Genomic DNA, 144,179 nt, shown 5'->3' on the forward strand with positions numbered 1-144,179 from the left:
AGTTCCAGTTATTCTAGCTTAATAATTCAGTTGAGTTCGTGTCAGATCTCGATGTCCATCGATGATATTACAGCGGAACAAAAATCGATTCGAATTACATTCCCAGCCCCCGTCCATAAATAGCATGAAAATCGGTAACGAATTAAATAATATTTTTACCGTAAGTTTTTCCCTTATTATTTAGTAATTATTTCACCAATTTGTCTGTTTAAATCCAATACAAACACCAACGGTATTGTTTACGATGTGTGTTTTATTTTTTCGGCGCAATTTAATTATTCATACATGTAAATTAAGAGTTTGCATGCGAACCAGAACAAATTAGAAATACGACCCCTTCAATAACAAATAAATATGTATGGTTTTTGTTTTGTTGTCGTGAGCGAGATACCGCCCAGGTGTTTTCTTTACAAATTCTGTTTTCCGCAACGTAATTCGATAGGACAAAACAAGATCACATTAGGCCAAGACAAATCACGAAAACCAAACAAATTTTGTTAGGTTATAATTACCGAAATGTACAAAATATAACACAAAAAAGGTTTTTTTGTTGCTAGTTATTACTCGGTGAAATTAATTCCTAGCGATAAAATTTTTAATATAATATTTTATTTAAAAATAACTCACACCCACCTGCTTCGAAGAACACAAGATGGGCTGAAAAATTCCATGCGTAACAAAGAAATTACGTTTTTTTTTTGTTCAAAATTAGCTTTACTGATCAACTTAATCTCCATCAAGAGCCACACAATCATTCCGGCGCTGGACTAAAGTTTCAATATCACTTTTGTAGAAAGATTTATCTTTTGCATAAAAATTGGCCTACCACCACATGCTGTGCACTTAGATGACCGTCACTTTGATTTCGGAGTGATGGATCCATGTTTCTGCAATTGTTACATATTGACGCAGAAATTCCAGTTTGTGACATTTAAATATGGTCAAACATTGCTCTGAATCACCAACACGTATTTGTTTTCGCCAACAGTGAGCAAACGCGGCACCCGATATCTCTACGATGTTAGTTAATTCACGCAACTGCACGTTTTGATCATTCAAAACAATTTTGTGGATTTTTTAATGTTTTCTGATGTTACTACCACATTTGGACATCCACTGCGTTCTGCATTATCGGTGTCTCTACTTCCATGTTTGAAGTAAGCCAACCAACGCTTTATTTCGGTTTCTGACGGAGCGGTCCTCATAACACTGTTCAAACCATTACATCGTTTGAACGATATTTTTTCCCATCAAGAAGTAGTGTAAAATTAAAACATGAAACTCTTAATACAGTATGTATGATTACTACAACACACCTACTATAACACAAACTTATGTACAGAATATCAAGAAGTTTTAACAGCTTTCTTTTGAAGCTTAATACTTTACGAATGTTCGTCATGTCGGTCGGTCGGTCGAAATGTGCGGCTGTCGATGCGATTGTTTTTCCGAACACTCACTACTATTTTTGCAAGGAATTTATATGAGAACTAAAAACACTGATTCAAGAATTACTTGTTTATTTCGATTTACATTGATACATGTGATCGACGGGAGAATGGACAGGATATGAGGTCAAAGTAAAGGAAGTACGGTAGCGCTATGGAAGTGGTACTGTTACAAGGGGATAGAAAAAAGAAAAGAGAGCGAGACGTCGTCGTGATGGCCTTTTGTAGCCGGTAACCGCATGGTGCCAATCCACCGGCGTTGCCAACCTTTGAACTGACTGTAGGTGAATGCGTGGTGGCCTAAAGGGTCGTAGCGGTCGCTACAGTACTAATAGAAAAAGCGGTGAATGCAATAAAACTCACGGCATCTATGAGTTGAGGAAATTTTCAACCCATATGTTACATACATATGATTATTTTAAATCATATACGCCATTTATTCATTTTCAGCTTGTCAATTCATACATCTAGAGATCATAAAGCGATATGTAACTTTTTCATTCATTTATATTTTCAACAAATTTTAAATAAGTAAACTGTAAATTTGTATATAATATTTCCATTTTATTTCTCTTAGATTATTTCCGATACATATTTTCAGTGCTCTATAATAAATATTCCTTTTACCATTTTGAGAACATTGTTTCACATGCTAAAAGTAATGTCATAAATTAGATAAATTCAAATATCTAGATTCCTAGCTTACATTTTATTTTGTATGACACATATATATTCTGATTTTTTGTGTTTTGTATTTATACTTGTTCCTAGGCTTTTTGCATTTTGCTTTTTGTACCAAACATATATATTTCTTATCCCATTAAAAATGTAGGCGAGAGGAGTACCTAGTTAGAATCTAACACTTTTTATTTTGAAAATTAAACTAGCTTTACCTTAACGTGTTTTCTATGGAAACAAACGACAAGATTCGAGGTAGCCACGCCCACTATCTAGGCCTGAGAATCGGACCCCGGCTGTGTTGGCAATGAAATACTGGAAATCGAAACCCGTAAGTTAAATTTTCCAATTTCCGTCGCCTCAGAAAAAATTGCCCCGTTTTCAGGTTCGTCGTCTTTTTTTTCTCTTCTCCTACGACGTATCTGCCCCATCCCCATATTTCCTTGCGAAATCTATGATCCTTTCTTGAATATTGAATAATGTTTCAGTTCGAATAGGTCTATATTGGATGGAATGAATCATTCGTAAAATAAGAAATGATATGAATTGGTTCCAAATATCCCGAAATACATATATATATATATATATATATATATATATATATATATATATATATATATATATATATAATACAGCACTAAATATTCTAAGAAATCAGTCTGGTGATGTGTTGTGAAGCAGATTTAACTTACTTACTAAGGGCATAAAAGAAGACACGTTTATCATGGATAGAATGGAAATATTTTCGCAGATCAAACTGTTTGATCCCAAAAATGGATTGGGTCTGTTCACAGTTAACGTGCATAAACCATCAGGTTTAGGAAATAGCAATGATTTAAAAATGGCCCTAGTTTGTAGATCTCTGAAACACGCATCGTAGTTTAGGGTGTAAGGCCATCAAAAACGAATTGCAGTGACTTAATTGCTCAGCCGTAGTCCATTACAATTTGGAATCATCAAAACCGGGAAAATGATTGCACACCAAAAAAATTAGGGTCAAAACAGGACTAATCAGAATAATATAAAACGTAAATTAATTATAAAGAAAGCTCTTTAGGCGAGTCAACGATCATGTATTTCTTTGGGTCGTTTCTTCAGAAGGGAAGTGTTATGACGAGTTATGTGTTAACATTATAAAGGTCTTCATTTTATTAGAGCAGGATAAAACCTCCAGTACAGTCTTTTCACTCGTTCTAATAAGTTTCCACTTCTTTCCATTTAAATAATTTAGTTTTAAATGAATTAAAAGTATTAATTTTTGAAAATTTCATAACTATCTGTTAAAGGGTATATTACCGAACTATTGTATTTTTGAAAATATTTTCTTAAACTTTAGGATGAAAGAAGGTTACACGAAATGACTTTTTAAATAGTAGCACTGTATTTCATTATTTGTTTTTTACAAATATTTCGGATGCTTTTAGATACTTAGATTTTAAAATATATGTATTATAATATTATTCAGATATATCCCATTATCTGTTATTAAGGAAATTTTAGCATCTCAATGTGATATACACTGTCCAAATATGTACAAAAGAAAGCTAAAAGGTGCAGAATTTGCAAAATTTAGCCTTTTTAATTTATAATTAGACTGTACTAATTTAGTATCTGTTTTATTTATTATGTGTTTATTTATTGACTAATTGATTAGCAAAATAATTGTTTAGCTTGCGGTCGCTACTACCATATGATTAAGTTGCCTATTATATACTTATCACTCAATATTTTACTGGGATAATCGCTTATTTGAATCCTGCTGGGGCATGGTCTTAAATTTATGTTTGTGATTGTCTAGTGTTTGTGATTTTCCTAGGTAAGAGTGCAAAATCCGACAAGGAAAATGATCCTAGTGAAGCCAGTAACCAGGCTGGGATGGATGTCTTCTGGGATGATTTCTAAGTTGGTCACCAGTCGGTAGGCTTAGTGCCGAGGACCGTGGTTAGGAGCCCACGTGAAACTGTAGGTCCAATCCAGATAAACCATCGTTGGTAAAAGGAAACTTTAAAATATAAAAAATATGTTTTACTATAGAATTTAATTTAATATTGAATAAATATGTTAATTTTATTTTGTAGGGAAATATTGGTAAATAATTTACATTATTAAATGTATTTTTATTCAAATAACATTAACTGAAATGTGAAACTACTGCATTAAAAAACCTTTCTATTTTGTGCTGACGCATATTGCTCTTTTACAACATGTAGTCATTATCTAATTTCAGCATTAATTTTGTTTAATAATTCATGCAGCAAAGCTCATTATTTTATAATATAAATAATTTCTAATTTTAGGTAGAATTTTAATCGTGTTAAAAGTAAAGTTAATTTCAAAAAATTTTAATAATTAATTTCATCATAAATTATCATATATAGGACAGCTTTATGACGGAATGTCATATTGAACAAATAGACTCATCAACTTTGTTGGTATATCTCGTTTAATAAAACAGCGAACAGTCACTCATTGTTTCATCGACAGTCTACATTGCGACTATAAAGCATCGTAATTTGCTGCATCAATTTTGAGTTCTATTTAATTTTGACTTTGCCATTGATCAAAATTCTGGTCTAAATAAAATAATGAAACAAAAATAATGTTACCAAATATAATTACATTAAAGTTACATTAAAGTACATCTAATTTATGTATTGCTGAAGGTCTTAAAACTACAGTAAATTATACAGCCACAATGGTTTGTAGGTTACAACTGTGTTCTATTATATTGACATTTTTTATTGAATTTGTGTATTCTGTTTTATTTACTGAATTATATTGACATATTTTTAACTATTTTCCACATCACCTATGAAGTCCTATGTGCGTTTATTATGTTGTGTTATCCTCCTGGTTATCATAATCCAAGTAATTAACAAATCTGTATCAAAGTAATGTATTTAGATTTTACGTTTAGTCCTTATTTCCTTCATTACAGTTTTTTACAGTTCCTTGTCATGTAGTTTTAATATCACTCTATTTCCCATTAGTTTCTTCTGTCACTATCTGTTTAAAATCTTCTTAAAAAAACTCTATTTAATTCTATATCTGCAAAGCGGTTAGGATTCGTCTCCGCATAAATAATCTCCGTTTAACAATTTTCTCATATATATATATATATATATTCTGAACAATTACTATATATTACACTTATAATATGTTTGACTATAAGTACAAACCCATCATCAGATCGGTAGCTGTACTTAGAGCCCAAATGTGGTTCAGGTATATTTGGAATAGTATATTCGCGCAATTACAACAGCTGCATATGAATAAAATCTGAGCAATCCTGAATACCCCATCTGATATTGGGAACTTCTAATTCCATTTTGTAACCGATATACTGGGGGTTTCCAAAACATTATTCGATGGATTCACATTAGTGCAACATTGTCATAGTGGTTAAGGCTACTGTCCTTGTACTTCTGCGATAATCCTGTGTTTGAACTCTGCCGCGACATAGTTTTAAATTTATTTTTGTGTTATTTTTGTACATGCCTATGTAGAGATATACATATAGATTATTAGTTAAACTTGTTGAAGCCAAGAGTTTTTAGGCCATCTTCATATATATATATATATATATATATATATATATATATATATATATATATATATATACAAAATTACTTTTTCCTTTATAAATTCTTGGAGAGTTTACTGAACAGCAAATGAAAAAAAACTTTGTGTGGAACAACAACCGACACGAAAAAAACGCCATTACGAAAGGAAATCGTTATAAAACAAGTTCAAAGCTGCTTATTTAAAAAAAAATTGGAATGTTATTGTTGGTACGTCAAAAGTTTCTTTTTTGTGTTTTCTTTCTGCATGTATGGAGAGGCCGCGCTTGCGAACGACTCATGTATTATGGGCATGATTTAAAACTGTGGTACGTTTAAAAAGATCGAGCTGATCGTATATTTTTTATTATTATTATTCTTGCGGCAGCCGTAGATACCAGCACGTACATTTCCTGCTATAAATCCCACTACATGTTTAATTAATCCGCTTTTTAATTAGTTGGCTTTTCAATAAATAAAAAGGATGCTTTGTTCGCGTTTGCTACACGTAGACAAAATGTTAGGTGTTGCAATTAATTCAAAGGGTTGTCTTGACAAAGTATTTTGTAGATATATTCGTTATTATTGGTGATATTTCGGTGAATATATTTGTTAATTGTTTTCCCTTTGAAGTATCAAAAAAATTGCTCTGATTCCCATTTCCACAGGTTTCCATTTGTAGGGGACCCAATTTCCCTCCTTGGACCACCTTTCTAAATCATGAGTTTTTTAGAACAACACACATAGAGTTGCATATTATAAATCATTTTCTCATCAAGCGGATAACCGTGCGGGAAAGAGTTTAGTTCGCCCACAACAATGTATTAGTAATGAGTCTATCTGGAGTTAAAGGATAAAGTTAAACGACAAAAAGTTTGTAATATAAAATAAAAGATAGTGTTCGCTAAAATTAAGTGAGTATGTGAAGTCGCTAAATAACATAACTGCAGCGAATTTAAATTAAAAATAATATATATTGTTTTTCTTTTCTAATGACGGTGCGTTCTTTTACAGTCAATCGGTTGAGAATACAAAAAAATCTAGAACATTTAGATTTCGTGTTACATTCATAATTCTATAAGATTAATAATTAAGCTATTATATAATTCTGTCTAGGGCTTATAGAAGTTTAACATATAACTCAACTATCAACGATTTGGTTATAGTTTGATGTTTGGTATGCATACTTGTCGAGTAATTTCCCCAATTCTCCATTAGTGAAATTCGCCGTATATTCCATACATTTCTTAAATATTTTCGTTTAATTTTAAAATTTGTTTTCAAAATCAGTTTACATGAATTCTAGTTTTATACTAATACATTCTTCGCGTTCTAGTTGTATCGTTTTCTCTTTTCCGAGACTACTTGTTTTTAAGTGGCAATCTGAAATAGTTCACTCGCTAACATGGTGTCTTTTAAACTTAATTAGTGTTTTACAAGCCATTCCTTAATTGCAGCCTTTGTCGATATACTTGTTGGAATCTTTTCATCCAGAGTACTATGGTCTGGTGCATTGTAGATGACAATAACTGATAGTTCATCTTAGCCCTTTAACAGTTCATATTCAAACCAGACCAAAAACATTTTATAGTTCATATCTTCATAGAAGTTGCCCTTGATCGTAGAGAGAATTTAACTAGGCTTCAGCAATTCCTGAAAAGTATTCCTGTTTCCAGAATGGAGAACAATATATCTACAATAAGAAAACTATGCTAACTAACATTGTATAAAGGGATGATTCACATCCTTCAGGGAGCTACATATACCTAAGTCCTTTAGGTATACTTTCTAACACTATCAGTTTCCTGTGAAATATTTGTATTAGATTATGTTTATAACATTAAAACTACTAACTGGTTTTATTCATGTAATAAATTTCGAATAGAGCTAACATCACGGTTATCCTAATTTGTGACCAATTTCGTACAAGGATACTTTCTTTTCAATGAATCCGACATTATGTAGTTTTTAGTTACTTGAAAAACTTTAGTGGCAGTTTAATAAGCGCATTTTACTGGTAGAAGGCGGACATATAATCGTATATAATAAATAATTTTTTTCACCAAGCGATTAATTGTGCGGGCACAGAGTTTAGCTCTACCACAACAATGTATTAGAAACGAATCTATCAGGGCTTAAATCATAAAGTTAAACGACAAAATCTTTATAATAGAAAGTAAAAATAGTGTACGCAGAAAGTAAATCAGTATATTAAGTCGCGAAATAACACATGATACACACATAATAGACCAAAAACCTTTTATGGTTCATGTCTTCATAGAGGTTGCCCTTGATCGTAGATAGAATTTAAGTAGGCTTCAGAAATTCCTGAAAACTGTTCCTGTTTCCAGAGTGAAGAACAACATATCTGCAATAAGAAAACTATGCTAACAAAGAGTGTATATAGGGATGATTCACATCCCTCAGGGAGCTACATATACTAAAGTCTTCTAGTTACTTTCTAGATTAACAGTTTCCTGTGAATTATGTTATATTATGTTTGAATGAAAAAAACTGCTCACCGGTTTTATTCATTTAATAAATTTCGAATAGAGCTAACATCAAAGTTATCCTGATTCGTCACCAATTTCGTATAAGGAGAATTTTTTTTTTCGATGAATCCAACATTATATTTTTTTAATTACTTAAGAAACTTTAGTGGCAGTTTAATCAGCGCATTTTACTGGGAAGAGGCAGACGTATAGTTGTATATAATGAATAATTTTTTTCACCAAGCGGGTAATTGTGCGGGCACAGAGTTTAGCTCTACCACAACAATGTATTAGAAACGAATCTATTAGGGCTTAAATGATAAAGTTAAACGACCAAATCTTTATAATAGAAAATAAAGAATAGTGTACGCAGAAATTAAGTGAGTATATTAAGTCGCGAAATAACACATAATACACACATAATAGACCAAAAACATTTTATGGTTCATGTCTTCATAGAAGTTGCATTTGATCGTAGAGAGAAAATTTAACTAGGCTTCAGCAATTCCTGAAAACTATTCCTATTTCCAGAATGAAGAATGAATCTAAAATAAGAAAACTATGCTAAAAAAGAGTATATAAAGGGATGATTCACATCCCTCAGGGAGCTACTTATACTAACTCTTCTAGGTATTTTTTAGATTAACAGTTTCCTGTGAATTATATTATATTATGTTTATATGAAAAAAACTGCTCAGCGGTTTTATTCATTTAATAAATTTCGAATAGAGCTAACATCAAAGTTATCCTCATTCGTCACCAATTTCGTATAAGGAGGATTTTTCTTCGATGAATCCAACACTATATTTTTTTAAATACTTGAAAAATTTTAGTGGCAGTTTAATCAGCGCATTTTACTAGTAAGAGGCAGATGTATAATTGTATATAATGAATAATTTTTCACCAAGCGGGTAATTGTGCAAGCAAACAGCTTAGCTCTCCCACAACACAAATCTTTCAGGGCTTAAATGATAAAGTTAAACGACAAAAACTTATGTATATATATATATATATATATATATATATATATATATATATATATATATATATATATATATTGCCTTTCTTGTTTAATGACGGTACGTTTTCTTACAGTCAATCGGGTGAAAATATAAAAAAATTTGGAACATTTCTATAGGAATTATAATTAAGCTATTACTGTTAAGCCATTTTATATAAGGCTGATAGAAGTTTGTCTACTACATATAAGCCAACTATCAACGATTTTGCTATATTTTGATGGTTGGTATGCATACTAATCGAGTAATTTCCCCAATTCTCCTTTAATGAAATTCGCGGTATATTCCTTAAATTGTTAAAAATTGCTTTCCAAATCAGTTCTTATGAATTCTAGTTTTATACCGATACATTTTCCGCGTTACAGTTTAGATTTGTTAATGCAATTGGGAAAAAATAAAATATTTTGATTGATAAATAATAATGTATAATAGCATAGTAATAATAATATATATAATAGCATAAATTATCATAAAATAATATAAGTTGTATATAAGACAGTTTTAGACTTACACGGTCCTTCATATCTGAAATACTTGCTTATGAACCATGTTTCGTTTTTCATGTTAACTCTTAAAATTATATTGTTGATTGACTAGTGTCTCAATTAACTAAATCTAAAACCCTAACTTTGTTGAACTGACTTTTGAGTCTCATACAACATTAATATTCTTTTATCTGTATATTTACTATTGCCTCAGTTTCCCCTATGTATGCGCTCCTACAGTGACACCTATTTATTTAGAGGACATATTTAACTTAGGGGTTAGGGAGCGTCTAAGGAATATTTCTGGGTAATTTTAGTATAACATTAATTTCTATATATCCAGTATTTCTTCAGCACCGTTCTAATGTGGCCTGTTGTTTCTTTAAGAAACGGGTAAATAATAGAGTATTTTTTACACAACATTCATTGGGCCCATAGCAACAATTTGCTGTAAACTGTAATTAATTGCCTACATATAGCTATAATTAACTGAAAAAAATATCACTATAATTAATAATTATTTCGCATCTCGCGTTGCTCGCCTATTTAACTTTTACAGTGAACTAACTGTGATGAACAAAATATTCACTCAATAAACTAAAAATTGAATAAATGTTCAGGTAGAAATTAGGACTGTGTGAACTGATTTTTGAGACTGATACAACATTAATATTCTTTTATCTGTATATTTACTATCACCTCAGCTTCCCCTATGCACGTCCTCCTACAGTGGCACCTATTAATTTAAAAGATTTAGCGATTAGGGAGCGTCTAAGGAATATTTCTGGGTGGTTTGAATATAAAATTAATATCTATATAACTGGTATTTTTTCAGCACCGTTCTAATGTGGCCTGTTTAAGAAACGGGTAAATAATAGAAATAATAGAAACGAGTACCTTTTTATTAGATTCTTAAATATATATAGCCATTATATATTGTTGTTCAGTTGGGCGATAGTTGTTAAGGAAGCGTACGTCCAGGTAATTATATCCATTAGCTAAGATATCTGGTTTTGATGTATCTATGGGTCTATTAAGGATTTTATGATAGGAAATCTTTGGAATGTGTATGGTCATAACCGCCCGCCTTATTCCCTAGACCTTGTTACTTCTGATTCCTGCTTGGCCTATGGCTAACATAAAAAGCTACATCGTTCTTTCGAAATTCATGAACTCGTGAATCGCCTGACATATGCGAAAAAGTAGCGCCAATGGATGAAAAATATTAGGAATAAAAATATTTTGATTGATTTTTTACAATAAATCTTAATAAACTAATTTATAAACATAATATATTTAATAATTTTTTTTATATAGTAAGAATTACCATTTTAAAAATTTACCATTTACTATTTTTAAAAAAAGGTTTGTAGTATTTATTAACAATACACAAGTATTCATATATAACTATAAATTGTACTAATAATATAGTTATAATATTAACAAGTATAATTTATACAAACCAATTTTGTGTGTTATTCTGAAAATGCAAATAGTTTTGTTCAAATAATTAATAAGCTAATTTATACCGTATCCACCGAGATAGGAATATAAATCAATACTATCTCGACTTTTATTGTCATTACGATTACGTGACTCTCTGTTTCTTTAGCAAGTTATCGATCAACTCTAATTAACAATTAATTAATACTCGTTGGCTCTTTTCGATATTAAGATGTTATATTTTTTAACCATCATAAGACCTATTTTTATTTTCAGAAGAAAAAAACATTTTAATATAAAACGGTTTCAACATCTCGTTATAAAAGCTAAATTAAGGGAATTTAGAGGTTGTAATAAACAGAAAACTATTCTACAAATTGCCAACAGGTGGCAAAATGCAGTAATACCTTTAGTGTTTTTCAGTGGCATATTATTAAGTCGTCTGTAATATAATATTATGGAGTGCAAGACCAATAAGGAACCGATAGAATTTGAATATAAGCTTTAGAGTTAATTTTTTTTACCATATGAGTTTTGGAATAATTTTAGTTTATTGCAAAACAATTTTCTAGACCGAATATCTTCATTACAGGTGTTAAATATAATAAAATAATTACTGTACAAAACCCTTAAATCCATTGGAATGGAATCTTGGAATTATCTCAAACTGTAGCTATAAACTGCCTATAAACCCGATTAAGGGACATAATTACAATAAAAATTGGAGACTTGTTAGGAACATTTACAAGATTTTCTGCCAACAGGCAGATAATAATGTACAGTAAAACATATTATGAGAAAAATACAAATAGAAGATATTAACCATAAGATATTGAATAAGGTGGTAAATTCGCTAAGTAGAAAAAATGGCTGGCGAAATTATAAAAATTATCATATAACATGGGACTTATAGGGAGGTAGGATAATAGAGGTGAATGGAAGTAGGATACTTTACTTATTCTGGATGCATCAAATGTAAAGAAATATAGAGATATTAAAAGAGACATGTGGACTGTTACATGAAGAAGACATGATGAGATATGTGAATCAGTCAAGAAGCATATTAATTCCTTGACAGATTTTGAGTATGAATTAATCAGGATATTATTTCACTTTCACGAACAGCTTTTTACTGCTAGTAGGCAAATACCAAAAGATGAACTTACCTTTCATGTTGTTCCTGGCGCTATATTTCAAAGCCCTACTTCCCTCGGTTGAAATTGAATAAAAACATTTGTGATTAATTTCATTCATTTGTGACATATCAGAGAAGAAGGCCATAACGAGAAACTCAGTAGGAATTGAAAAATACTTGACGAACTTTTTAAAATATTATTTGTTTTTATATGCATAATTTTATATATTATGATCCGTACAATTTTTTCACTTCAAAAAGGCATTTATTGAGAAAAATTGATACGACAAATATTAATCAAAATATTTTCCATAATTTTCTTCGACTTTTTCTCAACTATCTGGTAATATGGCAATACCGTGTTAATGAAATGGTATTGATTGGTACTGATGAAGTTATAGATTTGCAATTTTCCAGCATGTCAAAACTATTTAGCAGCCAAGCCAGCAACGTATAAGAGTTACTCGCTATTGCTAGTATTCTTTGAAATAATACATTGTTCAATTTGCTCAGTTGACCTCCGTATACATTTGCATTCTGCTTCAGTGTCGATGTGGATATTTAAGCTTTAAAATAAAGCCCCTGAATTAAGTGAGTTTGATGCTATTGGTACAGCTACCAGAGGTACTACATTCATATTTTTCTGGAAAATGTTTTTTTTTATTAAAGGTAAACCTCGAAAGGTTACAAGTTGGAGTTTCATTATTTTGCATGCTAAACGGAAGAAGTTTGAGTGCCAAATGAGCCTTTCGACAGCCCTTCAACAACAAAACTGCAGTAACTGTTGAAGCAAGTGTAAGTGTAATTTCATTTTAGGATCGAATCGTTATCAGAATCGTTGATATCAAAAAAGTTTTTGCAGTTACACCAGGAACATTTAAGGAAAAAAATTCGCCATATCCTTAATGATCATAAAAGAGGGGGATCCTTTCTTTAAATTGTTTCTTTTGATGTCTTGGAATCGTGTTGGGCGTCACCTTTCAATTCTTGATTAAGGAAATCTTCCTGGCGAAAATCTTGCCATCATATATGAAAAAACAGTTGAAGCTTATGCTATCAAGGAAAAATTTTTAGACCTAATATTTTTGTGTAACATGGGTTAGTAATAAATATATTCCAATAAAATGAAAAACGCTACATTTATGAAACCAAAAATAGCCGTTAAATCGGTGACACAAAATATACAATCATATTCAGCGGGTAGCTGTCGGGGCTAATAATTTAGCTCACAGACAGTAATTTACTAGGATCAAATCTCGTTGGTAATAAAGGTTTCCGTTTAAGTTTATAAAATAAAATAATGTTTAGGGTTCGTCAAAATTAAGCGGATGTTTGTTTTTTATATTGGAAATGGAAAGGGAATGGTTAAAGCACCATTAAACGCAGCTATTTCATTTTAAGTAGTGATTTGGGTTGTTTTCGTTAATTCACGTATTGTTGGAATTATGACAAGTTTGGATAAAAAACTAATAAGATTAGTGTAGCCACGAAAAGTTATATTTTACAACTTCTGCAGAGAAAGCAAATTATTGTGCCTTCCGATAAAGGAAGGTATATAGAGGTATAAGAAAAAACCCGACATATGCAAAAGTGCCATCCCTACATAGATTAACAATATTCGGGAATACCAACAATCCTCTGTTTTCCTTCCTTAAAAGAGATTTAGATTTTTGAAATAAGCTTTGGATTTAATTTGATATATGGTGAAGAAAAAGAAAACTTGTTCTTGCGTAAGGACTGTTATTAATTGATATGGTTCTGGAGACATAGTATATTATGTTACTAGAGATAATTCTAAAGGTTATTGAAATCTTTCTGTATATTTTAGTGGTATTAACTTCCGAATAATTTCAAGTTTTATTAGTAATGGCATCCTAACAAAGCCGTAACCGAATATTGTAGGTAATAAAAATACGTTAATTTGTACATCGAGAGTTAAAATGAATATTGCATAGAATATTAACAGTTATAAAAAGGTTTCATAGAATTTTAATTCCTCATATGTTGAGAGTTGTGTTAGTGTCTCCACGTGGGACATGAGAAATGTGGAAAGCAATAGATAAATGAAAGCAATAGAAGATTAGCTATCTACAAGAGCTGGATCAAAGAAACCAACAAGATGAAAGAAATACTGTAATTTTATGTGAAAATTTAAATAAGAAAATTATTCCTTTATTTAGCCTGGTGAATTGTTGTATTTACAATATATATTTAAGGTATAAAATATGTATAAAAGATAAGCACTAAATGAATACATAAATAAAGTAATGAAAATATGCAGCGGTTAAAATGAAACTAACTACATAATTTGCATAAGTGGAACACATAGAACAAACGGAAGAATCTCTGAATTGTTAGCAGTAAATTTGTTAATTAACAAACACTTTAAAATATTAATAAATATTTTAACGTTCAATGATTAATGCAATTAGATTTGTAACTGTATGACATTTTATTCTTTGAACTTATCAATTATTCCCTTTAATATACATTTCTAGATTGTTAAAAATAAATTACCTAATTGTGTTCATAATTGTTTTAATATATATATATGGTAAAATCAAATATCAATTTTAAAATTGTTTTCTTCATACATTCTCTGTTTTAATATACAAACATGTCTTACTTTGTTTATTATTCCATACTTATAAAAGTAATATAAATTAAAGAAAGATCATGTATGCTTACATATGATGTTTTGAAGTTATAGTGTTCTGAAGATAATCGTACTTGTGATACTTTGTTATAATGTTCGGTAGTGTAGTAATTTGTACTTATTAATATTTTATTGATTATTAAATTAATGCATGTTCGATTTATTTAAATGCAATTTTTGAAAAACTAATGAATGTTACTGCTTGGTAATATGGTTGCATATATTTTAATATAATTTAATATACAGATATTGATTATTTTAATTAATGTTATATATTAAATATATTTTTGATCTCATACTGAAAATACTGTAAAAACTAGTTTTAGTAACATATAGTTTTTAAATTAGTCCTTTTACTCTATTATGAGATAAATATTGATTAATTGTCATCGAATTTCGACTACAGGGTGATCACTGCTATAAAATAAATCGACTACTTGTTCAAATTCTACTGAAAACCGAAACTGTCCATTGAGTAGCATTATATTTAGATTAACGGCATCCCGAAATAAACTACTCTGAAAATAAACCTACAGCTTGATCAAGATCTGCTGAAAACAGAAACTGTCGATTCCATAGAATTAAATTTATTTTAATGCTGCCCCTACTTCAGAGGCACTCGAGATGGACGCCACAAATCGTTGTAAGTAAAAGATTTACGGTATAGATCACCAATCTCTTTGGCGTGTTGTGTCAACCTTTTTCCGTCGATAATTTAGCTCGGCCACGATATTGCCTTATTTTAATATTTTATCTCCTTTAAGGGAAACGTAAAGTCTCCGCGGCGGAAGAGATTTTATTTGTCTGAGACGGCTTTATGCGGAATAAACATCGCTGTTAGTGGCAAAGCCGAAAATAACGTCGAAAGAATGTATTTCCTTAAGATGGTCTCCGGGAAAAAAGCTCAGATTACTTGTTTGGGATTTATGTTCGGATTTTTAGGACTGCCGCACGAACACGCCATGTTTAAATCATCAAAGGTTAAGATGTTTTGTAAGTTGTTTCGTAAATTGTAATTGTAGTGATATGGTAGTTACTTCTCTTTTTTGTGTTTTTTTGTTTGTATTTATCATGAATACGAACAGATTTATAACTAGGTTATCCAATCCATATAATTTTTTTTAAATGTATTGCATTCATTGTTACTAGTCATTGCAGACTAGCCTACAATTTGTCTTTACAATAATTTAAATCTAAGTGTGTATCTAGAAGGACACTTCGGCCCTATCTTAGTGTATTTAAAGTATTAATACCACTGTTTTTTTATTAAATGCACCTAACTACACTATACTTCACACGAATCAATTACCAGTGGTAATTTTTCTGTGGCGTCTTCGCTATTGTCTCCAACAGCAATAATAGTAGTATATCACATGTGTAGAGTAGAGAAATAATTAAACCGAATACATTACATTATGGTATACCTGCTTTAGATTCTTTTATTGTAAATTAGGCTCCGCCTTGTTTGGTTCTAAACATTCTAAATGTATTGTAAGATTTCAATGATCTAGTGTGTAGTTTCAATAACATTTTTGCAGCTTATGAAAACGGTCGTAATGCTATACCTTGTAAAAGGCTTATGCTACATCAAACTATATGCTGAACGTAACTTTTATACGTTTTTTACGAATTGAAAAGAATAAATACGGATTTATTCTTTTCAATATGAGCTGCTCTAATGCCTTAGATATTACAAGTAGTGAGATTTTATTTCACTTGGAGGTTTTCCATGTTTTGAAACCATGATAATTTCATCCATTCTTTCAAGCGTTTGGAAAATGTTTCATTGAACAAGTTGGTGAGTTATATAATTTCCTTTATTTGGCAGGTTTCCAGCAATTGTCCTATTATCAAATCATAGCCCTTTTTATTTTAATATAAACTTTGATAACTTTGGTTATTTATTTCGGTGCAACTAATAGAATCGTCGAATTTTCACATTCTGTATCCATCAAATTATACTCAATATTACTTTCGTTTGTTTCTTTTGCTTTTAGGGTTTGGTGGTTTTAGGTCATCGTTATAGGTGGCTTTCCGCAGCGAATAATCTGCTTCCTTATCATCTATTAAGTTTTTCTTTTTATCTTAGGGTCTTATTTTTAATTATTTTTATTTTAGGTCAAAATATTTTAATTTTCATATGTTCTATTTTGTTGCCATTATTTTCTTAGTTTTCGTTTTGCAGCTACTGTTTCCTTGATTCCTTTCGTATAATTAATTCCTTTATGTAATTATTCCTTAATTCCTCAAACAGCTTGTTGGATATCTACAACGAATTTTTCTAATTCAATCTTTAGTTAATCGGTTATCTTAAGGGATAAATTTAGTTGAATTCATTTATTCAATTCTTCCGAAAATCCTTCCAAATATATTAAATTTTTTTGTTATCGTTAAAGTTTCTTCATTTTTATATTATGATTTCACTCAATGTTAGAATTATCGGAGTGTGATATGAACCTCGGTTAAAATTGTCAACTTCCATATAGGATGTTATGTTTCTAACTGAAACTATGAGGAAATCTAACTAGGTGTGGTGTTTTCTCTCGATCAGTTGCCCAATAGGTTCATTTTATAATTGATATACAACTCTATCTCTGCTCAACAGCTGCTTTATAAAAGTTCATTTTCTTTGGTAGTCGTCAGATCAGATGTATTTTTTTGCATTAAAATCACCAATAATTATAATTTTTTTCCTATGTAATATATGATATTCAAATAATATTCCTTCCATTCACTGTATGTTAGAGGGCAATAAACTGTAGTTAACGTAATATGTTTGACTGATTTTACTGCTGTTGATTGATTTTCTGCTACACTGTAAATGATAATTCTTTTTTATTATTATTATTACACTTCCACCTTAGCTGGGATATATGGCGCAATAAAAATTATGTTATAGGCTACAATTTTTGTAAAAGATTCCTTTTTCAAATAGGTTTCAGATATTAAGCCAATATCTAACTTTTGCAATTTGGAATATTTGTAGGTCAGCGTATTTGTCGTTGAATTCCTTTAGTTGAAACTGGAATTCGAATGTCTTCTTTTCTTCGAATTTTCTATCTATATATATTGTCTTTATGATGCAATATAATATTAGTTAGTTGGTAGTTGATTCTTCATCCATTGTTTCTTTTTAGATCATTTCATTATTGACTTGATTATATATTATGGGGTGTTTCTTTTCAGGCACTATTTCTTTCAGTTCATCTTGGGTGACATAATTTCTGTTCTTGTACTGCTTTAAAAAGTCCAAATCCAAAAAAAGTGTAATTTTCCGGATGCTCTTCATTGTTGTTTATACAATTAGCCTTAACTTCCTTAAGTTTTTTTATACGCTGTAAGGATATGTTTGCCTAGATATTTTATACATCTAGGTCCCAAAAATTTTAATATTTGGGTTTCTTTGCAGTAATGTTTTAATCGTAAAATTAGTTTATTTAAATTTGATTATCAGGCACTACTGGAAGTCAGGAAAACAATTTTGGACACTTTATATTAAGTTTTTCAGCGTTAAAACTATCCATGATGATTCATCCGACGATAATGGCTTGGACTTGAATAGCGAAAATAGTAATACGGGTACAGAAGGTGGTAGATGCATTCTAGTAAGAGCGACCCGATATTGTGGTGAGTGAAAGGTGTCAAGTCATTGATGAAGAAACATATTTCTCAATTTTGTAACTATCCGTGGTTCTTCATTCTTTCTTCCAAAAATATTTGTTTCCTTTCCAACCAACTAAGTTTTAAAATTGCATCTTTACCAACTAAAAAAGTGATAAAAGTATTTCATAAGGCGATAAATATAATAGTCTAATGATAGTGATCAGATAAAAGAATGAATTAAAATTAAAATTCAACAAATTTCTCAACCACAATCCACATATATAATCCTTCGGTTGTATTATAATTATATAAACATAAGAAAGAAATTCTACTATCATCACCCTGTAATGAAAATAAATTAATAGTATCTTACCTTCTACTGTAGTGACTTTAGAAGTTGTCTCGTTGGCTAATCAAAAGCGTTTCATAAATTGAAACGATTTTCGCCCAATCGACTATAAAGAATGTAGAGATCGGTCGATTGTTAAACTTTGATTAAAAGATTTCTTTTGTGAAATTATGCTTCAAAGGGAATAAGTTCGGAAGTGCCGGTACAACAACTTGAAAGGGTGCTTCGCGATTCGACTGATCCATTTTTATGTCAAGCTGTTATTTATGAGATCGAATTGAAGGAAATTCTACACTGAAATATGTAGTAATAGCAGGATATTAGAATTGAATATATTAAATTCTCGTAATATTTTTCTCACATGTTTTTACTTATATGTGACCATAAAGTTTCGTATATAAATCATGTTGTCGCAAGCAGAATTGAAGAAATTAATTTATTATTATAAAAATTACTTTAATATTCAGTGTAATTTTCCTAATCATTAAGGCAGTTTTCCGAATTGTTATTCAAGCTGTCCTATGTTTTATTATTAAAGGTCTACTGGAATATCTGTCTGGAATACTTCTCTCTGGCAGCTATTACTTCCTCGTTTTTTGAAAATTGTTAACCACATAGAATTTTTTGTGATAGGTGAGTAAAAAGGAAATCAGAGGAGCCTAAATCTGGCTGGATTTTGAAATATGTTTGTCGTACATTAATTAAATCATTTTAGAAAAGGGTTTTTATTTTATTTTTAATGAATTGCATTGTTACTAGCCGTTTCCTGGATACATTACTTCATAAATATCTTCGGATTTAGGACATGCGTACTCTTCTGCATATAATAAATCATAGAAAAGAATAAACTATATTGTCTTCCTTTTATAATGGAGGTACATTTCGAATCGATCGGTACTCTCATGGAATAGGGATCAACATATGCCAAAATTTAAGTATAACAAAAACAGAGAAGGAAATGATTCTTATTGTGTTGGAAGTAGTCAAGTCATTTATGAGGTTTGTCCATCAAGAATAGCAGCAAAAATTGTAGTAGCAACTGGTAATTATTAGACATTTGTTTTAAACATAATATATTTTACTAATGATTTTAAGTATATTTTAAAGATAAGATGTAGCTATAATATTTTGAGAGTGAAAGTCGAGGAATGCGAAAATCAGGGAAGAATAAATTAAAGAGCATTTTTCTAAGATGTAAGAACAGGGTACAGTTATACTATGAAATATTTAAATCTGCTAACACAAGTAGGCCTGCCAAATAAACAAAATATAAAAAACTATCATCGACGTCCTAATGAACTAATGACATGGTAAATACAATGCATTATTATATAAAAGTATAGGTAAATAAATTATTGTTTTGTAAAAATCATGTATTGACAGAGATTTCAGCTCAGAAGTACGACAATCGATTCATTATAGGCTAGTAAAAGTACAATATTTTGATCGAAAGCTCGAGGTAGTCAATTCACTAACGGGGTTTGTGGATCAATAGTGGCGATCATAGTTGATCATATGTGGAGATTTTAGGAGAATGTCATATATAGTCCTGACTTTTTCGTTTATAACTACATTGGCTGGGTTTGATCTAAACGATACTGGTATTCTTTATGATAATGTTTATTTATATGGTTCTTGGAGTTCTTGAAAATTGTTACAGGCTAAAATATGTAAATTAATTTAAATATGGTGTTTTTATAAAAATTGAGAGGCATATAGAAATTATTTGTATTATTTCTTTTTATTTAATATTTTTTTTAATAAAATGTGTTAAATATTTATTTCCCTCATTATATATAGTGTCAACATTATATCAATTATTGGTTTTAAGAGTAGATTTCATAGCAACTAATGCCTGATAAACATTTAATAATCAGTAATTACAATATTCGTATTATTTAAGTTTTAATAAGCTTTTACATATTTAAATTTTTATAGGATTACTTTGGTCAGTATCTTTCGAGCTAAAACAAAATATATATTCCCCATTGTATTTTTAACCATTAAAAGTTTTACTTTACTGCATAAATAATAAATAATAAAACATTAATAAAATAATAATAAAATATTCTAACAGATTTTTTTGCTGATTGTTAGCTAGTTAATCGAGAAAATAAGCGACAATGTGGGTATATTTCTTTATTTTCAGAAGTTCTATTATTTTGATAGAAATCTATATATTATCGTCACATATTCTTAATTTTCTGTATTACACGACAAATTATTATAATAATTCAATTAAAATAATTTAAAATTTTTTATTGCTCTTAGCAGTTCTGCAATCTGCCCAGTACATTGGGATGCACTGACACTCTTTCGAAGTATTTTACACAAACACGTTGAATTACACTCGTTATAGGTTCTAGAGAAATATCACGTATCACATCACAATAAAAGTACGGAGTGTCGACAATGACATGCTACATTTAATTTTGGAACCGTTGAGGGATGGATATATTAGACTTGCTAAAGGTTCCCCATAGTTGGATTCCGTATGACCAATTAGGCCCGAGTATACATTTATACAATTATATTTTGTTATCTAATGATAACTTGGATTTGCGCCCGTTAAGGCAATATATTTAGTAGTGTTTAAGTCTAAGTTGTTTCCGTTTAACGAGTATGTGCTTCTTCTAGGTTAGGCGTCGATCTAGGTGCATGCCAAATATTTAGCATCGTATTCTTTTAGAGAGCGTAATAGTCATTTGACTGGATTTTGTTTCGTTGGCTTTTATACGCCATCATTTGAGCCACATTTTTACTTGGTTTAGGTGTGTTTGTAGATTAAGTGATGCCATAGCTGGACATTCAAGAAAGGCTAAGGTTGCCGTGTTGTCTACGTATGTTGCCACAGCGGTTATTTTTGTTGCAGGTAGATTGGCAGTGTTCAGAAGATATGTTACTAGACCCAGTACACTACCTTCTGGAACTGCTGAATATATTGAATATAACAGGTGAATTGAAAAGTCCTCGGCCTGACACATAGATGGCGCTACTAGAATTATATTCATATATTTTTTAGTCAGCCCTAGCCCTCGAAAGATACGTGTATAAATTTGACAGCTGTCGGATCATTAGTTTGTGAATTATAGAATTTTGAGTGAAGCAACTTTTGTTATTGTGAAAAAAAATGGATAAAACCAATTTCGAGTGTTGATAAAATATTGCTTTCTGAAGGGAAAAAATAGAGTTAAATCAAAAACTTCGCTTGATGCCGAGTTTCCGGACACTGCCCCAGGAAAATCAACCATCAAGGATTAACATGCTAAGTTTAGACGTGGTAATATGAGCACAGAAGACGGTGAACACAGTGGACGCCCAAAAGAGGTTGTTACCGACGAAAATATTTTAAAAATCCACAAGATGATTTTGAATGACCGTAAATTGAAATTGAATGAAATAGCAGACACTCAAAAGATATCAACTGAACGTGTACATCATATCTTTCACGAATATTTGGGTATGAGAAAGCTCTGTGCAAAGTGGGTGCCGCGCGAGCTCAATTTTGACCAAAAACAATAACGAATTGATGATTCGGAGCAGTATTTGAAGATGGTCAAGCCTAATAAACAAGTTTTTGCATCGATATGTGACTATGGATGAAACATGACTCCATCATTTCACTCCAAAGTCCAATCGCCAGTCATCCGAGTGGACTGCACACGATTAACCCACTCCAAAGTGTGGGAAAACGCAAGAGTCGGCCGGCAAGGTTATGACGTCTGTATTTTGGAATGGGCATGGAATAATTTTTATTAACTACATTGAAAAAGGAAGAACCATCAACAGTGACTATTACATAGCGTTATTGGACGGTTTGAAGGACGAAATCGCCGAAAAACACAAGTCAGCGAAAACGATGGCAAAAATCCATGAATTGTGCTTCAAATTGCTTCCTCATCCAGATCTGGCCCCCAGAGGCTATTTCCTGTTCTCAGATCTCAAAAGAATGCTCGCTGGGAAGTTATTTTCGTCGAATGAAGAGGTGATCGCCGAAAGTGAGGCGTATTTTGAAGAAAAGGACAAATCGTACTACAAAAATGGTATCGAAAATTTGGGGGGTCCCATGAAGGGAACTATGTTGAATAAAAATAACAAATTTTGCCAAATAAATGTGTTTTACTATGGTAGGCTGGGAACTTTTCTATTGATCTGTTAATTAAGTATGTTCATGGCCTTGTTTTCCAGTAAAATGAGCACCTGAGTGGTAAGATTTTAGTACTTCATAATCCCGATGACGGCGAAGTTTCTTTAATTTAATCTGCAATCCCGTATGCGATTCTTTACCAAAAGCCTGTAATATTTCCAGAAATACAGCTGAACAATATCTTTTGGCGCACTTGATCTATTGTTCCATGCTTATTGCCAAACCCAAGTTGGTATTGTGGAATGATCTTTCTTTTTTCTGTTATACAATTTTATCTCTTTATGTACAGTTTCTCGAAAACTTTTGAGATTATATTTAATAAATTTATAGACGGGTAGGAGGTTATATATTCTGGTGTTTTCCGTGGTTTGAGAATCAATAATATATGATCTACGTTCCAGAATAATTTTACCGTCTTCATACTTTTCCAGTTATTAGATCACATCCAGTTGTTTTTTTACAATTAATATTTTTATGATTTGTTGAAATTCTTTGATGTTGAATTTTCTATGTGGCAAATCCATTTGAAATGTTGAATTTAGGAATCTAGTAATTTTATTTTCATCATTTTGAGATAACTCAGACGGGAAGGGCTTAGAAACAATTGAAATATAATGTACCTAATACCTAAATATATTTTTATCTAACCATTACTCTCTTAAATAAGAATGGATAATATCAGGGCAGTGCTCACCAGAACGACAGCTAGGAAGGGTTGGAGTTTGCACAAATAGAAAATCGCTGATACATCAGATGTAAGTTAATGTATTTGGAATAATTCGTATTATAGAGTCGGTTTATGGAACAGTTGAACATTTTCTTATTTTTTTGGCTTAAGTTAGACGCGTTTAAAAGCGGTTTTATTTACTGTTCTTAAATAAGCTGCAGCACTTTAAGTATGAATTATATTCGGTTGTAATCAACTAATTGATCTAATTACTAAGAAATTGTGATTCACTTAGGAAGGATTCTTAATAAATATCGGAAATTATAGTCCATTAGACTTGCTATTATGTAAGCACAAACCTCATAAAAACTGGAATATACATATAACATAAAAGTTTTGTTCACGTTTTGGTGAATTTCAGTCGAACTTTATCAGCGACCGGAACAAATAACAACAATAAAAAGGAACGTTTTCATTTAAAATTCTAGCAACGAAACTTTCGGGCTAATTAAACGTCTCTGTATAATTTTAATATTTCGCATATCTGTTCGAAATCTGAACTGTTATTCGAGCAGTATTAGGAAAATTCAATTAGGGAAATGAATTGTTTATTGTTTCGTAATGAATACTACCTAAACAATAGATAAATGCTGCGGTATGGAGTTGTAATTTGTTCATTTTTGGAAACCATATATGTGCAGACCGGTTCGACTTTATGAAATAATTTAGAATTTGAATCCAACGCTCATATAATTAACGGGATTTATTTACATTTTTTGTGGTTGTGTTTCGCGAAAGCTTTGGGTTACATCAGAATTGTATTCAGGAATAGAGTTTCAATTATAAAGTTGTTTGGATTCCAAACGATGATTTAATCATTATTTATTACAAAAAATGTATTCCTTAGGATGATACATTATTGTGGCTTTGAATAAGTTTTCGCTGTTTCCACAGTTGTCGTTATCCCTAATACAGATTAGTATAAGCAAGCTGTGCTATACTAGTGTGTGTATGTGAGTGCGTCTGTATTCATGCGTGTGTATTTTCGTCCTTTCTAGTCCAAATTAATTCTCAAAAACTTGATGATTGAACGAACTTCGTTCCTTCATAGAATCAACTACTAACTTCAATTTACGTTTATCTTCTGATCACTATTTTACTAAGTATTCAACCATCCTATTCTGAGCGCGAAAGAGCTGTTCCATTTATACAATGATCTCTCACCTAATTGTACGAGTGATAGTGTAGAGTTGATCAACTAAAGGCAATAATGTTCCTGTACGATAATGAATTATTTATTGAATCTGTAATATAAAAATAAATTTACTATTATTTATACTAATATATTGAAATGGGTTGATATGATGGGTGTCACCGAAGAACAAGATACCTTATTATATTCGATTAGAACCCCTTTTTAATCGACTTCAAGAAAGGAAGAATATATATTTTTAATGTATGTTCGCCGATTTCCCCGCCGATTATGGATCAAAGTAATTTTTTTATTCTAAATAGTACACTTCCGAGGTGGTCCCATTTGAACCAAATCAGAATCTGATGATGAGGTGGGGGGCTTTTTGTTAGAAATCGAAGGAAAATCTTATTTATCAAAGGCACGTACAATTTTTTATCATATATTTGATCTAAAATAATTACATATTTAGACAAAATGTTATTATATGAGCTGTCGTAGACACGTTGTAGGTAACTGTTTCTATGATGTAATGGTTATTTCCTTTTAGATGTTGGTTCCATTTTTTCGTTAAAATATTTTGTATTATTAAAATATGTGTGTGTCAATGAATTATGCAGTTATTTTATTTATTAAGTATGACAATGAATACCCCAAGTAAAAGTACAGCCCGTATGAGGAAAAATAGGTACTAAGGAACAATTATTGGAAATAATTAACGTTCCTGGTCCTGGGGTCCTCTAATTATTGTAGCTGCCGTGTTGGAAAGCGAACCCGCGACCTCCAAGTTTCAGCTTAACATAAACAATATATAGATAATAATATAGTTAAATAGGTTTAGTTAGGTATTAAAGTAAATTGTGTGTAAATAGTAGACTATAAAATAAGTATAGTAAATAGGTTAAACAAGATTTTTGTTAATTTTTATTTAGTTTTTACAACGATTATTATATACATATTTTACTTTGATATGTTTTTTTGTGTTAAAAATCCAAGTTTGACAGTTTTTTACTTTCTAGTGAGTTCATTATTTATTTTTTGAATTCGGTTCAGTTTTTTTTTGTTAAAAATATTTTACATCATTTATGTTTGCATCTAATGAAGTTATAGATATCCATCCACGGGGAGTATTTAACCCCATGAAGTAAAAAGCTTTAATCAAACATAAGTTATGATAATAAAGGAATTGCTACCACTTCCTTAATTAGTGGGGGCTAGATTAAAAACTAGCTAAGATGAGAATTTGTTGAAATACTAATAATATTAAATAATAATCCTTATTTATTTTTTGAATTCGGTTCAGTTTTTTTTTTGTTAAAAATATTATACATCATTTATTTTGCATCTAATGAAGTTATAGATATCGTTCCACGGGGAGTATTTAACCCCATGAAGTAAAAAGCTTTAATCAAACATAAGTTATGATAATAAAGGAATTGCTACCACTTCCTTAATTAGTGGGGGCCTTAATTTTATATCTAACTGTGTATTTAGTAAATTATTATCAAATATTGTAATTGTATTTACCATGCAAATAAAATTTGTAAATAATAAATTATTGATATAGACATATACTAACCCTCAAAAGTTACGTGTATAAATTTGACAGCTGTCGGATCATTAGTTTGTGAATTATAGCATATGGAGTGAAACAACTTTTGTTATTGTGAAAAAAATAATAAAAAAGAATTTCGCGTATTGATAAAATAGTACTTTTTGAAGGGAAAAATACAGTTGAAACAAACATTTGGTTTGATGTCGCGTTTCTGGACACCGAACCAGGAAAATCAACAATCTAAGATTGGTATGCCAAGTTTTATTTTATTTTTTTAAAGTTTTTTAGATTATACCGTTCACGAATATTTGGGTATGAGAAAGCTCTGTGCAAAGTGGGTGCCACGCGAGCTCACTTTTGACCAAAATCAGTGACAAGTTGAAGATTTGCAGAAGGGCATTTGAAGTAAAAGAAAGTGCTGCTTCACCAAGACAATGCACGCTGTCAAAAATCCATGAATTGGGCTTCGAATTGCTTCCTCATCCACCGTATTCTCTACATCTGGATCCCAGCGACCATTTCCTGTTCTCAGATATCAAAAAATGCTCGCTGGGAAGAAATTTTCGTCGAATGAAGAGGTAATCGAGGAAACTGAGGCCTATTTTGAACCAAAGGACAAATCGTACAACAAATATAGTATCAAAAAGTTGGAGGGTCGTTATAATCAGTGTATCACCCTTGAAGGGAATTATGTTGAATAAAAAAAATTGATTTTGATAAAAAATGTGTTTTACTATGGTAGTCCGGAGACTTTTCAATTGACCTGTTAAAACCAATATTTGTTACAATATTAAGTAACATATAACACAACAATTTAATTATTATTGTTGTAAAGTCATGTATCTTTCCCACTGTCTGTTTAATAGACTACTCCAATACGATTCTCTACTATAATAATAAAACAACAACCGCCTTGGTGGCGCAGTGATAAAGGCGATAGGACGGTCCTCATACTGTTGCGATAGCCGCGGGTTCGAATCCTGCTGGAGCATGGTCGTAAATTTATGTTTGTGATTGTTTAAAATTTGTGATTGTATTAGGCAAGATTGTAAAATCCGAGAAGGAAAATAATCCCAATCGCGCCAGTAACCAGGCTGGGTAAGACCGGATGTCTTCTGGGATGATTTCTAAAGTTGGTCACTCGTCAGTAGGTAGGCTTAATGCTGAGGACCGTGATTCGGAGCCCACGTTAAACTGTAGGTCCGGTCCAGAAAAACCCATAGTTGGTAAAAGGAGACTTTAAAATACATTAAAAAAAAATAAAACAAAAATTACATTGAGATATTCTACAAACCTATTAGAGATATTTATTGTAACTCGATGCTTAACCATGAAATATAGTATCGCATTTTATATCTATTTAAAAGCTGAAAATTGGATTTCAATTTTCCATTAGAACCAAACCGTGTAAAATACGGACAAATATATTTAACTGTAAATGTAAATAGCTAATTAGCATGTAAAACTTTTTGATACTTTTCTAAATGTTCGCATAATTTTAATTACGAAAATATGCGTTTTAATGCGCTTTGTATCCGTGCTTGAATAAATGAGCCAGCCGGCTTTGTTTAGATAAAATATTTTAATGGTGTATTTATTTGTTATATAGTTTAAATATTATTTAGATAAAATATACTATATTGATAACTTGTTTACTTAATATAAAGTATTATTTGCATTTAGAGGGTTTCATTAGGTCTATATTTCATATAATATAGTTATAAACAAATGATTAGAAAAAAATTATGTATTTATTTCCTCGTCATTATAACGGTATTAAGTACTCAACTAATATATTGCTATTAATAGTGCAGTAACTGGTAAACTTTGTAGTTATCTTAGCAATTATTGTTCTTTTTTTGTTATATTTTAAAGTTTCTTTTTTACCAACTAGGGTTTATCTAGATCAGACCTATTGCTGCAAGCGGACCTAATGTGGTCGTCTTCAGCATTATTCTTATCTGCTGGTCTACTGAGTATCAACTTAGAGATCATCCCAGAAGACGTCCAATCTTACCCAGCTTGGTTAATGACGTGAGTGAGATTAGTGTGCTTGTCGGATTTTGCACAATTATAAAATTATAATTAATTACAAACATATATTTACGATCATATCCCAAAATGATATGAAAACGCGACTATTGTAGCAGTAGGAGGACCGTCTTGTTGTTTTGATCGCTAAGCCATTTCTATAGCTATCTAATACTATTATTGAAATTTATAGTGTGTACAAACTATATGCGATTGTAATACTAAGGAAATTATACCCCCGAGGAACCTAAGGAAGGACGATTGGGTATATAGTTTGATGTAGTATCGGTCTAAACAACAGTAAGTCTCCATTGAAACCGAGTATTAAGCAACAGAATAAGTTCTATCCTGGGTTAGATTCTTGCTAATTAACCAGCAGTTTCATCAAGTAGAGCCCAAAACTCACACATGTACGCGTAAGAAGATTCTCGACATCAAAACTTACAAAGAAATATAGCCTACACAAGGAATTTCAGCATACTATTTGAAACAACTCATATTGGAACAGAGATTCCATTTCTGCACGCAACTATAATTCATACATCATAGCTTACAAAGTAACGCAGAGTCATTCGTCTTGAAAGTCATCACATTGAAACACGTATGCAAATTATCTCTGTTCAACGAATTTCAAATCGTAGTTGTAATATCCGGTATTTGCTATTGTTTCTTTAATAACCTATCAAGAGGCTCCATAATTTTGTAAGGGTTTGTTGTTCTTCCATTCTAAGCCCAAAAGTGTTTGTTTGATAATTGTAATGTTTATAGTATTTACACTTTCTTGGACGATTCAGATAATACATTCAGAATATATCAAGCTTAATGTTGGGATATTTTAATAGCTTTGCACTATTTAATAGCAGCTATATTAAAGAATCAACAATTGGGTTGATCTACTTGTTGAGCTGTTAAAGAGTGAAAATAATATTACTAATACAATACAATTTATTATATATCAATGCACAAAGATATGATTATTTGTTTAAATGAATGATGTAAAATATGGAAAGTGAAAGAAATAATAATAAATCGATAAGTAATGATAAAATGAATTGAGAATTGAATGAAAATGGATTAATTTTTTTAAATATATTTTAGTCTCCTTGGGGACTAAACTAACTATGGGTTTATCTGGACTGGGCCCTAAAGTTTAACGTGGGCTCCGAACCACGGTCCTCAGCCTCAAGTCTGCCGATTGGCGAGTGACCAACTTTAGAAATCATCCCAGAAGGCATACGGTCTTACCCAGCCTGGTTACTGGCGTGACTCGGATCATTTTCCTTGTCGGATTTGACACTCTTGCCTAGAACATTGACAAATTTTAAACAATCACAAACATAAATTTACGAACATGCTTCAGGAAGATTCGAACCCGCGCCTATCGCAACAGTAGGAGGACCGTCCCATCGCCTTTACCACTGCGCCACCAAGCCGGCCGAAAATGGATTATTAAATCGTTATATTGGTTTGGCTAATGCTATCGGATCCGATTGTTGTTTATACACACGGCATATAAGGATTCTACGGATCGTATCTTAATTCGACGGTACCTTTCCTGCAATTACCTGTCGTAACTAGAGATTCGATATAGCACGATATTGTATATTCTTTCAAGTCACAATTCTTTTCTTATGTCACAAATATTACGAAAAACAGTTGAAAACAAATCCTCTGAACTGTACAAAAACAAGAAATATTTTAATATTCCTATATTTAAAATTACACAACTTCCTTAAATATAGATAAATATAATTAGTACTTGAGGAACACTACTTCAGTTGAATATAGTACTAATACTGTGATATCCTATCCCCGGGCTTCAGAAGGTATCATATCTCAGTCTCCAGTTCCGCTACATGTTCCAATGGTCGGCCCAAATCCAACACGCTATCTGCAAAGCCGATGGCTTGTACAGTCTACCCTTCCCACTTCTGTGTAGAAAAATTAAACTCCCAATCCCCCAGAAAACCTCTCTGTATAAAATACTATTCCATCCAGTCTGCCTCTTCGGAGCACAGGTGTGGTACAGGTAATTTTCTGGGAGATAACTTGAACTATTTTATGTGTTCCAATCCAAAAAAGTCCACGCGTTACTTAATGCTCATCTTTTATGAGGAACGTCAATACTCACCTCGAATCAGGCATCTCTACTACTAGTTTTATAAAATCCCTACCTATTCACAAACCTCGGTATATAACCAACTACGACAATCCCAGTCATGCCCAGAGTCTCTGTCGCCCGCAAAATACTCCTCTATCCCGAACCCGAAGCGACATCAGCAAACGACCATCTGGTTCTAGCTGATCGTTATAGAGTAAGAAAGAAACTGTAATATGATCTAATAAATAAATTATCTTTCCTTAAGTAAATTAAAAAATTCTATTATCGTGGAAATGTTATCTCTATCATAAAATATTTACAAAATATGAACTTATGTAGCATTTACACCAACAATTTTCTAGTTATTATTCAACTTTAACGATTCAACACACGATATTTTCCATATATCGCTCCTGTCGAATTTATATTTCCAAAACCGATGGAAAATAATGGTTACCGTCCATTGAGGGAAAATACAATTTTAACTGGAAAAAAGGTGGAGAGCATTGGCAGGTGCGCAACAGTTTTAATGACTGAGAAGTTTTATTGGATTTTCCTATTGAAATTCAATTTTATTTTTTGATCGGGTGGCAGAGACCAGATGCGACGGTTTGTTAATTCATTGTATTCCGCAGATGGTTCCCCCGTATCCGATCGTTCGAGATCGAAATATATTCACCGATTTGTTTTTCGGTTTTCCAGGATTGGAAATTATGATCGACTGCAAGTTTTTTTCATTGCTTTAAACTATAAAATAAACTATAAACACTTATAGTAGAAAAGTTTGCATGTTGTTGAATACGTAATCCATAAAATATAAAGATTTCGAATAGTATACAACTTATCCATAAAAATAATAAAACAAAACACTTGATTGATTGTTCAACAGTCTAGATATTCTGTTAATTTTATTGATATGAACTTCTAATATATTTCAGATTTCATTATTCAATACATATCGTAATAAAACACTAAACGAATACTGCAAGTGATAAATACATTCATTTGAGCCTCAATGCAATTTTATTAAAATTTAGCTAACTAAATTATTATTTTATCAAATAAACCTAGTGTATTCATTGTTTCTCAACGTATAGAGCCGATATTGTACATTTTAGCAGTAAAAGAAAAGAATATTATATGAATGCATCAATGAAGCAATGAAAATATGCTGGAGTACTAACTACATAATAAACTACATAACTACAAGTAACGGATAATCATGTAAACTTATACTCAATGCTCTGAAGTTGTTATATGATTCTAAAAATAATCTCATTTGTGATGCTTTTGTTATAATGTATAGTGGGTATTTTAAACTTATCAACACATTTTGGAAATTAATGGAAATTAGATTTATTTAAATTAAATTTGGAAATATAAGTATTATTATAAGTAAGTATTAATTCTTCATATAATTAGCATATGTTAAATATGTTAAAGTGTTTTTACATAAAAACACATATTACGATATGTTTCGATTTTATATTGAAAATATTGCGAAAACAAATTTTAGTAACGTTAGTAACTAAATTGACTGAACTTCTGCTAATATTTCCTTGTAATTACTTATGAGATTTCAAAATATAAGCAGGGCATATAAACAGGCAATAACGAAAATGTATAAGTTCGACTGGTAATATTCTAAAAGCCCCTCAGTTAGAAATACATGACCAAGACCTTGATTCTTTTTCAGGAGGATTGGCATGAATTACTCCAAATTATTCTCGTGATACGTGGTGATTCTGTTATAGCATGTCAGTTTGATTTTCCTTCGAGTTTCAATCTGAGCTACTTTGAAGTCGTCGATAGTGGATCAATAAATATAGGAAGCCATCGTAATGGTGTATTATGCTAGTCCCATTTATAAAAACAATTTTTGATAGGAAAACGATTATAAGATACCTGGGCGCCATATTCAGCTTTGCTATATATCACACTATATATCTAGTGTAGTAGTGAATAATGTTGTTTTAACGTCAGCGTCATTATTATCCGGCAAGTTTCTATAGCAAATCAACACTAAATCATAACTTCGTTCAGATATTTCCTGAATATAGACGCAACAGTGTCCTCAGATAATTCGATATGATTCCACATGATTAGTATTTTATTTGTATAAGACTGATTTCAAAGTACTCAAATATTACAATAGACAACGTAGCTACCATTTAACTATATTGTACATAATACTTCTGTTAAAGCAATATTATTAGGTTTCCCGTTCAATTGTGAGTTCTGCAACCTAAGTTCAAAGATTTTGATATCAATAACGGGAATTAATTAAGAGAAGGAAAGTTTGAATTCAATTACTTGTTATCTTAAAGAACCCTCAAATAGTTTAGCGGATGATCGGTCAAATATCTCGAGGCATTTGGATGATATGGAAATGGTCCAAAAGGAGTGCAAAAGGCATCCAGAGGAATTGACTGAAAATGCCTGAACCAGTTTTGTTGTCTACCAAGTAAATAATTGTGGACATTTATGTGCCGCATTGTGTTTAGTAATGAAAAGAGGATCTATTACGACAATTCCGGGGGCAACAAGTCATTAGAGAGTTCAGTGAATCAATAAGATATAGTGTATTACAAACTACTATTTCCGAAGCTATTACTGTAGATGTCTGCCTACATCATTAAAAAAAGTTGAACGACGCATTGCTGCATAAAATTCAATAATTGCGACTATCGGGAGGTATCACTACATTGCCAGAAAGATTTCAGAAAATAATGAAAAACATTCGTAAAGTTGCCTAATTGTAGCCTGCTTTTCTTCAGTACCCAAAATATTTATGGAGCCTAAGAATACAATAAATAAAGGGGACTAAGCTATGGACAAGTAGTGTTCTTAGTCTACATATCAGAAAGAAAAAAAAAGACTTAGCTCCACTGAATCTTTGACAACTTCAAGGAACCTTCCTCCATGGGACCACTTTCCATTCGAGAGTGTCACCAGTTGGAAAACTCCAATTCCAGACCGCGTCTTCTTAGGAACTGAAGATAAGTGTCACAAAACATATAGACTTAGAATACGATATCCCCTGTATAAAAATGTGATAAAATTATGCTCTGCCACGCCACCAGAGGTCACGTAAAGTGGGTTTATTCAATAAGGGGGGATTAAAAAATAAGAATAAAAATTAATTATATTAAAGGGGCAATTAAAAAATACAGTTTTTATAAACATGTTTTATTTAAACATTAGTTAACATTTGTTTTCTAAATACATAAAAAACAACATGTAATATGACAACTGATAACTTATTTTCTAACTGTACATTAATTTTATCGTAAATATTATAACATAAAATATATAAATTAAAATATAATTTGTTCAAGTCCAGTATAGCAATTACATGTTACAATTTTAATTACGAAACCTCCTTTTCTTTTTAAGTATTTAGCCATGTACAATAATTCTTTGCCTTTACAATCTGTTTACTTTTTTCATTCACCAGAATAAGCAACACCTAATTATTACCTTTCTTATTATGTTTCCCTTTTCTGGATGTTGGACACAAGTAATGGTTTTAAAAGAGTGACATTTGCTGGCATAACATTTTATCGAGAATATCCTTTAAATTTGCTTGGGCAAATACTTTGGGCAATACACAAAAAAATTCTAGACATGGATTCAAAAACATATGAATTGAAACAAGTTACTGGAATCGTAAAACAACATTTGTTATACTGGCGAGCTTTAAGTAAAGAATTCTGTATCGGGAAAGCGATACCGAAACAGAATTTTTTACCTACAACTTTCATATTTAATTAACTTTAATAATTTTCTGAGAAGAAAACCATATATATATGTTTTAATATTACTTTCTATTTTATTTTCTTGTATATGTATAGGAACTGTTATGGAAGGCGTAGATGATAATGTGATGACTGTTGTAGATTCGTTGCCAGTTACCACATCGCTTGTAAGAAAATGTCGTAGGTTATCCAAACCGCCTTGTGAACATCCTCTTCACTAATTAATCCTGTAGCTTCTAATATTTCCAAAAAAATTTTCCAAAATATCCTGCTGAAATGGCCTAATCATTACAAATTTTCTCTCCTGTAGTACTATGTATGTACTATTTATTCTATTAACTTCTTTAGAAGCAGAAACTACTTGTTTGTATAAATGCCGGAGTTTTTGGAGTCTACATTCTATAATATAAAAATTATAAAAATTAACAATATAATAAAAATATATTACACACACTTACTTGTACTTTATGGTGTTGCATGGTCTGGCTCCTGAATGTCCGAAGTTGAAGGCACATGTTCCTCTATTTTTATACGATCTATATAGAGGATATAATATAATTTTAAGTATTGGGATATCTCTATTTCGTAAAAAATTTACTTACTTTCTACACTATTCAGGTTGCAACTGAGAATTGCATCTTTGTTAAACAGTGGTCTGCCACATTTGTCAACAACACTTAATTTTGTCATTGTTCACCTTATCAACCCTTTTTTGGCTTAAGGCAAAACTCTTGGGAAAACGATATATTCTGGTAGAACCATAAAATATGGAAATATTAAAATATTGACATAAACATTAAACCGTTGCAATCAAGCATAGAGTATATATAGAGGTTTTATTTATACACGCGAAATCGAGGAAATGTTTGCTCCAACCAATGCTGGCTCTGAAACCACTTTTTTATTGGTTCATTTGGATTTCCCTACAAAAGCATTTGGTTGGACAATTTCTATAACCCGATTATTTGTTTCTATGGTTTGTTTAGGTCGCCATTTTTGTATGTCTGACATTGAGTACAAACAGCATTTTTAATTATAATCACTATTATTTGATTATAATGTATCTTCATTCTCAAAAGTGTCGTGTATCCAGTATATGTGTGGAAATAAAAAAAGCAGGCGTCGTTTTCCTAGGGAGAAACAACTCAAGTTAGCTATATTAAGGATGTGCGTGTAACTCAGCGTTGCTTTAACCTGGTACGTGTAGAATTATTTATATAGAGCATTTGTATTCATATATATTGTTATTAATAGGAATACAACAGTAGAAATCACGAAAATATTACTCATCTTTTAAAACCAAAATATGTCCAAATTGGGCGGTAGGCAAAATTATATTGAAGGTGTATGTGATTATACTACATGAAAAGTTTTTGTTGCCTTTTAAAATGTTGCTTGTAAAGTGCCATAAATTAAAAACTTAATTTTTTTAAAGGGCTCATTTACTTGAAACAAATGTATATTGGTTAAGATACTTATAATTAATATTTTGGCTTAAGGCTCCTTAACCGAGATAACCTTTTCAACAAAGTTGTTAAAAAAAATACATCAATACAAAATAAAACTATACAACTTGTAGACCAACAAAATGAGCTTGATTTTCTAGGCAAGACGTTGTTTTATTGTATTGTTTATAGATACTTAAGCTGTCTCCTTATCTCCTTGATTTTACCATAATAAGAGGACAGTAGCAATTTTGATCTATATCATACATTTTAATTTTTTGTCGTCGTTCCTTAATGTATTATACAATTTAACGGTTCTAATGCTCCCTCCCACAATCTTCACAATAACATTGTAAAAATAATTGTAACCTGTCTCAATACATTTGTTAAACAAGCAAGTAAAATATAAATAGACACAGACTTTCAGCTCTGCTGCTCTGCTTTCAGAATGAGGGAACAAAAAGGTAGAAAATTTCATACGTATTATTTAAACTGATAGCACTAATGAAATATGAAAAGGGAAAAAGCGCTATAGATAATTTTCATTATATTTGCCAACATATATCTTATGTTTTCAATTAGATTGCAGTATATATATATATATATATATATATATATATATATATATATATATATATATATATATATATGTATGTATATATATATATATATATATATATATATATATATATGTATATATATATATATATATATATATATATATATATTCATTATGTATTTATATTTTAGTTGTATGATACTTTATATTATTTATATTTATACAGAATTTTATTTGAATAAATTATTTTGAAAAATTACATTTGGGTTTTCAAATTTAATTGGTCAGTAGAATGTTACGTCAGAGGTTTGTCACGCGATGCTTATAAGTCCTAGAGCAATGAAACGCTTTGCTATTAAAATAGCTTTATAGGTGGCTGTAAGGGTAATTTGAACTAACCAATGCAATTCAGCGAAATTGCGTTCTCAGCGCCTTTCTGCTGAGACCACGCAAAACAATTCTGAAGTTTTTTGTATAACACTCTATATATTACTCTATGGTTATGGGTGTGCCGATTTAAGTTCCCGTTCTATATTTTAGTGTTTTGTGACTAGTGTTCCCCGAGGCACTTTTCGGATGTCTTGGTTCCAATAAGATTCGCGAAAACCGAGATCGCTGCTAATTATCTAATATTAATATATTGATATAATATTCGTTCAGTTTGTACTTAGCGAGCTATCTATATAATGTCAGTCGTCAAAATATCATCAATTATGTGTTTTGTTTCTTGTATCCCAACTTTTCCCTAATGTTAATGCTGCTATCTGTATTCTGCTATATATAGAATAAAATCTTTAAATATTTCAAAGAAAATCAACAAATTCCTGGAATTTAATTAAGAGGATTTAAGGTATGCGGATAGATTTCAATTAAAATATATAAATCTTCGTATTTAAAGTTGGCAGATGCTAAATCGCATTAGAATTCCGGCGAATTTTAATAGGAAAGTTTCTTGAAGCGTCTACATTTGCCTCGGTACGTGGGGGCTATTTTGTTTCGTGAGTTTCTTGTCCGGTCGGAAAAAATGCCTTAACGGAATCGGAAAGAAATTTTATAAGTATAATTGCATAAGTTCCGAGACGTGAAATTAAATTTATTGTATGAAAAGTTTCATATTAAATTGTATTTGGCTCGAATTGGCATCGAAAAAAAAGTCAAGGAAAAATATAGTTTCCTATTTTTATTGTTGTACTTTTTTGAAGAAATATAATTTATGTGCAGAGTCCTTTCAAATTAACACTGAGCCCATGTTACAATATTACAATGTTGCCGCATTAACGTTGACTTTTAGTGTGTTGGCTTTTATATATAATGAAATTGTAATGTAACTAAAAAAATAATAAAATTAATATATAATAATGTAATTATTTTTACGATCAACCTTTTCTATGAGCAATGTTTATATAGCGGTGCTACTATACTAGTATATGACTATATATCTAAATAATGAATTTAATTATTTTATTTCTATGTTTATATTTTATGTTTAGTTCTTGTTACCTTGGTTGTTGTGTTTTCATTTCGCATTTATTTTCGCAGTCAAATTATTTAAATAAAGACAGATTACTCCTCCATAGCACAAACCGTAGAAAATAATCTTCTTGTCTTCTTTTTCTAATTACGGTACATTCTTTTCAACAAAACAAGGAAAAATCTAGAATATTTAGATATTCTGTTACATTAAAAATTCTATAGTAATAGTAATTAAGTTGTTGTGTTATTCTTGGTGGTGTAACATGCATTGGTTTTAATGTATGGAAGAACAAAGGTAAGTGCAGAATGTACGAATGTTAAATATTATAAAATCCAAACAGCATCAATTTTATTTATAGTGGGAATGTTAGCTGCCAAATTTATAACACATCAACGACATCGAAAAGCTATCAACATATGCCAAAATTTGATGATAACAAGACGAAAGAAGAAAATGATTCTTGTCGTGTTGGAAGTAGTCAATTCATTAATGAGGTTTGTCCATCAAGAATAATAGCAAAAACTGTAGATAACTGATACTAACTAGACATTTATTTTAACATAATATAATTTAGTAATGATTTAAATTTTATTTTATGAAAGCCGAAGAAAGGATAGTCAGAGAAGAAGAGAATAAACTGCATTTTTGTTAAGATGTAAGAACAGTGTACATTGATATTATGAAATAATTAAATTTGCCAATAAAAGTAGACCTGGATCAAATAAACAAAACATAAGACTATCAACGTCACCCTAATGATCTAGTGATAAAGAAAATACAATACATTATTATATAAGAGTATAGGCAAATAAATTATTGTTTTGTAAAACTAATGACGTATCGACTGAGATAGCTTTCTGATTAAAAGTACGATATTCATTAATGGAGTGTGTGGATGAAGAATAGTAGCGATCAGAGTTGATTATACTTCGAGAATTTTAGGAGAGTTTCACTTTTTTCATATATAGAGTGGTGGCTTTTTCGTTTTAACTATATTAGCTCTATTTAATCGATATTTGAATCTATATTGGTCTTTTTTATCCTAATGTTTATTTATATGGTTCTTGGAGTTCTTGTTAATTGTTCAAATATTTAAATTAATTTATATATGGTGTTTTTTATAAAAATAGAATGACATATAGAAATTAATTTTATTATTTCATTTTATTCAATCATTTTTTAAATAAATTGTATAATTTCAAGAAGTCTTTAATGTTTATTTCCATCTTTATATATAGTTTCAACATTAAATCAATTATTTATCCTATATGTGTATATTTATTTCTAAAAAATAATGACGATGTGTAATATGATGTAAATACAAATTCCGACCATATATTAATTATATATTTATTATTTCATTTTATTCAACACTTTGTTAAATAAAATCTGTTATTTCCAAAATTATACTTTTTTTCATTTCTCTGCTGTATCTATTTATCTGCTATATATATTTTCGACATTAAATCTAATAATCATTATAAAAAAATGTTAGTTAATAAAGCTGTATGTATGGATGAGACAAACTTAGATTATTCTGAGTTTTAAAATTTAATGAATCTCAATATGCGCATGCACCAAATCCGGAAATATTTGTAGAGTAATGTTTAGTATTTTAGCTTTCTGCTGTAACTTTCTGCGTCTATTTATTTTCCAGCCTTCCACCAATTTTCCCTATGTATTTTGACTAAATTGCTGCATTCCCCTAATACATTTGCCTCATAAATTCCAAACAAATGCTGAATATATACACAAAATAGAAATATAAAATGTTAACTTAAATGGACTCACCCGCAACCATATTCTTTCTATTTTTTTATAATTGTAAAAAAATTTGTTATTATAACGTTAATTTTGTAACATTTAAAATAACTGTTGTTTGTTTAAATAACAATTTATAATATGGGTGTTATACATGGCAGATCGCATTCTTACTCTCTCTATACTGTGAATATATATTAGTAATAAATAAACACAAATGTTATAGTCACAGTCACTTTCATTCTCAGAATCACTGATCAAGTCAATTATTAAATTGTTCATTTCTAACCTATCAAACACTTGTGCTCGCCATTGCACCATTTCTTAATTTATTTTTGACAAATTTATCTCAACCAGCATGTTTATTATAATTACTCTTTACCATCCCTTATCTGCCGAATAAGAGGCGTAATAGTGTGACCATGTTTTTTTTTCTACCGACTGACCTACTGTGTATCTTTTTTTATGCTTAATTTTAAAAGAATGCAAGTAGCATAAAACACAAACATTGAAATTATATTTACCGAGTAGTCATTTGAGAATGTTCGCGACTTATTTATTAATTTATGTTTTGCAAGTACATCCTTAATAAGTACTTTTCTTTTGTATGTACTTTTCGATGTACTTGTTGGGATCTTTCCGACTAGTGTGCTATGGTATGGAGCACTGTTCATAATAATAACTGATGGCTCCTCCATGTTTTCAACAGTTAATTTTAAAACCAAACCAAAGGCTCACGATGATAGCTGCCTTTACACTTGGAGGAAAATATTAACTCAGGTCCAGGAATATTGGTATGCCCTGAATGCATCCAATATATATTTAATATAGCTGTTCAGTAAAACAGTGAACTCACGTCATCTATTTATGATATGAAAACTTCGCAATATTGCTGCATCAATTTTGAGATTTACATTTTTGCAATTTTCACATATAACCAAAATCTGATCTAAATAAAATAATAGTACCAAAATAAAGTTATCAAATATGGTTTAATAATTATTTATAATATCAATATTAATTTATTTTAACGTTATATTACATCTAATGAAATATTGTCTCGTTTCTCTTCGAAGTAAATGAGGTAATCTTCTGACTCTGATACGTAAAATGGCAACACAAAGTTTGCAGGTTTACAACTTATAATTATTATTACTAATGTTTTGGAAATTTTTGCAGACGTTTGACAACCAGGCGAATTTTGCAGGCTCATTCGGTTACATGTTGTCCTATCAGAGAGCATTGTATCTCTTTTTAAGTAGAATAAAACGAAAAGGAAAATATTGTTTTTATCATCTTGATGACGTGTGTTTCTGAAAAAATCTGTTTTGATTCCTAAAGTGACTTAATCAGATATAATTTTTAAATCGTAATCTTATAGAGCATATTTATAAATAGGGATTCGATTTACTATCCATAACAACGGAGAAGAAACGAGGATAGAAATTAATCCAAACTACGAGAGCTTTCAATTTCTTGCGATGGTGAATAAAAAAAGAAATATTGCAAACTATGCTACTTCCTAATCATCATTCTCTCTTGAATCAGCCAGAAAGTACATGGATGAAAATGATTTTGGAAGGGGTCTGATGATATCGACCCTCAGTGGTAATATGTTTAGGTATAAATGTTGAAGATACTGAATCATAATCAGCTGTCTATCATTCAAAATCAAATAATCTTTATAAGCGCTGCATAAAGAATAATAAAAACAATTTACAAAGCAAGTTTGCTGTAAATTACTGCTCTAAACATGGAATTGCATTGAATATGTCTCCTTATAATATAACTGTTGTAATAATAAAACAAACCTACGTAGAATTGTAAAGGTTAACGGCATAATATATTGATTTAAAACGAATTTGAAAAAATTTGCGCTTTTTAAATAAAAAATAGTGCCATAAACTATCTATATTTCCTAGCGTGAAATTACCAACGCTCACCACAGAAGATAGTAAAATCTCGAAGCCATTTATATAAAAACTGTATAGACCGTAAAATAGGAACGGAGATTTATAACACTAAGGCTGCCGAGCACAAAAAAACAAACGAAAACAAGAATAATTAAATTTTATTTATGCAAAACCGTTTCTCGCCTTGCGGGATCTCTTACGAAGACCAAGACGAACGACAGTCGAAGAATTTCTAAAATTTAATTAACTTGGTTTACGACGCGAATATCCTTTAATAAAAATGTATAATATTCAAAACTGGGATTTTTGGAATTTGAACACAATTCCAAAGTGATTTAATTTTGTTTAGATCACTTATGATGATAATTTACACGATTGATTCCGAATAACTAAAGGAAGTCTCGTCTCTTTATAGCGTTCTATTATAGGCACAAGTTTTGATATTTTCTTAAAATACTGTACATAAGGCTGAAGACAAGCTGGCAATGGTTCCGCTGTTACTCAAAGTATTTCTTGTTATAGTTAAGTGGACCTAGGACAAAAGTATCGCTGCCAAAGCTGTAACGTCAAGAAAAGTAGGCTCAAAATGCTCGACGACTCCTTGCCATAACATGTTCCAATTAAGAAACATTCAATCTTTAAAACATCTCCATTTCATGGATTCCTGGTACATGCTTCATAGTTCAAGGTGTAGGACCACCTAAGGCGGACCGAAGTTGCTGCGATTAAACATAGATTACTGCAAAATGAAAAGGAAATTCAAGTTCAAAGTGAACGGCCACCAAAAGCGGTTTGCAGTTGCTCAGTTTATTACCCGTAAAGTTTTGTAATATGGAGTCGACAGACCTAGGAAACCATTCCATAGGAACCATACCCTATGGAAATTTGGATAGAATTGGTGCCATTTCGAAGATATTCATAGACAAACTGCAAGATGAGAGTATGGAAGCGGCATAATATTCAAACAAAATTTTACAAGAGCTATAAGCTGTCCAGACGGAATAACGATCACGCACATCTATGTGGCCATTTAATTAGAACTAGGATGCTATACAATACTATCCAGACTATTCGGCTATCTGTTTGTATTTTTTTTGACTACCTGTATGGTGATCGAACGAGTATCGGCGTCAAAAAGTCGCCTCTTCTTTCCATTAAATAAAATTATACTTTCAAGAAAATCAATAGTTTTTGTTTAATGAATACTGAGAATGAGAAGTATCTCTACATAAAATAACAATATTACATTTAGTGTTATTGAATACTGAAAATTGCATTTTCAAATTTTTTATTATTTTTCATCGCTTTCACCATTTCGCGACAATACAGCTGTGCTTGTTTATTTACTTCAACTTGTTTACTTAAAACTAAATATTAAGATTGAACGGTGACTAACATAAATATGTATAAATATATATACTATTTAAATAATTATAAAAAATATTTATAAAAATGATAAACGAAATAAATATAAATAAAATTTAGGGGCCATTATGTATAAGACAGGTTGGACAGGTAGGAATGAAAGACTGGGTATGAGGAAAAATTAGGTTTATTAGTTTTGTTGATTAGGATTAGGGGTACTAGTTTTGTTGTTTGGATTCAATAATCTGCTGCTGAAGTGCACACAACAGTTTTAGAAAGTTATGGTGACGCTGGTTCGTCATATACCTATTGTCGGTCTTAATTTTATGATTTAAATGTGAAGAATTTGATATCAACGACAAGAAAACAAGACAATAGTTTATAAGACCTTTTGGGCCAAAACATAGCTCAGGCATTCGAAGAAATGTTGACAACATAGCAGTTGATTAATCAGCCGTTTCCAAACATTTACTCCGTTTCGAAGCGTCATTTCGTCAGTGATGTGGTTTTACTGCTTGCTGGACAAAAAAGAGTTTACTGTGAACACTAATGGTCATACAGTTTTGCAGGATACAATAAAAATCATCGTGGTTCGGCAGATTGAATTTATTTCGCCGGCCTGCGCGTCCAGAATGTTAATACGATATAATATTAAATTTTTAATTATAAATTAAAGGATATAAAACAATGAATCTTAACTATGCCATAAACCATTTACTAAACTACCACATGTTTGAATATACAATACTACAAACGTATTCTATATAAATACAATTTTATAACAACTTCCTTATAGATACATTATTTCTCAAACTAATTACTAATTAATTACAATATAATAAAAGTTGCAGTAGAATATTTTCCTAAATAAAAGCAAGGTGATTTCATGAAAAAAGGGCTTATCCACTAAAAAACTCTACCGACACAATGATGTTAATATTTTGTGTTTTTTATTTTTAAGTATATATATATATATATATATATATATATATACTATACTATATATATATATATATATATATATATATATATATATATATATAGGATTAATAGTATGCAATCTTTCCCTGCATTTCTGCAATGCCTATATATATATATATATATATATATATATATATATATATATAACTCACCTTGCCTTATCGTACTTTACCTAAAATTCATTCGTAAGGCAATAATCACATCGATACTTTTATGAAAGTTACTACCTTGACAATTATTCTTTATACAGTTGTATATTAAGCTTCTTGACTTCTTGAAACTTCTTGTTCCCTGAAAAACTTTTAAGCAATAATATTTTTTTCTTTATCCTCCTGTGACTGCTTGTGACAAATTTTTGAAATGTAGATTAGAATGTTTAACATCTATATTACGGATCGGACAATAGATAGTCTTTTTGTTGTTCAAGTTTGATTAGAATATTTGTCAAACCACTTATGATCTTTGTTTATTTTTAATTATTGTGTCTTTATTCCTATTTTTCCTCATAGCCTGTATTGCTCCTTTACTTAACCTACTCATTATAGTACTTAATCAAATAACTGCGTAATTTATTTATCACTAAAAAGAGGAACATAAAATATTAAAAAAATTAACCGACTTCAAAGAATAAATAAGGAACTCACTAAAAAACATAAATAATTTAACATAAATTTTTAACTAAAAAAAACTTCTTAAGATGAAATAAATAAAAATTATACGTAATAATCCTTGTATTAAAGAAATAAAAACAAACAGAAACCTTATTTAACCTATCTCATATACGTATTTTATATTCTACCATATACACAAAATTTAGCTTAATACCCACCTAAACCTGTTTATCGATTTACAATATTATTTTAACTACTAACAACTGATCAGTTTGAAGTAGGTACCAAGCCCAAAAATACAAAAATAGTAATATAATTTTGTGTCATATTTTTTTTATTATTTAATTAATATATTGTTACTAGTCGGCCCTATCTCAGACTCTGGTGAAATAATGTTTATACATGTTACTGCTGAATTTTTTAATATATGCATCTCACTACACAACATTACACACACTAAGATCAGATGGTTTGATTATTTTGAGTCTGTGTCCTGTTCTCGTGGTATCCAATAGTTGCAATATTTCGATATTCGTATGAGAATGGAGTCTTTCCTCGTGCCCCCTTGCAATTCTTTTGATTTCTTGACTGATTGTGGGAATCTGAAGGTCTCGATGTAGGTAATCAGTCCTATAGTATTTGGGTGCACCCACAGTAACTCTCGGGACTTTGTTCTGAAAAATTTGTTTATGATTTATCTCTTTGCAGAACATCCCCATAATTGAACTTCGTATGTCCATATAGGTTTTAGTATTTGCTTATATAATAGCAGTTTATTATGTACTGATAATTGTGAGTTTCATTACTGATTCATTGTGAGTACATTTTCCTATATTTCAATTCCAGTTCTTTTCTTTTCTTCTTTATATGTTCCTTCCAGCGAAGTTTTGTATCGAGATTCATTCCAAAATATTTAGCGTTGTTGCTTTGTAGAATGATAGTGTTATTTAATGTTATTAGTGCCTGTACGGTCTGTTACAGGTGAACTGCACATGTACAGATTTACTTTCATTAATTCATATTTTCCAAGCATGTGTCCAATTATTTATATTGTCACTTGCCTGTTGTAATTTTCGTGAGGCTTCTTCACTATTTTCTCCGACAGCTCTAATCGCAGTATCATCAGCAAATGTAGCCGTCATAATATTTTCCATTTGTGGTATATCATAAGTGTAGAGTAGATAAAGCAATGGTCCCAGTACACTTCCTTGTGGTATACGTGCTTTAGCTTTTTTTATTTTAGAGTAAGGTTCTTCTTGTTTCACTTTAAACATTGTAGTTGTAATGTATAACTTTAATAAATAGTTCTGTGTGATGTTTTGGTAGCATTTTCCTTAGTTTATGAACAAGGCCTTCATGCCAAACCTTATTGAAGGCTTGTGCTACATCTAAAAATGTTTGTGTCATATAACCAAAATTTAAATACGACCAAAACAAATCTGATATGTAGAGTAGTAATTTAATACTTTGTATTAATATTTTGTTAAATATAAGTAATAACTCTTATTAAATTATATTAATCTCATATTAAAGAAAAACATAATGAGTTTTGAGCTTTGAAGCAAACCCTTACTAATCTCTATTTGTTACAACATTATTTATATGCAGTTCAACTTCTACACTACATTATTATATTTCAATATTTTAATATTAATATGAGAGCAACATATTGTTTTCTGTTAAGCCTACGGAAAAATTCTGTCGTACATTTTTTTAATCAAAATTTAATAAGCTCGAAATTTTATTCACATATCGTATATCAAAAATATTCAATATTAAATGTTTTCAATCTTTAATGCTAGGAACACAATATACCCTATTTATGTATGAAATATCGTTTATATGAGCTCAATATACTTGTTTGTATATATTTAATTAATAGTATTATCAATAATTATGATACACCATAGTAATCTATTATGAAACGTAGTTGCTAATAATTTTAAAAAAATTTAAGAGTTGACATTGAAAACGATATTGTTTTTTCATTCATTTCGTTGTTCTAATATATTGTTTCGAAAAATATTTATATATAAAAGATTAAACATGATGTTTATTATTATTAGGCAAGTAAGTAATAAGCAAAATATAATAATTTGTGACATGTAAAGTTTTTAATGTCTACTCAAATGAATTAATTCCTTCCAATAAACAATCACATTATTTATATTTGAATTTAATATTTTACCTTCTTTTGAATACACATATTCCAATGATTAAATTGCCTCAGTGTTCACTTCTCTTGACTAGATAGGTTATTGGTAAGTTTCTTGGTTATTCTTATCCATTTACTATGATAACATCACGTTAAACAAAAAGCAGAGCATATTAGACTCAAAGTAAAGCAAGTGTACTGGTGAGTCCGAAGATACTCTCAACTTGGTCTAGAATCAAAGATATTGGTCTATACGTCAATCATAAAGCCAATTTGGACCAATGGGGTGCAAACATGGAATTGCGCTAAGACATTAAACCAACGAGTAATCCAACATACCCAAAAGAAAGTTCTACAATTCCAATGTTTATAGCTACGTAATCAACGAAGAGCTGCACGATAACCTCGGAGTCAAATGTATACACGAAGTGATCCAATATTTCGCCTTAAAACATGAAATAATGTTGCAAAATCACAGCGACATGAAAGCAACATAGCCGCTGGACCACACGCAGGAAATCATAAGATTGAAGCGAATGAAACCACACGATTTTGTTTAGTACATTTCTAACATTAGCTTAAGTAGTTTTAACTGTATATGTATCAAACTCAATATGTGGTAGCTTACGAATTGAAATCATTCGGTTGTCTTGAATATTGACTTCAATAGTTTCGTATAGTGTCGTCATCATTAAGACGAAATTTTGGCGAGAAAAGAAGATTTTAAGCTAGCTTCTGAAAACGAATATCTAGACTATAGCGGCATATATTCACCACCATATAGAATATATACCACCATATAGCTATTCATTGAGTGAATAGTGCCCGAAATAGTGCTACTGCAGTATGATAATACCTCATCTTACTTCAATAATTTCTAGACAAAGAATTTTTCATACTAAGAGTTATCGTCCATTATACATAGTACCGAGTACAATATATAATACATATTTCAGAAATCTATCTTTATGTGTTTAGAGCAACATCTCTAACATGTGTCCCCATTTTGATAACGTTATGGAGGTCTTCATGTAATTTATTGAATGAAACTATGTTTTCCTTAACACTTTATTAATAACAGTAACTATTATACAACTAATTAACTAATGAAAATGTATGAATGTTTGATTATTGAATGGATGATTGTTGATTGAATGTTAGATGCTTGGATGTCGAAAGTCGAATGAATCCGCTGTCTATTTTTCTGCGTGCGCATGATCGTCCAGAGTGCCCCCCCTCCTTAGCGAGCTGATCGCGGGAAATTTTGAATCCTATAGGTGGGTCTTATGGCTGTTTGACAGTAGGAGTGTTCTTCATATATCTGGGACTCCTGAGAGATATATACTTGATTTAAACGATCGATCGATACGTTATCTTCTTTTCCATTTTTATCAATTTTCAATTACTTTTTTTTGTGTGCAAGACTCTGAAGGGTCCTTCACATGATGGGCTTAGGAGTGTTTTGCTTGGTCTCTTCTTACGAAAACAAATGGTACTTCCTGAAGGTTGCATTGACATATGGCTTTTCTTTAGCATGGTTGGTCGCTTTTACTGGTTTTAATTGCCTCATGGTTGACTTCAGTTTCCCTACGAACTCTGCTTCGTCAATTTACTCTCTGTTGCCCAGAATATCTCTCCCAGTAGCCTCAATGTAGTGCCATACATTTGCTCCGACACGGTGCACTATATTTCCTCCTTAAAAATACAAGGAATGCTCAAGAGAATCAGTGGTAAGCTTTCTGTCCATTTTATATTGTTTGTGGCTACCAGTGCATTCTTTAATGTCCGATGGAATCGTTCAACTATTCCATTGTTTTGTGGGTGATACGCTGTAGTTCGTAAATGATCAATTTCTAGAGCGTTTGTGAGGTGTCTGAATAGATGTGATTCAAATTGTCTACCTCGATCTGTTGTTATTTTTGTTGGCACACCAAATCTTGCAACCCAGTGCTCTATGAATTTGTGTGCTACTGTTTCGGCTTCGATATCTTTAATAGGTATTGCTTCAGGCCATCTAGAGTATCGATCTATAATTGTGAGGAGGATATATCTGTAATTGCTGGATGGTGGTAAAGGTCCGACAATGTCCATATGCACATGTTCGAATCTGTTATCAGGCATATATATTTGTTTATAAGGTGTTTTGTTATGTTTTGTTACCTTGGATTTTTGGCAACGAATACATTCTTTTGTCCATCTATTGATGTCTTTGTTTATATTAGCCCACACAAATCTTGCGGTTATCAACCTTCTGCTTCCTCGCTGTCCCGGGTGTGCTAAATTATGCATGTTCTGGAACACTTGAAGTCTGCATCTTGCTATAATATATGATCCTATTTTACCGTTTAATGAGTGGCAATAGAGTAGGTCATCTAGATCTGGTGGTTATAGTTGCTCCAGATCCAGTAGTAGTAGGTCAGCTTTCTTTGCTCCATGGAGGATATTTTCCAATTCCTTATCTTCTTTTGTGATTTTGCAATTGCTGTATAGTCCAATGATTGTTCAGTTTGATTTATGATTGCAATTATAATTTTTGAACCTTCAATGTGTCATATTTGTTAGTACCTGGTGGTTTTCGAATTATGCCTATCACCTCCCTTAAAACATCGTAATTTAAGCTAGCGATAATGTTATCGAATTTGGTTGCGTCTGTTGTAATGCGGGCCGCCCTGAATTGAGCCTCTACCCTCTAGAACCGTGTTTCCGGTTCTGTTTTCCAAAATTCTGGCGGCTTGAAGCTTACCCGGCTAATATGGCTGCTTTCGGATGTCGGTGTACTGTCCTCCATATTTGTTTTGAATTTATTGCGTCGGGGTCACCACTTATTAAGGCCTTCCTGTAATTTATCGAATGAAACTATGTTTCCCTTAACACTTAATTAATAACGCTAACTATTATACAACTAATTAACTAATTAAAATATATGAATGTTTGATTATCGAATGGATGATTGTTGATTGAATGTAAGATGCTTGGACGTCGAAATATGAATGAATCTGCTGTCTATTTTTCTGCGTGCCCTTGATCGTTTTGATCAATCTTATTCTGCGTCCAGTTCGCGATAAGAAGAAGAGGTCTGACGTCACCACAACATTATATTTTAGGGTAAAACGATACTGGTTTTCTTTGGCATAGCATCAACTAACATTACTTATTGCGATACATTAATACACACCAACGTAATTAAGTAAACAATTTAGTGACTAAATCAATCTTGATTCTAAAGGGTTTATTCGAGTTAGCCTCCAGAACTCAATGACGTTTCCTAGAGTCCCTGGTTGAAAACATTGGTGGTTGGGAGGAGGTAGCCATTGTCTTCACTGCTACACAATCTATATGGTCAATCTCAAGAATACCACTACACCGGGTACGTCACATGAGTGATATCTGAAAGTTATCCAGCAGAATAAAATGAGGTCGCAAGGGCTGTTCTTTTATAGAAACGTATTACGCCCGTAGAACTCTTTAGATTCTTTTACTTAAAATAGAACACGATTGCTTTTTCATCCTGCATAAAAATATTTTAGATTTCAAAATCCGGCTCGCAAGCCTATGCAAAATTATCAAGTTCAAAAATTGTACATACCTTACAGTACTGGTTCTTGCGATTAACGAACATGTTACTTTCGACATTAGAGTTTGACGAGTCACCTCTTATAGTAGGATAACACATAACACATAACTTCATTGTAAATAAAAGAAACTGTATACTTTTAAAACTTGTATTAATATAATTATTTACAATTCTTTATCTACTATAACCAGCGAAGCGAACCAAGAAAACTCGCAGACGATTCGCCTTAATAAATATGAATAATCGAGAATGTTTTAAAAAGACTCTCTGATGCGAGTCTGAAACGTGACAATATGCGAATTCTATATATATATATATATATATATATATATATATATATATATATATATATATATATATATATGAAATATATATATATATATATATATATATATATATATATATTTCATATATATATATATATATATATATATATATATATATATATATATGAAATATATATATATATATATATATATATATATATATATATATATATGAAATATATATATATATATATATATATATATATATATATATATATATATATATATATATATATATGAAATATATATATATATATATATATATATATATATAGTTATAATTTTCAATTAATAAAATTAATATAACTAGTTTTGTAAATAATTAATAATCTTGATCGATAAAAGATTAGATGTCCAAATATTATATATATATAGATATATATATAGATATATATATGAAATATATATATATATATATATATATATATATATATATATATATATATATATATATATATGAAATCATGTTGTACTAGGGGAATATATAATCAAAGCGTGAACAAATCATTTATCAGTGCATTGAAAATCAGTGTCTGAATTTGTACCGAGTATATCGCATTTGCGGAAAGTTACAATTTCTTACCTCCATTTCAAGAAAGAGATGGCTGAATGTTCGATGACCAACATTGTTTGAAGCTTATAAAAACACCGTTCGGTCAACTTGAACATGTGAGTGCTGGCTATTGCCGCTTTAAAAGTGGCGATTTTGGAACGGAAAACATAGAACGCCCTGAAAAATAATTGAAAGCATTACTCGATGATGATCCATATAAAGCGCATGAATAATATGCAGAATTGTTAGGAATAATACAAGAAACCATTTACTAATAATTTGTGCCGTATGAAATGAAGCCAATATACATTGAACTATATTTGGTCATATGTGAAATATGGCTTCAACAGAACAATCGCAACGGTTTTCTACATCGTATGGTTACTGGGGAAGAAAAGTGGATCAAATAGAACAATTCAAAGTGATAAAAATCTTGGGGACCACCTGGTAATGCACCAATATGAAGAACAAAGTCGAATATCCATGGCTCCAAGCTAATGCTCTATATTTAACAGGATCTGCTTGATGTTGTATACTATGAGCTGCTGATATTTAACGAATAAAGCAATGAGAATCATTATCGATTACAGTTACAGCCGAGCACTAGACGAAATATCGCCAGAATACAAACAAAGACACAACAATCTTATTTTTCAGCACGACAATATTCTTGTAAACATTAAAATGGGAAGCACAACCCCATTTTCTCTATTCTCCAGAAGTTGTTACTGCTGATTACTACTTGTTCCAATATATGCGTTACGACCTGTCTGAACTTCTGTCAGTGCTTCAGTTCAAATGAAGGTACCAAAAATGTGTCGATTGATGGATACCTTGAAAAGATAACCTGTTGTTTCAAGGTGAAATGCGTAAATTGTCAAATATTGTTCAAAGTGATATAATTGCCCTAGGGATTTATTGATTTATTTTTTATTTATATTTAAGATGAATAAAAATATAAAAAATCGACATACAGGATTTACGAACAATCACAAAGCTACCTTGTATAATTTAAAACCAGAAGCAGTTTATAATTCACTGAAAATTAGCAGGAACTTCCGTCCCGTCCTCTAAAAAGTTTTCTAAAATATTCCGAACAAACTGGAAAAGAACTAAAAATTCGAACGAAAACATAAAAAAATTTACAAAATAGCGCCTGTATAATTTAAAAACTTCGATTTTATTATGTGCCGCTTCATAAATTTCGTTCCGAACTCCTCTTTCCGGAAAGCATTTTCTCGCGAAACAAAATCATCAGATAGGTTTCGGGCGGACATTTAAAAGTTTCCTGTAAAATTAGTTCGATCTCGAATTGTACTCGAAAGTCGGCATTTCGACAAAGAACAAGGAAAAACTATAATTGAATGATATATTGATTCCAACGTAATAAATTACTTTTAGTTGGAATCTACCAGGCTCCACAATAAGTTCCCCAAGAACCATGTATTAAAATAATCCTCCAAGTGCAATGTGTTTATAAACAGACTGGTTCATTTAGACGTTTTGGGTTTCCAAAAGGGACAGATATCCTTATACAGTGGATGCTGCATCCTCTAGCAATACAACAAAAACATATTCGAAAAATAATTATGAGCGTTACTAAATCACCATCGATGAGAAAACCGCTATTATCCTGAAGTAAAAAAGAAACTAAAAAGTGATAAAAAGTGATGATTAAGTTGAAATTATTAAATTATTAATTATTTATTCAAAGTTTTGCGCTTTCTTTATGTTTAAATTCTTTATGATACTTTAGTAATGTATCTAAATATTTTTTATCCCCCTAAAGGTAATAATCGGTAAGATTAACCGAAAGAATTAGTAGTTATGTAGTCATTTTTAATCCCGAAATCCTAGAACAATTTCACTTCTGATATGGTACAAAGAAATTATGAGCTCGACTAGCTGGATTGACGTCACTTTTACAGTTGTGACCCTCTTCACGACTGAAAGTAGCAAAATTTCATAATTACATATAAGTTTCTGCCATCCACTACAAGACCAAGATCAACCGTGACAATTTAACACTTAGTGACATACAACTTGTTGACGACGACGACTATCAGGAAAGTGGTGATACTATAAAAACTACTACTGGTGTACTATGAACATAAGTACCTGAATGAAGAAGTATTTTGAAGGACCTGTAGAAGAAATAATGAGGAAAAGCTTGATGTATATATATATATATATATATATATATATATATATATATATATATATATATATATATATATATATGTATGTATACATATATATGTAGCAGTATTTATACATATATACATATATACATATGTATATATGTATACATACTGCTACAGTAGCCTGTTTAAAATGTAGCAAGTAAAGAAGATACTAAGAATAGTAATAAGTCAAGTTCTCGCAGACTGAAATTTATAAAATGTTTTGGCGTTAATTGCATATAGCTAATTATAATTTGGAAATTGATTTTATTCATTGCTTAAAATAATAATAAATACTACATTGTAGGTATTTTAATTGATCATACCTAAAACCAATTGCTAATAACAATGCTATTTTCTAACAATATCCATAACAATATAACATATGGAAATTTCATGAATTGTGATATTTTACCTTAATATTTTGCAAACTCTTTAGAAATACGAAGAATTTGATTTTACGGTAAAATTCATTTTTGTTATGCTGAGAAGGAAGGACAGGGTATGTAGATAAAGAACGATCTATTTCTTAAATTATAAAAATGAGAATTATAGGACATTTACTAGGATAAACACATGCACCAAATATCTATGGAAATCAAGGTGGATTAAATGTTTCAATTTGAAGGCAATACACTCAAACTTTATTAGATAGGTAATCATAAGCAATAAAACGCCAAAAATGTACCTCGATCTTCTCTAGCTGGGGAAACCATTAATTGAGCAGGGTTACGTGGGACCGTCTCTGAGCTAATAAAACCAACCAACTACTACTATATGACTGATATTTTGATAACTGCTGATATTAGATCGCGTTTAAAAGTTGGCACCCGCAGCTGAATCCTTGACGAATGAGAATCTAGTTATAAATTTCGCTGTAAAGCTAGCCGCTAGTGAACTCCTAATAAGAACAGGTCAGCTCTCGGATGATGTTGAAATATGAATATGTGGATTAGTGGTATATCAGTTTCCCGGTGTATTTGGGAGCTTTTAATGAACAATTAAATGATGTACATGAGAGGCTTCTTGTGGAAAACTTCAAGGGTTTTCACCTGATCTGGGCTCCCGTGGACACCTTATCAAGCAATTGAACACAATTCTGCGGCCGCGAAACTTATTGCTATTTAGAATTGGTCCGCATTAACATCAGTCTCTTTTTGACATTCAAAACGAGTTTTGCTAGCGAAGTACCTTGAAATTGATAATGTAAAAACTGATTATTACTGTAATTCATTAGAATATTTTGATGCAAAATGCAAGAAAAATACTCAGCGTAGAACAAAAATATTATGTTTCAATTAACATCACCGATATTTATTAAATTAAAAGAGGTAATAGGTACTGTAAAGCAGTATCGCTCAGGACTTCAAGGAAATTATTATATCAACAGGAATTACTAAAAAATCATATTCTATTGTTAGCAAATGCGGCCATTGTGCATACAGTTTTCTACAATCTCAAATTTCAACTAAAATATTGATTACACTATATAATGAGATGCTTGGGGCTTTTATTAAATCACACTATAGCGGTTCGAAACATTATAAATTTTAAATCACTGGATAAGCAAGCACGTTATTGTTGCAACAAGATATCATTTTCGCTTTCATTAGAATATGATTGAACTAGACGTATCGTTTGTTCCCATGATTCAATAAGTAGCTGTTTATTTTCATGAAATAACTGCAAGTGAAATATTTTATTTCTAATTTTAAAATGTACTTTTTTCATGTACCCATTACTTACCAAGAAGACACATATCATCAAGAAATGAAGACATGTGGATGTTGGATTAGCAGTTGTTAGTAACAATAAACATTACTTGACATACTTTAAATGTTCGGACAGAACTACTGCTAAGGCATGACCGAGAAGCCGACAAAACTGCCATACTTAGAAACTCTTCCATACTCAGAAATTTGCTCAAAAACAGTGTTACCCAGAATAGTATCAGAGGTAAACTTATAGCCGAAGGTACAACGATACTCACGAACATTTGCACTATTCTATAGGCTTTCTAGACGAGATAACAACCACGTACAACCATTGGTGGATTCATTAGGAATCTGGTAGTTTATATCAGACTGAAACATGATAAGTGAGATGTCTAGACTTAGGGTTTCCTTTACATTAGGAAAGGATGAAGCTGATGCTGTCGGATTATGTTGTTTATTCTCGCGGTACTGTAAGTGGTCATCCTTTTCTACTAAAATAAAATATTTTTTTTGTTCTAAGCCTAAACATATTATAACTTTTAAATAAAACTATATATGTCATATATATAAACAAATTGAACACTATTTTCTTATTTGGTCAGTGTAAAGTGATGCTTATTATGTGTAAAAAAAATTGATAAAAAGGCATGAATACTAGTCAATATGTTAACGAAGTCGTGAATTATGCACAAAATTAGATAAATGGAATTTAGTAGCCCGGTTAAGCAAAAAAATTTTAGCATTCCATTTATACGTAACATACAGTAAAAATAATTTGCAGAATTTACTACGGTATGTCTTGAAATTATTGAAACAAAATCATCTCCTAAAATAAACTTTTATAATACTGACTCGGGCTGGCTATTATTTTGTGTTCAACGATGATATCTATATTTTGGATACATGTTAGTACACATTATTCGACCATACCTAATTCAGAATAGAAGATATAATTGAGTTAAATTTCGAGTAACCATTATAGCATATTGGTATCGATATCGAGATTCTTTGGTTCGGAAAAACGAAACCATTCGGCTCACCTTGGCTCTGTTCTTAGCGAGAGACTTCAAAGAATTCACGAAGTAGAGAAGAGCAGGTTGTTTATAGAAAAATGTGTTCGATGTGCAAAACGTCCGGTTGACTTGTTTGTTGCCTTTTATTCTGCTTTCGACTTTATTCCAAAGTAATAAAAGAGTTTTAAAATGTCATGACTACAGACTGCTTGATGGTAGCCTAATATTGCCTACTATAATTTACGATATAGTCCATTACAGCTCATAGAACCGCTAAATATTTTGGCTTGAAAATTAACGAGTGTGGAAGAAGAAATAGGAGTGGATGATATATAACAAACAAGACCAAACTATAGACAACTGAAGGATCGCCAGCAATTGTAAATTTCAACAGCATCTAGTTTAAGTAAGCACAGTAGTTCTAGTAACGGATGTGTAATATAGAAGATGGAGGTTGCATCTTCCGCTGAAGTAATAAGCAGAATCCTATATTCTGTGGAGACTTTCATTTCTATGACACACGCTTTATAAGAAAGTATATTTTAAAGACCATATTAATATCCAACCCATGATAACTCTTATTTTGCCAGTTCATTTATATAGCTCCGATATTTAACTGTAAATGGACACTGTAAATTCTAGGTGTTTCGAAATCTTATTATATTGGGCAAATTTAGAAACGTAGAAGCTTTGAACATATTTATCGAATGGATAGTGAAACAATTCCTTACAAGTGTATGTGGGAAAAAATACCTTTTCTATGAAAGATACAGACAGTTGCATAAGAGACAGCGATCAAAATAAGAGAGAAAGATAAAAAACATTACCCGAGCACCTGTTGTCGATTGATGATGATATTATAGTAATTATATGAATATAAAAGTTGCATCAATATAAGTAGAATAATTTGTGTCTATTCTGTTAGTGTTGCTCTATAATTATTGGATGCTCTCTTTTAGAAATATGTTAGATTCAAATAAAATATGACCTAAAGTTATACTATTTTAAGTAATAGGAACACAATCTTGGAATAAATGCGGCACTAGTACTTAACAAAACAGAAAGTTATAACCACAAACGATGTTCAAGATTTTATAGCATGTTATAAAAACCCAACAAATATATTAGAATATTGTTTAAAACTATCTAGGTATTTATTACATAAACTTTAAAATATATGTAAAATATTATTTTTCGGATAGTCTTTGTCAAACTACACTTTATTTACGTAAGTAGTAATTATATTACGCAAAATTATTAAGTAGCAACCATGCAAAAGTAGTAGCTGTTGAAATGTCGAATTTTCCGCTATTCAGGATGATCATTTTAAAGAATACATAAAGAAAGATTTTCTGCAAAATTAAGTACACTAATTTTAACCATTCGTATCTCGTGGCACTAAAATCCTAAGCAACTTTAAACTTGAATCGTATATAAGAATTTTCGAAATCTTCCGAATCGGGCGGAGCGCAATCATAAAAAGTCGACATGTCCGGCAGGACCGAAATGTCGAATTCCATCTCGAAACTATAACTTTCAAAAACTAATTTAATTTTCAGATACTTATGGTTTGGCAGAGACGACCGCAGCGTTCCCAACTTCTTCTTCCGAATTAAATTGCTTTAGTTTAATAGTTCCGTCTGCAATAACGGTACCCTCTCTAATTTTGTCCACATACAAGCGAACTTTTGGTTAACATATCTATTCTGGCATTTAATTAGCCGGATTTCGGCTTGCTGCATGCAACTGAAAGTTTCTAAAAACTGTGAGTATGGTCAAATTGAAAGTATATCCTTTAAACTATCCTTTAATATATTTTTACTGCAGTATATCTTGTTGGAGGGTTGGACAGGACGTATGATACACGAGTATTAAAAAAAACAAGTTTATTTCTCTCTTTTTCTATAAATTAATCCATACAGGTGTTATTTGTTTTACAATATTATTTATATATTATATATTATTTAATAACTAATTAATTATTTTTGAAACCGTGTTGGACTGTATTTTACTTACACTTAAATTAAATTACAATATATAATAACAAGGTTATTATAAAACCAGTAGTACAAAAGATATATAGAAATAGTACAAAAATGGTAAAGATTAGAATGGTGGGTGCTTCAGCGTAAGAGTTTAGATGACATATGTGATGTTAAGTGAGAATCTAGCTCTAGGTTGAGACTGATTTTCTAATTCTATTTTGATTTTAACGAATTTTCTATATTATAACAGGTGGGGAAAAAGTCTCGCTACCATTTTTCTTTAGCGCCATCATGGTTAGGTGACGATTATCTTAGATTCGCTTTAACCATTGTATTAGGTAGACTTCCAAATTCTATTGTGGATAAATATACGATACAAGAACGAGCAGAAATAGTGACAATATTTATTGAAAATAAATATTCCTATTCTATTATTGCCACTCAGTGGAAATTGTGTCAAAAATATCCTAATAGTCCGTCCACAACCACAATTTATGGTTTACATACGAATTTTCAACGTTATAGTACGACAATAAACCGGCAACGTTCCAGAAGACAACGGACGTTTCGTAACGATGAAAATTTGGCTCTGGTGAGAGATAGTATTGCAGAAACATCTATTCGGAGACGTTGTTCCCAGTTGCACATTTCTGCACGCAGTTTAAGGCGAATTTTGAAAAGTGATTTGAAAATATTTCGCTACAAAATCTAGTTAGTCCAAAAATTGCCATCCAAAAACCCTGATCTAAATTGATAATGAGCGATGAATCCTATTTTCTACTCAGTAGCCACGTCTATAAAAAGAATAGTCTGTTTTGGGGAACACAGAATCCTCTGTTAATACATGAAGGATAATTGCATACACTAAATACATACAATATACGTACAGTAAAGGTTTTACAGTAACCTTTACTGAAAACCAAACTTAATTATCTCTTCTTTGAGCAAAGTTATAGGCAGAAAAAATGGTAGTACGATATTTGCCTACGTTGTGTATGGTTTTTTACGCTCATTCGAACTAAAAATATTTAAATAAAAGTACCCATGATGATAATCTTAGGTGTGCTTAACATTATTATTGATTGCGTTTTGTGACCAAACACCCATATTATTTGTTTACTAAGGACCCATCAAGATCATTTCAGTACAATATGTAAAATATTTCAACTACAAACTACAAATTTATATATGACTGTTTTTCGCGATCATCGTTTTTCCTAATTTAAAAAATTTCTTAATTTGAAATGCTGCCTCTGTTAACGGTACATTGACTCCATCAATATATGTCTGTTAGTGGAAACCTGTACTTATTGCCTAGTATCGACTTCAAAATGATCAGTGGGTAGTACTTAAAATATTATTGCAAATAGCAAAATAGGTTTAGATAGGTATTGCGTTAAATTGTGTTTATGTAGTAGAATATAAAATACGTAAAATACGATAGATTAAATAAAGTTTTTGTTTATTATTATTTAGTTATTTAAGCTGTTATAAAATAACAATTTTATTTTAAATCGCTTTTTTGTTAAAATCTAATTTTGTTTATTTTTTACCTTTTACTGAGTTTCTTATTTATTTTTGAAGTCGCTTCAATTTTTTTAAAATATTTTATATTTTTCAAAAAATTCGTTCTATTTACTAGATTTAATCCGTTCTTAATTCTGTCGTTTCTTAGTTATATACATACATTTCAGCTGACCGAAATGTGCACATTAGAGATCAGAGAGATTACGTTTAAATATAAAACGTCTCTATAAGTTAAGTGTTTTTTTATTAAATAACAGACTTTATTGAACATCTAATTGTGAAAACTCTAAAGCTTGAGTTATAGTTTAGGAGTAATTAATGATAGCGTTAAAATAATATTACTAGTTAGTTTTTATTAACTTATTAAGCTTTTCAATCTGTTATTTCGAGCCAGCGTTCCATTAAAAATAGAATGCAGCGTTTTCTATTAACTTTAGTCAACGTTGCTGGCATACGAAATTAGTTGTTTCATTTAAAGAGCGCACATGCATCGGGATCCCGAAAATTATTATGTTAAAATTCCGACGATCTTCCCGAAACTAATGAAATAACTATGTGTCTATGCTTCGTCAGCCGTAACGTAATTATAACGAAATAGCGCAAACCCCGATCCGCTTTACAACTGCTAATTGACGGCACGAGGGGGTCACTACGCGTACTAACGCGTACATTTTCGTTTTTTGTTCAGGCGACGAGAAAATAACGAACAACAGCTGACACGCTAATGATTGACTACGGCAAAAATGCTTCATAATTGAATCAGTCAAGTAAATTTAGCTTTTAAAATAATTTAAAATAATCGCTTTTCGTAATGGGACTTTGTAGAAAAAAATTATCTGGAATAAAAAGTCGTTAATTAACAAAACACATATGTAAAATTTTTATGAAACAAAAATGTGTGTTTGTTTCAGTGCTAAACTGATTTTTTTTTCTATTAAGTCAATTTAAAGGTAGTGCAAAGGTAACATATGATCTCAGATATTGAACACGTGAGAACGAAGGTCTGGCAACCCCGAGACGTTAATATGGGATATTATTTAGATCATTCACTCACTGACCATCGTTCAGTTGGGACATGCAACTATCAACTGCCCAATCCTCATACAAGCCCATAGCCTCAGGCAAAACCTCATCATTCCTTTTTAAGCGACTTTAAGGGGAGGTTCTATGTTCGATTGTATATTTTTTAAAATGTATATTCACCGATTTCTCTGTCAATTGTATTTGATTCTCAAAATTATCTTTTCATTCGAAACAGGGTACTTTCGATTTGGTCCCATTGGAGCCAAGTCGGGAAGTGATGGCGAAATCGAGGAAAATCTAACCTGCTAACTGCTAACCTGGCAGACTTCGTGCTTCTTAAATCGGTAAATAAAAAACCTAATAATCAGTAATTAATAAAAAAATGTTCGGTATGAATGAATTTTTATTATTTTTTTCGATTAATTACACATGATGTTTCATACTTAAAAAACAGAGTTTTCTTGAAATTCAGATATATACAGACAGACACAGTTATGATACAGTTTTTTTAATCAATTTAAAGCTTTCTGATAAACTACTTTTTTGTTTTGTTTTGTGGTACAATTGTCCATGCGCAAAATAGGAAAACTCCAAGTTGATTCCGCAAACTCATTTCTCTTAGGTATCACTTAGAATACTTGCCGTCAATCAAACAGCGTGAATTGTAGTTGAAAATTCCGCAAGGTCCACGTATCATATGTTTGGTAAATACTGCATTCAATTGTCTAGCGCTAAATGATGTCATCTGGAGACAGCTGTTATATTTCTGAATGTTGGCCAAGAAGTGTTTAGAATCATTTCCAATCCCCTCCAGAAACTAAAGAGCGTAAAGGATCTGGTGGTGGGACCAATTGTGGCAATTTTACTTTGCCTCCAGCACAACATAATCCAGTAAATTCACCACTGTATTTTAACGCTTTGCAATATTTACAAATCACTATCATTTCCACAATTGTTACCGATTTGTCGGCACAATAATCTATTGCCGCATCGTAGTGGAATGTAGCTCGTTCCAGGATCACAGGAGCACTGTGTCTGCGGAATCGCTCAATTTCGTTACGTCATGCTCGCTGATATTTTATTTGATGTGCTCAAACTCGTTGCATTCTAATACTATCTACTTCATTATCACTCTCTAAAGACTGACAAGCAATTCTGACATAGCAATACGGCTATTTTCTCGATCTGTCTCTCTCGGTTGACAGGTGAGGTAGCTCTTCGTACATTTCATTGACTGCGACGATCTAAGTCAGGTCGTCTTCTCCTCAGCATCGTAAATTATAATTAATCAAAGTGAAAATAGTTCTCGCAGACTTAGCAGTAAAGTGTCACTCTTACAAAAAATCAACAAAAAAAGAGCCCATAATCTGAAATGTCACTATTACAAAGGATGACCGAAGTTACGAAAGTTCGCACGCACGTAGATTGTTAGATTCGCAATTTAGGTGACCATTACTTTTTTTTTCTGCGACACAAATTCGATCGTTTAAATTTTTTTTCCAATTACATTTATTTTCAATACACTCATTTTTCAAGTAGTAGTTCCTCATTAAATTTAGTTTTAGTACTGGAACATTCATAAATTTCATATAGTTTTGAAATTTTAGAAAATTTTTAGACAGTCTTTTTAATGTATTTTCAGCAATCCTAGAGCTTTTAACATTTAATTTTTACCAACTAATTATCAGAATATCGAAAGGTTTTGGGGAACTTCGTTACTTGTTTTCCCTGAATGCGGTAACATTTGCGAATCCGTGTTAGTCACAGAATAGCCCCAGAATCAAAGTAACGATTGTAGTCGCTGTAGGCTCGTCATGTCTTCGACGGGGTACCAGAGTTGTTAACGTCTGGCCATCGAAGAAAATAAGCTACCACGCCATCGAACCATCGAACCACATAGCGTCGATTACGGAAGTCCTGTTCGAAAGGTAGTTTATTTTCAACGTAGACCACAGTTCAAAAGACCACATTTAAGAGCCAGAGTAACGATGAATCTAGGGTGTCTTTCAAGGTATATTCACACAGGTCAGTATATTCGGTTTTATTAATCAATCAGTTGTGTATTCTTATATTCAAGTTTCATATCCCTTTGTATATAGTATATATTTGCATTTAACTTTTTTATATATTTTGTTTGTTAATAACTTAAGTAATTTATATAACTCCTAAAGTAGGAAATAAACAAAACCTGTGGAATATGAGATATGCGAAAGCAATTTTTTTTTACATATATTTCAAAGTCTGCTTTTTACCAACGAAGGTTTTTCTGGACTAGATCTACTGTTTACCGTGCACTCTGAACCACGGCCCTCAACACTAAGCCTACCGACAGGCCAGTGACCAACTTAGAGATCATAGTAGAAGACATCCGGTCTTACCCAGCCTGACATAGCTGGAATGATTATTTCTAGATAAATTTTCCGTTATCCATGGCCCAACATAATTCTAACCCGCGAAAACAGTAGAAGGACCGTCCTGTCGCCTTGATCATTGTGCCACTCAAGTCGGCGCAAATAATATTAATTCAATTCTAAAAGAGCAAATTATATTTAGGTAAATCTATTTTTGCGTTTTTATTAAATATGTAAATATTTTAATTAGAATTTGTTCGACATGGAACTGTAGTGACCTTGAGGCATGTCGAATTTTACATAGTAGAATAACGGTCTACAAAATACCCAGAAATATAATTCCAGATGTTTAACACGGGCGGGGTGCCAGCAGCGCCAACCAGAACCCGATAACGAATAGCTGGCAACTCCGAGACGTTTATCTGGGATGTTATTGAAGGGTATTTCTAATCATTCAGTAACCGACCATCGTTTGGTTTAGACGTGCCACCATCGACTGTCCAAGCCTCGTCATCAGGTAACACCGCTGCCATCCGTTTTATCTATTTTGTATTTTCCAGATTTTTATATTACTTTAATAAATAACGGTCACATAATGTAAACACCACTGTTTCATTTCGTTTTACCTCCATTGACCGAGCCATATCAATTTACCCTAAAGAGGCAACAAATATGTATATGTTTTTTGCCAATGGTTTGCAAATGTGATCTCAACGAAATCTTTTTCAATATCGATGACCAATTATAAGGACATTTTTTTGCTTTATAATATATTATACCAATTTTCAGTAGTTTTACGAATTGCAATTTTATGGGGAATATTGACCTTAACTAATGAATCACTTGAACCTAGCTGTTTAATATGCTTTTTTAATTACTTCCTACATTAGGCATACTATTAATTTATACAATTAATTTATATTCTGTTATTTATTACCGTACCTAAATCAATAAGTATTTTCTAAGTTAAAATTTAATCAGACTACTTAGTCTAAGGGTTGTGGTAAACATGAAGTAGTTTTGTTCGCTTCAATACTCTGATTTCTTTCATTTTGTCCAGTAGCTGCATTACTTACATGTTGTTGTACTGTTGTTACACGTTGTAGTAACCATAGGTCATATTTTAAGCGAAAACTACCCAAAATTTATTCGAGGCAATTGATTCGAGATCATCGTATAGTTTTTCATTGGTTACCTAGCGACAAGCATTAGTAATTAATCGAAAAGCGTCATAGGGCAGAGTTGGATTATTAGTTAGTTGGATATTTTATTGGATCCTATAAATCTAAATAGGTTTTGTGACAGATTTTGAATGGAAGCAATCCTTTTTATTTAAGTTGGCAGTATCTTGCGACCAATACAAGTACAGTTTTTTTTGGTTGTGAGTTCGATTTCATTTGCTTTTTTTCTAAAATAATGTTTCCAGTTCAAACTAACTAGTTATCGAATAGGCAATAGACAATGCATGTCTAATGTTTTCGCTGATAATTTTCTAATCTTCCAGTAAACTGCCTAATATCAGTTTTAACCAATGATGCTATTTTGGTTACAAAATAAACATAAAAATCGTGAGACAATTTATTATAAATACTTTCTGTCAAGTTAAACTTCCACCAAGCAAGACTTTTTTTCATCTAATACGTAAATGACTCTCGTGGAAAATCCTCCAAGTTAACGCCATCTTACCACTAATTACTTTCTTCGACATTGAAAAGTGGCTGTATTTATAATAACTTACAAACCAGGAAAAAATCAAAAAACGTCTGCACCTATCTTCTTATTAGTTGCTCTGAAAAACTATTGTGAACCAGAGTGACGAATACATTCTAATACATTCAGGCATTTCGAAGGACATCGTTCTCGCTATACATTGTCCTTACTCCACCACATGATGAATCAATAGATCTCATAAGGATTCAATATGAGTCACAAGGAGCTTCGAATTTCAACTAAATAAAACCCCATTATGATTATACTACGGCGTATTCAGTTTGCGTAGAGCAACTTTTTCCGATAAATATTAACAACTATGATCTCCCGATAACAGGGTGTGTTGGATATATGAGAAAGTATTTGGATTTATTCCTAACTATAAGAAACATTTAGTAATCAAAGATAAACAACTTGGGCTTTAACTGAATTGACTTAAATTGTGTAAATCGAAATTGGAGGGTACTACTACCAAATCCAACACAAAAATCCTTTAAAGGCTCCAAAATGAAATGGTGAGAACTATGATCGATGTTCCGTATACGTTTCTAACCAACTAAGCGATATTTAGCCCGGGAACCTCTGGAACTTTTAATGTATATTATCGCAAGGGGCAAAATTAAATACTGCTGAGAGTTAGGACACACCGAGTTAAATGGGTAGTCTAAAATGTACACTATCATCTGACCTGATTAATTGGCGCATATAATAAGGTCTTTGTAATAAGGAGGATTTACAGTAGAATATCTGCGAAAAATAATTGAAATCTATGACAATAAAATAAAACAAGAATGCAGAACAAAGTAAACATATTATAGTAATTTTAAAAACACTAAGATCCTTCTTAAAAAGAGCTTCAATCGTGTTGCTCCTAGAGCTCGATAAGGTAACTTAAAGGAAAAATCAAAATATTAGGGGAAGATATAATGATAATAATGAAAGCACATGAGAACAGAAAGGGAATATTTGATTAAAGTAATGATTTAGAAAGGAAATATGAGCAATAATATATCAAAAATACGTTACACTGTAATTTATTTTAAATTTTTGTACGCTAGTGTTTATAAAATGAAAAATGTAAACACAACGTTAGGCCTTAAAACGATGTACTAAGCTTTCATTAATTTAAAATAGAAAAGCTCATTGTTTTTACGCCAGAAGGCAGTTAATTCAGGTTTAACTCAATATCTAAAGTCAGGAACAGGAGCGATATAAATACATGGCGTGGAAGATATTTTTAAATTCAAAAGCCTTTTAAAACGTTTTATACACAAAGCGTTATTAACTTCCAAATGTTTGCGTACAAAAGATTTCCGTTCGTTTCCGCGTAACAAGCGGATTATTCTATTACGCCTGAAAACATTTGAGCTCAAATCAGCTTTGTGCAGGATCTACTAAATGACCAGTCCTTATTATGTACTTGTGGCCATTTTGCGTATTTATCGGGTCATAGTCGTTTGTTTTGAATGCATTATTTTTATTTCAATTTATGTGTTTTTACTTTTCAAATATTTTACTATTGATTAGAGATTCATAATCATTATTCATTCAGTATTATTTGGTATTATTTAGTTGATCATATATTCGATTATATTACTATTGAGTCGTGAAATAATAAGCAGGAAGGAAGATGATGGTAATAGTATGTTTGGCTATTATGGAAATACATTTATCGCAAAGACCTTAAAAAGATATAGGAAAGTTAAGATATAGGAGATTTATTGAGTAATGTTTATGTATGATATAGCTGAATGATATATAGTAGGCGGCCAAATCATTGATTTTATTTACGTTATTTATAGTTTACTAGATTTTCTTGAATAAATTATGTTGCTTTTAAAGGGTTATTTTATCTTAAATGGGTATTGGTATCATTATTATTGTATTTGTGAAGTGACAACACAGTAACGCGCGTCATTTGTCAATTGTGTGAAGTTTTTTCTCACGCAGTCATTGTCCATTAAAACGCCCAATTTGCGGTATTGTTCTTGTATTGCCTAGATATTATAATTTTATTACAAATAGATCAATTGAAAAGTCCCCGCCCTGACACATAGATGCCGCTACTAGAATTAAATCCATATGTTTCTTTGGTTAACTTAACACTAACCCTTAAAAGATGCGTTTATAAATTTGACAGCTGTCGGATCATTAGTTTGTGAATTTTAGCATTTTGAGTGAAGCAACTTTTGTTATTGTGAAAAACAGGATAAAAAAGAATTTCGCGTTTTAATAAAATATTGCTTTTTGAAGGGAAAAAATACAGTTGAAGAAAAAACTTGGCTTGATGCCGAGTTTCCGGACACTGCCCCAGAAAAATCAACCATCAAGGATTGGTATGCTAAGTTTATACTTGGTGAAATGAGAACCAAAGACAGTGAACCCAGTGGATGCCCAAAACAGGCTGTTACCGACAGAAATATTAAAAAAATCCGCAAGATGATTTTGAATGACCGTAAATTGAAATTGAATGAAATGGCAGATACTCTAAAGATATCAACTGATCATGTACATCATATCATTCACGAATATCTGGATGTGGGAAAGCATTGTGCAAAGTGGGTGCCGCGCGAGCTCACTTTTGACCAAAAACAACGACGACTTGATGATTCGGAGCACTGTTTAAAGATGATCAAGCGTAATAAACCCGAGTTTTTGCCTCGATATGCCACTGTGGATCAAACATGGCTCCATCATTTTACTCCAAATTCCAATCGATAGTCATTCGAGTGAACTGCACACGATGAACCTGTTCCAAAGCGTGGAAAAACGGATCAGTCGGCTGACAAAGTTATGGGGTCTGTATTTTGAGATGCGCATAGAACAATTTTCATTGATTACCTTGAAAAAGGATGAACCATCAACAGCGACTATTAGATAGCGTAATTGGGCCGTTTGAAGGACGAAATCGCCAAAAATGGCCGTATTTGAAGAAAACGAAAGTGCTGCTTCACCAAGACAATGCTCCGTGTCACAAGTCAGTGAAAACGATGGTAAAAATCCATGAATTGGGCTTTGAATTGCTTCCTCATCTACTGCATTCTCCAGATCTGGCCACCAGAGACTATTTCCTGTTCTCAGATCTCAAAAGAATGCTCGGTGAGAAGATATTTTCGTCGAATGATGAGGTGATCGCCGAAACTGAGGCTTATTTTGAAGCTAAGAACAAATTGTACTGCAAAAATGGTATCGAAAAGTTAGAGGGTCGCTATAGTTAATGTGTCGCCCTATATAAAAATGTGTTTTACTATGGTAGGCCGGGGGACTTTTCAATTGACCTTTCATTAACCAATTCTTTTATCTAAAACAATGAAAATTTATGTAAAGCTTCGTATAATAATGCTTTTGCGTATTAATGGTTTGACGCGAATACCTCTAAGTTTCAGGATGGGTAAGGCTTGGTATATGTCTCTAAGAAAATGTAGAGAGATACTAATATTGAAACTGCACTCCACACATTAACAGATAGAGATGGCACCTATTGCTGGAATTTCAAAGTCTCTCGTTAACCGAATTAAAATTAAAATTGATAATAAAAGCCTTTTTGAGACAAATTATTTTGGCAAATGAAGCAGAAAAAGAATCACTATACCTTGTAGTTATCGAAAAACTTGAAACGTCTGCTTCAAAAATTGTACAAAGAGCATTGCTTTTTTTACTACGATAATAAACGATGAGGTTGTAAAGATATAGGAGAGGATAATTGATTTAAAAGAATTTAATAGGATAGCGATCTTCTGAAAAACACTCATAATCGACAACATGAAAAAAAAAATGACCCCAATAGGTTAAACAGGTGTCGAATTAGTGTAATTTTTTTGAATAACACAAATGGGTAATAACGATTTTATAGTACCAATTCTATTAATTTACAAATGTGATTTTTCGGTGAATCAACCTTCAAATTTTGATTGACAAAAGTTCCAAACACGTAAATATTTCCACGGCGATAAAGCCGTGTGAAGGTGATTAAACACCAGGTTTATAACATGGTGTGATCAGTTATCTCAACCAAGGGCATGTGGCGCCTATACATTGTAGAAAGGATAATGAAACAAGACTAAAACAAAAGACTTCTAGAAACCCGGTTATTACTGCAGACCAAAGAATGGTTTCGTGATAATAACAACTACATTTTTATGCTCGGTGTCAGAAGGCCACAAGTGTTAGTGCTTATTTAGTGGAAAGAAGTGAAACCCACTAGTCATAAAACCCATAAAAGCATGTGGGAACTCGAAAAACGACCGATTGCTAAAGAAGTAACTACCACCAAGCAGCAGTTAATTGAAATTCTCAACAGAGAATGGCATAATTATTCCAAACTCAATAAACATACCAAAACAGGTATTGAGGGCTTGTCTCGATGCATAGAAGAACTTATTATAGCAAATATTGGCATCATTAAATATTAAAATTACTTCTATTATTTTTTAGTAATTTTAGGTAAATTATATGTCTCGGTTAATGGAGGTAAAGCGAAATGGTGTTTTCATGATATGACCGCTGCTATTAACGATATAAAATATTAAGGAAATACAAATAAATCAAAAGTATCGGTGCGAGGGTTTATCTGTTGACGAGGCTTGCGCAGTCGATGGTGGCACTTCTAAACCAAGCGATGGTCGATTACTGAATGATTGAAAGTACCCAGGGTTGGCTGAAAATCGTTATCATTTGATAGTTCCCGCTGCTAGCACCACGCCCGTGTTTAACAACTGGGTATTTTGTAGACAGTTAATTGTTGCACAAATAGACATGTGGAAAAGGACTGTAAGAAAATCACAAGACGTTAAGGCCTGAAGAATAACAGCCGAGACCGACACTGTGTGCCCGTTATATGAGCCGAGACTTTTTGATATTATTTATGGAAGCTTAATGAACAAGATGAATAAGTTTATCGAGAATTAGAAGATAATGTATACTGAACCACTATAGAACAAATGGTTAAGCTTAAAGGAGGCGATAATGCAGAAGTTCTGTCCATTAATTGATAATGCCTATCAGAGGCAGTCTCGCACCAATATTGAAGTGACACAGCAAACATTTTAATGGCAGACAATTTAAACGTTCATATAGTAAAACTAAGTGAATTATTAACGGTGGTAATATTGAGTGAAATGGGTAGTAAATTCAGTGAATCCATACATGATGCAAATTGAATAAATACTAAGGATAAAATATTTGTATGACAACGAACAACAACTTTTTGAATAATTGTTTGACCGCTTGTCTCATTAAATGGGTATTATATTTGGACTGTAAATTAGGTCTACTCAGTGCACTGTCCAAAGTTGTCATAGAGCATGTTGATGACGTGTCCGATCATATGGTTCATGCTGGAAACAGGTATGGCTAAATTCCTGGAGCTGAGTTGGTGTCCTATTATGCCTTTCTCCCTATTATTGCATATTTAATAATTCTGAATTAATATGGGGGTGTTATATATTTCTGTAATGGATATGGTCGATAGGAATAATAAATATATAAATAAATAACTGTGTGTGGAATTGTGCAAAGCAGCATACGACAGTCTACAATAACATCTTCGGTTTGTACGGATTAGGCCAATATAAAAAAAGACCGCCTTGAACTCCACTTCATAGGTGAGGTGAAAAAGACTTCAAGATAAATATAATTAAAATAACTCTATACTATAAACTATTGTCTCTGTATAAATAAATGTAGTTTATTAATAATATATATCCATTCATTGATATAAGTATATTGAAGTTGAGAAACTGTAAATTATATCGTTATAAATCCATTTTTATTTAATAAGAAAATATTCAACATAGTAAAGGATACTTTTTATACACAATTCTCAGTCCTCGTAGGTAAAACTGTTTGAGTTAAATCAGAGTGCAGAACTGTAAAACGTAAACCGACGCGTAAAAAGGTCCATATCGTCCGATTGTTTGCCCCCGTTTGTTCCTCCCTGGTTATTAAAAGCATTATATCCGGAACGGATTAGATCCATCAAATGACAGAACGTTGTCTGTAATTACTTCCTGTTGAAATGTCTAATTCCGGTGCAGTCCTGACGTCACGTCCGTTCCACAACTGACGGTGGGACTATGAACCGTATTGACATGAAAGATATATCAGACGAGCCGATAACCAAATACCTGATTCTACAAGGTGTTGCGACAACACGCGAGATTAATTTTGAAAATTTAATTTAGAGGTGTTATAGAGAGATAAAAATTTATGTATGTTAAAGGCTATTAACTATATTACAAAACTAAGGTTGCGAATTATCGACTGTTTACGTCCCTAATTTTTGTTCGACTAGTTTCAATTATAAATAGTTTATTCGACTGATTTTGACGCTCCCATTGTGCCGACCCAACCACGACCTTGCAACTAATGTGAATATGCCAATTTAATGCTTATATGTAAATATATGGTTTTATGATTTGTGCGTAACGTAAACAGTGTGGAACAATGTAAATAACATTTTTCACTGTTATATATTAATGTAATAGGGTAAAATAACAACAGTTTGTTCAATACATTTTAAAATAATTTTTACTTCAATTATGCTACCTTGACTTTTTCGATTTGTAAGCCTCTTAATATATTTTCAAGCCTTTTGGGTGTTCGATCTTCTTCCATTGAAGTTTCAAACTTATTCTTAAACTTCTTCCTCAAACCTATTCTCCAGCAAAGAAATCCGATGAGATAGTATCAGTTTGATTTCAGGAATGCCCGCTCAAAAATTGACCTCAGTTGATTGAAGTATATAGATTTACAGATATAATTAGAAAATAGAGAAAATAGAAAAAAGTTGCGTGCTCTGCGGTGCACAGACTTTTGATAGAATATGACATTATCTATGTAAAATAAAGCCACATCTCTAAGGACTTCTACCTGCAATTAAAATCTTATTTCTTTAAACGATACTTGCGTGTTAAATATGAAGGAACATACTCTAATCTCAAAACGATAAGGGCTGGTGTACCTCAAGAAAATATGTTAAGGCTAGTGCTTTATCTACTATATATCAGTGATCTCCCCACAATATTATATAGCACAAATACCTTTGATACATGGTAGTGTTATCAGTAGCAGAGACTATGGAGATCTCAACTCGGAAACTCTTCTCTTGATAAATTTGCTATTTAGACGAAAAATTGGAGAATAAAATTAAATTAAACAAAATCTACACACATTGAATTAACAAATAAGATGATCACACCACAAAGTCATTTTTAACGGCATATAAATTCCATATGATAACATAAATACCTTGGCATGACTCTGGATGCTAAGCCCAGATGATCGCAAAATCAAGTTCAGGACCCTGTAATGGTTGCTTAGACGAAACGTTTTTTGTTCTACTCTGAAACCAGGCGGTGGAATGCATGACGCATGGTCGCGGAGACTTGCCCTGGTGTGACAAGTTGGACCGGGTTATGTGGGACTGCCTCTGGGCTTACCAATACACTAAACTGAAACCGCCTGTGGATCGCTACTGCTACTGCATTAAATTTGGGAATATGGCACCCGCTGATCGGGTAGCCGTTATTGGGCACAAGGACCCGGCGATTCTATTGATTCGCGAACTTGAGTTAACACACGACCGGATACTGGCCTATGGAGGCAAAAGTTATGCCTCCAGCTACGAATGGGGACGTTTCAGCCTGGGAAGGGAGAGGTTAGCGGTGACGCGGTGATAAGCTCCCAGCATGTCGACCAGCTCGCGAACAAGCACGTTTTCAGAAGAACTTGAGCTGAGTGGTTGTTTGTGAAATTATTGTGATATGAAGTGCTTAATTTCTGGGGAGTCAATTTCGCTGTGAATTTCATTATTGCTGACAAACTATAGAGCGTTTATGATCCTTCTGAGGAGCTTATTTTGGAAAACTTGAAGCCGTTTCATCTGGTTGGGTGTAACAAACTTGAAGCCGTTAGATCCGTAGAGGAGTACGGACCGAATAAACATCTTGTAAAATAAGCATTTGATGGAGATAGGAAGTCCGCTAGAGAGACAGATCAGAGAAGATAGCAGGTTTGTTAGCTCCGAAACTTTATGGATTGCTTTCTGGATTTGGGAAACCTAACCGGACCGTCGGTCAAAGTGACGTACGTGACGTTATCCTGCCACGGAATTATAGCGGTGTCGATCTTAAGTTGTGGAACGCGCAGTTCGTAACGCTTCTTATGGAAAATGATGGCCTGAGTTTTCAGGGGGTTGATTTGCAACCTTCAGAATTTGAACAACTTGACCGCATGATCGAGCTGCTTCTGTAAACGTTCATGAATTGTAAGCTTGGGCGAATCTCAAAGCTGTGAACTTTCAAAAATCTTATGTTATATCAGTAGTCCGGCAGCAGTATGGAGCTATGGTATTGTGCTGTGGGGCTGCGCCAAATACCCCAATCTCTATGAGATTAAAGTTAACTACTGAGGGATACTGTGAATGCGCCTTGATATATATGCGTTTGTGACTTCCATGGCGACCTAGAAATTAATAATTCAGGGACACTATCAGAAGATTTGCCGATTTCCACCAAAGAAGGTTCCCGAGCTACCTCAACACGGAAGCGTCCAGACTTCTAAATATGCATAATGTCATTAGACGTCTCAAATGGTTTTCTATTTCTCCTGATCTTGCAAATGTTTCATCACTAAGTGACTCAGCGGACATATCTTAACTGGAGGTGTTTATAAATATGTTTAGTCTAATTAAAGTTAATTGTTAGTTATATACCAGTTTTAACATATAAATTAAAAAATTGTTCATGTTTGGACGAATAATAATATTTCTGATTAACGGTAAATAAAATTGTTATTTAATTTAAAAAGGGAGCGATAGTTAAATTGTAGACAAAGACTGATTGAGAAAATACGATGCGAAGTATTTATGGGTCATTACTCCAGTCCTCTTTACAATCGAGTCAGATATATAAAATATAAAAATAATATTACGTTATTCAAAATGAACTGATATTTTGAACGTAATAGAATCCAGGAAATATATTTCTCCTTTTCTCTCCCAAACAAAGTTCGGGAATCCGTCTCACTTAAAGCATGGTTAAAAAACATTCGTAAGCACATGTTCAAATTAATTACTAAATTATCAATTGATTTGTTTTATTATGCCATTGTTACTTTCTAAATACTAAATTACGTTAAATCATATTTGGGAGAATATTCCATTCCATTTTTACACTGCCACTTCCCAATTTAAAATTATTTAAAGGCAACATCTATATAATAAAGAGAACCAAGCAAATATCTCACTCCTTTCCGCCTTCAAAATTAATACAGGATGGAATTTGTACATCTCCGTCTGCTATCACGAATCGAAAAACAGTCGGCAACATTAAATTTTTTTTAAATTTTATTACACACTAATTTGGCTGTTTTGTGACTAACGACTGTTCCAACAAATTTTAATCCATCAGTGATCGGTTGACCGAGATAAAAACAGAATGCAAAGTTTTATCTTAAGTTGTTTAATTTCTATTAAAATCCATTTACTGTCAGATTTGTTTTATTTATGGTCCCAGGATTATAATTTATTTGTTAGATGTATTGAATTCACCATTTCAAGGAAATCTAATCAAAATTGATTTTAATGAAATATATCGGCTGTCTTACAAACACAATACAGTACTTATATATAAATGTGCATGTCCACGAACAAATATCTACATATGGCATTCTTTTATGATGTTGCGCGAACTGGGGCAATTTGGATATAATTTTATGGCTTTAGAATAAATTCTGGCGGAACATCGTTAATTATTTGTAGTGTTTAAGATGTAATATAATATTCACCAGGGAAATTACATCGTTAACCAGACCATTAGAGAATGTCAATAGTCATGAACAGAAGCATTCAACATATCAATTACGAGACAATTTATCTCCCTGACAACGTTGATCTGTTACGACGACTCAAGAAAACCAAACCATTTGGGACTGTGTAATGTATTTTTTTTTGCAAATGTAGGGCATATTGGAATAAAAGTTGCGCATATAGAAGTGGATATTAACTGATGATTAATTGAAAGAAAGTTATGTAATTCTAATGAGAACTTCTTCAGTATTCTTTTATTTTAAGAACTTTAGAACTAAACATTATTATTTATTGTTATCAACAGTTATCTATTCAGAGTGTAGTTTCAGTATTCGAGTTTTACGATATATTAAATAATAAATTAAATAGTATATAAATTTAACCTTTTATAACTAATTTCTTCCTGTACCCAAAATATAGTAATAATTTTGGAATATAACACATATTTTATTTATTTTGTCTCTTGACATAAAATAATCTCCAGTACAAGACTTTCGGTTTCGGCTTTCTTCGTTTTAATCCTCATAATTAATTCAAAATTATATCCCCAGTTATATTTTGAAGTTTTTCGGAAGGAAAGTTAGAAACCGCACCTCTATCATGCAGTCTAGAAAAGACATTATTGTGATCAATAAACCACAAGTTTGCTGTCCATAATTCTTGCGTATTGAGATAATTAACTTCATGTGAGCTAAGTATTGGATAGTTTGAGGCTCTGGCAAGTATATAAAATCTGGGTCAAAATTATTACTTTTACTGGCATGACTAAGCTGAGCTACTTAAAAATCCAGATAGCAAGGCCCAAAACTAAATAAACATGGATTTCCTAGATGTTCTCCTTCAAATAATTACAACAATGTAAGTGTCAACAATATATTAAGAGACAGAGGCAATATAATAAAGGCATAAGTATTAAGAGAAATATGTTTATTGGAAAAGAGATGTGAACTGAACGAGGTGGTGTCAAGGAATCACTCTTCGACATTCCAAACACGCCTTTTTGTAATCCACGCAAAAGCTGGAAAGGGAGGATAGTTTTAGAAAATCTAGTTATTATATACCTACTGTAACATTTTATAACTATGTTAAACCTAATCATGGTTAAAGTTATCATTAAAAATTGTGTGCTCTTCTAGTAATATAAATACTAGCCTTTATGTAAAACTACAAGACCAATCATCATGCTATTGATTTAAAAAGAAATGAGACAATGCTGGAAATTAGTAGAACTACTATACTTACAATATAACATCGAAATTTTATTTACAATCATAAAATTTTAATCTGTGCATATAGAAGCATATATAGCAATTATCTTTACCCATAGTATTTTATTTCTATGTAATAATATCTATACTATATTATCGCTATTATTAAGTGATTACATTGATTGCATATATTTTAATTAGCAACAACTATTGTTGAAAATGTGAAGTATCCATGTAAATAACTGTTGATAGCCTAATTTAATTATTAAATTCGATATTGTTGACTTATACATTTTCTTTTTAGTATTGTTGAATGTATATGAAACATTGATCATGGAACACAAACTCTTCAAACTTTTATAGAGACTGCTTTTATGCTGATGCTGTTCCGTTATATCTCCTATGGCGGTGTTAGTTCCTATTGTTTAAATGCGGTAATTTTGATAACAGTGTCAAAGAATAGCATAGGTTCTGCAGGACCCACAAAAACAGCGAATTTTAATACTTACAATACTTACAATATAAAATAAAACCAGGTCGTATTCCCATTGAACTTCTCAAAGTGCCCAGAGGAGGGAAAATTAAGAATTGAATAAAATGTCTTTTCCAACCGTTTTAATCTACTTTTTTTTTGTTTTCCAGACAAAAAAAAAGATCTCTGTAGCGTATTATAAAAATAGTTATGTTAATCCCAAGCGCAAACGTATATATACAGTTTATACAGTATATACAGTGTTTCTTTCTTCTAATTTCTTATCTAATTCAGCCCTCTAATACAGATTCGCGTCCAATTTCATTGTTAAATATTTAACTGTGCTACATATTTGCAGGTCAGAATGTCTTTGAAATAGCTAATACATTCTGATTTTTGATTTCTGTTATGTATTCAGTTGGCGTAGACAGTTTTAAACTCATTCAAACTCATTCTCCATTGCTAGGTATATTTATTAATTATGTGTACTGATGTTTGCAATTTCATTGCAGATTCCTCCTATATGTTATCTATAGTCATTATGGTAGTATGCATAAAATAATATATATTCCGACTCAGGGACGTCACCTGCGTATATTATGTAATTATATAATCTATAGTGTCAATTCTATAAGTTTTCTGCTATTACTAATTTAGAGTTTACTGTACACGTTATAGAGAATTGCTTAATATCGCCCTATAAATATTATATTATATGCAAATATCGATCACGTGAAAAGTTTCTCTAAAATTTCTAGTTTTCAGAATTTATTGATTGTTTTGTGAATTATTAAATATATTTCTAAACGAAATAATGAATTTAAAATTATGTATGGTCAATTATATTTGCGTTTACCGGCGACATCAATATATTAATATATAGCTATTGTTACAGTTGCTCTGTTATAGTTTTATTGATTAAATACATAGGATAAGCTATCCCTGGCATTGTTAAAATAATTTTGTTGATTTGTATACTGTTTCCAACTAATAATGTTCTTTAATTTTTATCCTTTATTATAATATTGTTTAATGTAATATTCTTTAATTTGTCATTTTCACAATGATATAGGTGGCTGTGTATTTTTTTTTGCGTTAATTTGAGTGAGTTAGTAGTTAATGACCTTAATTGGAAACTGTTGTCCCCCATTTTATAATAAAATATAAATAACTATTAGTAATCTAACAAAATAATGTAAATGATTATCTTGAAATCGTAAAATAATATTTCTTATATCATTAAAGATGTCATTTTTGGAACCTAAGGATGTGGATATCTTGATCCTTGATATTATTAAAATATCACAACTCATGATTCTATGAAGCAAGACTTCTTTTATCTTTGAAGCAAAATGTTACAAATCACTGTATTCATTGTGATGTTTTTCATTCTGTATCCTCTGTGGCTGTTGATCGTGTATCTACAGTTATTTAGTGCTGTTAAAGCTGCCCGTTTGCTAAACTGAAATATTAATAATCGTACTGGTTTAACCCGTTTATCCGTAATTAAATGACCATCTATAGACATTTAACATCAGCATTGACTTATATTAATCGATGTTGTTTACTTACTTATGACCACCATTCGATCAAATCGTATATTTCTCATTACATTTTCGCAAAGTCACGTCTTTAGCGGAACATTGACCACCGCTCATAATTGATAGCAACCATTTTGGCCTCGAATTCTTTATCCGTAGTTTTTTTGTAACTACTATTTCTCCACATTATTGATCAGTCTATTGAATTGAATTACCCTTATATCTGAATATATTTAGTATTTAACTATTTACGTATGTATTTGTAACCATAATTATATTTATTTTTATAATTGCATTTTTAAATATTTACTTCTTAAATTTCATTTCAACCATTGTATAACTTTTTTATATGGTTACTCTTTGTTATATCTTTAAGACTCAGCTCTTATATGTTATGGAGTAATCTTCGCAATAACTTTTCTATTTCTGAATAAGTATCTCCAAAACCTATGTTTTATGCATCAACGGATTTTTCAGGCATCTAAAAATGGTGGCGAAGAAATTTATTCTTGGTATGCGAGAATAAAAAGGTCATTACGTAGGACGACATGTCAATTCGATTCGTTCAGGTTTCTTGTACATCAAGCTCCTTTTGTAAACAGGTGGATGTGTTCAATTGAAAATCTGTCATTCTACATTGTTTTCAGTGGAATCACTATTTTTAGATTTTGCTCGTTGAAGATCCATAAAATAGAATGTTGTTTTGCTTGGGACTTATATTTATATATCCAAGATTCGTCACCTGTGTAGATGTCATACACAGCCTTCGACGTACCATGGTTGTATTTCTTAACCATCTATTGATAAGAACGTCTTTTTAAGTTTTGTCAAATGATGTAGCATCCAATGTGAATATATCTCTTTCACAGCTATTTTATGACTTAATAAACGTATAGTACTGTGAAAATGTTAATGTAATAAATGTAGCATTTGGCCTCTAGATAAAAATGGGTCACAAGACAGTCTTTAGGAAATCAAAATATGCGTGGATTAAGTTAAATATATTTCATTAAATATATTGCTATAACGAAAATTTGAATAATTCTTACAGTTACTTTGACCTTTCACATAGAAGTTTAAAGTTTACTTAACCCTGCAACCGCCAGTATTAGGCCCGGTTGTCATGTTCTAAGAGATATCGAAAAGTTCTTTAGAGTATTCATAATTATCGAAAAGCACATTATGTTTCTCACATAGCATCTAACCTATTAAGGGATATCTGATTAGATATCTATTGGAAAGTTTCCGCTTAGTTTTATAGAGTTTATACAGATGATAATAATAGAACGCTCTAAATTACATTCTCCACGTTATTTCATTTCGAAAAATCTGCAGTCAAAGTCTGAAATACTTTCAGAACCTTATATTGAAAGCCACTTATAACGAGTAACCATCATAAAATCGTCTTCTTACATTACAACACAATATATATATATATATATATATATATATATATATATATATATATATATATATATATACATTGATTACATACTGACATACAACATAGATTTTTCGATATATTATCTCCATTTTGCCAAAATGAATGATGGGAAAAACTTTTTAAGTGAAAAATCGATCAACATTAAATGTGGCCCTGTGGCCATATCAAGAATATTGCTATTTTCCTTCGATAAGACGCTTAATTATAATTTGTTTATGTATAACTTGGAGTTGCGAAGCTATAAATCTGAAAATATAGCATCTGTATGAAAGGGTATATTATGTTATGTTGACGTTCTATTTCACTATCCAATACATCTACAATTTCAGCTAACGAAATATAATACTAACATGATCTGCAAATAACATTCATATTATAACCTAAATTAAATATTACATACTAAGCGAAAGTCCGTAGAATATTGTCACGATTTATAAAACAATCCAGTACAGACGAGTAATAATTGCAAGGTACAATGTTTGGCAAATAAAGCGAATCCGGCCCTCCTATTTATTTGTTGTGTTCTTACAGCCCTGATTATATATCACATTTATCAGTACGAACGTCAAGAGGCATAGAATTTTGTCGACTATGAATAATTTCTGTTAAAGCGAAGCTAATTTAGTGTCATCAGTAAATGTATATTTTTTTTATGGATGAATAATATCAATCTTAACGTATTTTTAATCTAGCTCTTACAATTTCATTTTATATATGACTTCCACTTCCACTCTAATCGATCACATGATAATCGACAAAAAGCTTTTTACGTTTTCTGATTCCATTGGCATATATCAATCTTCTGGAAAATCAAAACATAACAGTTGAATTGTTTTCTGATCTGCGTATATAGATTAATATTCGTTTTTATAATATCATGGTTTTTATACGAATACTTTTAAGTTCTAGTATAATACTGTATAGTTTTTATAATTATGTTTTTATAATAAGTTATTCTTATAGAATAACGAGAATATCTGAAATAACTAAAATTATATTTACAATTTACAATATAAAATAAGCGTATCCAGTTACTTTCTTCTAATCCAATAAAAACATACTGTGTATTCAAATTTTATTAAAGTCCATTTACCATAATCCTCTTGTGGAAATTTTAGAAATGAAATATCTCTAGAGTAGACGAAGTTTACTTAAAGTTTTCTGCCATATAACGTGGTATAAGAAACTTATTTTCAGACTTAGTAATATTGAATTTGGGTCACGGTAGATGTTTCAAAGAAATATATTTGTTGTTATTAAGTTATTCTGAAATTATAAAGGAAACAACTCATCTCAACGATAAAGTAATTAAGAACTATAGCTAAAATAAACTTGAGATTGGCAGGAAGGTTTGTCGTAATAGATCTAACAACAATTTTTAAGCACATCTTAAAATATGTTTTTTCAAAATTATACATTAATATTAATATTACTAAAAAAGTGGCCTCGCCGTGTATTTTTTATACTTCGAGTTTTCGAAAGAAATTAATGGGTACTAAATTATTATTATAACATACTTTCATGTTTTCAGAATTTCTAAATCTTTCATTCAGATTCTAAACCCTTTTCTAAGTCCATCTGCCAATCAAGATAATCTGCATCAATCTGGAAAAGTAGTAATCAGAAGGTGCTATGTTTAGTGAGTACGCTGTGCAAGACAGAACAGTGGATTGTTCACAACTTTCGCAATGTGTTGAATTCTGTTTTACAGCTGAGTAGGTAATACACGTCTGTTTTATAACCTTTTATATATTCCCCTTCAATGTCGTTGTTGAATGAGTTGGCTATTTGAAAGAAATTCTGACCTGCCAAAATTTAACATAGTTAAATATTTAAAAATTAAATAGGACACGAAGTTGCGTTAGAAAGCTCATGTGAAGAAAAAGAAGAACTAAATATTAAATTTATAAGAATGAGTGGCTTATTTGGAAGCAATTACGACCTGTCAACATATAATAAAGTACTGCTGCACAAGAAAATCTAGACACAGAGAAGGCATATTGAGTTGTGTCAAGAAAATTAATCTGGATATAATTCAGCCGATTCAGAGTAAGCATTGGGTTCTGTTAATGCCACGTAGTAATTCACAACTAAGTGATCTCCATAGAGGTTTGGAAACGGATATCAGTAACTAAACTATTAAAAACCTGGTTAGAGTCATGAGTTTCACCATGTTGAGGCAGGCTGAGTTCGAGGCGGCGGAAATAATTCAAGAAAGGTCAAGGGAAGTAAGTCTATTGAGTTGGTGTTGTAACTAACTGCTAGTGAATACTTGAATTTTAGTGTAAATAGGTTGATCGAATCTAAGATATTTTAAAAATACTAATTTTGATCATAATAGATATATTTTCCTGAAATACAACGATATAGATTAATATTATAAAGTTAAGGTTCGTGATACATTTCTCACAAATGAATTATTTGTTTATATTAGGACTTGCCTGTTTATGTCTTGAAATAGTTTTTCTAACAGAAACCAACAGTGCCGTTAATGACAGACACACCAGTACACATAAATCAGACTGAACGCGAGACGAGAGAAATTAATATTGCATTAATAGCAATTAATTATGGAAATCAGAAAGAAGCGCCCGCCATTACGACCGTACGACAAAAAAGTCGGGTTTACGCTGGAACGAGCATCTTTTTGTCACCGCCGCCTTTTTTTCGATTCAACTCGGCTATCGGAGTGGACACGCGAACTGAAAAACAACTGTAAGGATCCCGGCAATAAATCCACAAGGAAGAGGAAAAGGGACGGAGCAGGTGCTGGAAAACGTACAGATTTTTCTCGGGTAATCTTTTGTTTCAGGGATTCTGGGGTAACAACATATTTATAAGTTATAGCGGGGCTTATTTATCGTGGACAATTGTATAAATCCACTTAGTTTTGATAACACCTAGGAGAAACTGACTTGAAATAGAAGTGTAGATAAAAGTGGCTTATGTATCACCAATATTTTTAAAAGCGGACTTTTGAATTGAGAAATTGTTAAACGTAATTCAGTATATTTTGTATACGAAAGTTGCCGTTAAATTTGAAATTTTATTTTATATTATTATATAATACTGGACAATATTTTGGAAACGTCTCAGGAAGTTATACATCTCTGACAATCATCATCAGTCTTCCCATATTTATCAGTCCATGTCTGATGCCCGAAAAGAGTGTCTACTTCATAAACAATACGCTGCTAATGCCACGGCATCTCGAATATTTTCAGTGATATTACTTTTTAGATTTACTTTATGGGACAATAATAAAATATTTTTAACAAATAAATGAAACCGCCTTCAAAAAATATATAAGGATATCACTAAAAAGTAAGAAATAAACAAATTTAGTTTTTTAACACAAAAAAACGTTTTAATATAAAATACTTACAGAATAATCGTTGTAATAACAAAATAAAAACCTTATTTAACCTATCTACTATACGTATTTTATACTCTACTATATACACACAATTTAGCTTAATACCTACCTAAACCTATTTATCTATTTGCAATATTATTTTAACTACTACGAACTGAGTGAAGTCGGTGTCGAGCAACAAATTAGATTTCTTTTGTTGTTAGTTTAATTTTGTGTATATGCCACAAAATTATATCATTATTTTTAAATTGTTTAGGCTCGGCACCGATTTGAAACTGATCAGCTAAATAAGCATCCCAACGAGCCTGAATTTAGTCTTCATTGTCATATTTATTCCCTCTCACTCCTTTTGAAGCTTGACAGAGTAGGCTTATTACTTCAGTCGTAGATGTCGCTTTCTTCTCCAGTGTTACAGATCCCAACTGCTTGAACGCCTACACTTGGTTTTATCGTCACTTTGGTTGAGTGGTCGTCATTTCACCACTAGACAATGGCGGTGATTAATATCATCTTTATACAAGCGTAGATACACACGTGCCAAACTGCCTATGTTTAAACGTCTGACTCATCACCTCCATTCAGTAACATAAGCAAACCGCCCTGTCTTCGACTATACAGTTTTCTTAGTCAGGCCTGCCAACAATAGCGTGATATAACACCTACCTTCTAAAGAAACAGCAACAGAGATGGACGTGTTCGTTGTTTTATCTGGACATTTTATAGTGGTGAAATTATTTTTAGTACCTTTTGTAACTTTGTCCACTAGTATGCCTTCGTTGAACTTGTTTCTTTAATATTCATAGGAAGGGACTTCAAATTCGAAATTGCAATATTATACTGATAAGACACTGACCTTCGATGGCCTTACGCCCTGAACTGCGATGGATGTGTCGAGAATCTACGGATCAAGAGTGTTTTAAAAAGCTTTAATATTTCTTACTTGTCGTAGTTTATGGCAAGGGATCTATCCGCCTATAGTAGCTTCAGCTGGGATTGTTTTGCCTGAACTGCACTTAACCACATCAAGAAATGCTTCGAGTAACTGGGAAAACATTGCCAATCCAACGTTTAGTGGTATTCTATTCTTGGTAATTAATTTGATTCCGTTTAATTCAATACATTCAAAGGAGAACATCATTAAAACCTCAGTGGAATCATAAATATTTTGCTAGTTATGAAATATAAAGTAGTCTAAAATAATGAAACTTTTAATTGACCTTAAAATATAATTTTATTTAAAAAAAGAAAAAGACTCGTTCGATAATCCTAATAATCTAATGACTCTATAATTTGCAAAGGTGAGCTATTTTTGTAAAGGAATTAGAGTAACGGTTCTTGCCAATTTTTGCAAACTTTTGATCAAGCTGGAAATAAAAAGAAGAGTATCTGTTTATCTGTAACATTTGAACTATGTAAGATTTTCAAATTTAATAAAATGAATGCTCAATATGATTAACAGCTTACTATAATAACGTATGATCAAGATAAATCAATTATCAGGTTTATTCTATAAAATATTTTTAACAAAATTATATAAAACCAATAATTGTCCATTATTATTAGGTATGATGAATGGGTAAAACTTAATTCTTACATATTTTTCCATCAAACTTATAATCTAATTAATTCTTAACTGATTTAGAAATGGTTATTTTGATTTTATCAAGTAGGTGTGCTTTGAAAAGCTTTGAAGGTTTGGTCACGCTGAGGATACTTCCTACTGGATGACGATTTAATGCAGATCTAAGAAATTACAGGGCATTAATTAGTAAAAATTGTGCCAGGCTAAGTCCAGCTTATGCAACAAACATAACTTTTGTCAAATATTCAATAATAAATTTTTCAAATAAGTATATGTGTTTTGTTGTCAAGTGTAAGTATATGAAAATAAGTAAATTTTTTTATGACCACTCATTAAAAGGCGGAGGTCGATAAGTAATCCAATATATGTGCACCAGACGATTAATGAATGATGAAGAATCAGAAAGGGTCACTTTCGGGGCAACATGTACTGCTAGCTGAAATGCTCGACCTCATATTACTTGCAAGGTTCAGAAGATCTTTCATTCTTCAATGAGTTATTTTAGAGATACTTTTATGCTTAGTAAAAAATCAAACAGAGTTATAGAAAATATTGGGTTATATTTGTCTATACTTTATATATCTGACTCATATATCTATAAACATATATCTATAAACATATATCTATAAAGTCATTCTTCTGACATATTTAGTTGCAACAGAGAAATAGATTTAGAAGGAACTGTTTTATATGCACAAATATCAGATGGAGATTACATGTATCCAGATAATTTTTCACTTCTCACAAGGTGGCATTTAAAAACGTTAAGATATTCATTATAAAAATATTTTGCATCATTTTCTACAACTTTTCCCATCTTTCTGGCAACATGACGATACTATGTCATTAGATTGTCAGTTAACTTGTGTGTCTGTCAGTGTAAATCATGTGTCAGCGAAGTAATGCTGCATTGATCTGAATAATTAGTAATCATAAACATAGAATAAAGAAATTTAGAAGTGAAAGTTATATGGAAAAATCGGGTCCCACGTTTAAGCTTTTCGGAATCCCCGTAATGCGGTCAAATGTAAATGAAAAATGGAACAGCTATATGTGTGTTTCTCTCTCGTTCGGCCTCGGTAATTATAATTCTAACCTAAGCAGTTAGTGGATATTTTTAGGTGATATAATTTGTATTGTTTATTTACGTCAAGTTTTTCAGAAGATCTTCCATTCATAGGTAGGTGTTTTTATATATATTTGACAATTACTTTAGATTATTCTGTGTATTTTAATTTATTAGTGTAATAAAAAGAAAACCTTAAGGGGATCTCTTATGATCTCCTATGTAGGTCCAGGAAAGTTTGTAATCATTTTAAAGATGAAGACTATAGACAAAAATGTGAAAAGGCATGGCTGAAACAAGATAATTGAAACAAAGGTAATTCCTGCTAGTAATTTAAATAGTAAGTATTTTGTTAAACATTAATGATTTATTGCATTGAAATAATTAAGCAATATTTATTGAGATTCTTTGCCTTTACTACAAGACAATGAACATATGCCCCCAATGGCAATATTAAATCACATAAGTTTTTTGGGGCTGATAGATACATAAGAGATTCTTCTACCCCAACAAGATCCAGAAGTACGTATATAATAAGAAACTTATGTTTATTATTAGAGAATGGAGGTTCTAACTTGAAATTTATATGTTCATTTTCAGATAACTCAGCCTGTCCCATCAGTTTCGTTTCAGGTAGGATGAAAAACTAATGGCTTCATCCTTATTGAAATGCAGTGGCATAAAAATAAAATTGAAATGCAGTGACATATAAACTGTTATCGAAGTTATTTTGCTTGCCTTCTAGAAGAACATTAATGCAGATACTAAATAAGGTACCTTTTTGCTGCTGGAGTTGTAACATCTAATTTTCGTCGTTAGTTCAGAAACTTGACTGTATAGACCGAACTGCATTTATATTTGGTAAAATGTACCTCAATTTAGGTAGGTGGTTAATTTAGTCAATTCTAAAAAATAATACAATAGAACCGTTAATAGTTATAGTATCTTATTTTAATGTTTCCATTAGTTTGTTTTAAATATTAAAGAGAAGATAATATCAGTGGATTACGTGTTTTGGGTAATATAGTATCTGCGTGATTATATCAATGTCTTTATAGTCAAGGAAAACTAATGTTATATATATATCATAATATATATATAACATTAGTTATAACATATAACTAATGTTATATATATAATTATAATATATCAATAAAATATATTTAAATTTTTTTTTCCTTGTAAAATTAAAAGAATTTTTCTTAATTTCACCCTAAAAATTTTTTGTATACATTTCTAAATTTCCGGCTCAAATTTTTAAAATTCCCGTCAAACATTTTTAAATTTCCCACCGTAATTGTCATGCGGCGCATGCATAAGCGCCCTCAGACGGGAAGTCCGCGCGTAACTTAGAACCAATTTTAACATAGGAGATGCGCTTCTAAGTTTCTTTATTCTATGATCATAAAGCCCTGTATCTGGTGAAAACTTTGAATACTTCAGAACTTTCCATTCGAGCTTCAACAGTGCATCCTTGCTATTCTGAAATAACCTTGCAACCCTTGGCCAAAAGTTGTTATATTAGACGTAGCCCTCACATATGTTACTCGCTTTTGCTGGAATTTGTCTTTTAATTTGGTTAATTGGTGTCGAAAGGTATCTGCTGTACTGTTGATCGTACTATATGCACTGCACTGATATTTTATTGCCATGACAATTCCGCTTAATTGTTAATTTGGAAGATGATCCTGAACTAATTTACAACTTTTTGTCTGGTAAGCAATCAAACCGCAATATTGACCGCATGATATTTAGTCAGTTATTATTCTAACAATTTTCTCTCCCTTTGTATCTTTCCCATCACATCAGATCAGTTGGTTAATTAACAGCTAGGCTGGTTGAAAGATAATTGACAATTTCACCTACATTGTAGTCCAATCACGTACTTGCTTGTTCCTATGGGTATTTCTCTATGCACCTTAAACTAACCAACAACATCACCACACACTTTTAAAGTCAACAAGCACAAAAAGTTTGGAAATGTCGGTTAGTGCCTCCAAACTCTGAATAACTTAATAGTACTAAATTGAAAATTATTATTTTATGTAGAAAGTTGTTGTTTGCATTCTAATTTCGCATGTTCACCAATATATATCTTTAATAAAAATACATGCAGGCATATTTAGAATTCTATATTAAAGACCTGATATCTCTTTTATCCGCAAAAGATATTTATTACTCAAATATATCAAATAATTTGCGATCTCAGTTTGCGAAAACATCTAGAAATTTGATTCTATAGAAAATCTTGCAAAGAATGTATACAATGTAATACAACAGCACACTGTATAATATTCTTCGGATTAAAAAAGAAAAAGGAAAGGAAAGATGATGGAAAATCGTGGTGGTAAAGGGAGGTGGCGGAAGTTTTCGAAAGAGGGCGGATCTGTCGGTCGGTCTATTTGAAGTTCCGTTTTATTTTCACCATTTCATTTTAAAACACGTCTCGAACACAATCAACTGGGCGATAATTGAAAAGGTAAAAAAATGTTTGCGTGCCATCGTCAGCCAAGTTTCGTATCGGAAAGAAAGGCAAATTAATGTTAGTTTTATGGGCTGTAAAAGTTTTGTGTTAGTTTCGAGCAAGATTGGAAACTACTATTTTAAAAGCCACTGTTGGTGTCGGCATGCGAGGTTCTTACACCAAGTGTTTATCAATAGTTTCCTGCTTTTATCGCCAAGAAGATAAGAAGAGCATCTTTTTTGTTTTCGGTCTATCAGTAAACCGAGTGGTATAAAATTGTTTTCTCGGGATTTCAACAGTCAACCTTATGTCTCTTTGACGAAGACACGAAAGAGCACTTTACTTTGTGCATTATCGATATCCCTGTGCGCTGATTTGATACCTAAAAGACATGTATTATTTTTAATAATTTATTTCTCTCTTTATCGATCATATGAATCATACTAATTTAAACCGATAATTCATTTTTATGCATATCTCTCTAGCTAAATTATTGTGGCGTCCATCTCAATGATTTATTAAATTATAAAATTACCTTAGAAAAATATCTGAATAGAATTAAGCAATAGTATTGGTTTGTTGGCAAATATTTCCAACTTAGGCCATAATCAAACTAACTGTAAGTTATATATTTTTTATATTTTAAAGACTCCTTTTACGAACGACGGTTTATCTGGGCACGATCAAGTGTTTAACGTGTGATCCGAACCACGGTCCTCGGCATTAGGCCTACCGACTGGCGAGTGACCAACTTAGAAATCATCCCAGAAGGCATCCGGTCTTACCGAGCCTGGTTACAGGCGTAACTGGGATCATTTTCCTTGTCGGATTTCATACTCGATCTTTGATATTAAAGAATCATAAATATAAACTTACTACCATGCCCCAGCTGGATTCGAACCCGCGACTATCGCAACAGTAGGTGAACCGTCCTGTCGCCTTTACCACTGCGCCAATCAGACTGGTAAGTTATATTTTGGATATAATAATTTATATATATTTCTTAATGAGATCTAATTTCCTTTGAATTCTTCTAGAGATGCTTTGCAAACAAATTTGCTCAAAACACAATATAACCACAACTTGTATTGTTATAGTACAGTATTGTTATAAATATTGATTTCTACATTAGTTACACAGGCCTGTGACAGTAAGTTCTCTTTTAGGTAGTAAAAAACAAAGATATTTCTATTTGTAATAAAATTTTAATACAATATTTTAATTTTGGTTTAAGGAATTATATTTTTATATGGAATTTTTATGATGGATTTAATTATATGGAATAAGTTTCCGTGCTAAGCAGCTTACTCTTTCTACCAAATCATAAGTTATTTTTCTGGATATCTATAAATACATTATTTGCAAATAAAATAACGGTAATTTTTTTTTTCGATATAGATACATTGTCCTTTGGTCTTTTAGTTTTATATAGATACTTGCGAATAACAATAAGGGCTCAGTTTCCTTGATGAAAAAAATGTAATAGATTATTAGAAGTAATTAGCAGTTTGAAATTTCGGTCAAAATTTCTGCGGGCTTCGAGAACCAAAGAATCAAAACAAGATAAATTATAAAAGCTAAAGTAAAGTTGAGATCAACTTTAATAACTTTATTTTAATTTTGGATTTTGGAAATGCATGTTAATTTGTCGAAACCATATTACTGATTTTTAATGTATCCTAGTACAAACTAAACGAACAACTCAACATATAATTAAGAACGTTTTTTAGAAAGAGCAAAAATAATTTTGTACTACTGTTACGAAATTGTAATAGTTATTTCTTTTTGTACAGTCTAGGGGCTAATTTATTAGACCATTTAACTGTCTTTTGTGGTATTTGTTACATAAGAAAAGAATTATTACTTGAGACAGCATAAATATCGCATCGTATCGAATGCCTGGTGAAACTAAGCCAACCAAGAAAGGCATCGTGTAAACAAAACATACATGTCCAACAAAAAGGATATCCCATCATCTCGCTGTAGGGTTTTTCAGATAATGGGGGTTCAAATACCGAGGCTAGACAAAACTTGGCAGAAGTTGGACCTGGCATAGGACTCCTTATGGCGCCTATAGTCATAAATATCAAGAAGGTCTGAAAGCGTGAAATTTTTGAGTATTCCTTAAGAGACCAAAATGCGCGTATTCTATCGGTGTCAGAAGATCCTAGCTGGAAGGGTATTTCGCACTCCGGTAGTCAAAACAAATCGGGACTTGGACCAGCCTCCTCCACCACCATCAAGAACCCGAGGGAGAAGCTTCAGCGATATAACACGGTGCATCAAAAACGAGAGACCAGGTGAACAACACGGTTTCATAGCCAAAGATTCATGTGCACATCAGACTAGATTGGCTGCAGAATTTTAGTTCGCCATGAATATAAAACATTAGAACTGCGCGGCATTTTTAGACTTAGAACGACAAAATCGTTCGAGGAAGTTTTGCACGAAGGTCTAATACACAAAACCATCGCAGCAGGTTACCCGAAGACCTGATAATTTTACTGAATTCCTTTTTGTTGGACAACTTGGAGTGAGTGTGGAAACATTCTCAACCCCATGGCGGTTTATCTTTGACCATAGATTCCTATGGTTAACACTAATAAATAAAGCAGTCTCCAAAGGTTACGATGTCGCCATAGTGCTTAACCCTCTCATCTGCAGAAAAAGTAATTTGTGTCCTATGTTTAATGTTTTGCTTTGCAAGCTGCTTACTTATCACATCCGTCATAGTGGGAAAGCTGAATGTAATGCAAAATAAACTTTTCAGGTAAACTCTGAACGAGCTATGACTTGTCAAAAATAACCAAATTCATCTTTACTGACACGCCAGAAATAAGACGTTCGTTTTCTCCTTTTACAAGAAATTCCATGCAACCTTAGCTCTCTCCAAAAATTCCCACATCAGATCCCTGTCAGAAGGTTTACCAATCCGGTAACCCTGAAGACTATTCCCCAAAAGTGGCTATCCAAGCCGCCTTCAAGGTTCCAATGACCCAAATAAAGCGCTTTCACGGGCACTCTATTCTAAATTTAGTTAACCTCAGCAACGAAAACTTTTCAGCTGGTAAATCAGTCCCAAAGATAATTAAATAAAATAAATAAATAAAAACTAGAGACAGAACTCTTGAGAGTTATAACATTTTATAAAGTTTTAAAGGAGCATTGAAGAAAGAATTGTTAATGTACTCAAATATGAGAGAAAATAATCTGTATTTTATTTGTTTGTTATCCTACGTCTCAACAATTACTATTAAACTATTGAAACTGAAATTGAACCTCTATTAAACGATGAATATAACCATTTCCCGATAAAGTTTAAATCCGATCTATGCCGATGGTTGAAATAACTGGGAGGCGATTTAAAAATCCGGTCTGCAGTCGGTGGTAAATGAGTTGTGTCGTGCAGTAGCTGCACGCCCATAAAATTTCGGTTTCAACGAGGGCGGAACGCACGCTCGGGCCATTCGCCGAAACATCTAATACCGCATTCAAAGCCCGAAACCTCATTTAACGACGAAAATGGTGCGGATTCACGATTTGCGGCAAAGTAATTTAAAAGATGGATCAAATAGTGTGCCACCACGTGTGCCACGTGGAGCACACCGAAGATTTTTCGCACGAAACTGCTAAATCCATTAGGAGATTGCCGGCGTTTTCAATTCCTACATGTGTTGGTCGATTCCATGTCAAAAGTGAATTTATCAAGGAGGTGTATTTAATTTTTGCAAGTTTTAAAGTATTTTTCTGACAACATACATTCAAATAGACGGGATTTTAGATCGTGTGAATTTTATCAATGTCTAAAAATGCATTAGTGTAGGACAGTTATATATTACATACAGTATTTAATGTCAACGCATCATTTATTAAGTACTTATATAAAAATAGTAAAATATTAGGCCTATAAATTAGTTACAACTGAATTTGAAGATTTATCGTGAAAAATTCGTACAATGAATTTTAATTAAAGTATTGGTCATTAATAGTCACTAATATTTCTCATATTGCAGGCATATAATTAAAATTCAAGGATTACACCTTGAAAGAACGGTGTATATTTTAAGACCATCCACGAATGGGCCCATTTTACCCTTCAAGAGGTAAATCGCCCTTCCGAAGTTCGAGTACTTGAAAAACTAGACTCTAATCATCGTTCGGTATTTCTCAAACTCGGAAACTGCGCCACCACTGAAGTCCCACTCACAAAATTCAGAAAAAAAAGATCGACTGGAAGAACTACCAATCTCTTCAATTCTCTGGAATACGATCCAATTCCGAAAACTAAAACTTCAGAACAGCTCGAGGAAGCCGTACTCGAGCTAATTCGTGATATTCAGTCTGCTCACGAACCTGCCACAGTCGAAATTTCATCAGAACCCCAACCATGGAGAAACAACCTTCCCGCTTTTCTTAAACGTGAAATTCGCATAAAAATCGGTCTAATTAGCTCGATTCAATAACAGTCGCCGTCTCGACTTGGCGAGCGATGAAATGGTATTCATTTCCCGCGGAATATCGATTACTCAATTAAAAAAGCTCCCGCATAAGCAGCTCGCGGAACTGGCAAACATCATTAACTCCATTCTCAGTATCATTTTGAAGCTTTTCGAGGGGGCAATACTCTATCCTCTCAACTCTTTCACAAAGGAAAATAACATTATTCCTGACAAACAATTCGGCTTTCGCCCTCACCACTCATGCGTCTATCAGGCCTCCTGTCTGTCCGCACACATCCATCATGCTCTTGACCAACGTAAAAGATTGGATCAGTCCTTCTGGACCTAACCAAAGCCTTCGATAAGATCTATCACGACAGTTTGATCGGAAAATGCGTGCGGTTAGGCCTCCCGGAAGACTTAACCGTCATCATCAAGCCCTATCTAACGAACATATCCTTCGTACAAGATCAGAAAAACACTTTCCAATCGAAAACAAATCGATACTGGCATACCTAAAAGTTCCCCGCCCACCCCAGTCTTATTTTAGATCTGTAGAGAAAAGAAAACATTGACGTCGCGTAAAACGTCGCTGACGACACTGCTTTCTTCACGGCCTCCAGGTTCGAACTTACAATTAATGAACGTTTACAGAAGCAGTTTGATCATACGGAAAACCCAAGAGAACATTTTTCATAAGAAGCGTTACGCACTGCGCGTCTCGCAACTTAAGATCGATAGCGCAACAATTCCAAGGCTGGATAACGTCACGTACCTAGGTCTCCATTTCGATCGATGTTTCGGTTGGCATTCCCAAATCCAGAAAGCAATCCAGAATGGTTCGGGTATAGCAAACTTGCTATCTTCTCTGATCTGCCCTTCTAGCAGACTTTCCGTCTTCATCAAATGCTTATTTTACGCGATGTTAATTAGGTCCGTACTCCTCTACAGATCTAATGTACTTCAAGTTTGGTACACCCAACCAGGTGAAACGGCTTCAAGTTTTCAAAATAAGCTCCGCAGGAGAATCTTAAACGCTCCATGGTATATCAGAAATAATTTATAATGAAACTGACAGTCCAGAAATCAAGAACTTCATATCTCAATCATTCCAAAAACAACTCAGCTCAAGTTCTTCTGAAAACACTCTGGTCGCTTGTTCGCGAGCTGGTCGACATTCTGGGAGCTTAGCGTCGCGCCACCGATAACCTCCTCCCTTTTCCAGGCTGAAACGACCTCTTCCGTATCTGCAGTCATAACTTTTGTCTCATACGACAGTATCCGGTCGTGTGTTAACTCAAATTCTCTAATCAATAGAAACGCCGGGTCCTCGAGCCTATTAACGCCTATCCGATCAGCGGTTGTCATATCGCCAAATTTAATGCAGTAGCAGTAGCGATCCACAGGAGTAACTGTGAGGCGGTTTCGGTTTATTGTATTGGTAAGCCCAGAGGCAGTCCCACATAATCCGGTCCAACTTGTCACTCCAGGGCAAGTCTCCGCGGCCAGGTGTGCGTCATGTATTCCACCGCCTGGTTTTAGGCCAGAACCAAAAAGAGAATGATTTATTTAGATTTATTAGTATCTTGATAAGAAGTGATGCACTGCTCAGATAGGTTATCATATGCTCATATGTTGCAATAAGTAGTAACAGAAAGTACTTCCTATATTAATAAAACTTCCAAGTATGTTTTCATTGATTTTTCAACTTGTGCCTCGGCGTCATGATGAAAATTAATACTGCTTATATTACGGCTGTATTTAACGAAGTTCTACTATGAAACGCATTAACTGCAGCCGATAGCTGTCTTCATTGATGGTTTCATTAAATTTCAGCAATTTGAATGGCAAAGTAATAGTATGCGACACCGAGCTGATCTCACCAAATACAGAGCATTAGCTTTGAGCATGCCCAGGTAGTATGATGTACTTTCATGGAGTTTCATATAAAATTAGAAGTCCTTTTCAATCGTATTCGTCATTATCACAATTAAAAAACAATTAAATTTCAAGTTTGGGGTTTCTTAACATAAGGTGTAAATGCCGTAAAAAAATCAAATATCATTAAACAAGCAACACAAAAGTCTTAAAAAAATAAAACACAAATTACTGGAAATACTTGTAATGTAATAATGTAAAATATTTTATTTTGTATAAATAAACTGCATTACATTATGTTACAATCTTCTATATTTATTAATATTCTATAACCAGGATCATCTAAAATAAGATAGTTAGCTGAAACAGATATTATTATTAGATCTCAATGGTATACATCAATATTACGAATCGTTGAAGATTCGAATCTATTTTTATATGATAAAGCCATAGTGATGGTGGGTATTAGCAATTATCTTGTAGAACGACATGAAATAAAAACGAATTATTACATCTCTTCATTATTATTAAAAATCTGATATTTGAATATTTTATATGGTTTAAATAAAAGGATAAAACGTACTAAGTTGATCAATAATAAAACCAATAATAGAGAGGTATTTCTCTGGTTATTAAAATATAAAAAAATAACGAAACTTTAACTTCAAGTGAAATATCGGGCAGTGATTAAATTTGAAGCAAGTTTGAAGTCCATGAAAATTCCACAGAAACAATGATGCGAAAGGAGCCTTATTTGAAAAAACTTAAAAACTTTGAAAAAATTCTACTTAAAGGGTGAACACTGTATTAATACCCCATCGCAAAACCGCACGATATGATTTTCGAAGATCTACAATTTCTTAACGCAAAGTCTGAAGAAGTTCTAAGCATTTCTCTAGTTACAGTGAGTAATATTGTAACCAGCTCATTATTTATAAGACTTGGGTTTATTTATATGGGCACAATCAAACTAAGACACTAAAATGAGGGCAAATGGATAAGTTGGCACCCAACAGGTTCTTTAAAAACATCTAGAAACTTAAACAATCATCTAGAAATCAGCCCAGGTTATGTTGATACGAGTTTCATGGAATCCCGAAGGCAATATTATCACGGATTATCTTCAAACTAGGAAAATTGTAAACTCAGAGGGTTATTCGATCCTTCTGGATAAATTGTATAGGATGACTGAATTATTATTGATTTTGGACTCACCTAAACTCTGGCTCTTTCCTTATCTAAAATTATTTTTCGATAGGAAACGACTTTCATGAAATGAAGACGCATTTTTTAAAGTAGAGGGACACTTAACATCGAGTAGAAATTATAAATGAAAAAATAAAATGGTCTTTACAGTCATAAATCCGTTTTTATAACCAACTTATTGAATAATCCAGTATATATTATGTTCTTTATATAGCATATATTATACCGGTTTTCTAAATTCGCAGTTTTGTGTTACGATTCCTCAAGCAGAAATACAAAAAAACCGTAAAATTCATCTCAATGACAGGTTATATTGCAAACATTACGTTGGACAAAAAGAAAAGTAAAGAGTCAAAATTAAAGAACTATACTGGTTAGTTGGGATATACTTCTTACTTGACCTAAAATCACAGAAATTGGTTTATCAGCCTACTATAAAGCCCCATTTGGATTTACAGGGTTCTAAGATGGGGTTGCACTAAAATATTAAAACATGTTCATGAAAGTAATCCAAAGTTCTAAGATTATTTACCAATGCTTATCGTTACGCAACCAACGAAAAACTACATGAGGACCTTGAAGTTACATGAACAACAGTAATACATTTTTATAAATTAAGATTCTATAGACTATTCTAAACAGCACTGAACTGACGTCATCTGAATTCATTATGTCATTTCGCAAATTTTGCAATGTTGCCATATCAAATCTGAGTTTTAGTATATTTAGGCTTTGATATACCACAAAATTCTATTATAAATAAAATAATTAAACTGTTAAAAATACGAAATAATACTTTTAAATTAAAAAATACTGTTATAAAAATAATTTATTATAACATTACAGTACATCTAATGCATATATTATCAAAGGACTTCAGATTACAATTAATACAATACAGTTGTAATAGTTTGGAGGTTAGGATAGTGTTTTATTATATTTACACTGATGCTTTTTTCATACCACCTATAAGCTAGAGTTGCAGCTGCGTTTTTTATGTAATAGTATCCTCTGGAGGCCTTATCCACCCTATTAACAAGTATATATACAAGCAATATGTTTTACTTTCATTAGAGAGTATTTACTTTTAACGCATAGTTCTTATTTCGTTACAGTGTTTCCTTACAAAATCATTCTACACACAGATATTACAGTACTTCTCCTTAATTTGTTTTGTTACTACCTGTATACATCTCTCTTGATAAAACTAGTTATAATCACTGGATTCTCTTTAATGCATTTGTGAACAATGTCTCACATATTTGTGCACATAAAACTTTTACACTCTACAATAGGATTTTTCACAGCTACCGTGAATTAATTATAACTCACTTTTTGTTTCTTCACTTTCATCACCCTGCCCTGGAAATTGTCACCATTGAATCATAATCCCATATTCAGAAAGTTTAATTCGAGTGAATAATTGAGCTGCTAATTTCCAGTCCATCCAAGATTTATTTACAATTCCATCATTTGACAATATCTTATTCAATGTGCCTGATCGAGTTGATCCAAACCAAAAATACAATCAATTCCTGTTTGCAGCATGAAGATTAATAATTAATCTTGAATTAATTAATAATAAATGTTATAAATAATCAATTTTTATTCCAAACTTTACATTTTTCCATCAACTTTTGCTGTCTTAACACTATTGTTTTATCATCTTACTGTGAGTGACCTTTGAGTATATTGTCCTTTTCTGAAATATTCATATCCCATCTAAATGCACATTTTGAAATACTAAATCTTCCTTGATTTTATTATTAACAATTGTATTCTTTTAAAAGCAATGTTTGGATGTTCCATTCGACCTCTTCGTTGGTTAATTTTACACCATTTAATTCCTATATCACATAACGGTCTATGAATTTTTTTTATATCCCTCGAAGACGTACATATATCTGAGGTTTCTATGGATACTTGTCCGATTAACATTAAGTTTTTTTCTGAAATAATTGTATTAAATTAAGTTTATATTCAAAAACCTACTCATTGTTATGTCAGTTCTAATCTGTGTCACATGTCATTTATTTTGACCTCTGATAAAGCTAACATGAAGCTGATCATGACTCGTCACCCCCTTAGTATAGGAACGGTATTTTTCGGTGAATCTACTATAATTACGGAAATGTTTCAAAAAATTGAAAATCTAATTGCATATATTAATATATCAGGCAGCTGCAACACGCTTAAAATATTTTTAATAAAAACCGCAGCAACTTATAATTAACAGTAAAAATGCCTTTAAATGTCTTTAAATAATTTTACTGGCAAATACTGATAAGAAACGCAATCTGTTATGTGTGGCTTCAGAATTTTGAACTAGAAAAGCATAAGCAACGATTTAAAATTTATCAAAACAAGCTGCGTAGAAGAACATGTTCACCAGTGAATATCAATCATCGTCAACTCACCCAAGTCGAGTATGTTAAATGTCTTCGTATGCACTTAGATCGATGCCTAACCTGAAAGAAACACATACTCTCTAAACGAAAAGAACTTGGACTTAAATTATATCAAATGCATTGGCTCATCGGGCACAAATCCAAGTTGTCATTAGATAACAAGGTATTTCTGTATGAGTCTATACTAAAGCCTATTTGGTCATATGGAATCCAACTATGGGGTACCGCTAGCAAATCTAATATATCCATCATTCAACGGGTCCAAAATAAAGTGTTGCGTGCCATTGTTGATGCTCCGTACTATATTTCAAATAAAGTGATACAACGCGATATTCCTCTTGAACCTATAACGAGTGTAACTCAACTTGTTTGTGTGAAGTACTCCGAAAGAGTGTCAGTGCATGCCAATATACTCGTTAACCTGCTAAATATGCGATGTGATAGTGAAGTGCGTAGACTAAAACGTTTAACGCCACCTGATCTCATTACTGGACATATATATATATATATATATATATATATATATATATATATATATATATATATATATATATATATATACTTTAGAATAAGACTAATTAATTAAGATAATATTTTATACAGGAGATCGCTTAATGAAGTGATTTTCTACATGCCATGTATATATAATATAGACATAAGAAATACTTATTGCGTTATAGGATAGATTGCGGAATTGCACAAAGAGTAAAAAAAATTAAAACACGCAAAGCGTTCAGATAACATTTGCCGCTTTATAACCACAGAATAACTAATACCGTTTGTGTAAAATAACTGAAAATGTCTGTGTTTTGTGGTTTATAACATCTAGTAATTATAATTAATATTTTGAAAAATTTTGCAGACGTTTAACAACCAGACGACTTTGGCAGGCTGATTCGGTTAGATGTTCGAACATGTCAAACCGGCACTCTTTTAAATAAAATAAATTGAGAAGGAAAATATTGTCTGACTGTAAAACGAATTTACATTTTGCGACAGGTACATATTGATGACGTGATTTCACTGCTGTTTTGAATAAGCTATACTAAGCATATCTAAGGTAATATGGAATTTATGAAAAGTAAACCTTTATATTATTTATAACAGGTCACATTTTTCATATTATTACTATACATTAAAACACAATGGAAACCATTTTGTTGATTTTAGGGCAATATTAATAAAATTGTAATCAAAAGTATTTTCATTAAATTCTAATTTCCAGTGAAATCTTAACGATTCGGCGAAACTGAACGAGGTCAGATCCGAGAAAAAGGACGGACGAATCCGAGCCACCCGAGAAAGCCGAAGAATATCAAAATCTGCTAAATGACTTTATTATCTTTCGCGATGTAATCTCAGGTTAATTAAGACTGTTGGGCAACGGGCGGCTCGATGACAAATTTTAATAACTGAATAAAACGGGACCCGACTCAAACGGCACCTTCGCTTATCTATGGAAATATTTCGAAAAGGGGTCGGACTCTATATCGCCAATTTAGTTTTAAAATTGGAAACGACCTTCACGCCCACGGTCCTCCTTTTACCCTTTGGTTTCCGTTCGTGTTATAGTTCGGACTTTGTGCAGACAGATTGAACCCTTTTATAAATATTATAATCGATTTAATTAATTCAAACTGTGCTAGAACTCGGTACAGAACATATCCATTAAGTTCAATTAGATTCAATAGTGTATATATCAGCAGTGAATTATAGGAGAGTGGGGGTATTCAAAACCATATAAGGAAAAGTAAAAAAAAAGCAATTTCGGTAGCAATCATTTATTTTTCTAAATACTAGTCACTCTTTCAGTTTTTTGTATTACAGCAATTGTTAACGAACACTAAAAAATTAAACTGCTACCTTTTGCTCACTAAAAAGTGATAATTAAGCATTGGTTTTAAAATGTTGATGTTATTGGTCTTACTTCTGTCAACCTGAAAATACAAACATTTTACAGGGGATAGACGAAATAATGTGAACACCTGATGTATACACAATATTCATCTATTAATACAATGTGAAGGCACCATTTACTTTTAAAATAGCTTCAATTCTTCGCGGAATAGATTCGTAGGGTGCCTGAGTAGCCAGCTAAGCTCCTTTTTCAGGCTGAAACGGCCTCATACGTCGCTACAGTCATAACTTTGCCCCCATACAACAGTATCCAGTTATGTATTAACTCAGGTTCACGAATCAATAGAATCACTGGGCCCTCCTGCTCTATAACGGCTGCCCGATCAGCGGGCGCCATATCCCCAAATTTAGTGCAGTAGCAGTAGCGAACCACAGGGGTCAACTGTGAAGCGGTTTCGGTTTAGTGTATTGGTAAGCCCAGAGGCAGTCCCACACAACCCGGTCCAACTTGTCACTCCAGGGCAAGTCTCCGCGACCATGTATGCGTCATGCACTCCACCGCCTAGTTTTAGGCCAGAACAAAACAAAGTGTCTGAGTAGTTTCTAATAGAATGCTGTTCCGAACGAATGTTTCTACAATAACATAGGGCAATTGTATCAATGGTATTAAAGATAGAAATCTACGAATGACTCTCTACTCTATCTCCCCATAATGACTTAGTTACGTTGAGGTCGTCTAGTACACTTCAAGCCAAGACTGAAATTTTTGGCTGTGTGTATGGCTGCATTTTGAAATATGATAGCAATATACTAGTCATAGTATGAACTTCACCATTAAGGACTAAGAAGTGCTCATTGGCAACTAAGGTTGTAGTTTTTTTAAATTTATTTATTACATTGTTACTAGTCACTGACGACTAACCTACAATTTGTCTTTACAATTATTTAAATCTATGTATATAGAAAGCCGGGGGCTGAAGAGTCCCCGGAGTAACAAAGAAAACGCGTTTTTTTTTAAACTGGCTTTATTCATCAAAATAATCTCCATCGAATGCCACACAATAATTCCAGGGCCGCTTTATCATTTCAATTCTACTTTTTTATATACCACAACTACTCTAAAGAACGATTTATCTTTTGCCTCAAAATAGGCTTCAGTTTCAGCGATAAACTCTTCATTCGAGGGAAGTTTCTTCCCAGTAAGCATTTTTTTGAGGTCTGCGAAGAGCAAAATTCACTGGGAGCCAAATCTGGCGAATACAGTGGATGTGAGAGACATTCGAAAGTCAATTAATGTATTATTTTTTCTTCAAACGCTCCAATACCGCTGCATAATATTCCCTGTTGATGATATTTTCCTTCTCAAGAGTGTGGATGTATATTACACCACACACATCCCAAAATACTGAGACTATAAACTTACCATCCGATTATTGTGCTTTCGGGCGCTTCGGACGAGGTTTACTAGTTGCTGGCCATTCAGATAACGATCGTTTTGATTCTGTAGTAAAGTGATTCTCTGTAGTACTATCTGTAGTAAGTAAATTCATGTTTCATCCGTTGTCATATATCGGTTAAATTTGGGTTTGTTATGTTTAAACATGGCCAAACACTGCTTCGAATCATCAACACGTTCTTGATTTTGATCAGCAGTGAGCAAACGCAGCACCTTCTTTGAAGAGAGCCTTCTCATAGTCAAATGCTCATGCAGTATAAAATTAACACGTTCTTTTGATATCTGTACAATGTACGTGAGCTAACTCACGCAACTTAACTCGCAATTTTTTGATGTTTTCTGTTATTACTACCTCATTTGGACGTCCACTCCGTCCTGCATCATCGGTGTATGTACGTCCGGGTTTGAAGTCAGCATGCAAACGTTTTATTGTGATTTCTGATGAAGCGAACGTCTTTATAACACTTATCAAGCCATTGCTTCGCTTGAACGGTATTTTTTTTCAATCAAGATACAGTGAAAAATTTAGACACAAAATTGCTTTTGATCCATTGTTTCGAAAATAACAAAAGTTAGTGTCACTCTTAGCACAGTAGCTCACAATCTTATGGTTCTACTTATAAAATTTTTATAGCCTTTTTTTGAAGGTTACGGCTAAACTAGCGCCATCTATGTGTAATGTATGTAAAATTTGTTAGAGGAGTGGTAATTTTACTGTTAAGTATCAAGTTACTACAGTTCTTATTAAAAATATTTTAGCGTGTTGCAACTGCACTGAAAATTACTATGGGCACGGTCGGTGAAATATCTCAAAATATAAAAAATGTAATCTTGAATTTACCAAAAAGAAGGCAGTCCTTATATGAAGGGGGTGACGAATCAATTTCAGCTTGATGCCTGTCTATTAGAGATTAAATATATGAAAAAACTTTTATAGATGAAAATCTTTGATGGGTGTAGAACTTCTTTTCATAAACTATTAGGTAGTATAGGATTTAAATAGTGTAAAGATAACCCATGAAGAGGTCTCTTGGAACTTCCAGATATTATTTTTAATAGAATAGAGCTTTTAAAAGCATACAGTAAAATCAAGGGAGACTTTTGCAATTTGTGTGTTTAAACGAGACTTGAATATTTCGTAATGGGATTAATACACCCAATGGTCGTTCATAGCAAGATTATAATAAAAATAGTGTTAAGACAAGAAAAAATTATGAAAAAAAAGTTAACATTGGGGTAACAATTTATTGTGTTTTACTAGACATAACATTTATTAATAATTCATATATTACTTATAATTACATAACATTTATTAATAATTCATATATAACTTATTCGGTTTGGATAAACCCGATAAAAACGTTGAAGAAGAAATTTACATGGAATGGAATGTTATGTATTGTAATGTAATCATGAACAAATATTAGATAGGTTAGAAATTTGATAATTATTACCATTAACCATTTAAATGCTATATTACCTAGCAATCTAACACGTCAATTGAAAGTCCTCGGCCTGACACATAGATGGCGTTACTATAATTAAATCCTATTGTTATTTTAGTTATTGTTTTTAGTTTAGTTTTAGTAAGGTTCAAGAGACTTACAATTCGAAATTTGGCAGCTGTCGGATCATTAGTTTGTGAATTATAGCATTTTGAGTGAAGCAACTTTCGTTATTATGAAAAAATGGATAAAAAGGAATTTCGCGTGGTGAAAAAATATTGCTTTCTGAAGGAAAAAAATACAGTTGAAGCAAAAATTATGCTGGATGCCGTGTTTCCGGACACTGCTCCAGGAAAATCAACCATCAAGGATTGGTATACTAAGTTTAGACGCGGTGAAATGAGCATCGAACACGTCGAACGCAGTGGACGCCCAAAAGAAGTTCTTACCGACGAAAGCATTAAAAAATCCACAAAATTATTTTAAATAACCGTAAACTGAAATTGAATGAAATAGCCGATACTCTAAAAAAATCAACTGAACGTATACATCATATCATTCAAGAATATTTGGGTATGAGAAAGATCTGTGCAAAATGGGTGCCGCGCGAGCTCACTTTTAACCAAAAACAACGAAAAATCCAATCGACACTTATCCGAGTGGACTGCACAAGATGAACCCGCTCGAAAGCGTGGGAAAACGCAACAGTTCGCTGGCAAGCTTATGGCATCTGTATTTTTGTATGCGCATGGAATAATTTTCATTGATTACCTTGAAAAAGGAAGGACTATCAACAGCTATTATCACATAGCGTTATTGGACCATTTGAAGGACGAAATCGCCGAAAACGGCCGCATTTGAAGAAAAAGAAAGTGCTGCTTCACCAAGACAATGCATCGTGTAACAAGTCACTGAAAATGATGGCAGAAATCCATGAATTAGGCTTCGAATTGCTTCCTCATCTACCGTATTCTCCAGATCTGGCCCCCAGTGACTATTTCCTGTTCTCAGTTCTCAAAAGAATACTCGCTGGGAAGAAACTTTCGTCGAATGAAGAAATGATCCAAGAAACTGAGGCTCATTTTGAAGCAAAGGACAAATCGTACTAGAAAAATGGAATCGATAAGTTGGAGGGTCGCTATTATGCGTTTATCGCCATTGAAAGGAATTATGTTGAATAAAAAAAAACTAATTTTGGCAAAAAAATGTGTTTTTGCTATGATAGGCCGGGGTCTTTTCAATTGACCAGTTATGAAAGGATACTCTATATTCCTGAAAGTGTTTCATATCTCTAAGTTTTCTATGGATACTTTTCAGATTAACAGTTTCCTGTAAAATAATTGTATTACATTACGCTAAAATGTTTTCAATAAAAACCGCAGCTTAATTAGCATTAATACTTATCAGTAAATATACTTAACTTCTGTAACGCATTTTACTGACTCCATTATTTCGCTCCTCTTCGAACTAATTGATTAGAGACCCAATCTGTTCTGTCTGGATTCGGCAGTTTCAACCAAAGTATTAATAATCAGAAGTAAAATTTATAAAAACAAGCATTGCGTTAAAGCAACATTTGACGGTTTATAACCGGTAATTAATATAATTAATATTTTGAAGAATTTTGCAGGCGTTCGACAACCGGACATTTTTCGTAGGCTGACTCGGTGACTGATCGAACATATCAGGCAGACATTGTACCTCTTTTTAGCTAAAACAAAATGAGAAGAAAAATATTGTAGTATATATATTGATTATAAATCGAATTTACAAATTGCGGCAGGCTAAACTTTAAAGTCTGTTATTTTGAATAGGCTCTATTTATACTACGACAATCCGTTTGTTTTAGAATTTCTATTTTTTTTTTGGACACTTGCCTATACTTGAATAGAGAGATGGCGAAAGAGAACCTAAGCGACGATATATAATATAACGTATATGGAAGCGAGAAAATAACCCCCGGTAATTGTTGTTAGTCTTCCCATTAATTTTAATACGCATTAGTCGAAATGTGAAGGGGCTAAAATGACAGTAATTTTTACTAGGTCCGATGTTTCAACACTCGGTGTGGAAGAGCGAAGGTTTTCGAGCATTGTCTCCGGCGCCGTTTCCGTAAATTTTATTAAAATCCACCCCCGCCCAAAACGTGTATTCACCATTATCTCCTGCCCGATTACGAAAACAACAGAATTATATCTGACGTGGCCCCAACATCTTAACAATGTCCCAGGTGCTGGCGCTTCAATTAGGGCGGATTCCATTCATAAAGACCACGTCCTTTCTCCTATCTAAGAAAATTAAAGGGTTATAACTAACCCGTTGAACCAAAACTAACTTAATTTCCGGTCATATTTCAGTATTAAAACCTTTTGACCTTCTAAATTACTAAAAAGGTTAGGCAGCTACGCTCTCGATGGTTTCGTGAAAATATGTTGTATCGTACTTGCCCCCTTTATCTTCTATTATTCATACGGTACACATTTTATAATATTTCAGTCGATTCCAGCTCACTATAAATCAGTGAAATAGTACTTCCAATAAAACAGCCAATTTATGTTGTTTATTTATGCCAATGTAGTGTTGCCCAATCAAATTGAATTTTTAGTTTAGTTCAGCAAGAACAAAATACTAATAATAAAACAACAAAACAAAAATAAATTTATCAAATATAATTTATTTTAACATTGTAGTACATCTAACGCATATATTTTCAAACTACTTAAGTTATTGTTAACTAAACAGCCACAATTGCTTCTAGGTTGGGGTTGTTTTATTATATTTACCTTAATATATAATAGTGTCGTATTTTACTTTCATTAGAGAGCATATTTACCTTTATACGTTTAGTTTTTGTTTCCTACGTTCCTGTATTTCCTTGTTAAATCATTTTAATGTATTTGAATTTTCATTGGTTTCATTTCATTGGAATCTCTTTTGTTATTACCTGTGCACATTTTCCTTTATAAAATCGGATTTAACCCCCATATTTTTTCCAACGCATTTACAATATCTGCAGAAGACTTAGCAATAAATTGTAATATTGTGTACTCAATATCTCCATCAATTATGAATCGATGTTCAAAATCCTTATTTTATTCGAAATGGTGCACTTCTGAGGTGGTCCCATTGGACCTAGTCAGGATATGTTGGAGAAATCTGGAAAAAGGGAGGGGAAACCCTCAAATTTCAAAGACAAACACAAATATTTCGCATATTTTTTATCTAAAATATTGGGTTTAACATAATTGCTGAACTGATGTGACGGCAACCAAGTCGGTGCCGAGCTCAAATAATACAAAATTAATAACATAACTTTGTGACATATACAAAAAATTAAATTACGAACAAAAAAAGCTAATTTGTCATAAAATATTCATCATTAAACCTCGCACAGTTAGCGCCTTGAGATTGTTGTGCTATTATGGTCTCGAAATACGTTATTTTTCAGATCGCTTGGTTTTGGTCAATGAAATTTGCGGAGATATTCGCTGCACTTTTCACTCAAAGGGTTTAATTCTCCACAGATATGTCCAAACAATTAAAATCTCTGTTTCATGTTCTTCATGATTATAGCATTTTAAACGAATGCCTTCAATTCTAATATGATGATGTCTATATGATGTTGATATATATATATATATATATATATATATATATATATATATATATATATATATATATATATATATATAGCCTCTGCTATAATGATTTGAATGCTATTCGTAACAAAAATAAATTCATTTAAATGTTCCATTGTAGTTTTTAGAAACGTCTTGCATACGTTACGTACAATATATATATATATATAATTTTTTATAATAAAATAAAAGAAGAAACAAGTTCTCAATTAATATTTACAATAGCATACTATGTATGATAATATAATATGTAATAATAATATAATATATAATAATAATATAACATATAATAATAATATGATATATAATAATAATATAATATAAAATAATAATATAATATATAATATATATAATAACATGGAATACGTAATAAATAAATGCCGTTAAATAGAGAATGCATTCAATAGCTTCATATGAAAGAAATAAATGTAAAATACATATGATACTAACAATAACTATTTATAACTATTTTTATCGAATTTGGATTGAGGAATTTAAATGGTTTTCTTTCACTGTACTGTGGCTACTTCCCGTTCTTTGGGACCTGATAAGAGCTGACTTGCTATAGTAAAAATAAATTAATATTAATTTGTAATATCTAATCATATATCATTAATAACAAAGAAAATGTTTGAGTTTATTTAAATATATTCTTTATACGTCTCTCTGATTTGTTGGGCATAGCCAATGTATGATAATTGAATGCTGTTATCACTCATAATTTTCCCATTTTATTCTTCTGATAATGTTCAGTTGGGAAAAATCTCTCATAAGTTATAATAATGTAAAAATATTTTTCATAACCATTTGAAATTTTTATAATATATATTATTATAGTTATAGCTACTTTTCAACAACAGAGAAAAATCAGTAAAAAATACATCATTTAATAGTTATCATCACTGTAATTAATTTATTGGAAATTGCTGAAAGTACTTACTAACTTTAGAAATAATTGTTTTAGCAACCTTAAATTTTCCTTCTATAAACCCAGCAATGCATAAAATCCACCTTTTTTCCATAGTCCATTTCGCTAAACTCAGCGATTGCGAATAACGGAAGGAAATCCAACGCTTACTAAAAATAATTAAATAAAACATCACTACCATCTGGCGAATGACCGACTCAAAGATCATTTCAGAAAACATCCGGTCTTACTGAGCTTAATTACTGGTGTGACTGCGACCATATTCATTGTCGGATTTTGAAATAGTACTTCCAATAAAACAGCCAATTTATGTTGTTTATTTATGCCAATGTAGTGTTGCCCAATCAAATTGAATTTTTAGTTTAGTTCAGCAAGAACAAAATACTAATAATAAAACAACAAAACAAAAATAAATTTATCAAATATAATTTATTTTAACATTGTAGTACATCTAACGCATATATTTTCAAACTACTTAAGTTATTGTTAACTAAACAGCCACAATTGCTTCTAGGTTGGGGTTGTTTTATTATATTTACCTTAATATATAATAGTGTCGTATTTTACTTTCATTAGAGAGCATATTTACCTTTATACGTTTAGTTTTTGTTTCCTACGTTCCTGTATTTCCTTGTTAAATCATTTTAATGTATTTGAATTTTCATTGGTTTCATTTCATTGGAATCTCTTTTGTTATTACCTGTGCACATTTTCCTTTATAAAATCGGATTTAACCCCCATATTTTTTCCAACGCATTTACAATATCTGCAGAAGACTTAGCAATAAATTGTAATATTGTGTACTCAATATCTCCATCAATTATGAATCGATGTTCAAAATCCTTATTTTATTCGAAATGGTGCACTTCTGAGGTGGTCCCATTGGACCTAGTCAGGATATGTTGGAGAAATCTGGAAAAAGGGAGGGGAAACCCTCAAATTTCAAAGACAAACACAAAGATTTCGCATATTTTTTATCTAAAATATTGGGTTTAACATAATTGCTGAACTGATGTGACGGCAACCAAGTCGGTGCCGAGCTCAAATAATACAAAATTAATAACATAACTTTGTGACATATACAAAAAATTAAATTACGAACAAAAAAAGCTAATTTGTCATAAAATATTCATCATTAAACCTCGCACAGTTAGCGCCTTGAGATTGTTGTGCTATTATGGTCTCGAAATACGTTATTTTTCAGATCGCTTGGTTTTGGTCAATGAAATTTGCGGAGATATTCGCTGCACTTTTCACTCAAAGGGTTTAATTCTCCACAGATATGTCCAAACAATTAAAATCTCTGTTTCATGTTCTTCATGATTATAGCATTTTAAACGAATGCCTTCAATTCTAATATGATGATGTCTATATGATGTTGATATATATATATATATATATATATAGCCTCTGCTATAATGATTTGAATGCTATTCGTAACAAAAATAAATTCATTTAAATGTTCCATTGTAGTTTTTAGAAACGTCTTGCATACGTTACGTACAATATATATATATATATAATTATTTATAATAAAATAAAAGAAGAAACAAGTTCTCAATTAATATTTACAATAGCATACTATGTATGATAATATAATATGTAATAATAATATAATATATAATAATAATATAACATATAATAATAATATGATATATAATAATAATATAATATAAAATAATAATATAATATAAAATAATAATATAATATAAAATAATAATATAATATATATAATAACATGGAATACGTAATAAATAAATGCCGTTAAATAGAGAATGCATTCAATAGCTTCATATGAAAGAAATAAATGTAAAATACATATGATACTAACAATAACTATTTATAACTATTTTTATCGAATTTGGATTGAGGAATTTAAATGGTTTTCTTTCACTGTACTGTGTCTACTTCCCGTTTTTTGGGACCTGATAAGAGCTGACTTGCTACAGTAAAAATAAATTAATATTAATTTGTAATATCTGATCATATATCATTAATAACAAAGAAAATGTTTGAGTTTATTTAAATATATTCTTTATACGTCTCTCTGATTTGTTGGGCATAGCCAATGTATGATAATTGAATGCTGTTATCACTCATAATTTTCCCATTTTATTCTTCTGATAATGTTCAGTTGGGAAAAATCTCTCATAAGTTATAATAATGTAAAAATATTTTTCATAACCATTTGAAATTTTTATAATATATATTATTATAGTTATAGCTACTTTTCAACAACAGAGAAAAATCAGTAAAAAATACATCATTTAATAGTTATCATCACTGTAATTAATTTATTGGAAATTGCTGAAAGTACTTACTAACTTTAGAAATAATTGTTTTAGCAACCTTAAATTTTCCTTCTATAAACCCAGCAATGCATAAAATCCACCTTTTTTCCATAGTCCATTTCGCTAAACTCAGCGATTGCGAATAACGGAAGGAAATCCAACGCTTACTAAAAATAATTAAATAAAACATCACTACCATCTGGCGAATGACCGACTCAAAGATCATTTCAGAAAACATCCGGTCTTACTGAGCTTAATTACTGGTGTGACTGCGACCATATTCATTGTCGGATTTTGAGCTCTTTCCTATTGGGCAGTCGCAATCATACATTTATGACCATGCTACAGCATGTTTCGAACCCCTTATATTAGATAAGATTCAAGCAACTTGATAAGTCTACAATCGTGGTATGACTAATAAATTACTATATTTCTTTCCATAAACAATTTTAAATAGTTTTCATTTATTTTAACAAATCCTGTTAGCGGTTGGATCACCATATTACAATTTAATTATAAAATAGGAATATAATATATTTAAATTATTATTTATAATATAATCACTATAAAACACTTCAATGCACTTTTAAAATTATATTTGAAAATATTTTTCTCTAAACTGGCACACTGTACACAACAGGACTGAAAATAAGATAAAAGCACAAAATTAAAAAATGCGGAAATAACTCCATCCAAGTTGCAGAATATTGATTTGTGAAACGCCAACAGAAAAAAAAGACTTAAAAAAACATTTCGAAATTTACAGTAAAAGTAAAAGTTTGCAATTGAACTGAAATATTTTTGTCGATGACTTGGCGAACAAACAACGGGCAGCCAAAGAACAACAGATGATATTCTTAGTCGAAGGAAAAGTTTCCCCCGCGAAAGGAGAACGGGCAGAATCTTTTCGCGAACCGATTGTTTTGTTTTTCTTTTTAATTGGATCATTAAGTTGTTTGTGAACCCGTTCGTTATTAAATCAACGGATTGTTAAACAATTCGTACCTAATAATAATCGGGTGGGCATTAATGAAATGGTATCAGAAGTGAAAAACAAATAACAAATCTTCCGGATCTTCATTGTTGTCTTAAAAATTACAGGAATAATTGACAATCCATTCTGGACTCTTCGTGTAAATAAAATGTTAAGATGTTTGGCAGTAGATTATTTTTTTAATAAGAATAATATTATATATAGTCAGTTCAAAATAGCAGTGACGTGAGTGTCAATATGTGTCTGTCTAAAGTTGTAAATTCGTTTTACATTCAGACAATATTATCCTTGTCATTTTATTCTGTTTTAAAAGAGATAGAATGCTGTTAGAGGAGTTCGAACATGTAACGGAATGAGCCCGCAAAATTTATCTGTTTGCCAAACGTCTGAAAATTTTTCAAAATGTCATAATTACGGGTTATAAGCTATGTTTTAATAAATTTGAAATCGCCGCGGATTTATTGAAAATATTTTTTACGGCATGCAGCTGCACTGTATATTAGTACGGACACGGTCACTGAAATATCTTAAAAAATAAAAAGCAATGTAACCTTAAATTCGCCAAAAAACCGTGTTTCTGCGAAACAGGTGACGAATCTAGATTAATCTTGGTGTTTCAGAGATCAAATATACGAAATGTATAAAACAGTTTGATGAGTTATGATATAATGAGTTTTTTCAATCGAAACATAATTTAATACAATTATTTCAGAGAAAATTGTTAGTCTGGAGAGTATCCACAAAGGTCCAAAAGATATACAGCTATTTGAGAGATGTAGAGCATCCGTTCATATATTGTTGGATAATATAGGATTTAAGTGATGTAAAGATAACCCACAAAGGGGTTTAATGGGACTTCCAGAGATTGCTTTTAAAAGAATACAATTTTTAGAAACATAACATAATCAAATAAGAATTATATAAATTTATATGTTTAAAAGATATATGAATATTTCAGAATGGTACATTAGCTCGTGTAAAAACAACAAAGGTTAATGGAAAAAGGTAAACATAGGAATAAATATCGATTAGGTTTTTTTAGCCATAACATTTATTCATTGCAAACATATAGTTCTTCATGCTGTAAACAGGAATGGTTTCATTCCTGGTACAGAATTATTGTTTCTCTAAGTACAAGGGTGACTACTATGAAGAAAGGAACCATCAGTTATTTTTATGTACAATGCAACATATATATATATATTATATATATATATATATATATATATATATATATATATATATATATAATATATATATTATATATATATATATATATATATATATATATAATGGTTTTAATATAATAAAGAATGGTTTAAAGTACATAAAATAAGTTTCGAGGAAATCATGTTAAAGAATGTACTATTTCAAATTATTAGTTGGTAAATATAAACGAAATATTTTATTGAATTTTATGTAATTTAGTTTTTTAGAATTAAGCCTGAGAAAAGATCTATAGTAGATCAGTTTACTAAATGTTATGACCACAGAGTATTACAGCTCTCTTCCTATTACTGCATTTTTAATCTAGTTGAGTTGATATGGGGTATTGCAAAGAATTATTACAATAGATATTCAGAGCTCGATCAGACACATTGAAGAACATATTGACAAATGGTACAATATTGAACAAGTTTTTAATAAATTGGAAGTAAACAGCTTGGTTATTAACTTGACTGGTATTTCTGAAAGTGACTGTGATTGAACGTTTACCTTTTTCCATGAACCTTTATCATCTTGCCATAAGCAACCCAATGTGCCATTCTGTAATATTTATGTCTCTTTTAAATATATAAATTGGTATAATTCTTTTCTGAAATGATTGTATTAAGTTATATTTCGATTGAAAAAACTACTTACTATTTATACATTTCATATATTTAATCTCGGAAATACCAAGCTGATCTTGATTCGTCACCACTTTGGCATAAACATGTTTTTTTTTTGAGAATTTAAGGTTATATCATTTTTTTATTTATTGAGATATGTTAGTGACTGTGTCCGTTCTAATTTACAGTGCAGCTGCAAGGCGCAAAAAAATAATTTCAATTAAAACGGCGGCTATTTCCAATTTATTAAAACAAAGTTTTAAAACAACGTTTTTCGGTTTATAACCCGTAATTATAATATCAACTATATCTTTTGCAGGCTCATTCCGTTACATGTTCGAATTTCTCTAACAGAATTCTATCTCTTTTTAGATAAAAGTAAAAAATGACAAGGATAAGAGACAAGGATAAAGACATAAAAAATGATAGAGAGATTATTGGAAATATATTTATTTTAAAATTAAAAGTGGGATTACTAAAATTTTACCAGAAATAAAAAAACGACATTTCAAAATTTGACATTTTAGGTCAAACAGCTTGTGCACCCATACCAAGTGATGTCACTTACCATTTCTTAACTATCATTTCCGCTTTCCAATACATAAGTTTTTTAGCGCGCTTCGATTTTATTTCGATTATTTATCTTATATTTCACAGATAAAACAATGATTTTGTGTGACTCACGGAACTTTTATAGAATTTAAGACAGTGAGTATTCCAGACACGCTAACCATGAAATATGATAGAATGTTTATGAACATTAAGTAAATATATTATCAGTATACTACGCTAATGGCTCGAAAATTAATAAATGCATATAAAAACTCTACTCAATAATAATACAATCGCCAGTTGGGAACTGCTATAATTGATTATTGAAATCGAATGCCATATATTTGCTAAGAAAAATCAAAGTTGTTTGGATGGCATTCTTAATGAAAAATGTTATGATGATAATTTGGAGATATAGGTGAAAATGTATATGACAGGGCTACCAAAATATTAATTTTACATAATTGCACAATATCATTAGGACACAATAAACAAAACAAATCAAGCTCAATCTCAAATGTTTTCAACAGTGTTATTTACTCCAACACAAAAAAGGTTTCAGTTATATACATTTGGTTTTCTATTGTGTGAAATTACCTTATAATATTTGGGTAAATAATTTTCACAAATTGTAATTTTGAACTTCATTCTAATATTAGCCTAACAATCTTATCAGCATGTGTAACTACTGAATACACTACGGTATTTGATGATAGTTTTTCCATGAACTTTTCAACTAGATATCTGTTTAGTTTCTAAAATTTTACTTGACTTTAGTGAAAACATTTTGTTCATACGTTGTCTGTACGCAAGTATTATTTGAAACGTTGGATATTTCTGTATGCCATAACACAATTACCTAACTGTATAAAATCGCATCTTTCAATTAAATATATCTCCCTTACGCTTAACCTGGTGAAGTATAGCCCATCGAAATATTTAATGTAAAAAAACCCAATATTTGAAATTAACCTTCCGTACTAATAGTGTTATTTACCTCGATATTAGGTTGATTACACTTTAGACATAATTAAAGGTACTTAAGATAGTAAATACTAGCATTAAATTAATATTATTGCAGTGAATAAATTATAAATTGTCATCGTGATTGCTAGGAATATAACGAAACACTAATGAGAATATCTAGAGGGTTATATAAATGACCCTATTTGTCATTTATTATAATTTTATATTTTGGATATACTAGATGATTCCTGAATTCTGGCCAACAAACACACTGGTTGGCCAAGTGTTATACTTCAATTTTAGACAACTACTAAATTGTCAGATCCGTTCAGAATAGATGATAAATAAGACCCAACCATTAGAAAAACTTTAAGCTGGAGTTTAAATTTTGTTTAATATTGAATTTTGTTTTGCGAGTTTAAAATATTCGCATTTACTTAGGTGAATAACTAAAGTAAAGTTACGATTGCTCTAGAAAATAATCACAAATTTAGATCACCATTTTGGTAAATCATCAATTATAAATGTCGAATGTGGATATGAGCAAAAATTTATATTGTAATATAAGGCTGGAATAGATATGGAAAATTATATGCTGGGCGTACTTACAAAGTAATATGGGTGAAGACAATCTTAACAAAGAGTATCTTATAAAAAATGTTGATAATTGACTTAGTACGACAAAGTAAATTGCAACCAGAAAATACTAAATCTAATAGGGCTCCTGGATTTGACTCGATCATTGGAAAAATTCTAGACAGCTTCCATTTAAAGAAACCGCTAAACTTAAATTTTTGATAAATGCTTTTTTAAATAAATATATGTATATGAAATATGGAAAATATCAGACATTATAATGATACCTAAATGCAGCAAGCAACCAAATGAAAGTTCATTACAAGCCAATTCCCTTATGGCCAGTAGAATTATCAATCAATATATGACGAATTCACAGAATTATGAATATTATAGTGAAAGCCTATGAGAATATAGTGTAGACGTCTGTTCTGTTTTTCCTTATGTTGTGCAGAGTTTTATTTATGGGTGGCATGAGGTAGAATCTGACATGATGAAAAAAAGATATTAGTAACTCGTATTAAATGTATGACTACTTAAAATAATTTCTACCTTCTAAATATAAAACAACGTGTTACCAAATTCTTAAGCCCACGTAGACATACTTAATTCAGATATGATATAATATAATGAGAGTCAATAAATGTAATTTGGATATAAGTCAGCGGATTCAAAATAAAATCTTGAGGGACACTATTATTGTCTCGTTGTACTTTAGATATAATGATCGACAAATAGACCTAGAAATGAACTACTAACCAGGCCATTAAAATATTAGCCGAGTCATGAATACAGGCTCTTTCACCATATCAATGTGGAGGCAATCCAACTTCTCAGCAACGTATATCGAGCAAGGCAACACGATGAGGTCAGCTCTGTCCAAGTGGTGTCGAGTGCTATTAGTGTAAAGTCCGAGCATAATGCTACTGTTCATTTCAATGTTAGTGTAAACAAGTTATTTTAACCTGCAATATTTCATTAGTAGGGCTTTTTTAAATTTTACTACTCTGCAACTCGAACTGGAAGTTTTGCCTTACATAGCGTATTTGGGGATTATTGACTCGATGAATAGAGGTAGGAAGAAATGAAATGGTGGTGTTTACAAGGTGTGACCGTTATTTTATTGAAGTTATAAAAAATGTGGGAAATTCAAATAGATAAATGGGATCGGTGCTGGATTTAATTGTAAACGTGGCTTGGGCTAAAGTGAACGATGGTCAGACACTGAATGAATGAAAGTACTGTTCAATCACATCCCAGATAAACGTCTCGGGGTTTTCAGATATTCGTTATCGTGCACTAGTTGGCGCTGCTGGCACGCCGCCCGTGTTCAACATCAGGGATTATATTTCTGAGTATATTGTAGACCGTTATTTCACGACATAAAATTCGACAAGCCTCAAGGTCGCTACACGTTCTCTCTAAACAGAGCATCTTCTGATTATCAGTTGTCCAGGTTGATACAGCATTGTTTTGCAGGCACATGATTTCGAAATGCCGAAGAGGGACAAAACAGATTGATAATTGAATCTCTAGTAAACCAACATTGTTATTCCGACTTCTCAAATGATGAGAATATCATACGAGCATCTTGTACATTTTGACAGTACGACTATTTAATTCTATTTTCTTACACTTATTGAACTTATTAAAATTATCAATATTTTACAACTAAATCAACATAACTTATCGGATAAAATGATATTATATTAATTGAAGAGGATTTAGTAAGGAACGTAAGTCTATCTATATCCACATTTAATTTATTTAATTGATATTACTTGTCAAAAGTTTCGTACCGAAACAGAATATTCAACGAAGAATATTCCTAAATTTAATAATTAACTGAATATCGTTAGACGTTTCTATTTCCATTTAAATTGAACTGAGTTATTTAAAATAAACTAAAGCAAACTTCCTCCTTAAAGTAAACTTCTCTATAAACGAATGCATCGAAAGTCCTTTCGACAATCGACAAAGGAGTAAATGTTGACGCTGCCTAAGAGGTAAATTTACTTATAACTCCGGAGGTAATATTTACATAAATCCGAAAGCAGCGAAACAAATTCCGCGTGAGAAGAGAGAGAGTCCAAGTTTTCACTTGATCCATTCTGGATGGTAATTGCTTCTTGAAAAATAAATACTGTACCAAATGCAACACAAGTAAAGGATTTTGCTCGTTTCGCTAAATGCTAATCCGCGAAATTTAAACCGGAGAAAATGGCGTTTTTGCTTCGCATTAAACGTGTTTACTCAATGGTGGTTTGAAATTAAATATCTCAGATATTATTTGGTAAAATAAATAACAAGAAAACGGAATTCTAAAATTATACCAGTTTGTATTTATTTAATTCGATTCAGGTTTTGTTCGTTATTTTAACTTTTATTAAGTCTTGTGTTTCACACAAGTTCATTTTAAATCATACTTGACACAATACATATTAAAATCCAGTACTCAATAATAATAATACTTAATAAGTTAATTAAAACTTCAATATGTCAAATGAATAGCCCCCTTACACTACCCCTACCATAGTAAAACAATTTTTCGAATTTTATTTAACATAATTCCCTTCAAGTGTGATACACTGATTACAGCGACCCGCCAACTTTTCGATACCATTTTTGTAGTACGATTTATACTTTGCTTCAAAATAGGCCTCAGTTTCGGCGATGACCTCTTCATTCGACTAAAGTTTCTTCCCAGCGAGCATACTTTTGTGATCTGGGGGCCAGATATGGAGAATATGGTGAAAGAGGATCTGGTGGATACGGTGGAAGCAAATTGAAGCCCAATTCATGGAGTTTTGCCATCGTTTCCACTGACTTGCGACACGATGTATTATCTTGGTGAAGCAGCACTTTATTTTTTTTTCATATGCGGCCGTTTTTCAGCGATTTCGTCCTTCAAACGGTTCAATAACGCTATATAATAGTCTTTCTCAATCCACGCGCATCCCAGAATATAAATACCAATACCATTGAATTTAACACATAAGTTAAGTTGTTTAACAGTTGTCTACATTTGTACTTTGCACTGTCACCAATATGTACTTTTGGTGAAAATACATACACGCAATTGTTTTTGCAATTGCATGAAAATTATGTAAACAATGATAGCGCTAGTGATCAATGTAGGAATGGAAGAACTCTGCATTATAATTCGATGATTATCCTATTTTTATGTGAAGAAAACACAAGGAAAACCAACTCATTCTAACAATAAAATTCGCCAAAGGACTCATATCAACATCACACAATTTCCAAAACAAGTCAGTATTAAACGAGTATTGGTCAATAACATTTGATAGAGTAAGTAAATGATGCCAATATATCAATACATCAAATATTTTATGGACTGTTAGATTTCAACCCAGTATTCAGTAAATTCAGTTGGTATTACTAGAGATTTATTAGGAAAGTTCAAAATTATATTTTCTCTAGTCTAATAAGGCAGAGACAACAACCTGTGTGGTGAGAGAAGTGATCAAGGCGACAGGATGGTCCTCCTACTATTGCGATAATCGCGGGTTCGGATCCTGCTGGGGCATGGATGTACTTTACGTTTGTGATTGTAATTGTAAATGTCTTTACAGGCAATATCATATTTTTATCTTTGGAAATGCTTTTACCACAAATTCGGCAAACCACAAGTGGGTCTTCAATGACGACTCACTCATATTTCCTCGTCAGAAGACTGTTTCTTTTATATCTCCCCTTTTTTCTATTGTTTTCTGCTTTCTACCGTCTCTTTTACTCTTGCTACTATTTTATCCTTCTCATTTTCTCTCTCTCTCTTTGCATAAGTAATTTCTTTTCATGGGATGATGTGATTTATATAGTGACTTTGATGCCAGTTGACGTTGAAGTTGGTTAATAAATTTGAATAGGCTGCATAATTGCTGGTTCTCTAAATGAAGATGAAATCATTGATAATTGATGTAGTTGGTTCTGCCTTGCCTCCGGGATCCGAAAATAACAAGATGTCATTTGTCAAAGATATTGTATTGGTTGTATCAGTTGTCGAGAGAAGGTCAATGAACATATTTTCATTAAGTAGTGAAACCATTCTCGCTTTCCAAAAACGACTTACTGCTGCGTCAATTTTACAGGCTTTTGCATAAACTTACTAACCAAATCACTCAGGATTATTTGTCAATCAATTCACAATCTCTTGGGCATAGTATTTTTTTAGAGGAAACATATAAGAAACATTACCAGGCTGCATATGGTTAATTGAATTATGAGGGAGGCGCAGATTATAATGTAGATGCACCATTGTCACGTGTAAAGGCAATTGTATCTAAATTTCTTGCATAACTAGACTGGCCCTTTTAATAAAAGCACAATGGGGTCTCCTTTAGACAGTTTTATTATAGACACGAAATGTTTCAGCCATTTTGTGAAGAAGTGAAGAATTTAGGCTAGATCCAGCCAGATAGACAGCATCCACCAATGGTGTCTGGAGTTTCCTCATCGGGTAGTTCAGCCTTCATATCTATACTTGCAATCACCTTGTAAGTAACGATTGCTATTAATGCCCCCCTTTCAGATAATGATAACATGTGATCTTCTCTTTTGCCTCTCACAGTGAGAAGTTTTTTGACTTTGTGTAATATGTTAATAAAGATTTTTATAATTTTTGCAATAAACCTTGTAAAATAGCCCGTGACAATGATTCTAGTTACGAAATAACAAATAAGGATGACGAGTAATAAATAACTTTATCTATTTTTGGCTTGCATTGATCTTGGTCTATGAAAATGGTTGTAGAATATTATTCCTAATAGCCAGTTGAAATGCCATTTATTTTAAATCACAAGCGGTTACAACACAGTTGCTCTTCCAATTCTACCGGCAACTGTTTACAGAGTTTTCAGATTTTTTCACAGAATTAGTAACTTCAAAGTAACTCCTGGAACGTGAAATAACTTTAGTGCTTTTTTACAACGCATTTATTTCCTTCATACAGCTTCAACAGATATTGTCATTGCCGCAGGATCTCACAGCATTCCTTTTGCAATACAAAGAGTAAAGAAATATAGAAAACACTTAAAGTAAAATAAATAAAACAAAAAATAAACTTGAATTAATGTAAAGGCCCCGGGTGTGATATTAGGTCCATGCAGGGGGGCGTTATTAGTAATTTTCTATTCGTTCCAATAAATGCCCATTCAACAAAAACACATGTCATAACATGATATCTTCCTATATTTTTTAAAAATATTTAACAATGTTCACTTTGATAAAACTTTTGTTTCAATTATTCAAGGATATACATATTTAATCCGAGAATATTATATTTAAAATTCAGCTTGAGGTCTTTTTGTTTAAATGACTATTTGTAGGAGCGACCTCCACTCTTTACAATGACCGACAATTAACTTTTTTTAAGGATATGAAAACTAGATAGTGACAGTGAAAAGAAATACAACAGGGGACGAAATTTGGCGACTATACCATTTATTATTAATACAAACTAGTGATAGCCCTCTGGGCGAAATTCGACCAGAATGTATTAAATTAATCATGTTTATCTCAAAATAGAGTAAGATGACTAATTTGAAAATGATATGTTAAAAAACTTGTTTACACATTATTTTCAATATAACATAAAAAGTGTAGTTAATACACAGCATTAATTAAAATAATAAATGTATCTATATAGTAACAGCCCTTAATAATAACAGCCAATTAATGATAGCCCTAAAGAGGAAATATTTTTCTTGTTTTCTTTTTATTCATCAGACATCAAATTAAATCAAAATCAGATTTCGAATATGTAAATATCTTGTAGACAAAGAAACTGACGATTCTTGGTATTTTCGAATTGTGTTAATGTAGGAAGAAATTTTACATACATCGAGTTTTTTTTATAGCCTTCCGATAAAGAGGACATACTGATTTGTTTTCTCTACAAAAATATAGATATAACATTAGTTTACTATACCATTTTTAACAGTTTTTTATTCAAACATGCCATAACCCTTTAATAGTTCTAACGATATGGAAATAATCGAGTGTAACACAAAATACTAAATAACACTACTTAAAATTAAATAGCCTGGTTTAGTTTTGTTTTAACCGTGGTTGATTTACATACAACACAACAACAAATAGTCCACCGTTTAAGAATTGCAGCTAGCGGGGTCAAATCTTATTGAGGCATGGTCGTAAATTTATGTTTGTGATTGTTTAATATTTGTGCCCGTCCTGGCAAGAGCGAAAAATCCGACAAGGAAAATGATCCCAGTCACGCCAGTAACCAGGCTGGGTAAGACCGGATGTCTTCTGTTGTGGTCTCTAAGTTGGTCATTGACCAGTCGGAAGGCTTAATGCCGAGGACCGTAGTTCGGAGCATACGTTAAACTGTAGTTCCAGTCCAGATAAACTTCTAGTTGGTAAAAGGAGACTAAAAATATGCATGAAAAAATTGCAGCTGCCAGAGCGTTGATCGGAACCAAAACCATTATAAATAATACACTTTATTTATTTATTTTTAATCGCGTCATTTAGCAACTTCAAACATTCACTTAGTTTAATGGAACGCCATTGTATCTAAAATAATCAGTAATTGGCGTATAATATTATTGCTGAACTGATGTGACGAAAAATCTACTTCTGTTCAATGTATAAAAACTTTTGAGGCAACCCTTTCTATGGTATAATGAATAGAACGTTGAGCTTACACGCGCAGGTCACGGATTCGGTTACCAACAGGACCGCAGTTTTTTTGTTCTAGTTTAATTGGGACATTTGTGAAGAAATCACCTAGACTAGGTCGCTGACCCTAAGGCCTGAAACGTTCCTTATTTTCAATCACTGTTTCTTTATTACTATTTTTCCTCATACGAGCTGTATAAATATAAATAATAATAATTAAAATATAAGTTTGTTTATTATTTACTTTTTAGAGAGTTCCTTCTATATTTTTTGAAGTCGGTTAATTTTTTTTGTTAAAAATATTTTTATTTCATAAACTTTTCTAAAAAACCTTGCTTGGGCTAAATTTGATCTTAGGCCTTTATAGTCCGACACTGCTACCCGTAGGCTTTGTTAGTATATTTTAAATTACTGGTCGGACGGCTATTCCTGGTTGTTTGATTTTGATAGTTTTTGTTTTATTGGAATATATTTATTTGTAATGGTTATTATTCAAAGATATTAGGCCTAAAACTTCTTCCTTCGTATAGGATATAACCGTTCCAAATTTCAGACATCTCGATACTCCATCGAATGTGACTATCATCTTTAACTTATTAATAAGCTACGACTATCATCTTGACAAATTCCTCAGTATATAAGATCCAGTTCAGTATATTCGGCAATTACGCAAATAAGTTGCAATGAAATTAGTCGAGCGTAAATGTATAAATGCATTAAATCAACAAAATAAAATACACATCGAAAATTATACCCACTCACGTATTCAAAAGGGTAGATCATTATGCAGTCGGTCGGCCAATTCGGTAGCATCAAAACTTTATCAGCCCACAGCGACCAAAGGCCGCCAAATTCGGAAGGGTATTGCGGTCTCAGAATTGATATTTTCTTGCGACAACAAAGGCACTCGTTTGCGCCGAATTCGCCGGCTTCAAGAGGCAATCGTCGAAAGGTATTTATTTACCATTTTACTCGCAATTTAGTTTACGGAAATATACGAATGAATTTGCCGTTCGCCGCTCGCTTGCCTTGCTGTCTATTGTGACGTCTGACTTGGTCAGTGTATATATTTACTATGCTTATATAGGAACCACGTATTCGGTGCTGTAATTTTTTATTTAATTTGAAACATAAATTTTGATTATATATTGAATTATCATAGAGAGAAAAAAACTAATACCAACACACCAGTTTGGGTTTATTAACAAATATTCAACAATTGACCAGGTCCACAGAATAACAGATGTTATCGAAAAAGCCTACGAAAGTAGACAAGTATACCCTGCCATGTTCTCAGATGTAGCACAAACCTTCGGTAAGGTTTGACATGAAGGCTTTGTTCATAAACTACAGAAAATGTTACGAAAACGACACATCCAACTACTATAATCGTACATTACAGACAGAATATTTAGAGTTAAACAAGATGAAGCTTAGTCTACAATAAAAGAAGCTAAATTAGGTGTACCACAAGGAAGTGTACTGGGGCCAATGCTTTATCTAACCTATACTTGTGATATGCCACAAATGGATGCGATTATAGCTGTCGAAGACACTAGTGAAGAAGCCACACTGAAATTACAACAGGCAAGTGAAATTATATATAATTGGCCAGAAGCTTGGAATATAAAAATTAACGAAAGTAAATCTGTACATTGCACTTCACCTACAATCAGGCCGTACTAGCACCAATAACATTGTAGCGACCGTTACAACCCTTTGGGCTACCACGTATTCACCTACAACAAGTTCAAAGTTTGGCAACGCTGATGGATTGGTACCATGCGGTTCCCGGCTCTAAAAGACCACCACGACGATGTCTCGCTCTCTTGTCTTCTCTGTACTCCCTTGTAACTTTACCACTTCCACAGAGCTACCGTATTTCCTTTGCCTAGTTTAATATCCTGTCTATTATCTCGTCGATCACATGTATCATTTAATATCGAAATAAACAAACAACATTCCTACAACATTAAATTATATATAATATATAATTCCATATAGCATATGGAATTATATATTATTAATTATATGCATATGGAATTATATATTAATTTTATATAGTTATAATATATATATATATATATATATATATATATATATATATATATATATATATATATATATATATATATATATATATATAAGCAAATACTAAAATCTATATCGATATATGGTGTTCAATTATGGGAATGTTCTGCAAAGAGTGACAAAAACAAAATTAAAATGTTTCAGAACAAAGTCCTAAGAAGTATTGTGGGCGCCCCAAATACTACAGGACCTACATCGAGACCTTCAGATTCCCACAGTCAGTCAAGAAATCAAAAGAATCGCAAAGGAGCATGAGGAAAAACTCCATTCTCATACGAATATTGAAATATTGCAACTATTGGATACCACCATAACAGGGCATAGACTCAAAAGAATCAAACCATCTGATCTTGTGTAGTGATGTGCATATAATAAAAATACAACAGTGATGTATAACATTTTTTTTACCAGAGACTTAGATGGGGCCGATGGGTCCTCCTAGTTATATACCTAGATTTAAGTTATAATAAAGGCAAATTGTAGGATAGTCGGAAACGACTAGTAATAATGTAATAATTAAATAATAAAAAGAAATATATTGAATTAAATAAATTATTTAACAGCGCCCTATTAACGACAGTGGCCGATCAGTGTGTGATTGTTTCCTTAACAGCGATCTAAGTCTGCCTTATTTCACCTAAATAATTTCTGAAATTTGTCATATTTTTATTCTGTTTTTGAATTAGCGTAAATAATTCACACCACAACTCACGACAGTCTTTCCATCATTTTAAATAGTTCTTTACTAAAGTAATAATGATTATGTTCTAAGCCCTATTTTGTTTACTATTTTATAAGTTATATATAGTACCAATATTAAATGAGTAAACTTGTATATATAATATATAAAAGTTTGTATTAATTTTATTCCTTTGTGTTATTCTAAGTTTTATATTCTTATGTGTTTAAATAATTCTGTGTTAATAATTAATAGTTGATCTATTTTCCAAAAGAATGAGATAATATTAGTATTAAAATATTTCATTGTTAAACTTTTCGTTTTTCAGTAGAGCATATATCTATGTGACCATCTATCCTATATCAGAACAAATAGCGATAACAACAATCTGAATTGGTCTTTGTGAGTAGAATGGTATTCCTCAGGAGACAAAATTTTTACAGAATTTTGGAATTCACAAAACTAAAAGAGAAAACACCCAAGTCTCGCCCTCGATCACGGACCTAAGGGTGGAGTTGGACCTATAAAAACTCTGACACAGATAGTCGACGGTCTACCAAACTTGTCAAAAAAGCTATATTACATGCTTTAAATAACTTTATTGGCGCACATCAATCAATCCCTAATCGACAATCCGGTTTCCGTTTTAAACACTTAAGCCTTCATCAAGCTGCCCGTATCGTATCAACCATCCTCTAGGCACTAATTAAAGGTCGCAAAGTTGAGGCATATTTCTATATGTTTCTAAAACTTTTAATCACGTTTAATACAACGGGGCAGTTTAAAGAGAACCACCTAGGTTTACCAAATGACCTAATCTGCTTGATTCATTCATACTTGGACGGTAAACCCTCTGTCTTTATGTCACTGATTTTGCCACATACATATATTTACATATATTACCACACTGCATTTTATGCAGTTGATACAGCTTTCTTCACCACCGATTACAGTGCCGACGCCAGGTTCGGTCCCCAGTTGGACCACAGGTTTCAATGGTCAGCTCAAATACATCACTTCCACTCCTCTGCAGAAAAAGGAAACTCCTAATTCCCCAGGAAGCTACTTTGTATAAGATGCTACTGCGTTCAGTCTGCTCTACGGAGCACAGGTGTGGTACAGGTAGATCTCTATGAGAAAATTTGCACTACTCGAAGTATTCCAGTTCTAAAAAGTCCGCGCGTTCTGAATGCCCATGGTATATGGGAAATGTGAACACTCACCTCGAACCAGGCAAGCGTTCATGAAAAGTTTCACGATTATGCTCAGTGTAAGGTTCTCCCTTGGTGCCTTAGAACACCATAACAACTTCAATCTTGATCAAATCCCTAACTATCAGGAATCCCCGGCAGCTAAACTAACTATGACAATCCCAGTTGTAACCTAGGGTCTCTGTCACCCGCAAAACATAATCAACCCGCACAAAATGTCAGCAAAAGATTTCTTTTCGTACTGGCTGGTCACTTTGGAATAAGGAATAAAAACTCAATGGTTTCATCTTTCTCCGGGCTTCCTCGAGCAGCTGTATTATAAGCTTCAAGTTGAAGTTTCTTAAAACGGGCTACCAAAGATTTTAATTTTTCTGATGAGTGGTTATATAAATATGACCTCTCGGTCTAAAAGAACCAAGAGTTTATAATCCATTATTAGATATTATTATTATATACATAATTAGTATTAATTAATTTTTATCTATTTAAATAACTAAACACCTAATTGTAAATTAATCAATTTTACATGTGTATTAATATGAAATATATATTCATCCAATTAAGCTGTAATTAATGACCAGTAATTATTTTATTGCGTGCCGATGTCTACAAGTAATATAAAAATAAAACATAAGAGTAAGTATTTAAGTTCAGTGAACATGATTGGAAATTACATTAAATAGGCTAAAGGACGATGATTTTGAAACGAAATTATTTTAAATGTACTTGTAACTTATTAATGATTTGTATCTTTTATTATACGTGTAGATTTTTTTATAGTTATGCTAAGTATTTTTGAGGTTAAATGAAAGTGAAGGAATAAATTCAATTTAGGGTTTTGAATTATTGGCAGTCATCAAAGTTAGTATTAATTGCAGAAGCTATGAAAGATTTTTGAAATGTGTGGTCAATAGAATATCTTTTTAAGATTTTGGATAGTGTGTGTGTTTGTACGCCGTAAACCTTTGAATGTGTGAACATTCTGTAAGAAGTATTCATGTATTTTTCTAGGCTGCGGCCTTTGGCTAAGCAAAATACTGGCTTAGATTATATATTAAGTGAGTAGTGAAATTCTAAAACAAATATTTTGAATGTTACAGAGTATGCACAGAGAGACAGATGATTTGAAGTCACTAATAATATATGTCAACAGTAGTTGCATTTTGTCAATTAAAAGGTTAAACTTTCGATAAGGCTTTTCTAAATTGGTAGGTTTATTTTAATTAATGTATTTATAAATCATGGTGATTCATCAGTAAAACATTTCATAGCCAAATAAATAAAAAAAGAAAATTTGAAAGTACTTTAAGGTAAGGGCTTTTAGTATAATTGCATAATTTTTTTAAAGGTTTTTTTTAGAAGAGTTTGACTTAACATTGAGGTATGTCGAATTTTACATCGTGGAATAACGGTCTCTACAATACCCAGAAATATAATACCCAGACATTGAACACGGGCGGGGTGTCAGCAGCGCCAACTAGTACGCGATAACGTATATCTGGCAACCCCGAGATGTTTATCTGGAAGATTATTAAAGGGTACTTTGATACATTCAGTCACTGACCATCGTTCAGTTAAGACGTGCCACCATCGACTGCCCAAGCCTCGTTTTCTGGTAACACCGCCGCCAGCCCTCTTTTATCTATTTGTGTTTTCCACTTTTTTATATAACTTTATTAAATAACGGTCTCACCTCTTAAAGAACCACTGGTTCATTTCGTTTTACCTCCATTCACCGAGTCAACTAACTACCCTAAAATACTATCACTAATGCTATCATGCCTTAAATGCGTCGCCTTTACCCTAATGTATAGTGCACTTCTATAGAAAACAGCATAGGATCTTGAACTAATTGTCTTCAACAGTTGGGGCAAGGTGTGTCTTCAGGGTAGGTAGGATAAAACAATTCATGGGAAGAATAATTGTTCTTGTAGGTTTTTTCACATTTTAGAGTCTTTAAATATATTTATTTCAATTATATTTGGTTTTTAAATAGAAATTTAGTTTTAGAGCACAAAAAAGAGAACATTAATTAAATCTAAATTAAATTTCTAATTGATAAGGCCGTTTTTAATTCATATAAAAGCGACGCCAAAGAAAAAAGATAACGTACAACGAAAACACAACGAAAGTAAATCAGAACCGAACAAAGACCGAATAAAAAATAAACAAATAAAATTAAACCCCCTTTTAATTAGCCCTATACAGCTCATAAAGCAGTAATAAAAATTCATGACAAAATAAAACAACATAAAAACGTATCCGCACAAAACAAGTGCCATTTTTCAAGTCTAAATGATCTTCCTCGTGGGAAAAATGAAAACGCAGATATGAGCGGTGCGTCACAAGTGCGTGACCTGTTAGATAGGACCGAGGTTTTTTCGTTCTCTTCATTCGGGAGTGATCCGACTGTTGGATGAAATCATTTTCTTTATGGTTAACGATTCATACGATTTTTTAACATAAATTATTAAAATTGTATTATTAAATATATATCTATATATATATATATATCTATATAGAATTATATGTAGAATATATGGTTAAGTTGACAGGATTGTCCTACTGCGGTAGCGGTAGTCTCGTGTTTGAATCCCGCATGGATGTAATTTATATTTGCGATTGTGTATGATTACAATTATCCACAGACAACAGTGTAAAATAACCATCTCAGTCAAGCTGTTAATTTCTCAATATTTTTTATTCTCTTAATATAATATATATAATGTAAACATTCAAAGGAGAAAACCCTTATGATATCTCTAGAGTAATTCTGCCTACTTGGCTAGTTTTAATATATGCAGGATACTGAAAGATTAAGTTGTCAAATAGAAACAATTTCATAACTAGGCATATTATGGGAAATTAATTTTAGTATATTTCCGAGAGAAAGTATGTTAAAATAGATGTAGTGGATGATTGGTGGAGCCAGGCCATAGAAGGTGAGGCACCAAGCGAAGTTGAAAACGCTTGGCTGGCGACAAATATTTACGTGTATTCATGTCCTATATATCTATTTATTATTTAGAATAACTCTAGGACATTTATTTAGAATAAACTAGGCGTCTTATGCATGGTGTTTTGAAATAGTTCGTTCTATAGCTGATTGTGAGGTACTAAAATAGTTTCTGTTTATAAAACCAGTGTATGATATTATTTCCTGAATAAAATATACTCACAGCGGCCTTTTATGACAATATAGTTAAAAATGGTGCAAAATTCAATGACTTAATCATATAGGTCTGGATGCATTTTTTCACCGACTTGTGTTATATTAATGTTAAATATATTGGTCGATTGCTGCTTATCAGCAATTCGGGAAATGCTAGTCGAGCGAGGTGAAATCGCATAATATTAGCAGTTAATTTGTCACCTCTTCTTGAAATCTATCCTTAAATCGTTTTTACAATATATTGCGATGTAACAATATTTTAGATGCATTTTTTTCTATAGTTTTTATGTGCATATAGACTACAGATGTAAATTATTAGCCCCTTTAGATAAGGTTTATAATAAGCTTAAGAGCTTATTATGCGTGAAAAAGGAAAGTCAGGAGTAAGTCTGTCTCTCCCTTTATAAACCTAAATCCTGTTTCTCACATCGATAGAGTCTCCAGGAGCACTGAGCTTCTTTAATTTATTTTCTAATAACTTATTTATATTTGAATGTACCACTAAAGATATATCAAGTGCTTGTATGTACTTTGGTCAGCCATATCATTTCATATATATATATATACAATAAAATCCGTTGAAAGAAGCTACCATAGACTGAAATTATTTTTATGAATAACACATCTCCTAAAACTGAATAAAACTACTACTGCGGCTATCTAAGTTGAACAAACATACAATATTGAGTATTTTTGGAATGGCGAGTGACCAAAATAATACTTTTGATGCCCCATAAAAACGTTATAGAAAATGATGGGAACTATATTGATTAATAAATATTGCAACATTTTAACTTAATAAATGACTTTCTGTATCGCTAGTACGACAGAAAAAAATATGTCTATACAAAGGGGGCCCATTCTTATCAGTAAAATGCGTTGGGCAGTTCAGCATTGATACTACTAAATATAAAGCTACTGGGCTTTTTACTGTAAATATTTTAATTACATTGCAAATTCAGTGAGTGTTAGTATTAGTATTAATACAATAACTAAAATGTCTAAAATTAAAGAAAAACAATATAATTTTATATTCATCTAAAAGAAAGTATCCACATATCTTGGTGTTCGCTCTATTCAATATTAAACTTATGAAATGTATAAAAAGGGAGTAGTTTTTTTTTTAAATAAAAATAATTTAATCCGATTTTTGTTAGAGATAACTCTTACAAAGCATCCATAGGAACTTATGAGTAGGTAGCTGTTTGAGTTATATATGTCATTGCTTCAAACACTGTTAGGAAACATAGTATTTAAATACTATAAAGATAACCCATGCCGAGGTCCAATGCGTCTTTCAGATATTGGTTATAAAAGAAAACAGTTTTTGAAAGCTTTTAATAAATCTACTTTTTATTTCAATTTGTGTACAGACATAGGTATTTTTTGACAATGACAATGGAACATTAAGCCAGTCTTGTCAAGTCACTAAGTCGCTAATAAAAGAGTAGATGGAAGTTGAAGGAAAAAAGGAAAAAATTAAAATAACATTTGATTAGATTTTGTAAATCATAATATTTTTTAGTAATTCATTGCAGATATGCAAGTAGTCGGCAAAGGCTATAATTGATAATTGGCTTTCAAAATACAAATTAAGAGTAGAAGAATTCACGTGAGAATGAAATATTTGCAATTTTCAATTGGTGTTTAATTGTGTTTTATGTAATTAATTCTTTTTAGAATTAGGGCTCACAAAAAATACATAATAGTGCAGATGTCTGAATAATATGGCCACAGAGTGTCACGTCCTCCTCCATCTCAATGCATACTCAAATAAATAGAATGAGGTTAATGGAATGTGGCGATGAATTACTACTGTAGATATGCAGATCGAGAAAGATATTATGATAGACAGGCGAGAACTCTTTGGATACGTGGAAAGGATTGTTTACAATAACACCCTTCGATTTGGCTGAAGTTCATTAAATTAACTGAAGAAGAAATTGACAAATAGTGGTATTGTGAACCAATGTGAAAATTGGTAATTAACGGCTTAGTTATTGACTCGAATAGTGGCTCAGAATGTGACAGTGAGTGAATGAAACTTTCTGGATATGAGAACACTTGTAACCGTAAATAATATCATACATTGGTTTTTTAAACAAAATATTCTTTAATGCCTCACGCGTACCTACAGAACCATCCATTTCAAAACACTCTATATAAGACCCCCGGTATAATGAAAGATTGTTTATATTTTAAACTCTATATGTGGTCTCTCTAGTATAATTCTAAATAATAAATACGTACATAGGATATGATTATGCGAAAATAACAATACAGGGTGATGGATAACAATAGAGGGTGAGTGTATATTTAATATAGGATAACTATATTGTAGAAAATATATTATGTACGAGAAGAGAACGAATACCAACTGTTTTTTAATATACGGCAAATGCATTAGGAAGAAAACTGTGATTAAATCTAATTTTATCAAGAAAAATATGTGTGAATTGTATACTATCTGTGTAATAGTAACAGATGAAACTAAGAGGAAATACAGTGATATCAGAATCATTTGATGATGACAAGAAAACATAGCAACGAACGAAACGAGAACTAAACAAAAAAGGTAAAAAAAATTCTAATGAAAATTAAAAACATTATTTGGACGTACAATTATTAATTAGGTTGAGTAAGCCTCCAGGGAAAACCATAGGTAGTTAAAAAAAATTTCAATGTAAATATAATAATATAACTACAAACTAATGTGTCTGTTTAATTAACTGTAGTTTAAGTAATTTATTTTCCGTTCAACAATATAACAATGAAACACTAATAACGTTAAATATTAAGTAAATATTACAAACGAATCTTCTTCTTGTCTTAAAGAAAAGTTTCTGAAAACTCTACAGGTGATTCCCTGATGGAATCTCGACCGATTACCTTTCTCCTTCGTCAATACTTTCCAGCATAAAAGTGGACGACGTAGGTCAAAGTCAACAGATGTCAGTCATATAAAATTATTGTATAGGTTCGCACGCAGAAAAATAAAAGAGAAACAGCACAAAAAACAAAAACGTCGCTCGATCCGAGTGGTCACGCGTTCCTTGACGCGCCGTCCTGCGTTTTCATTTTTCCCAAGAGAAAAATCATTTAGAGTTGAAAAATGGCACTTGCTTCGCGCGGATACATTTTATGCCGTTACCAACCTACGGGCATGAATTTTTATTACTGCTTTATAAGCTGCGTAAGCCTAATTAAAAAAGGGTTTTAATTTCGGCTTTTTCCCTGCGTTGATGGTTGCTTCGCGTCGTTCAAACTTGATTTATTTTTGTTGGTTGTTTTTATTGCGTGCCCGTTTGTTTGTTTTTTTTTAATTCTCATACTGTCTAATGATGAGGGCGGCCGATTCGGGAACTAGATTAATTAAAAAATTATCAAGCGATATGATCTGATACCTTTTAAACGGATTATGTTTTTATTTAATTCGTCTCGTGCGTTTCGTGTTTCGCGTTGATATTCGGCCGACAGTCGAGATTTTGGTTTTTCTTTACTCGGAAATTTATTATCGACGGTAAACATAAAATCGTATATTTATAGAGGCTTTTTATTTAATAATGTTATAATAGATGTAACGTTTTGACGCGAAGGTGGTAGGATAAATTATATGTTAAGGTCAATTACATATAGTCCTTCCAATAAAACAGCCAATACCCATCATATCTATATTACATACATCTTTTCGATCTATAAAAGCAAGTTTTATTTATTTACATTTTCTCGATATTTGTTTAAATACCTGCACCATTCAATGATCTTTTTTTAGTTTTTAAATAAAAGAATGAATGAATTACTACTGTAGATATGCAGATCGAGAAAGTTATAGAGGCAAGAACTCTTTGGATACGTGGAAAAAATTGTTTACAATAACACCCTTCGATTTGGCTGAAGTTCATTAAATAAACTGAAGAAGAAATTGACAAATGGTGGTATTGTGAATCAATGTTAAAATTGGAAATTAACAGTTTAGTTATTGACTTGAATCGTGGCTCAGAATGTGACAGTGAGTGAATGAAACTTTCTGGATATGAGATTATGATTTGCATATATTCACCACTGGTAACCGTAAGTAATATCATAAAATGGTTTTTTAAACAAAATATTCTTTAATACCTCACGCGTAGCTATAGAACCATCCATTTCAAAACACTCTATATAAGACCCTATATGTCAATTACATAAAGTCCTTCCAATAAAACAGCCAATGCGCGTCATATATACATTACATATATCTTTTCGATCTGTAAAGGCAAGTTTTATTTGTTTCATTTTCTCGATATTTATTTAAATACCTGTACCATTCAATGATCTTTTTTTGTTTTTATATAAAATAATGAATGAATTACTACTGTAGATATGCAGATCGAGAAAGATATAGAGGCAAGAACTCTTTCGGTACGTGAAAAAAATTGTCTACAATAACACCCTTCGATTTGGCTGACGTTCGTTAAATAAACTGAAGAAGAAATTGACAAATAGTGGTATTGTGAACCAATGTTAAAATTGGAAATACATATAGTCCTTCCAATAAAACAGCCAATGCGTGTCATATCTATATTACATATATCTTTTCGATCTGTAAAAGCAAGTTTTATTTATTTACATTTTCTCGATATTTTTTTAAATACCTTTACCATTTAATAATCTTTTTTAGTTTTTAAATAAAAGATTTGGTCGGTAATATGATGTGCCGGATTTTTCGTCTTGATGGATATCCAGCAATAGAAAAAATTGCCATGAATATTTGGTTTTCTTCCTAAGGCTGTTATGGCCAGATGTGATATCTTAACATGTCCAAGGGACGCTAGCACTGCATAAGAGCTTATTTGTGAAGACGGGATCAGAGTCACTACCTTTTTCTTATTTAGTTGATTTTACTCTGTTTCGTCAAATGGTGAATTTGTTTACAGAGTATTACAATTTTCTCTTTTTAATTATCATTTATTATTTATTAAACTTCCATTTATTATTTTCTATTCATTTTTCTCTATTTATTATTAGCTATTAATTATTTTCTATCCATTTATATTTATTTCTTTTAGTATCCTCTACTTTAGTATTTGGTATTTGTTTTGTGCTGATATGGTTGATGTTTTAGTACTTGGTATTTTGGCATCTTTCCCATAATTCGTTAATTACTGTTAATCAAAGATAACAGTTGGCAACTATAAAGTATACATTATAACTTAGATAGCGCTAGAAACGGATGCCAAAATGGCCAAAGTAACTAATATATAGTTATGATCTATTGATAATGTGAAACATATATAAACTTTACCGAATATAGTTTGTACTGGCGCTTGGCGGCTGCGTATCTAGTGTGTGGCCTTTGGTTTTTCCCTTGGATGCATTGCACGTTCGTCATAACTGGAGCTGAAGAAGTGATTCAATAGTATCAAAAATATCGCTTGTTTATTTATTTGACATTTTGGCTTTAACATAGCGAGGCCTACTAGCCTTAGCGGCCGGATCTAATGCGTCTGTTTCCCTTGCTCCTCTCTGCTATTTTTAGTGTTAGAGTGTAAGCTCTCGATAAATATAATTGATATTTTTAATTGCGTTTTATCTTTTACTATTTTATATATAAGCCTGTAGATCATATGGCTGAACCAAATGACCACCGAGTTTTACGTCTCCCTGCCTTTCATGAATATTAAGTCCATTCGAATTGATATAGGGTGTGGTAAAACTACAATGAATATACAGATTTAGAGGGATATGAAATTCTGGATTAGCTTCATCCGAGGCAGGGAAAAAGAAGTTGACAAAATGTGGAATCATAAACAAGTGTTAAATTGGAAACGGTTTAGTTATTTGCTTAAAAAGAGTGACTTAGAATCCGATGGTGACTGAATGAAACTTTAGAAATATGGGATTATAATTTAAAACTAACAATTAACGAAACAGGGCGATGATAGTGGAAAAAAATTAAAGATGAGTATATTGTTAATACAGAATAACAGTGGAATATAATATTGTTGGATATGTGTTACTTTGTGTACATTGACATGTATAATTATTCAGAGTATACATAAGCATTTGATTAAACTGTACAAGGAGAGAATGAATGCTGTTTTAAAGATGTAGTGAATTTTGAAAATGCGTTTTGCAAAATGTAGTGACTACATCTAATTATATCAAAAATGAATGTACACAGGTAGTAATGGAAGAAATTAAGGAAAAGACAGCTATATCAAAATGATTTTATACTGAAGGAAACGTTGCAATGAAAGAAACAGGAACTAAACGTAAAGAGGTAAATATAAACTCCAACGAAAATAAAATATATTGCTTTGACATATTGTTATTGTTAAATATGTAGATTAGAGGAGAAAGGTTAAAACTACATAAAACCGCTTCTCAAAAAAGTCTACTTCACAGGTGGCGAAGAAAAGAGTTCAGTATAAATATATTAAAGCAACTCAAACCTACAAACTATTATTTCTCTATAATTGATTGTACTTTAAGTATCTAATATAATGTATCAATTAGATCTACTATAATGTTAAAATAAATTATATTTGAAAACACTATTTATATTTCGTTATTACAGTAGTACAATTTAATGCCACAAATCTTTAACGTGCTAGTGTCATAAAATTGGATGATATGCCTTATGTGAGGATGTGAGTAACGAAATTATTATATTTAGAATATTTTTTCGATATATATGTGTATATATATATATATATATATATATATATATATATTTACTCTTTGTGATTCTACAATCTGCATTAGAGGCAATAAGTATTTCTTATGTCTATAATGTATATACATGGCATGTAGAAAATCACTTCAATAATGAATCATATGTATAAAAGATTATCTTAATTAATTAGTCTTATTCTAAAGCTTATTCTAAAGTCTACATATGTCCAGTAATCATATTAGGTGATGTTAACGTTATTATTGTGATAATTAGTGATAATAACGTTTTATTCTACGCACTTCGCTATCACATCGCATATATGGCTGATTAGCGGATACGTTGGGATGCACTGACACTCTTTCGAAGTACTTCACACAAACACGTTGAATTACACTTGTTATAGGTTCTAGAGGAATATCGCGTTGTATCACTTTATTTGAAATATAGTACGGAGCATCAACAATCACATCACGCAACACTTTATTTTGAAACTGTTGAATGATGGGCATATTAGATTTGCTAGCGGTACCCCATAGTTGTATTCCATATGACGAAATAGGCTTGAATATGAACTCATACAGCAATATCTTGTTATCTAATAATAACCTTGATTTGCGCTCGGTAAGCCAATACGTTTGATATAATTAAAGTCCAAGTTGTTTCTGTTTAGGGAGTATGTGTCCCAGGATGTTCCAGGATAGCTGTCGATCGAAGTGCATACCCAGATATTTAACATGCTCTGCTTGTGGGAGTTGAAGATGATATTCACTGGTGGACATGTTCATCTACGTAGGGTTAACGTTACATGCGTAGATTTTGTTTCATTGGCCATGTTTTCAACCATAATTGTATTTGGTCCAGGTGGGTTTGTAGGTTTATTGATGCTGTGACTGCATCTTCATGGGATGCTAAGATTGCTGTCATCTGCTTATGTTGCCACAGTAGTTTTTTTTGTGGTGGGCAGATCGGCCATATACAGAAGATACAGTACTGAACCCAGTACACTACCTTGCGGAAATCCTGAATATATGGGGTTTAATTCGGTAATTTCAGCGCCTTGACTAACAATAAAATATCTATCAGTGAGATCCGATTTTAACTGATAGTTCGGATGAGGGAGAAGTTTCTTTAGTTGAACCCTCAAGCCCGTATGCCATACTTTGTGCCTGAGATATATCGAGAAAAGCACCCGAACAATATCTTTTGGCATTCAGGTCAGTGTTTATTTTGGGTACAAGTCTATACACTTGTTCTATAGTCCCATTCTTATTGCAAAAGCCAAACTGATGTTCTGGAATCATTTTTATTTTTCAATTATATAGTTTAGCTCCTTTATGTATAATTTCTCTAAAACTTTCGAGATTATCGGTTATAAACTTATAGGTCGGTAGGAGGTTACATCTTCTGGTATTTTTCCTGCTTTAAGAGTCATTAATATTTTAGTTACTTTCCAGATGCTATGGAAATATTTAATCCGTTGCATAGCATTAAATATAACTGTTAATAGTTTTATACCCATTTCTGAGAGCTCTTTTAAAATTTTACTAGTAATTAAGTTATAGCCAGGAGCATTTTTAATATTAATCTCTCTCATTATTGTTTGTTTTACTTTTTTGTCAGTTTCTCGTGTGGTAAGTCCATTTGAAATTTCAAATGTAGAAAGTTAGTAATTTTATTTTTGTCAGCTTTATGTAGCTGAAACTGGAAAGGTTTAAAAACATATTCTAAGTATTTTGAGAAAATGTCGGCCTTCTCTTTATTGCTTCTAGCCCAATTATTTTCGTTTGTCTTAACAGGTGTGTTACGCTGCTAGGATCTCCTGAGCTTTTTTGTTGCTTTCCACAACAAAGTGAGTTCAGTTTTGAGTTGTTGCCAATTCCGTCGTAACTTTTTTTTCTGCTATCTTTTTCTGTATTGTACATGATATATGTGTATTTTTTCTTGGAAATGTTTCACTGTTAATGGTCGCAGAATATACTGCCTCCTGTATATTTTTTGTAAGGTTTATTGCTGCTAGTTTTATATCGATTTCATCAGTTTGTAACGGTAAGTTTAGAGAGATGTTTCGGTCTAAGTATTCTCTAAATAAGGGCCAGTTAGTTCTATTATTACACAGAGGAGGGCGCTAATCTTTGAAGAAATTGTTACTATTATTGGTGAATGATCAGAAGACAGGTCGAAACATGATTCTACATAACATTTTTTTGTATCAACATTTTTTGCAATACAGAGATCTATTGTATCTGGTTTTCTATTTCTCTCTGAAGGCCAATATGTTGGTTCACCAGTAGATATATGTCGCAAATTATCTGTCTTTATTGCTTTTAGCAGATCTTTACCTTTGAGGTTATTGTTCTTGAACCCCACACTAAATGTTCTGCATTGTAATTTCCTCCGACTATAAATCTATTACCTAGCGTACTGAAGAATCCTTGGAAGTGTTCTGCCTTGTTATTATGTTTGGATGGGCAATAAATCGCAGACATTGTTAATGGTCCATGGACTTCCTCTATGGTTATACTGGTGACTTGCATGTAGTCTTTACGGAATTTTTCTTTTTTGAAATGCTGTATATCATCTCGAATTATTATGATGATGATTTGTATTATAAAGTTTACAGTTGCGAATTTTCAAATAAGAAACAAACGTCCGTAAAATGGGTTTCGGAAGTCATCATAACGTCAATATTTTGTTCAATTACGAACATTTTTATTTCCCTGGCGTGTTGCTGGAGCCCATTGGCATTCCAGACGCCGATTTTGTAGCCAATGGTTTCAGGCATTAGGCAAGTTTGCTAACGATGGTTGTGAGTAGACCAAGCATCGTACTCATTTGCTCCATTAGTTTGGCCATCATGTTTTTTAATCTAGAGATGTTGCTGCTAGTTTCAGTTGGTTGTGATGTGGTTTCTCGATTTTGTCCGGTCTGTAGACTGGTGGGTAATTGTGGATTGTTTTTGTTGCTTTTGATGCCTTTTAAGGCAGGATAGAGTTTCTGCTGTAGTTTGCTTGTGAACTGCGCAACCCTTGTAGTTCGCTGGATGTTTTCCGTTACAGTTAGCACATTTCACTTTATCATCGCAAACTTTACGAATACAATTTCCTGTTTTGTGTTCTCCTGTACATTTTACGCATCTCAATGATTTGCGACAGTAAGTTTTTGTATGCCCGTGCGCTTGACACCTCGTGGTATAATTCTTTTTGTATGTATTGGATCTCATTTAATAATATTATTTTCTAATTTGATGATTTCATACACGGCCTTATTATTTCCAGTACGTTTTAAATCAATCTAGAACATAGGCAAATATTTTTTTCGCGGTCACGCGGTGTCGTATATTGTGAGCATTTACGACTTTGTGGCATCGTTCAGCTAGGGCTAGCTTGATGGTGTTAAAGTCCATCCCGTGATGTAATCCTTTTAACACAAATTTAAATGTACTTACGGATTTTGGCCTGAATGTATGGTATTGTGTGTTCCTTTCATCTAATTCTTTTATTAGAACTTTAAAGTGCTCCGCTTCGAACAATTGCTTTTTATTGTTTCATAGCTCACTGTTTTAATTGTGTTGTTCGTAGTAATGGTTTTTAATAGGTCATGGATGTCTTATATTACTCCTACCTTATAGACTGTTATTGGTGGCGGTTTGGGAACACATTTTCAGAGTTTGTTTTTTTATTCTCTTTAATTTCTGGTTGGTTGCTAAAGCTGTTTCTGTCTCTATTGGTTTCTGCAACCAATAGTCACTGATCCTTGTTTGTTTCTTCGCGATTTCTTCTTCTGGGCTTCTCAATCGTTTTTTGTTAATGACTGTAGTCCATTCTGTTTCTGGGGTTTGCGTTATTGCTGATTGTTCTAACCTTATATCATTGTGTGCAGGTGATTTGGTTGAATCGTTATGGTTTGACATTTTTAGATTGGTAATATTTTATTTTATTTACTTCCAAAGATAAAAAAGACAATAAATTCATTGTTTAGTTCACGCGCTTCATTTTTCACTCAAGTATTATCTTTTGCACTGGTTTTGACCAAAAATACTACAAATTTTCAAAATTTCAAAAGGACAGCTGTAAAATAAGGGAAAGTAATTTTAAAACACTAATAAAAATGAGATTCAGTTTTTTTGTCTGGTCACGTAAACACGTATTTACTACATTTTAGGTCTGCTGAGCGACCGATAGCCGCATTTGTTATGCGTTTTTAACACTCAGTTAAATAACCGTAATAAAATACTGGGTTTTTTTAAAGAAAGATATTTTTCTAGTGCAGGAGCGTATTGAAGATACGTCTTTACCCTACGAAGGTTGGAACCGATATAGGTCAATTAATAGATATTGTTTATTCGCTTAATCTGGCCTTTTTTAGCTTCAATCTAAGAATTTAGTCATCAAGAGACCCGAATATAGACAGATGAGGATGAAGAATTACTATTTATCAAATATAGTAAGAGAAATTTTATATGTTATGGCTATTTTTTAATCTGTAAGGCCTCACTCTAATAATATCCTTATTGAATTGTTAGAACTATTAAAATATTTCTCCTGTTATAGTTAAATACATAATTGTAAACTCGAATTAATTTGAGATTGTCTATTTTTAGTTTATTACAATTACTTATCATATATAAAGAATAGAGATATAAAATGTATTAAAAAATGTATATTATACGACATATTACCAGATGAACGCAAAAATAGAAGTGGATAATATATTTAGTTTGCGATTCCTCTGTTATAATATTTAGATAATGAAATTCTTTATATTGTTATATTCATACTTCAACTATGTACCTTAATTTAACTAAAGCCCTGTTAATATTTAGTAGCCCCTTTGATATAATTTCTGATGCATCTGTTATGGAGCCATTTATGTTTAACTGTTCACGAAATTTATTGATTGAAAGTTTTTTGTCTTCTTTAATTATTATATTTCAAATTGTTCAGTTCTTTTATAATTAGCACCAAATGTAACAGCGTTAAGATACTCACTGACATTAGTTTCAGAAATATGTAAAAGGCTGAAACTATATAACTAATATATTTTATTAATACCTCCAATATAATTATTCCTTAAATTATTTGTCAATTATTATTCAAGTTATAAAGCTACTGAGACAGTGATTATGGAATACTCATAACTGCATTTTCGAGATTAACTATTTTTTTCCTTGACTTTATCTGTAGAAATCTACTGGAGAAACCTATCAAAGAAATTTAGAAACCTATCTCTCAATCAAAAAAGTGTTTTCTGATTTTGTAGTATTTTTTTATTTCAATGCCTTTTTAAAGGAAATGATAAGAATATATTCAGGAACATCATCTAGCTAATATATAATTATGTTCATATTTCCAGAGAAACTGATGCAAAATATATTGATTAATTTTTGTTGTAGAAATATTCGTCAATAAATGCCGTTTTATGATGAAAACTGACCAGAACATATGCAAGCTTATAACATGTTTTTAAGGTTCTTATTAGTAAAGAGCAATAAGAACTCAAATCTTATAAGCTATCTTGGACAAATTTATTTTATTCAGTTTTGGATAACTCAGAATAGTAGCAATATTTCAAAGTTGTCTTAATTTTTCCTGGAATTAATATAACTGAATAAAGATGGGTATTTACACATTACGATACATATAATATATTTTAGCTTAAGTTACACCAAATGCTAACAATGAATAATTACTTGAATAAGACCTTGAAAAGTCTGCAACGCCCATGCAATGAAATCGGAATATCATTTAATTAAAATTGTCTTTAATCCTCGCCAAAGAGTTGGAATAGATCACGGTACCGTTTCATTTGAAACGGCGCTGTTTCGGATGTAATCACGGCGAGATTTAATCTCCAGATAAGGCACATTTCTAAGGTTATTTCCTATTAAGATAAGATCAAATTTATGAGAGTTTAGTTTCGGCATCGGGGTCAATATATTGAATATTAATAGAGAAGACGCACAGTTGTTTCTGCGCGTAAAAAACCCTTAATTTGTTTCGTGCCCTAATTTGTATAGACCCAAAAACCTTCCAGTATTTATATAGCAAAAGTCTAAAATGCTCAAAATGTAATCTTAACATGTTTAGATATATAATGAGTTTTTATTTGCTTAATTTAATTTGGTCTGTAATTTTATTCTATCTAAATTAGCTCTAATACATTATTTTATAATAAATAGGGTAAATGTATTATGTCTACAGGATATTCACATTACGACACAGACAAGTTTATTATATTTAAAATTAAGTATTTAGTTAGTTTGGTATATCTCAGAAAGACAGTAAATATATTAAAATTGAGTTGGAAATAATGTAATTGAATAACGATGGGTAGTTACACATTACGATACTTAGACATTACCTCTAATTAATTTTTTTACATTAAATAGTCATATTTCTAATGGATTTTTACACATAGGCGCAGACAGATGACTAATTTTAATTGTGTATGGAAAATAGTCATAGTCGTAGCCATTTTATTAAGTTCATTGAACCAGGAGAATAGTTTCCATTGATTGTTCTTCCAACTTGAACAATTTTTACATGCGAACCTTTTTCCGTCAAGTAAATGACGAGCCTCTGGATGATTAGAGTAGTCTGGTTTCATCTCTCCGGGTGAATCCGTCATTGCTGTGTAACAAGGCTCATTGATTACGTTACTCAGTGCGAAAAACAATAATTTTGCCAAATGCTACATATATTTAATATACTTTGTCGAATTGTCAATGAAAATAATTAACCAAAAGTTTAAATTTCATGCTTTTGGCATAACTCTACGTAAAATAAATAGTTTACCTTTTAATATCATCTTTGATATGAAGTAATCTTCTGTCGAAATCTATAAAACAATTTTACTAAACTACGATGGTGCAGATCGGACATGACTTAAATATTAGTATTAATTTCAATGGTTTAAAAGTTCCAATGATTTAAATGAGAATGCCACGGGGCCATTTAAAGTCCGAATAGAATGAATTGCAAGATTTATTAGATGATCACGATAACTCATCTCAAAGTCTCAAAAAATGTTTGAAGATAATTACAAGAAGTTTGAAGACATTTACACGCAATGGGAAATATCAAAAGGGAGAAAATTAAAGAAAATAGCCACCACTCGTATTCATCCAACAGGCAATTTTGAACCGTTTCAACAATATGGTTCAATTGCTTGGCAGGCAAGAACCGTTTTCTGTAACATAAAGTGACTGGCGATGAAAACACTGGATTTACTAAACAATCCCAAGACAAACAATTATGGATTAGTCGAAGATATTCCTGGCCGAAAATTCTTGTTGTCTATATGGTAAGATTGGCAAGTGTACTGTATTACGAGCTGCTAAAACCGAATAAAATTCTTATTGCAAATGTCTACCGACATTACTTGAACAGAAGGTCGTTTTTAGTAAAAAAGAGCAGAAAATTATGGACATAATTTTTGTGAAAAAATAATCAGAATAGATGCAAACACATAAGAATTCTATAGATTTCAGACCTTTAAGCCAACCTATTTGTATAGCCTTCTCAACATATTTTTTCCATTTTAATTCAACTTCTAACATAACAGCCACATACTAGGCATTATTTTGATATTGTAAGATAATAGCTGGATATATAAATGGCCCAGTAATTAAAAATATAACAAATATTGACGATCGAAATGATGATCAAAATTCCGTTGTTGAGTTGTTGATGGGTACGCATTTGTATAGTCGTGATGAAAGATCCCTCCTTCCAAATTTCTCTGTAGATATCTGGCAAACAAGTGGTCGTATGTGTTTCATAATTGACGTCCTACATTGTTCTAACGCCACTCTCTCTACATAAGTGGTAATGTTTACATTTTATCCATGCTGTATCGCATGTCTATTCGATTCAATTGTCATACTTAGCTTTTAATTGACCTTTAACGTGTTTTGTTAACATTCCCTTGCATGAATCAACAGAAATATGCATTCAAAAATTTTAGAGATCAAGTTATCTTCTGAAGAAGGTTATGTTCAGCAATGCCAAGTATCCAGTGAAAAGATCAGATGAAGTCTGAAAAGAATCAGCGTCGCCAAGGCCATAAAAATAAATAGCAACAACCGTATGTTAAAATAGTACCAGAAGTTGATTGATGGATTTTTCAGGTTTCTTTAACAAGGTTCATAAGAATATATATGACTTCAATTAATGTTATTCATATATCACTTTTATATAGCAGATTAAGACTAGATCTAGAACGTTGCCTGGTTTTTCAATACAGAATATTGATGTTCTCATTTAATTCTCAAGAGTAGGATGATGTTAATTTTATATCTTTATATACTCTTTCGAAAAAAAAATGTTTTAATATATATTGTATACCAGCTAAAGTTTACCGAAAGTATGTTGAGGTTTGTTATATTTTGTTATATATTGGGGTGACAGTAATCTCGCAATTTAGTTAGTATTATAAATTCTTATTTCATTAGTTTATTTCAGATTTTGTTAATTGGATATATTCTTGCTTTAAATATCATATTAGTTTACTGGGTTCTGTGTTACAATTGCGCTGCCTTGTTACCTGATTGACTGCACCCTCTTATTTTAAGAAAAGATTATATATATGTCATTATATTAATATCCTGAGCACTTTTACTCTATAATGTATTTCGTCCTTTCTCGTAGAAGCAAAGTGCCAGTTGATCTTTCGCATCTTCAGCATTGCAGGTATATAAGAAATTGTTTCTATATATTGTGCGCTATCTGATTCTAGTGGAATAAACTGGTTATTATGATAAATTATTTCTTATTATGATAGGGATTATATAGAATATGACTGATTTCTTCAATTTTGAAACACCTACCTTTTAAAACAATGCATTAACAAGACTTGATTGTATTTATAATTATAATATGATAGTTTGTATATAATGGAGGCTCAAACATATCAACTTCAGTCCGGAGCATTCTTCCATGATTACATAGATCGATTTGAGCTTCACATTTTTCGAATAGCACTCCTTAAAACCTTCTGGGATTTCCGCTTCATTCATTCCTTTATTTCCATCACAAAACGAAAAGATGAACCTGCAAATCAGAACATAACTCATTCGTGATTTTATTTCAGCGCGGCGAAATATTTATGCGAGTCATTCCTGAAGAGATGTAAACAACAGATGTATTAAGATATCTGCATTCTTGGTTGTTTATTAGTTTGCGATCAAGCGAATATTGTTGGCATACCTTGATTTTTTATTTGATGTAACATAAACTCTACATAACTATTATGTTAAACTATTTTTATTCATGTTCTGTTCTTCGGTCAATGTCAATCAAACAAATATCATGCTTCCAATTTCATTATCACTTAAAGGCTGTTCATGGCTATATAACCCCATGTAGTTGTCTTTTAGAATATTTTTATATATTTTTGATATAGAAAAATAAAGGTACTGCGTACATTTTCCAAAAAAAAAATGTGTCCATTCCAATGGACAAAGTCACTATAAACAAATATCATGCCTCCCATTTCATCATCACTTAAAGGCTATTCATCTAGCTGTCTAATAATAGCATTTTTATATATTTTTGATATAGATTTCGCTTCATTTTTTTTGCTGTCGATCCTAAGAATATCTTCAGTTAATGAATTTAATCTAAGAATTACTTAAAATTAAAGAACAAGAACAGCATTTCCCTGCATATGATATTTATTTGCTTTAACACTTGAAGAAGTAGCATGTAATAAGAATGTAAGTATAAGAGATTGAGA

Source organism: Rhynchophorus ferrugineus, unplaced genomic scaffold (genome assembly GCF_030347505.1).
Source record: "Rhynchophorus ferrugineus isolate W39M unplaced genomic scaffold, kcgeb_rfMv2 rfM1, whole genome shotgun sequence".
Lineage (NCBI taxonomy): Eukaryota > Metazoa > Arthropoda > Insecta > Coleoptera > Curculionidae > Rhynchophorus > Rhynchophorus ferrugineus.